This window comes from Lampetra fluviatilis, chromosome 33 (assembly GCF_964198595.1).
Source record: "Lampetra fluviatilis chromosome 33, kcLamFluv1.1, whole genome shotgun sequence".
Classification (NCBI taxonomy): domain Eukaryota; kingdom Metazoa; phylum Chordata; class Hyperoartia; order Petromyzontiformes; family Petromyzontidae; genus Lampetra; species Lampetra fluviatilis.
Window position 1 is genome coordinate 10220467 of NC_136307.1, and position 121679 is coordinate 10342145.

General features: G+C 50.7%; 1 protein-coding gene across 1 annotated transcript; it reads right to left on the bottom strand.

Moving 5' to 3' along the window:
- Positions 1 to 5948: 5948 nt before the first annotated feature.
- On the bottom strand, positions 5949 to 102348 carry LOC144944054 (homeobox protein Meis1). Its single transcript, XM_078872093.1, has 13 exons — positions 102237 to 102348; positions 101542 to 101768; positions 99730 to 99871; positions 97857 to 97907; positions 94622 to 94672; positions 91095 to 91244; positions 70632 to 70746; positions 57032 to 57177; positions 37068 to 37144; positions 16404 to 16462; positions 14257 to 14346; positions 12697 to 12790; positions 5949 to 9149 (listed from the first exon to the last, which is right to left on the bottom strand). Exons 1-12 carry the CDS (start codon positions 102246 to 102248, stop codon positions 12732 to 12734), a joined length of 1179 nt encoding a protein of 392 aa, XP_078728219.1. The 5' UTR covers positions 102249 to 102348; the 3' UTR covers positions 5949 to 9149; positions 12697 to 12731.
- Between the last annotated feature and the right edge of the window lie 19331 nt (positions 102349 to 121679).

Genomic DNA, 121679 nt, shown 5'->3' on the forward strand with positions numbered 1-121679 from the left:
ACACATATACACACACTGATGAACACAAACACATATACACACACTGATGAACACAAACACATATACACACACTGATGAACACAAACACATATACACACACTGATGAACACAAACACATATACACACACTGATGAACACAAACAAATATACACACACTGATGAACACAAACAAATATTCGCACACTGATGAACACAAACATACTTACATAAATATACACACCGATGTACACAAAGCGCAAGCATATACATACGCGCTCATTTACAAAATAAAGACAAAGATCCCCCGTATAGGCTTATTGGACTGTTGAGGCAAGTGCTGTTAGTGAGCACCTATGAAGTCCGGTACGGCACACGATGGGCTTGGTGGTCAGCACCACGCCCGGCCGCCTTTGTCTCCCTCGTGGCGATGTGTATGCATAGCACCAGCTACTCGCTTCAAGCTGAGTCGACCTAGGGGAAACTGAGTAGGACCAAGAACTGATTCAGTTAATTCTCACTGGTACTCGAACTCAGAAATCGCCGGGTTCGTAGCACAGCGCGCTAACCGCTACACTGCCGCTCCCCATATACACATACACGCATATATACAGACACACGTACATACAGACACGCATACATACAGACACCCACGATTACACACACATAAGTGCACGACAAAGACCCCCGTATAGCCTTCACACACCTTTGAGCAAAGTTCTGTTAGCGAGCACCATATGAAGGCCGGAATGGCACACGAGGTGACCAGCATCACGACCGGCCGCCTTTGTCTCCCTAAGCGGCGATGTTTACGCAAACGCAGTAGCTCCTCGTCTGAGGCCGAATCGGCGTTCAGGGAGGCCCCTGAACCACTTCAGAATCATCGTCGCTGATGTTGACGAGTGAGCCCGGAATCGAACCCGTGCGCACTCCACGCTCGCTCCCACACTGAGCCGAGTTCGCATGGACGCACGGCGCGGTTGTGTGGTGTGGTGTGTGCGGTTATTTTTTTCTCTCCCTCTCTGTTACGCAGAAAATTGTATGAATCGACTGTGGAGCTTCCCCGCTGCTGCCGATGTCTACACGCGGAAACGTCCGCTACTTATGACAGTATTTATTATCCTCCACAGACTGTGAGACAGCCCATCCGCAACGCCGGGGCTTGGCGCGGAGTGTCCGAGGCCTCTTCTCGCGAAGTCCTCGCCGTGTTCTGAGCGCGCGCCAATCAATCCATCAAACCACGGGGGCCGTTCGCAGCGTTTTAAAAAAAAATCAGAGATGGAAGACACATTTAAAATAGGATCATTTTAAAAAAACATGTAATTTGAAGCCGTGTAGTAAAATACATTTTACATTTTGACTGATAATATTTCGTAAGTGTGGTTTCGCAGGCTATCAATCATCTAAGCGTCGATGTAAATGTGGGCATATTTTAACCGACATTTCTTCGTGTAAAAAGCTTATTTTGCTGCATGTACGTTAAACTTTCTTCGCACCGTACGTAGTCAACCGTGCTAATTTGAGGTGCCGGGGGAACGACAAAACGATGCTTACACGAGGGTAACTTTAATTGCGCAAAAGCAACGTGCGTTATCTGTTACGCGTTAGATACCATCGATGTGTAAAACGGACGTGATGGTGGTGGTGGTGTGAGTCACACGTTACAATAAATACCACCGCCATCCAACTAGAACTCTCGCACAAAAACAAAACACAGTCACGCACGCGCCATTCATACCACCCGCAGCAATCAGATCATCATCATGACCATCACCGCCCGCGCAATCACATAAACGCGCATCATTATTTGTATCCGTAAACGACGAAAAACACCCCCAATTTGTGTTTTTGTTTTGTTTTCAAGAACACGAGACGGCGGGGGCAACGGCAGAGCCTCCGTCGCCGTTCTCAACGCTCAAGCGCCGGGTGCGGAATTCTCCAAAAGAATTTGGACGCGGGGTGTCCATCCCGCCGTACCCCCCGACCGGTCCACAGCATCCATTACCTCGTGCCCCTTCGGTCTCCGCTCGGCTGCCACGCAGACGCATCGAAGCTCTCCGCGGCCGTGGGGCCTCCCCGCCCGCCCGCCACCCCCCTCCCCACTCCAACTCTTTCACAAAAGCCGATGTCTTAGGTGGGTGGATATAAATGTTAGGCACACATTTAGCTATTAAAAAAACAAACCAAACAAAACCACCTCCGCACCCCCGCCCGCCCCGTACACAAAGCGGACCACGCAAACCTCCTTCTTGCCGTTGGAGAATCGTCTGTGCCCCTTGAGCCGATCGCTGCTGCGCTGCGTCGGCAAGCCGGGAGCGCCGTGTCGGGCAAAAAGGACCCAGAGCGAGCGACGCTGGGAGGTTTGGACGGGACACGCACGCACGCGTGTGTGTGTGCGTGTGTATGCGTGTGTATGTGTGCGTGTTCACTGTGGAGATGTTTAGGAGGCCCCCCTTTTTTTTACCCGCGCATTAATCACAGCTATCATAAACCTGTCCAATTGTGTCGAGAAGCGAGGTGCCGTCTTCTTACGGCTTAAACCACCACCACCACCACCACCTTCTTCTCGGCTGCAACAGCGGAGAGAGAAAGAGAGACGGAGAGAGAGAGAGACGGACACTCGCCGCCTTGGACTTTTCCAAAAGGGTACGAGAGTAGTTTGGAAACGCGTGCGTCAACAAACACTGCCCTAAAAAATAATAATAAGAGTAAGACGCGACGTTTCGAGCAATGCCCCGCTTCTTCATAGCAGAGAGATGATCTCGCTGACGTTTTTGACAAACGTGTCAAGCTTGTTATTTGTTTGTCGCTGTTACTTGCGCTTCCGCTGCCAATGCAGCAGCAGCAGCATCGGCAAATAATTGATACTTTTATTTTTTGTCAAATGAGTTCATTGGGATGAAGCAAGCGTGGTCGTTGACGCCGACCACGTGCGCGAAAACATTCACACACGGGCACGCGCACACGCGCGCGCGCATTCCCCATCGCGACAACGGAAAGACAGGGGGAGGATCGTTCGCTGTGCGTTGCAGCGGCACGCCGCCGTTCAGCTTGCCCGGGATGGTTGTTGAGTAGCGCAGTTCGCTCGCTTGGCTTGGCTTGCTCGCACAGATGGGGGGGGGGGGAGGTTCGATTCCGACTCAACGGGATGCGGCCTCCGTTCAAATGAACAGAGCATCCCCCCCCCGCACCCCCTTCTTACCCAACCGTGTAGCCTACACACGCTGTTGGGGCAAGTGCTGTTAGCGAGCACCTATTAAGGTTCGGAGCGGCGCACTAGAAGGTGTAGCCCAGCACCACGCCCGGCCGCCTTTGTCTCCCCACAATGCTGACGTGTGTTGTTTTTTTGCATACGGCAATAGGTACTAATTTAAGGCCGAGTCGAGCTAGCTGAGGTCCGTAATCGGTTCAGAAAATCGTCGTGGGAATCGTAACTCGGGTTCCTATCGGAGTGCGCTAACCACCGCACCACCACTCTTCGCTCAACATACACACACGCACGGAACGCACCTTAGCTAAACACACATCCGCACTCTGCTTAAAAGAGAGTTCGCCGTTACAAAACAGTCAGTTGTTACTGCCTTTCCTTAAATTCATTATTTAATGATTAATTAAAGACATACAGTGTTGTGTATTTAAATCGCTATGGTGAGTCTGCAAATGCATTGCGGGGTAGTCGCGTGAGGGTCACGATTGTAAGTGATTCATCTTGTGCAGTAGGTATATATGTTCGTAATGTTTTTTTTACATCTCAACGAAAGTGTTCATTTGTTCACAAATAACATAATTAAGCTTGTGCATCAACAACAGAGTTGACGTTAAAATGACACACAATTGTCAACTGACGCGCTCACACGGACACCTCGTGTGGTCTCCCCCCCTCCTCCGTCTTTGTATCCCCTTTGTGATAATAATCAGCAACACTCCAAATTGTCCAGCCTCTGAGCAGACCCAGTGGCCCTGATGCATCCCGTTACGGCACTGCCGTTGTGTTAATCCACTGCTGGATGAGGGCGTCCCCACGTCGCATCGGTGGTCATGGGGGGTGGGTTGGGTAGGGGCGTTTGACCATACTTCACCTTTTGCGGAGCGCAGGCCTTTGCATGACCTTCAGCCTCGCTGATCACGGATCGTAATAATGATGCACTCGCGTCATGGCGGGTGTCATCATACTTGCATTGCAATTAATGAACTGTTGTTGTTGTTATTGTTGTTGTTTTTATTCACTCAATGGTTGGAGTATCGATTAAAGCACCGTGTTATGAACCCAGCTTCCTCACATCGAGTCTTCCTCTCATTTCATCCACTCGTACTGACCAGCGCGGTGAAGTATGGCTAAAAATCCCGTAACCGACACGGTGTGGGGAGGGCCTTCACCCAGCAGTGGACTCAGACAGGCTTGTAAGTGATGTTTTAATAGTTAATGTAATTAACAGTGTCATGTACATACATCTCAACTAATGGAAACCAGCATTTTATCCGTAGCTGTCCACCTTATAAAGTTGGTGTTGCGTGTATAATGTTATTTTAATTGAATGCCGTGTTTTTCTTGCTCACGATATATCATTTTACATTGATTTTTAACTGTTGGAGATTGTTCTAAATACATGTTTATATAATTGATGCCTCCTCTGGCCTTGCTTAGACATGTGAAATGTAAGTGACTGTCCATGCACGGACCTTTTATCGAAAACATCCACTGCTCCCCCCATGCCGTTTGAGTTAATAGGGGAGAGTTTAACCATACTTCACCAAGCTGGTACAGTGCAGGTTGGTAAAGGCGGGGAGGGCGGGGACAGCCATAGTCGAAGTCGTGATACTGTAATAATAACAACCTCTACTTTAGAAAGCTCCTTTCATATTGAAGAATCTCAAAGGGCTGCAAACACAAATGGAACTGCACTCACCCAGCGAGAGCTAACATCTACCCGAAATAGAAAGCTGATAATAACAATATCGACGGCTAAACTGGACGTCCCAATAAAATTTAGAACTATGATTTAAATAAAAGGGATACTGACGAGATAAAAAATCAGAAAAAAATCATTTTACCTACGTGACTTTACCGAAAAAAAACCTTAAGAATATGAATCCATGCAGTCACGAAAGCTTCAAATCTAGAAATAAATACTGACGAGATTTTGGGTACATGCTTCCCGATTCTGCGCACCACATTATCCCCAAAGGCTCATAGCGCCTGGTTATGCACGGTTCGTCAGGTCACCCCATGCAAGTTGTTATCCTAACTAAAAACCCTGCGGACAAAGTCTTTGCTGTTGCCAACAGCACCACCAACTTTGTAAAATTTCCCTAAAAACATATCCTGAAGCAGACGATTAGCGCTGGATGCATACAACCGCAATATGTAACTTTCATCCTTATCCGCCATGTTATCGACGGTTACATTTTAATGTGCAATTGTATTGAGGGGCTGTGATGTCGTTGTCTTGGTGTGGTCTGGGACTGTTACCCTTTGGTTCTTTCGGTAAAGTCACGTAGGTGTAAAATAAAATTAATTAAATCACCATTATTTTATACCTACGTGACTTTACCGAAAGAACCAATGGATCCCTGCAGTCACGAAATGTTCAGGTCTGGGACTGTTCTTGCTGTTGCTCCGTTGCCTTGCCCAAGCTTGTGTATTGGTGCACTTATGCAATTTGAACTCAAATAAAAATTGTAATTTGTTTACCTCTCCAATATTTTGCACTCCTTTCGTGTTTTTTGTTTGTATTGTTCGTCGTCGAAACTTTCTGACCCCCCGCCCCGCCCCTACTGGACATCTGTGGAAAAAAAGCTTCGTGGCCCACGCGATTCATCCAGGACAAATACAGTTTCTAATTCTGATAGCGTCCGAGATGTGACAGAGATAAGGGGCGCAATTCCGGGTGCTTTGGTCACATGCTCTTACCTCGGTTGTGAGCGTCTTCCACTGATCGACAGCGTCATAAATGAGCACATTGGATAGGCCATTCATAGAACAAAATACGTTTATTAAATCAAGTTCAATTTACATTGCTGTACACGTCCAAAGTTTGCTGTAAGACGGACAAATTTAGTAAAGGTGTTATCTCGGGAGACCTATAGAAAACTGGAAATGTGAGTATGCACATGTGCAAGTTGAGTCTTCTTTATAAAAACGACGATTACAAAGAAAAGAGATGTTCTCCAAAACGATCGTTTCACTGTGGTAGTGGGGGGGGTAGTGGTGGGGGGTAGTGGTCGGGGGTAGGGGGGGGTTCTGGTTGCTGCGAGGGGGGGGGAGTTAAGAGATCTTGAATTCCACATTGGCCACGTTTCTTTGTCTCTGCAGAGACCCACGGGAGGGAGGGAGGCACGCGCACTGTGTTACACAGACACCAAAAAAATATATAATAATCATCGCCAGCCAAGCCTATGATGCGGCAAACACATCGCACATGGTAGGGGGGACGGGGGTACACGTGGCGATACCTGTGGTAGCGCAACAAGACGACGTTGTCAGAACATCAACACCGGTGGCGGTTGGCCGCCGAGTGTGCAGGCGGTGTAACTGCCACCAGGGCCCGCCAGGTGCCCTGGGGCTACGGAGAGGCGTGGCGGACATTTTTAACAGGGTGGGGACGAGAGGATCGAATTTCATTCCTTGCAGCAGGGACCCATGTCCACCGCACTCCACCACCACCCTACAGCGCACGCATGGGAGCCGAGTACACCCCGTAGCTTTAGACCCATGGCCCAATTTCAGCCAGCTGTATGTCTGGGTCCGCAGACCTGCGACATATTTCGCACGCCCGGCACACCACATCCAGTAACGCAATCGACCTCTCGGCTCTGCTTACACCGCCGCACACGTGGCGGGAGTGCGTATGCAGCATTTCGGATGCACCTGTAAATACGGTGGCGTGAACTCAAGGTGTGTGTGTGTGTGTGCGCGCGACACACTTGGTGGACGGACTAACACCGGGCGCTCGTTGGGAGCACGCGGCAACGCACGCAGATAAGTTTGGCAGGCAGTTTGGAGAACGCGTGAGCCCGGACGAGATATTAATTTCACACATTGGTACCATCCGACACTGCAAAAAGCTAGTTGCGTGGTTGAAAAGGTCGACACGGCGATGGATTCACATTTAAACGCACAAGCATTTGGAATGGGCGTCACACATTAATTAACTTTTATCGGCCAATTCGAGAAATGTTATACGACGTTTGCGGCAATGAAATCGGCGAGCGTGCCCGAGCCAGAGAGGAGAGCTTGGGCAGGGGCTTTCATCCAGGAGTTGATGGACAATGGCTTACATTGTTGATGGATGACACTTATGATGATGATAATAATAATTTTATGCACTTTCAAAACCGGATTGAAAACTCATTTCTTTGCAACTGCTTTTTGTGTTTAATTTGTCGTCCTTCCCCCGCACCTCCGATTAACACGGTTGGCTACGTACGGCGCAAACAAGTTCAACACACATACATACAATGAAAGTTGTGCCATCTTAGCTGGAACCAATGTCTTCCCTGGTCCGTGGACCAACACGGAGCCACAGGAAAATGCATTTTTGCGATGAAGGGTGAACTTCATGGCAAGAAGTCACTTCCAGTCTCTTAGGGTACACCTTTTCAACGAGGCCCTCCTCTCCTCTTCCTACAACCCTTGTTTTTGTACCTTGCCATCGCTCATCGTAGAAATGTTTGCAAAGATAATTGCACGGTTTAATTTTTGCCAAAGTTCTCGTTCTAAGAAATATCGACGTATTGCAAATCTGCGAGGTCGTGATGTTTGCAGGAGCTTTTTGGCGACCGATGACTTTTCAAGGAACCTGCAGGTGCGACGCGCCAGGGGGCCCTGGGTGGCCACAGGGATCGGAGTGTCGGGGGGGGGTGGGCAAAACTCAGGAACTTGAGGCCCCCAATTTGCATTTCTTGCACCAGGTGCCCCGACGCCAAATCGCCGCCGCTGCGCAACGCCACAGCCCCCGGTGTCGTCTTTCTCCGAAAACGCGTTGTAAATTTAAAAAACACAAAAAGGAAAACCCACCACACACACAAACGCAATTCACAGCAGGCTGGGAATTCGGTTGGAAGCGTCAACAAGTAGAACAACACCATCCCTCGGATACGTTGGTAGTGTGCAAAAGGATCAGATAGGTAGCAAGGCTAAGTGGGAGGTCTGAGCGGTAAAAAAAAAAATCTTTCACCGGCGGCAGCAGACTCACTCCAATGCAGTTTTACATTTTGTACACGTCTTTTTTTGTTTCTTTAACTAAGAAATAATTTAACTAGACAACACATCCCTACGTAACTGTTTAAGAAGCATGCTATTAACAAAACAAAAAAAACACTCTTCCATCTCTCTCTCTCTCTCTTCATTACTAAAGTGACATTAACTTGTATATTACAACAATTTCTCTCTCTCTCTCGGTTGTTATGGAGGGGGGGTACGGGGCAATGTCACAGCAACACACATAGTGTGGAAACAAATATCTTTGTTTTCCTTTTAAAAAATCTGACGAGAAGATAATATGGACTACCGATCAGTAGGCTATACAACATCTCTTTATGACATTATACAGTAGTAAAACAATGTCCTTTTCCCCCCCAAAAAACCCCTTAAAAGTCATTTCTGTAGATACACGTTTAAAAAAAAGAAAAGTTGCGGCGGTTTTTTGTGTTATTATTCCGACGTGCAAGTAAGGAGGACTGAGTTGGTCCTTGGACGGTGCCCAAAGTTCCAGTTCCTCTGGTCGCCTCGTCGGCGAATCACATCGAAGAAGTCCACGCCCCTCCGAGTTCACCGTTACCGCTTAGAAAGATTCCACGCCGGCGCGACAGCGTGGCGCCACTGCAACAAATCCATCCAGACACGCCGAGGCTCCGAGCGCGAAGACTATGCCCAAGGTTCCCCCCGTGGTCGTTGTTGGTTTGAGGTTGGCTGGGAGAACGAGGAAGGTGGAGGATGATGAGACACGCACCGCCCACCCCCCACCACCGCCAACGTGGGCTGCAGCGAGAAGCAGAAACGAAACGAGACGGCGGTGGTACACCGCGTCCCGTCGACGACAGGTCCCGCATCGCGGAAGTGCCACCACCCCCCCCCTTCTCCTCGATCCGCGAGCCGTGGTTGGATGGGGTTGGGAAGAAGCCGGGCGCCTGCGAATTCTCCACGCCCGGTCCTTGAGAAAACCTTGAAGGATCTGCGGAATAATGACGTCCACATGTGCGACCTGGTGCGGGCGTGATTTACGAGCCACTCTCGCAAAGATTTATGCCGAAACTCCTTAATTAACAACCGCTGTCCCAAATTGTTTTCCTATAAGCGTCGCGAAAATGCGCAGCCGCCTAAAAACGGCCCCTGGCCGATGGACTCGCGATCAGCACGTCCTTACCGAGTTAACACTTGTGCAGATTCAGGTTTTTAATGTCTAATTTTTTTTGAGGGCCTACAAATTGCGATTTTCTGCACGGCTTAAGGAAAAAGTGATGAAAAATGAGCCAGGATGATGCAAGGCTCTCCACATCGTATACTTTTGGTATAAACGCGGCCAAGGGGAAAAAAACGCGATCGGCACGTTAATAAGACACAGGGCCAGACGAGATCCTCCCTTAGAGCTGAAATCGCCCATCGGAGCTCACATTTAACTTGGGAACACAGCTCCGCAGAGCCTCCGCAAACTCCAAAGCTCAACCAGTACCTTGAAATATTTACAATCTATTGAGTCTTCCCATGGCCCAGAAGGGAATGTGTTGCAACGCAAAGGGTAAATCCATCATTTTTTAAAAATTCTATTTTCATCCAAATGTTTTCATTCACGCAAGGAGTATAATAGTACATCAACAACCTTGCTGCTGTCATCATAATCCAGCCTTTTAAATAAGCAGCTCGGTTTTATGGAGTACACGTGCATATCGAGCAAACGAAATAATTTGCTCTCAATAACGCGACAGCTTTTTTGGGGCCATTCCAGTACCTCGTCAAGAAACGGCGACAGTTACGGACATTTCTTCAACTCCCACTCTCAATTTTTTTTCTTTTTCACAACGTCGCAAAAGCGAGAGGGCGAAACTTCACTCCCATTAATCAATAAGCTCGAGATGCGGATCATTCTAAAAAACACTTAAGCCGGTACTTTTTAATACAAATACTCACGACGCACCCGCGAGACCTCCGCCGCCACTACGCGGAGGCGCAAGTGGTCTCGCGTGCCCGACGCGTATTAATATTCATCCATTTTTCGCTGACTCGAAAAGCCAAACTCATTTGTCACCCCCGCATCTTGATGGAATATTTAATTAAGATGGAGCCAATTAGCTACAAAACCGCGCTCACTTTCCTCCGCTATCCCTTCGCAACGGCAGGCAGCGGCAAGCCCCGGCCTTCCGCGCAAACTGCCCCCCCCCCCGCCTCCTCCTCCATCCCCACTCACTCCTCCGCTACCGACGCAAGCCCCCTCTATTTTAATTAACGAGCAAAGAATACAAAATTACATGCAGGGCCATTTTGCAAAAGGATTACGCCCCTAGCTGGGCGCCGCGCATTGTGTGTTTACCCAGGAGTTTGTCTAGGCTGGCCGTATTATCCGGTAATAGAAGCAATGCATCACACGCCGGACGACAGATTTAAGGCACGTTTGGGACAAGCTCTTTCTTCTCTCGCCTCTAATACATGCGGTTGCCAAGGCAACTCGGTGCCCCCCTCCCCACCGCCCCCCCCTCTCTCTCTCAAACCCTCCCTCGGTGTGAAGGGCCCCCCCTCCTCCCTCCCTTCAGAACCATTATAGGCTTTATGGAGCACTATGTTTAGCTTCAAACAAGGCCCCGTTAAATAATTATTGAATCAAACAATCAGTTGATTATGGACATAACGGAGAAGAATGGCGGGGGCCCGCCGCTAAAGCGTATGCCACGCTGCGCCAGATTTGTTTGTTGCCGTCCGCGGACGAGGCCCGCCGAGCGAGAGTGCGGAGTCACCGTCGCCACCGCCGCTACCGCCACCGCAGAATTGCCGCGGCAGCCTCGCGGTCGTCTCACTAGCCGCGGAGGTTTTTGGATGTTGTTGTTGTTGTTGTGGAGAGTCTCGGCCACCCACTGGACGCGGCTAAAACTCGTATCTCCAAAGGCGAGGACTCCCCCCACCCCCGCGCGACAATGCGCGCCTTTGTAACGCACCTCCCGACGACCCGACGGGGCCTTAGCCGCTCCAATGGATGTCACCGCCCCGATCACTAATTTCTCGGCCATGCGAGCACAAGTGGCTTTATCTAAACCTCTCTGTCGAGAAAAGTGAGCGGGGAGGTGGGGGGAGGGCATCGGGAAGGCGCACATCGCTGGAATGGGACACTTCGCGTTTGTTTGGTATTTGTCCATCGGTTAGAATCCGAATTCCCTACGCTCGTGATACGCGCATCGAACTGTGAGCGCCGGAGTAGATTGTTGACAATTGTCGTTGCGTGCGCGTCACGGGAAGGGACGCGCACGCAACGTCGATGGTGGAGACAGAGCGAGGTGCGAGATGGATTGCCATAATGCGGGATCACGGGGTATTGTGAGGGCTTGAGTAGGCCTTCCTCCAGGAGGTGATTGATACGGGATGATGTGGGTTCGATCCCGACCTTGACGCCTGCTGTATATTTGGAGTGTGCATGTTCTCCCAGTAGTTGTGTGGATTTTTTCTCCGGGTCCTTCGGTTTTTCCCTCCAACATTCAGAATCAACATCGCGCGTTTCAAGTATTTAGCTGCTACTATAAATTTCCGCGCGACGGCAAGCCACTTCGTTGAGCTATCATTTGTGACAGCCAGGTCTGCCTCTGAAAAAGAGCCATGTAGCTCAGTGGGGCCTTAAAAAAATAGTGAAGTTAAGTTTCCTTTACACAGAGAAATGGCATGAGGGGGGTGCAGGAGGTGGCTATTAGGGCACTAGAATTTGAAGTTGTTTGAGCCAGGCTGTGGTGGCTACGCTGCACGTGGCAGCTGCCTGTAACCCAGCGCTGTGGAGGCAGCAGCGAGGGTTGGTGGACCACCGCACACAAATGTTGTTGTGAAACGCCCCTTCCCGTCGTTATCCATGAGGTGCCTGAACCTGGCTCACCAGGAGAAGGCAGTAGAGCAAGTGGACTAATAGCTAGCCATCTGTGTCCGTCTGTACGGGGATAGAGTGTTGCCCCCTCTCGCGCAAGGCGAGGGTTTTCTCGAGGTGCTCCGGTTTCCCCACACACAAATCATTAATTGGCTGAAAACATCGTGAAATGAAATCTCAATGCAGGATCCTCCTGAAAATAAAAGTCTGAGAACTCGCTGCTGCTCTCCTGGACAAATAACTAATAAATAAAAAATCCACTTAATTGAACTAAGTTCAAACATCTTAAGTTGTATTGACATGTGACGAACACTGTTTGGCAGGGCATGAAAAAATAAAGTGAATTCAAAAGTAGTTCTGCGACATCAACTTCCGTGGCCATTCTCCAACGCATGGCGGCGTTACACCGCCCGTGACTTTATTTGATCGTCCGTGACTTCATTTCAATTACTGCTATGGCACTTTTAAATCACCTCGATTGAAAACTAATTTCTTCAAACTCCTTTTTGTGTGCTTAGTTTATTGTCCTTCCCCCGTACCGCCGATTAGCACGGTTGGCTACGTACGGTGCAAAAGAAGTTTAACGTACATTCATACAAAAACGCACAGAGATACAATTCAGAAGAGAAATACATGAAATACATAACGGAGAACGGTCGTGCGGTACCTGGCTGTGCTCCTTGTCTCCGCGAAGGGGGCACTCTACATGTAGTGCCACTGGCCCTCCATGCCCATGTTCATGCCCATGCCACCCATCGGCCCTGCAATGACAGCAACCACACAGGGCTTGTAACAACACATCAAAGCATCACTTTATTAACGATCATAATAATAAAAACATTCTTAAACACTCATTAATTTCCGGAAAACATCTTAATGTTTATGGCTCCGTAGAGCTTGGGCAATTGTTGGTTGCGCCAGCTCGCCGCGTGGCTCCTGCTGCCTTCCCGCTCGTCTGTGGTTCCTCCTGGCGCCTTTGAGTTGTCCCCTCTCTCTCTGAGTCGTCCTCTCTCTGTCGTCCTCTCTCTCTGAGTCGTCCTCTCTCTCTATGAGTCGTCCTCTCTATCTCTGAGTCATCCTCTCTCTCTCTGAGTCGTCCTCTCTCTCCTCCGAGTGATCCTCTCTCACTCTCTGAGTCATCCTCTCTCTCTGAGTCGTCCTCTCTCTCTCTATGAGAGCGAGCGAACGAACGGCGCGTGCGACGGCGGAGCGTTGCGAGTTAGAATTTGTATTATTCTTACGATTAGTAATACATTGAATTGATTCGTACGTGTAAAAAAAATCTAATATTTGTGATTCATACAAATAGTGGGAAATTGAGAGCGCTTACATGTTCAATGGGCGATTTCAACCCTTTGTAATTTAGTTGCTTTACATCACCTTACGTGCATGTCGAATGATTTCCAATCACGCCGGATTTAAACAAAGAGCATAAACGTGCCCCCCCCCCCCCCCTTTAACCCCTGTGATGCACACTCCCACAATTTTATGTCCAGCGTCGTGAGTTGAGGTTGTATTTCGACAGTTTCTAAATTCTTTTGTCGGCGATGTATCACAAACAGCGTGCTATTTCACGCATTCTGTCGGAACTTGCACAAACAATACAAACGGGATGGTGTAAAAACGAGTCGAGAGAGCGTCGAATGATGGATCGCATCGTGACACCGAATCGTGACAATCAATCTCGGGGCTCGGGGTGAATCGTTACTCACAAAAACCCGTACACAATTTGCGGTACGCCCCGGTTGACCCGTTAAAACTTGATGCCCTTTAAAACTAAACTAAACTAAAATATTATTTTTATTTGACCAGGTAAGGCTCACTGAGCTATAGAGCTCTCTTTCCGAAGTGACCTGGCCACAAATGATAGCTCAAATAAGTGGCTTATCATCATGTGGAAAATTGTATGTAGCCAAATACTATGAACGCACGTTGATTCTAAATGTGTAGAGGAAAAAACCCGAGGACCCGGAGCAAAATCCACGCGAGCACGGGGAGAACGCGCAAACTCCAAATATACAACAGGCGTCAGGTTCGCGATCGAACCCACGACCTCCTGAATTCCAGGTGAGGTAGTTAACATCTCCTAGCCACCGCGGTGCCCGATGTGGATGGACGAACGAGTGGACGGACGGGCGGGCGGACAGGAGGGATTGCCGCAGTCCTCTGGCCGGTGTGTTTAGAGTGCCATGCCGACGTGCCGGGGGTGATCTGTGCCACTCGTTACCGGGAGGACGCAGGCCCATGTGCTGCTGGCCGTCCATCACGAAGCCTCCCAGGTGCTGCCCGTCGGGGCTGTACCCGGCTCCCTGGCTCACTGCACAGCCGGCACCGCACCACACACACACACACACATCGTTAGAGCCAACTTATTTAAATAGTAACAAATATACAAAAGCGTGTTTATATATTTTCATCCACTCATATCCCAATTGTGCCATCGCTGCCATGTTACGAGATGAACTAGCCATTCGGATTTTTCGCAGACCAGTGTGAGTGAATCTGGCCACAGAAGTGGCTATCACAGAGGTACCTTTGAGATCTATTCAAGCACGCATTTGGGTCCACACAGTTTAGAGGGGGCGGCGCTTTTCCATCGTAGCACGACAGTCAGAGCTGGAATTCAGCCAAATTAAATGCAGAACCACATTTAATATTGCGGTGCCGAGCTGAGACCATCAACTGGCGACAACACGAGGACCCCGTTATAATTAACACAGCCACTAAGGGCTTCCCTCCTGCAATCCGCACCCAGGGTAGGGGTCTCAGCGGTGCCAGCTCGGCGCTCTGACCTCCACCTTCCTGAACCCGCACTTGTTTGTAAAGGATGCAGAGTGATCATAGTATTGTTGTTATTATCACCTGGAGCGTGCGGACGCAATGCGTGCGTTACACCTATCTCTGCGCGTGCGGCCGCTCGTCTCCCAAGTGACTCGGCCAACCGTCATCTGGGTCTTTACAATGCTGGGCAGCGGCCAAGAAATAATCCTCTAACGCCTATTTCGGATTCATGCGGTGTAATTAGGTGCTTATTCTTTGCCCCGATCGCGTTTAAGAGCCTTTCATAATTGCCGTCTCGTGCCCCGAACATCTTTATGCGTGAGTACGTTGCTAAAGGTATAGTTCCACGGGAGGCGGTCAAAATGTTTCATAGAATAGGATGAGAGGAAAAAGATAGAAGCGGAGCCTTGATGGAAACCAACGGACAACGACGTCCCGTTACTGTTAATTAACTTTAAGCGCGTAGGTTTTACGGCGTGACTATATAAGATCGTTAAGAATTTTAAGGGAGGGCTTACGCAGGGTCCGTGGATAATTTTAATATCACTCTCAAGCCACTTTGACCACATTCCGTACGTCTAATTTTATTGCGTCACAAAGGGAAGCCGTGCGTGTGTGCGCGTGAATGTACCGCAGGGGTGGTCGGTGTGACTGACCATGCCAGTTCCACCCTGAACGCGCTTCCAAACTCAGAATGTTTTTCGTGATGCTGCTGCCCGTTGGCAGTGGCGCACGAGCACACGTAAGGAAAACTTAACACGTTCCTCGATAAACTAAACGATGAACTATTTTGTTAATTTTTTTAGCATGTAAGGCCCACTGAAGTGGCTTATCGCGTGGAAATGTATTGCAGCCAAATACTCTATAAAAGCGTGCTTCTCAATGTGGAGGGGAAAAAACCGGAGGACCCGGAGATAAATCCACGCGACCACGGGGACAGAGAACCCCAATACTGCGGCCCGAAAAAGAAACATATATAATAGGTGCCGTTAGGGGGATGGCTCTTCAATCTTTCATAGCCACAGAGATCGAGTGAATAACAGTTGGACAAAGCACTACCTACATAGACCACATACACCGCGTGGCCCTGACAGCAGGTTTCTTACAGAATGTTTCCAGCCGACGTTTTAAATCGGCGATATGAACGGTTACTCGTGAGCAAACGTTGAAGTAAAAAAAAATCCTTCCAGAGTATAAAATGCGAGCATGTGTGCATATTTTGACATTTGTTACTGGCCGTTAGACATTTTTGGGCTCTTGGTGCCTCCGTGTGTGCCTCAGCAAGGTGCGGTAAAAATCAACAAACCTCAACAATGCTCAATTGCACTGCGAACGGACGAAGTATTCTTTGTTGCTCACGTGTTTTTTGTATTTTTAATGCATTGCGTGTGTTTGCGTGCAGATGTAGATACTCGGCAACCCGAATATGTGTTTTGCGTGCGGACGAAAAAAAAAATATCCATCGGAGAGGCTCGTGGATTTAGAGCGTAATTAGCGGCGAGGCCCGCTTAGCGTTAGCCCCGCCACTTTGCTCGGCGTCTGATTATTATTTTCAGATGTGCGGCGCGATTAGTGTTAATGTTCGACACTTGCCTGCTCGGTTGGACTGATCAATCATGGGCTGCACTATTCGGCGTCTTGCGTTAATAAACCTGTAAACGGAGAAGGCGGGCCCCGGGGGACCAGGGGGGAGGGGCAGGGGAGAGAGAACGAAAAAGAATTTTAAACACTGCCCATTAACTGGCCCTTCATAATGGGACCTCGCATACTTTTGTTCCTTCCCGATGTCTGCGAGACACAACACCAACAGAACTGACAGCACAAGATAAATGACCACCGGGGTCAAAATGTCAGCGAATGACATCATCGCCGTGTCGGCTAATGGGAAGGGACTCGGTGGTTAGGGTGGAGGGGGGAGTGTGCAGGGGGAGTGGTTGTGTGGGTGGGTGTGTGGGTGGGGGGTGGTGGCGGTAGTGCTCATGAACATGTGCGTCGGAGTTTACGCGGCGGTGGTGGTGGCGGTGATCGCGGAGTGGCGGCTGTACGGCGACGCTTTTTAAAAACAAGTCACAGGCGAGAAGGCCACTCACGACGGCGATGTCGTCGTCGCTTGTGACTTGGGCCAGGAGCTGTCATTGAGCCGGGAGCAGAGTTCACAAGTTTCGCCTTTCAGTCGCCATTGTTATGTCAGCAGACTCATCAATTAGCCTGTCCCCGAGACTTTATCACCGCGGGCACCCCCCCCCACCTCCCACCTCTCTCTGGCCTGGAAGAAAAGGAGTCCGCTTTTTTTTACTGCCGCCCATAAAAGCCTGGGGTCATTGCGAGGTCGCGCCAGGTTTACTGTAACCTTTAACTTTCTCATTTTGGCAGCGGGTTTTGAAATATACAGCCAGCGGACATCTTATGAAAGCAATGCTGGAAAGTATTCCCTCGCATTCCACGGAGTGTGTGCGACCGACGCTCGGGTTGGATTATTTTTTTGTGTGTTCCTCGTCGTCATAAAAATGTAAGTCGCGATTTATGGCGAGCTAACGCCGCCCGCATCGTGCCGCAGCCGCGTCGCAGGTGGAGAAAGGCGCAGCCCCTGAAATGGCTCGCTCACGGAGCCCTGCTGGTGGCAAGGGGTCTCTCCACTCGAGGGGGGCCTCTATCGATGCTATTTTAGACCCGACGCTTTCCGCACGGGCTAGACGCCTTGCAAGAGGCGAGAGGAACCCACACTTTACCCCATCACACGCGGCTCGCCGGTCTACGAACTGCGGTGAACCCGGTAACACTGCTGAGCGGACGGAGGCGGTGGTGGTGGTGGGGATTCAAGAAGCTTTGCGCCATTGTTTCGACTGCTACATCGGAGGGGGATGGAATCGAATCGGTAACCTCTGGCTTCCAAGCCCAGAACGCCGTTGACGATTACTCCTACTGTGGCAGCAATCCGAGTGGCTGAGCCGTAGCTCAAACGCACATTCGCTTTGACACGTTACAATAAACGGAATCATTACAATTAATTTGATCACGCAAACAAACACAAAAAATTCCCGACTGTCCGGAAAGGTGGTCGACTTGGTTTGTAACGAGTCGACGCCAACTCCGCTTCCAACTCAACGTGATTACGAGTGGACGGCAATGCCAGGCACTGTTTTTGTCACGCGCAATCAAAGCCAAAAAACAAACTTGAGATGTCGCACGCCGATTGCCGCAAACGGGGCGTTCTCGCTTAAACGTTCCATTCAGCAAGCGAACGGATCGCGCGTGCACCCACACAGGCCTCGCCGGATGAGACAGCACCATGACGGGACTGGGAGCAGGGGGGGGTGTTCGCGTATCGTGAAAACCGATCACCCATCCCGCCCCCTCCCCTCCCGCCCTCCCCGCAGCGTTCCCCGTGCGCTACGCGGCACCGACAGGACGACCACAGCCGCCGCGACATCGTCGGACAAAGAAAACAAAAAAAATAATAAATCGGCCCCCGCTCTGAACAAACGGCACAGCGCTGCAGATACTTATACACAAAGTGGGCTTCCACAGTCCGAAGTGACGTTGCTACCACCCCCTCCCGCATCCCTCGACCCTCTAACCGCTTCCACCCCCAAGCAGGTATCCAGTTTGCAACGTGCTAAAGAGACGGCTCTGTCGCGTTGCTTTCTCACCTGGTGCGAAAGGAAAGCAACCCACGGATTTACTCTGACGGTCTCGAGACCGCAAAGTACATAATTGGCAGGATTTATTAATGCCGAGGCGAACATTAACATTTGGGAACGGGGGGGGGGAGATGGAAGTCGTGTATTCAGTTACACTTACACAGTTTCTTTTTATAAGCATTATAAAAACAACAAACATAATGAAGTGCTTTATTAAATAACGCATGAGAAAATTTGTTCAGGATTTGATCCCCTTGGCTTCACTTTCTACATCCCACATTCACGCCTTTGGCTCGAGTTCCGCGAGGGGGAGGAGGCCACAACATCCAGCGGACTGACAAAGGCCGCTGTACACGTACAAGCCAGGAGGTTGTTGGGTCCAAAGCTTTAGTCACCGTTAACAACTTCACAGCACTCAACCGTCGCAGTATCCAAAACGCCACCAATGAACGAAGCGAGGCATCGATCGACCCCCAAACCACCACAATCAAAAAAACCATCACCAAACCACCACCACAAAATCATCCGCCACCACCACCAAACCATCACCACAAAAGCGAGAGTTCTCCTCCCACCACCTTTGCCTCCTCCCAGACCTCAACTCCTCACGTCAACCGTTTCCGACAACCCCGGGACGGCCCAGGCCATGGTGGTGATGAGGATGATGAAAAAGAAGACGACCGAGTGCCCGCCACCATCAACCACACAATGTTTTCCCGTCTGACCCCTGTCAATGGCCACGCTCCCTCACGGATTACGCCGGTGCCGATTGGGCATATCAATATTAGTAGTTTGCAGACACGGCCCCGTCCCACGCTCGCATCGTCTAACTGTTGTCGTCTGGACGCCAGTGTTTGTCCCATCATCATCATCGTCATCATCGTCGTCAGCAGCAGCAGCGCTCATGTGACAGCCACCGTTCGTCCGCTTCGGCCAACGGCAAAAGCCTCGTCTCCCTCCCTACGTCGCCCGGCCGGCGGGTTAACGTCCTGTGCGGGGGCGGCCAGGGGGGTCACGCTGGGGTTGGCCGTGGGGCATTTTGGGGTTGGCGGGGTGGTGAAGGGGGGTCACACGGCGATGGGGGGTCGTGGTCGAGTTGTAGCCCGCGCAACGTAAACAGCTGTAAAGCTGCTGCTTGGCATGCGGGTGGCGCTGCTTCTTGGAATGGGGGATTAGGCGCGGCGTGACAGATACACTTCTGTGTTCTAAATTCCTACCTTGGAGTGATTTCTAAAAGTAGCGCCCCGGCCAAAGCCACCCTTCCCCCCGCCCCCAGAGAAGGCAGCTGAATATGCGCTCGTCAACCGATACCGTAAGAGATATGGGCGCGCGCATCTACGCGGGAATACGTCCACCGTCTTCGCAGATATCTCGTATTTTGATAAGTGCTGTCAGCACAGTTTTCTTCCCCGAGTGAGTTTAACTCGACGGAGCGTCCGTGAGCCTTTTACTTTTCATCTGGCGCGGAGCCGCCACCGTTTATCAATCGGCTTCCGTCGGGAGTGCGCACTTCACGACGGGACTTGTGTTTTTTTTGTTTTGTTTTACGAGACGCTTAGGGTAAGTTTCCCACGCATTTTTGAATCCATTTACCCCCGAGCGCTTGTTATAATTATACAAATAATCAGCGGGCCCGGCGGTTCTAATGGAGCAGGTGTTTGGAATCTGGCGATGAGGGCTTTTGTAAACTCAGATTACAGCAACAACCAAAAAAAACCAAAGCGCCGTTGCAACCACCACTGCACCGCACGCACGCGGACCCCAACCCGGAGCGAGCGCTTTCGATAGCGGAACATTTTAAGCGAGGAGCTGTGGGAGTTCATGCAACACACCGACGCTGTCGGACAATACGACCCACAACCATTCTCGGGATCCTTTAGCGCGTTGACAAAATGCTACAATACAGCTCGAACGTTCGGATTACTACGGAAGCCCCGATTCTTTGTCTCCCACGTGCTAATCTAATCATCGTTACCGACGTTCGGAGCGAGCGGCCGCAACGACGAGATGAATGAAGGGCACGGAAACGTTTGACTGGGCCCCCCACCCCGTACCCAACCACCCACCCCAGAAGGGGGGGTTGGTTAATGCACAGAGGTGAGATGACCCCGAGTCTCTATCACATGACGTCTCATGTGGCGAAGCGTTCCGTTCTTTTACATTTGCTTTGCCGCGTTTATCTTTGCGAGATTAGGCGTTGTGATTAATGGCCTCGATTTTGTTTTGTTTGCGCCCAAAGACAAATATTACACGCTCGACTTAAAATAAATATTCCATCACTATAATCAGCGTCTCAGATAACGTTGGCGGTGGTGTTTGAGCCGTTTATACGACTCCGCGTTTGCATTGTACTTGCGCTCGGGATAAAAGTAAAGTCGTGAGAAATTTAGAATAAACATTGCACAATCTCTGATGCTAACGTAATGGAGGGGGGGGGGGTAATGCGTTATTTGGTCGTGCATTATATTTTAACAGCAATGCTACTTTCAACTACTCGACATAAAACGTAGAACACACAATAAAAAAGAACAAAAAAAAGATGCCAGCGAACAGAAGAACAGATCAAATAACCCAAGAGGTTTTCTCTACGAGACTCTTTAGAAAAAATGTTTTATTCCAAAATAAACTAAAATCACAAGCCGTGGTTTCGTGGTTACCAATGACTGAACGCTCTCTCAAGGGCCACAAATGATCACGTGCGCACCACTTTCTCGTCACGCAAACTTGGCAATATATTATCATTATTATGCACAGAATCTATACGTCGTACTAATTTGTAATTGTGTAGAAAGCTCAGTATGCAGCCTCATGAGGAGCGCGGGCTATCAATAATGAACGTAATGACAATACAATATTCATTTGCAGCCTATTCCTAGTCAATATGGAGCATTGGGGCAACATTGGGCACCCCATATTCGCAGGGTTGTCTATGTACGGTCCGAAAGAAGTTCAACATCCGAATCAGAATATTAATGAATTTCAGAATCAGAATATTTATATTGGAAGCATCCGATGAGCGATAAAGCTCTTGTTTAACAGATGTTTAGCAACGCATACATAACGGTTCTAACCACGTGACAACGTTGGCCACACTTGGCAGGTTGAAGGGGTTGTCTACCCATTGCTGGAAGAAGACCTCCCACACCCGTATAGGCCCTGGGTGTCGTTTGACCATACTTCACTACCCTGGTCAGTGCGGTTTTGGCGACGGCGGCAATACCCAAAGACCAGGTCAGCGGGTCACTCGCCGCCAACACAATGAGGGCATCGCCAGTGAGGAAAATATTACGGACGTGGAATTCGTCATTATCATCGTCTCGTCACCATCACCGCGAGTTGGTATCCATCAACTGCTGGATGAAAGCTGCCCCGAGGTGCGGCCATCTCTCGCGATTCTGTGACGTAACTATCCATCTCGCCGATGTCACCACGCGTGTGCGTGTGTGTATATATATAAAGATAATGCGTGGCTTCATACACCGCACATTTCGCGACAAATACACGTTCCCTCTAACGCCGCATAATTACACTCGACAGTAGAAAAGACCTCCAGCACGGTTGAAGCAACGTAAAACTTTGCCGAGTGCCGTTGGAAAACATCGCTCTCCAAAGGGCACTTTGGGAGAGGAGCGTGCGATTGTTACGGAGAGACCCGCGACGCGCCAGAGCCTCCGGCGGCCGCTGTCAGCGTGGGGCCGCGTGATCGTCACCTAAAGAGACAGCGGCTCCTCCTCGTGCAGTGGCCGGGCCGGCAGGGCCACGGTGCACAGCCACACGCGCCCCAAGCAGCACACACGCAGAGACATTCCGTTCGGTCCGCCCCACCGCCCTCACCACTCCACCACAACACCCCACAGCCCCATCGCACCAACACACCACTGGCCCTCTGCTCTACCACCCCACAACCACAACAACCCACCGCATCAACATTCTACTACACCACCACCACCCCACTACTCCACCACCGCACCACTCCACCCCACTACTCCACCACAACACCACTCCACCACTCCACCACCACACTACTCCACCACACGTGTGCCTGCCCCCTCATCCTCACCCAAGCACACCCTCACTCCGATCCCCCCCCACCCCCCCCTTACAAACTCACCACCTCCTTATCATCTCCACCACCTCGTACCCACCCACATAAAGACAAAGATCCCCCTTATAGTCATATAGGTTGTTGGGGCAAGGGCTTTTCGCGACCAACTATGAAGGCCAGAACCGCATCCCTATAACGGGGGTGGTGTGGCTGGGACCATGCCAGGCCACCTTTGTCTCCCCAGCGCTGATGATTAAGCACCACACAGGGTACCAATTGAATGCGGAGTTCACCCATGCTAGCCGTGGCTGGGAATCTAACTTAAGTGAACAGGTTCTTAAAGTACAATGTGCTTACCATTATGCCACCGCTCGCTCCACACACACTTACCCTGGGCGCTGGGCTCCGGTCCCCACTACCCACCCCTCTCCCCATCACCCCCCCCCCCGCCCCCCACATGCTGAGCCGACTACAAATTATGACAGGTCAGAAGCCTGAACATGTTTCTCCTTCGGGTGCTCTGCGCCCGGCAGCAGTGACAAGGCGGAGCCCATGTCTTGGGCCTTGGGAAAATGAACTCACACAAGGTCCCAGAGGCCCCCACAGCCAACATCACAACACAGCGGGGGGGGGGGGGAAACAAAAATTCCACAAATGTAAGTTGAAATTATAACTTTTGTAAAAAAATATTACTAGATAACTTTGACTGATCGCAAAGTGGAACATTGTTCAAGCTAAAATGGAGAGACTTCTGTTTGTGGCAGCAGCTTCAAAATATAATTTCTTCTGTCAGCCGATAAAGCCTTCCAGGCTCATGGTAACCAGCAGCCCTTGCGTGGACAAGGTTTCAACCTTCTGGGCATCGTCAGCAGTGTCAGGTTTTGTTGAATGTGTCGGCTCGTAACGCACGCGTCAAATGGCGGGTGTAGGAATCGATGCGATTTGATTTGCATATGTGGCAAATCAAATCGCATCACATGACACCACCAGCAACTAAAAGGCCAGCGAAAGAAGTTCAACGTACTATAATACATTTTACGATGCAACAGCGTGTGAGGGAATTGCATTGCGTCTACATGCCACTGCACCACAAGAAGCTTCACAGAGACAGTGTGAACAATTGTTTTGTTTGGCAGTCAATCATGGGCAGAGGATTAAAAAAATGGAAGGTCTTGAGTCTGGACTTGAACAGGGGCAGGGAGCCAACAGCACGGATGACTGTGGGAAGAGAGTTCCAGACTACAATGGGCAGCAGAGGAGGATGAATAACCAGCCAACAAATAGATTTGATTTTCTTGAATAAAAATAGCAAACCCTGAATTGCAACAATCGAGACAAATTCTATTTTTTTGTACATTTTAAAGTAATACGACGGTGGCCTGAAACCCTATCACTGACATTCATCAAGAGTGTTGCACGGTATTCCTAAACATAAATGTTTATGCACGGGCAGTACTCGACGTTGCTTTCAATTAGCGCCGTTGCTTGTCCACAAAAGGACCGACCGACCGAGCCCCGTCTCATCGCAGCTGTCCCCGAATACGGAGAGATGAATCGGACTTTTATGACTTGCGTGTGTGAATCAAACCGGCATTGATGGGCCCTTGAGGTCAAGATATAAACCAGCCTATTATACCAGGCCAGAGTTAAACGAATACAGGAGAACAAAGGCAATGAGATCGACCGATAAACATTCACCGCAAGCGGCGCAAGTTTTTCAAGACGCCGCATACGCCATCGGTGAACCGACGCCCTTGATCCAGCCAGGCCAGGTGCTCGGTGCATTCTTACAGGGCAGAGCCGTGAGTCATGGCGGTGGCTCGGTGGTAAAGAGGGAGGGAGGGCTTCATCCAGCAGTGGATTGTTCACGGCTGACGATGATGACTCGTGAACGTGAGGAATAACCAGCGCGTGCCGGTGCTGCTGCTGCTGTTGCCGTCGTTTGACAAGTCTAAAGCGCCAGCTGGCGCTCCGGCACGATAACCATCTTCCGTCATCCGTGCCCCGTGAGGATGATGTTCTGTGGTATGGTGGCTTGGCGATTGACCATGGCTGATAATGACGATAACGACGACGATGTTGAACCCATCGAGAGTCGCTTTTCTTTTGAACGCATCGCAAACCGATCGGCTAAACCTACGCAGAGACGCAGCGACATAAACCGCCAACTATCCGGGAGCGAGCGGTGAGGATGCGGGTCGACTGCACGCTCGGCGGTACAGTTGTTTATACACAAAACACATAATTTAATGGACTAACTTTGGCTCTGGAATCTAGTTTCCTCTTTCCTTTTTTTTCCCGCGTGTGTTTCTGCGGCTGCTGGTGACCCAGGGAGTGCGCGCATTCCAGCGCGAGTCTCTGCGGATGGTGGTAAATACGGCTCGGAATGCCGTCCGTCCTCCAGGTCCACACTCCCACACGCCGGCATCGTGCTGTCGCCACTTACACCCCCCACTCCACCCCCCGCCTTACCCACTTATTTATTTTTATTGTTACAATAATTTGCCAGAGCTGCGCGCATTTTATAAACAAAACTAAAATTGCCGCGACTAAAAATTTTCGGGCCCCGCGATGATTGCACGCAGCTGCTCTTTGCGGCCCATGGAATCATGGGGGGGGACCGAAGCGGCATCAGTTTAAAGATGCCGCGTGCCTTGCTGATGAATCTCAGTCTGGGTCAAAACCAGAGCGAAGTTGTCTTCCTTAAATAAACGCCGCTGGGAACGATTAATATGGAAGAAGGCCCAGACGCTGACAAATAAAATATATCTTTTTTTCAGTGACTTAACAAACCAACTTTTTCACTTATGTATTCTGGGACCGTCACCGGCGTCTAGAGATCAGCCGAGTGTGTCAGCGCTCGATACAAAGTTATGGGTTGCCTACATGTACAAACTTCCCATGATCCTGAGCATTTAAAAAAAGATAGGTAAAATCTAAGTTTCCTTCTTTGTGTTTTTCGAACACAAAGTAAAGTCATCGAGACGGTGCTCATCTCTCGATTGCAGTCCTAAGTGAGATGTGGAAATTCCTCATTCCTATGGCAGGAGCGAGTCTCTCCATAGGACCACCACCATTGACTTTCCTCACAAAGTGGTACCAATTTTATCTACCCCAGAGGGTTGACGGGGCCCCATTGAACCACCCCTCCACAGAACGTGAACTCGCTACCTTCCGATTGCAGCCGAGCTGCACACAAAGGAAATATACGAATGACAAAGAAAAATAATTTAAACCATAACGGCCATAAATGTTCTGCGGTCAGCGCCCGGCTTCCTGTGACGGGGGCCCACGGATTTCGTTGAAGAAAAAAATACATATTCTCTCTCTCTCTCCGGGCGAGCGCGCGCTTATGGATTCTGCAACGAGGTTGCTGCCCCGCGCGCCACCGCTGGCTCGGTTTCAAGCCGTGTCAGGAGACGCGCGCAGGCCCAAGGGTACCGGGGACGTCGCGCATTAGGCAGACACGGTTTTATTTCTCGGGCGATTTGGCAGGAGACTGCGCTCGTCTTTGAAGGCGCGGATGGCGCGTGCGTGCGTGCGTGCGACGGACGGGCGATACGGGAATGATGACGGGCGGAGGAAGGGGGGTGTCCGTCGGTTCGTCAGCCCGTCGATGGGAAACGAGAGAAGCGAGAGTTGCGCTCTCGAATAGCGAGCGTAACGCGGCGACCGCAGAACTCAACGGTCTCCCGTTTCGGGCCAGTGATTCAGCGCGCCAAAACTCCCAGCCGTGCGCTCTATTTGACACATTCAGTAACTTGGTATCGGTCAAACATCCCAATGCTGGAATATGACTTGCGTATATCTCGGTTGGGATTACAGCGTAGGGGACATCGGCCGTCCATCTACCGCAGAAAAAACTTGGCAGGACCCTCCTGAAATTGAGTGTTTAAACTCGGTGACGGCTTTCCCGAGTAAACAAGTGGAATAATGAATCACAATAAATCCTCCTGGACTGCCTAAACACGCAAAAAACTAAAAATTCAGCTCGTATTTTTCCGCAATTGTATCCCGTCATGGGTCGAAGGATCCATTCGAATATCTCAGCGCGTGGTGGAACCCTCCACATTAGAGAATAGCCCGCAGAAGTGGATAAGACGGAACTAATTCTGAGATCTTTTCAAGTAACCTCTGGTCCACAAACTTGGGGACAGTATTTGTCCGCCTGCCCTTGTGTAGGGAAGTAATATTTATCCTATGACACAGCTGGAATTTAGCAAAATTCAATGCAGAACCAAATTTTATTGATTTATTTAACGGTCATAGGTGGATGGGCTGAGACCATCAAATTAACCGGCTACTCGGCTCCGAAACCAGGTGCTTGGACCTTTGAGCCACCCAGCCTCTTCTCACGATCCACACTTCTGCTAGGTTTCTCAAACCGGCGGAAAGGTCCCCGTTACATCGACTGCATTCGAGAAAACTCCCCAATTGCTTTCCTGTTTCCTTACGCCAAACCAACTTGTTTCCTTTCTCACAAATCCTACAGAGGCCTTGCTCCTGCGTAGCGCTCTGAGCTCATTCCCCACCCCAGCCGCTCTCCCCCATTCCAGCAGAAAATACCGCCATGCAGCGTCTCTATTCATCACGGTCATTTCCACCGCCAGCCAAATTCTTGGGCCAACGGTCCTTTATTCATTCTTTGCCACTATTGACCCAGCTTTCAAAAAATTGCTACACCGCAGCGGAGCCGATTGACAAAATTTGCTTGCAGCAGGGTAAAGTGGGGGTACCGAACCCAAATCTGGGTTGCGCAGAAAATAAACATGGACAAACTTGCGCAATTAATTTTTATACTTTTTGCCAGCATTCGCTGGAAAGTTTTCAGATTTGCTTATTCTAATATAATGTGTCAAAACTAATTTGACATGTTCCTTCGGGCTTGCTCGGCAGCTGTTTGGAACAGCGAAAAATAAAAATCGAGGCTTCGGCAGACACGGAGCTGACGTTGGATGGGAGACGTACCGCGGTTTGAGCACGGGCGCGCGAACCGCGGCGCTAATTCGAGCGCCGTCCGACGCGATTATCCCACGGTCGCAAGCTGCGCCCAGTCACGTGCGTCACGTCGAACGTCGGCTCTATCCACATGGCTGGCGCGTTTCAATTTTACTTTACTTACAGCCCACTATTCATTACGGAGGCCGCTGCGGCCGCTGCGGCGTAACGGTTCGCGAGCGGGACTCGCGATCCCGAGGACGCCGATTCGATTTCCTTTGCAGGGCAGCGGAAAACCGTGGGGCAGGATTCTTGAATCCCGTTGCCCGTGTTTCTCCCAGCAGCATAAACGGGAACACCGATGGTTAACTGGAGCGGCGGATCTTGTGGGGCTGGTGTAAAGTGTCGCCAAGATATCGTCTAGAGGGGGCTCTCAATAGCTTCCTCTAGCAAAAGCCCTTCTGGAAGAGTAGGCCAAGGCACCTTCTAGAGAGGCTCGCTGGAGCTTCCTCTCGTAGAGGCCCTTATTTTAGCAGTGGCGTGAGCGAACAACCGCAGGGAGGAAGCTGTATCTGTCACACGGCGTGTGTGCACCGCAGTGTGCAGCTTGTAAACTCATTTCTTTAGAACTACGCTTTGTGCGTATTTCGTTGTCCTTCCCCCCGCACCTCCGATTAGCGCGGGTGGCCTACGTACGGCGCGAACAAAGTTCAACAAACGTACGCACATTGCCAGACAGGGGGGCAAGACGTGCACGCTGTCGCGACTGGTGACCGAAATTGCAGGCCAGACACAAAAGTGCGGCTACGCCACTCGCTGCCACCAACCCTCCCCCCTAGGGATGTTTCCAGGAGAAAACAGCCACAACCATTTGCCGATCTGGCAGTAATAGGATCATTCCTATCCTTCTCTCTCTCTCTCTCGGCCTCGCTCGCTCACTCGCTCTCTCACTCGATATATATTCTCTCTCTCTCTCGTGTCTCTCCAGCCGTCTTTAAGGGGCTGACATAAAGGAGGCGAGCGCACGGTAATGACGCTGAAAAACAACCTTCCTCCGCAAATGCTCCGACCGCTGCATTCCTGAAGGGGCGATGTCAGTCGCCCATGGTCCCCCATTCGGTTGATTGCTCTTCTCAAGACAAACAAGAATTGGGGGGGGGGGGGGTGTGGGTGGGGAAAGAAAATGAAACCACCTTATTTCCGTTGCCACACCTTTGGCTTTCAATAAGGTGACAATCGAAGCAGGCTGGCCCCTCGGCAAGAATCAGAAACCTCAGAGTAAATGCCAGCAGATGTAAGCGAAACCCAACACTGGCGAAAGCGTCGCATTGGTTGGTCCTCCGTTCATTCTGGGGGGGGGGGGTTGCTTTGCCAGCCTAACAAACGTATGCTACCTTCTTCATTGTTGTACAGAAAATATGGAAAATCGCTATAGTTCCCAAAATTATTATTTTCTTAAGGCTCCCACGTGTGCTCCCAGCTCCCGCAGCCTACCCCCCCCCCACCACCCCCCCCCCCCACTTTTGCACATGCTTGAAACGAAAAATGCGCAACAGTACTTACATTTATTTTAAATCATTCTTTACCCCCCCCCCCTTGTTTTTTTTACACCATCATCTGAACGACGACGACGGCGGCGAAAACTAAATTGGGAAAAAAATATCTAGAAATCTTTCCCAGGCCGCCCCCCCCCGAGTGTTTTCTCTCCCCCACCTCCCCCCACCGTCTCTGTCCCACGCGCTTCCTTGCCAAGCGGGGTTACATTGGGTGGGGAGGGGGGGGAGTTCCAAACGGCACCATGGGAAATGCAAAAGATGCCGCACGCACGACAATCCACGAGTGTGTGCGGTAGTGTAGCGGTTAGCGCGCCGCGCTACGAAGCCGGTGGACCCGAGGTTGATTCCCGCTCACGGCCAAAATCAGTGACGATTATCTGAACCGGTCCTGGGCCTCCCCTAGGTCGACTCAGCCTCAAATGAGTACCTGGTGCGGTGTGTAGTAAACATCGCCACTGGAGAGACAAAGGCGACCGGGCGTGGTGCTTGCCAGACACCCCCTCGTGTGCCGTTCTAGCCTTCATAGGTGTTCGGTAACAGCACTTGCCCCAACAGTCTGTTACAGGCTATTTTTTTGTCTTTATGTGCGTGCTGTTTGCGCATGCTGTGTGTGCGTGCTGTGTGCGCACGCGTACGTGTGCTGTGTGCGTGCGTGCGTCCTGTCGAGCCTCCCGTTGGCATACGGCACGATGGCTCTGGCGGACGACACTAAGGAACTGAGGCACAAAGCGCACCGAGCAAAAGGCTCAGGAGACCCAAGTTGCTCAAGGGCAACCGGATTCAGGAATAAAACACTGGGGGTCAAATGGATATCAGCAGGAATTGGCACTCCGGCTAAATAAATACACATAATTAGCTAATTGACATAACAAGCCAGTCTATCTAATGTCACTCTCTATCTTGTCCGAATGTATCTTCTCTCATCTCCTTTGTTTTCCTCTTACGCCCAACTCACTACGCCCACCCAACTCCGCTTTTGTGGTCCACATTTCTCTTATCTCAGAACTTGGGCTATCTCTTTCCTAAATCTCTTCTGCCATCTCACTCGGATTTTATTAATTGTAATCCCCTCCCCCACCCTCGCCACCTCCACCATCTCAAAAATATTCATGTTCCTGTTTAGAGCCTCCACACCATATGGACTTTGTACCACCAATGGAGCTAGTCCATGGATCCAGCTCAATCGTTTGACTGGCTGCTACCAGCTGAGTCGTACCAACATCTTTAAACCGCCAGTAGAAGTGAATTACGTAATAACCTTCCTCAAAAAAGTCACACAGTGCCGCCTGTACTCGCCAAATTACAGAAACTGGTCCCAATCACCATTTCCCAAACCCCTCGTGGCACCGACTTCTGCTGCGGCCCACGGACAGAGCTGGCCGTGGAAGCTACGACGTCCCCCTGACGTCCCCTTGGCACCCCCCTGTTCGGCGTGGGAGGCTTGAGGCAAATGATTGTGGAGAGGCCAGAAGGGTGGTCAGAAGAGGGAGGAACCCCCCCCCCCCCCGGCGTTTGGGGTTCCTCCATGCGACCACCGCCAAGGTTTAATCACCCGAGCACGCCGCTCACGTCGCCCACGCAAAATAAAAAAACGCACTCTTGCACTGCACGTGCAACTTATTGGTGCTGTTTGTTGCCGGTGGCTTGGAGGTTTTGGTGGTTTTTTTATTTAGGGGGGGGGAGTCCACGTGCCTGTGCGTAGTAACCGCGAACTACTTATTTAATATCTCAAAGCTACGCGATATTATTGCGTTTACAGATACCTGCCGTACCTACACATGATGGGAAGTGGCACGGAGTGCGTGCGTGCGTGTGATCGGCAACGCCAACGCGACGAGTCATCTCCACCGTACAGAGTTGCACAAGAGCTCATTCTGGCCGTAAAAAACGAGGGAAGTATGGTAGTGATGATGATGGTGATGAGCTTTTGCGGGACATATGACCCCGTATGTAAAAAAAAAACACGACAGAGCGTTGTCGCGATACGCCGCTCTTATATATATATGTTTAAAAAAAAACGTTTTAAAAATTGTTTCGCATTTCTATTATTTTTTTCATTTTTTTTTAGGTGAGAGTTGGGAATAATTTTTTTTTTGCAAAACGAAGAAAAATCTGGGTAACACGTGGAGGGGACTAATGCGGTCTTTGGAGGCGGTGGGGGGGGGGCACTCAAAATCATGACATTTCATGGGGCATTTCCCAGTTTCTGTTTCGTTTAGAGAATTACTCATTTGTCCAAGGCATGTCTATAACCTGAAATAACTACCATACATTCGAATAACGCATCTGTTTTTCCACTTAAATTTCTTTATTTTTTTAAAGGGGAAAGAGCTGAGCCAGAATAATCTGTTTCATTCCTGGGCAATGCATTACCCCTCTCTCTCGCTCTCCTCTCTGTCTCTCTCCCTGTGTCCGTCCATTGGATACTGGACATCTGTGAAAAAGAGCTTCATCGCCCATCGGATTCCTCCGGTATAAATAAATATCCTGATGATTCTGATAACTGTTATAAAGGGCTAATATTTGTCTGCAAAATCCGGCACGGGGAGACAAGGAGGGCGCTGCCAAACTAAACTAAACTATGTTTTATTTACCAGGTAAGGCCCACTGAGCTATACAGCTCTTTGTCAGAAGCGACCTGGCCACAAATTAAAACTTAACGAAGTGGCTTGTCATGCGAAATGTATAGGAGCAGCCAAATACTCTAAACGCACGTTTCTAAATGTGGAGGGAAAAACCGGAGGACCCAGAGAAAAATCCACACGACCACGGGGACAGGGACACGCACACTCCAAATATACAGCAGGCGTCAGGGTCGGGATTGAACCCACGACCTCCTGCATACCAGGCGAGGCAGTCAGCATCTCGCCACAGCGGTGCCCGGACCGTTGCGACGATGCCCCTTTTCCTCCTCACCTCGCCCTGGGGACGTCTCGCGGCACATTTCAGGAGTGAAATGTTGGGAATCGGGGAGTGTGGGAACCCCAGGGGAGGTGGGAAAGAGGCGATCGGGCTGCCACGCAGGGAAGTAAAAACAAGCAGAAAATTGCCGCGTGGGACCGATGCGGTGGAACTGATTAAAGTGACTCACGGCCGAGTGAGCTTGCAGGGACGTTTGAGAGGGTGGTGGGATGGGGGGGGGGGGCATGGATCGGAGTCAAAGCTCAGCACAAAAACGCCAGGGTAGAAAAACACTCCCTGTTCTAAAGGCCGAAGTGCGGCGGCGATTGTTGGCCTCGTTAAAACGTCGTTAGATAGCTCCTCGATTTAAATCTTCATCATCGTCGTCGTCATCATTTATCTTCATCGGCCGCGATCTATCCGCTGCTGGACGAAGGAATCCCCCAAGCCGTCGCCATCCATCACTGTCGCGCGGAGGCAACAATAACACCTCGCACCTGCACGCGAGCTGATCTTGTTTGCTCCATCTCCGCGGTGGACGTAGCCCCTGGGGTGCATTCCGTCATTCGTGCCCCCCCCACCATCATCATAGTCCCCAACAACCCGGCCGTCGTTTCCATCGAGTTGAGGTGTTCTGCCCCAGATAAATCGATCAGTGCGATGTCTCTTCGCTCGCCATACGCTCTGTGATCAATATATGCGTTCGCGCATTAGGTAGTTAGTTAAAGCCCATCATGGGCTGCTGTGGAGCAACGTGTGCAGCACAGAAACAAACGGACCTAAAAAGTCCACCCATCACAAATGGTCTCTCCGTCCCGTTCGCCGATGGATGTTCCAGACGACCATCTCGTGGCAGCGCTTGTTGAAGGGCGGCAAACTTCTGGACCCGGGCTTCAACCCTTGCGGGTGCCATCAGCGCAGTCGGGTCTGCTGGAGCGACACTCTTACATTGCCAGATGTCACGAGGCAGAAGCCATTGACTCAAGCTCCGCGGTGTTTTGGTTTGGCTCATTCGTGGCAATCGACGCCAATTTGCTCGTCAACACCGGCGCGTGCGGTCGCGATGGCGACGCGTCAAAATAAACACGGGGGCCCTCCCGCGATTCATTTCAGCTGACGATGTCGATGTGCCTCGGCGACTTGTTTTCCTCCCGATCTCACGGCGACAAACGGCGACGTCCGACCCCCTCCTCCGACTCCCCCCGTTGGGGTCAAGAGGAGAGCGAGGCCCTGAGCCGCTGAGTACATCTCCGTCTCCATTACTGTGGAGTAATGAGCTAATACCCCCCCTCCTCCCCCTCCCCTTTTGGTATTGTCCGATGGTTTGTAAACACTTCAAGTGGTAAACTTCCTCAGGTTTGATCTTTTAAGCCGCTTTAGAGCCGAGACGCCCGGTCACCTCGAGTGTTTGCTCTGCCCTGCAAACCCCCCTCCCACACCCGCTCGCTCGAGACAAACACACACACACGCGCACGTACGCACACACGCACACCGACACACACACGCACACCGACACACACACGCACACCGACACACACACGGACACCGACACACACACGCGCACGTGCGACGGATCGGCTCACCCCTTCGCCCCCCCGTTGAAGAGGTTCATTTTTTCTGCTGTTTGCTTTACGCGGTCCCTTTATTTTGCTCCAATCGCGACACAAAGCGGGAGCACGATAACATAACAATAACACAGCACGTGTCGTCACTTCTCTGAAGCGGCGGAGTCTTTTTGAGCACCTGTCACGAGGCGATTAGACCTGGCTGGCTGCCCCCCCCCCCGTTCGTGCGCTCGACAAAGGCACTCGGAAGTGAATAGTTTTGCTCAGGAAGCCCACCGCTATTTGCGGCGCTCTTGTCCGAACGTCGGTCACGCCGCCATCCGTCCGGAGAGTTTATCTTCTTCGTGACAAACGGCCGTTACCGTAATGCCGGCAGCGTGCGCGTGCGTGCGTGTGGTCGACTCAGCCTCATGTAAGCATCGCTACTGGGGAGACAAAGGCGGTCGGGCGTGGTGCCGGCCACCCACCAACCTCGTGTATCGTTTCCGGCATTCGTAGGCGCTCGCTGACAGCACTCGCCCCAACGGTCTGTCAAAGGCTATACGGGGGATCTTTGTCTTTTGTCTTTGTGTGTGTGCGCGCGAAGCCCTGAGATTCATGCGATCGCGCGCGGGTCTCGGCTAACAAAACTACAAACACGACGACGACGCCATTAGAAGCGGCTTGTTTTTTTTAAATGAGCAAATTTTGTGCCGATAGAATGCAGGGGGGGGGGGTTGTCCTTTAATGGTCAGGACCTAATTTCATCCCAAAGTGCAATAAGTCGGCCCGCAATAAAACAAAATAAGATCGGCCGAGCGCGAGGAATCGATTGCGAGGATGGAGAGTGGCAGCTGTCTAATGAGTGTTTGTCTTGGTCACCGCGATGCCACTCCTGCCCCCACCCCGCCAGCCTGTCGTGACCCCCCGTGGGACCAACCTGCATCTCATTTCGGGGCCCCACACCCGGTTCCCCCCCCCCTACCACCGCTCAACCTCGGTGTGAACCGGAGCAGCCCCTGCCGCTGCCTCGTCACTTTGAGAGGCCGGTAAACAAAACGCCAACAAAAAAACCCACCCCCGGCTGATGAGAAGGGGAGATAATGAAAAAAATGAAGCTGTTCGAGAGACCCTTTCCAGAAGGCCACGCCATCGCCACCCGCCTGCCGTTCACAAGGAGAAGCGTTTCTGACACTCGTGGGGGGTGGGGGGGGTCACTCATCGCGTGCCTCTGGGTCGGCCACAATTAGATGGAATCGTTCGGCCGCTCAACCGGAGGCTAAACCGCGCCCACCCGATTGTTGTTTCTTTCAGCCCGACTGTTCTCGGCGACTTGGATGCTGTGTTCGTTTTCACGGCGCGGTGCGAGCATCCGTGGAAGGTGCCAACGTCTGTTTTATTTTGGTTATTTGGCTGCGATAAGTGTTTTTACGGGTGATAAGCCACTTCCTTGAGCTGTCATTTGTGGCCAGGTTGCTTCTGAAAGGGATGCTAATAGCTCAGTGGGCCTTACTTGGTAATACTGTATATTAAAAAAAAATTCGTTTTATTTGTATATATTTTTAAGTGATTTGTTGACCTTTCCTATACTTTGCCCTCCTGTCGTGTTTTTGTATTGTTTGTTGTTGTAACGTTCAGACCTGCCCCGACTGGACATCTGTGAAAAAGAGCCTCACGGCTGATCGGATTCCTCCAGTGTAAATAAATATTCTCATTCTGTTTCAACTTAGCTGCACGCTTGACTATTTCAATCAGTGCGCGGGCGAATTCGTTGGCGACACGTTCATGAACTGCCCACGGATCGCGTTTCGTTCTCTTCGTTTCGTTTCAAACCGAAACGCTCCGAGTGATCTTCGACGGCGATCGAAAACGACCGCAGCTGAGACACTGGCGAGCACCCAGGACTGACTTCTCAAATCCGGACGCGACGAGAAATCGCCGACGACGCCAATAGCGGACACGTGGAGGTTACGAGCGGTGAAACTCGCACGATACAATCGGCATATTACTGGGAGTGAGTGCGCATCGGTGGCGGCCAGCGATATCTGAACCGGTCTTACCTCCCCCCACCCCACTTCATCAGCCTGCACTGACCTTATGGTGAAGTATGGTAAATAAAACCTCATGAATGGGGTGGAGTGGGGAGACCTTTATCCATTGGTTGATGGTCCAGGACTGCAACGTTTTTATTTTTATTTTAAGTGTGCGATTATAGTTCTACCTAACTCAAACTGCCTTCCAATTGTACTCATTTAACATTGGAAAATCCGTTTCTAAGGGACCCAGTATGATTGTTGAACTCTCGCTGGCTACTTTGCCTCAGAGTGACTATTGCACGACGGCCATCTCTGTCTACGCCCTGTTTAGCGTTTGGGGTTTGACATGCCCTCGCATCCGACTTCTGACACACACGGAAACCACGCGGTAACCTACGGGCGTTACCTTTCAACAGGTGGTAATGTTACCCGAGATTTGTTAACATCTCATGCACAGCTCTCTCTGGCGTGTGCTAATAAAACCGCTCCGAGCCGCGTAACCCGGGTGAACCGGCGAGATAAGGGGGCGGCGGGCTTCTTTTGGGGCAATTATTCGGGTTCTGGCCTTGTAACCGGTGTCTGGGTCGGTGCCAGATAAGGCTGAAAAACTCCATAATTCTCCAGATGCGTCTCCTCACGCTGTGATACAGCAAATAAAACGGGATAAAAAATGAATGAGAGCAGAAGAGAAATCAATTGACCCCAGGCTGTGGATGGGGCCAGAAGGCTGATAAAGTTGTGCGGCTCAGGAATGTTTGTCTATCTGCGGCCCGCAGATAAAGGGCTCTGTAAATGAAACATCTCAGATAAATACGGCGGGGGTTAACTGTAAATGAAAGGGCCACCGTGTCATTTCTGGGAGGCGAAGCCTTGGATGGAATTATCGCAGATTGCTGTAATTACATTTTAGTGGTGGAAAAAAAAAACCCGTTTAATCTTTCCAAAAACCTTCCACCTCAATACGAGGAGTCGGTGCTATTAACCCTGTGAGATAATTGCAAAAAAAAAAGGGGGCTTTAGTGATTTGGGTCAAAATTTGAATTATAAAGAAGAAGCTGAATACAAATGTGCGGCTTTTGTTGCGCTTAATCTGTTCCAAAGAGACGGGGACATTCTCATTCTCCTCCTCCGAGCGCACGCGCGCTCGCACGTGCGCTGCCAGTCGGGAGTGATGTATCAATATGTTTACACCGTTGATTAAATAAATCGCCGTCCAATCTGCACCCTCGCGTGAATATAAAGTATCCCTTGGTCTTTGCAGAATTACGCTAACAAGCGGCATCTGGTTCAAACAAATCGTGAAGACCAGTACAGGCCTATGGACTGAACAATACGCGAGGTTATGATTGGGAGCTGAGTTCGGTCGGTTATTGAAGGCGCACCGGAATCAAAATTATGACACACACACACACCTGACGGATTCTCAGACGTACCCCCACATTTTACTTTTACAATATAGAGGGGGGAAAACGCGTCATAATCTGGATAATACAGTAATATAAAGTGGTAATACATCTAATAATGTTTTTTTCTCCCCGTGGCAGTAATATAAATACAGCACAGCGAAATAAAGTTGAGTGTGTAATCGCTACTCACCAGTTGTTGACTTGCAGGATGGTGAGCCCCGTGTCCTGCGCCAGTTGCTTCTTCTGCTCCTCCGAAGGATACGGGTGCTGCGGAAACGACATCAAACACCAGCCTTAGGACCACCACCATCATCACCATCGTCATCAGCATCACCATCATCGTCGTCATTATCATCACCATCATCGTCGTCATCATCATCACCATCATCGTCGTCATCACCATCATCGTCGTCATCATCATCATCACCATCATGGTCATCGTCATCATCGTTGTTATCATCATCGTCATCACCATCAACGTCATCATCGTCACAGTGAGTCTCTGCTCAAACGAGCATTGAGGCACCTTCTCTCTACGTCCCTGAGCCAGCGGCGGAAATTCAACGTTCCTATTTATTGCATAATTATGATCACTGTTAACTTCCACACAAAATGGTACCTATTTTGACCAACCCCCACACCCCTCCGAGGGAGAGATGATGGGCCGAGTCAACTCTGATCCAGGATTTGAACTCCGCAACCTTCTGATTGCGAGCCGCTCGCTCTCCCCAACGGATTTGCCGTTGTCAGCCGTGGTCAATCCACTGCTGGATGAAGGCCATGCCACACGCGCCCATGTTACTGAATGACGTCGTAATCGCAAGGTAATACGCACACAGCACACATTGTAAGTAGTATTTTAGTGTGGTTTTAATTGCATAAATTACAATTAATTATTACGGTAATATAATTACACGTATATAACAGGTTTAGTAACGGTCAAAAATCTTTAGGATTACTACACCATTAAAATAATTTTAATGATCTGTACTTGGTCATGAAATAGAGCACACACGCTCGCACGCACGCACAGACGCATGTCTAAAGCGCATATATATAACATCTTTAGCCAAAGCAGACTCTTCTCTTTAATTAGCGGGTCAGTGATTGATGATGGGAAAGGCTGTAAATGAGTACAGGCGGAGAGTATGAATAAATCAGGCCGGTTGCCGGGGCTGGAATTTTCAGAAATACTCCAGAGGACCATTTTGTGCGTTAATTGCGAAAAAAAAGCCAGAGTGCCTTTGGCTGGAAGAATGGCCATTCCGTTGCTATTATTTTTGCTAATGAAAACCTGGGGACTTAGGTAAGCATCCTCCGGTGTCTTTTCGCTCGCAATTAAAGACAATTTGAAAAAAAATTAAACTTTTTTTTTTGTGCCCACGACACACAAAGATATATTTAGGCAAAATGCACTTTAATTATTTTTTATTATTAAACCAAAGGCGCTTGTTCGGCGTGTGTCTTCTTTCACTTCGGGAAGGGTCGCCGGGTTTCAAAAGTTTTTGTGTGTGGGGTGGGGATGGGGTGGTGGGGTGGACGATTCGGAGCAAAGTTAATCGAGTCGACGCGGGAACCGGCACCCCGAGGCTGCACCAGAGGCACCCTCCAATTCAGCGACGCGACACGCGACCACGATGCGCACCGCACGCGCCCGCCCGCCCGCCGCTGTATTTGCACAAGGGCAGCTGCCTTTGTGATTATGCTCTCACAACAGATATTCCGCAATGTCCTACGCAAGCGGAAATTTTCTTCTCGAGCAAGAAGGAACCGTTCGTAATGATAAGTAATAGTAATAATATGTAACATGGTAAATGTGCAGCCCTGTAATGTCTTGCTCACGCCCACTGCTGGCGGTAGAGACTCCACGAGAGAGAGATCTGGAGAACTCCTTTCAAGCGAAATTTGGCCTACTCTTCCACACTGGGCAGATACCCCTACCCCCCCCCCCCCTCCAGAAGAGGGGGGAGTACCTGCACTTTACCCCACCGCATGCGACCTCGACGGACTATGGTGCCCACATTGATAGCGCTGCGTGGACAGAGACGTGGGGCTGGTGGATTTAAGAAACTCGGCTGAGCTGGGAGATCCAACCGAACTGGCAGACCTCTGGATAGCGCTCCCAGCGTGCTCACCGTTACTCTGCAGTGGCAGCATCCCAATAATAACGATAATTCGGACAATTACAAAATATTTTTTTTATTTTACCAGGCAAGGCCCACTGAGCTATGTAGCTATTTTTAAATGATGTCCACAAATGATAGCTTAACGAAGTGGCTTATCATGTGGAAATGTATAACAGTCAAATACTCGAAACGCATGTTGATTCTAAATATGGAGGGGAAAACGGGAGAATAATCCACACGACCACGGGGAGAACATGCAAAATCTAAATATACAGGCATCCCCAGGGTCGGGATAGAACCCACAACCTCCTTCATACCAGGCGAGGTAGTTAACATCTCGCCACCGCAGTGCCACGACGATGATGAAATGAATATAAAAAGAAAATACTTAGCAGGAATATTATCACTGACTGCCATTCAGGGACTCTGGTCCTCGCGTTACGAGCCGTGTGCTCGCACACGCAGAGTGATAATAATAATCCCACACGGGCGATCGCGACCTTCCATCGGCGAGCGGCCGCGTGGCTTCGCGCCAGCGGGCCGAGCGTGGCCGAGCGCCACGGTTGCGCGTTGCCACGTCATCATCAGAGCCGGGGGCCGTGTTTACCAGCACCGCGGTGGCAACGGGCCACTGCCCCGACCGGTGGCGTTTGACGCGCCGGGTGGCACGATCCTCAGATAGATAACGGTTTACAAATGAATAATTCCGCTGCATTGCTTGTGAAAGAAGTTTTTACTCGTGGAGGGGTGAAATAAGTTGGGGGTCGCCGGGTGGTAGCGTAATCGTAACACGTGTGCCTCACTGCAAGAAGGACCTGGGTTTGATATCAAGACTCGGGAGGCATTCTGTGTGGAGTTTGTATGTTCTCCCCCTGCTCTGCGTGGATTACCTCGAGGTTTTTTTCTTTACCTCCCATATGACGAAGTGGGGGGCTTGGGCAGAGCGCATTAGAGGGAGACGATGGCCCGGCAGTCGAGAATAACGATGGAATGGCGGGCAAATTAGGGAACTCTCACGTGGGGACATTACCCATGGAGACGGAGCAATTAAATCAGCTTATATTTGGGTTCTGCATGGATCATTGCATTGTTGGACATTGCGGGGTGGCTTTGGGGGACCGCAAACTAGCAGTGGATTGACCATTATGGATGATGATGTTATAATTAAAATCCAGCTGAACCTTTTTCAAATTATCCTAAGATGCTGAATAATATATTTGTTACCTACAAAAACTGTAATGCTATAACTTTTCATGAATAAAATCAAGATTAAAAAAGGCAGAGGAATGTATTTAATACCGGAGTACAAATTAATATTTTAAAAGTCTCGAGGAAATTAATAAGTGCAATTTAGACAATCAAGTCAAGGTGTGATTATTACAAAATAGAAATATCAATGGACTCGTGAATCAAAGTTAGTTTCTGTTTGGCTTCGATAATGTAGCTACAATGTTCCTATTTTTGAGTATAACTGCCCACCACCCGGCAGAGCCAGAGTGTTAAAAAGTAGCATTATACCCGTGCGCTCTAATGCAACAGGAAACGACTTAAGCATCATAGCATTGGAAGTGAAAGCACACAAATAAAATTAATCAACTTATTCAGGTCTCCGATTGGCTTCAAAAACCACCTTACGGAAATTAAAGCAATTCATTAACCAACTCATATTTTACAGCCAAAGGGAACGCAGCATTGAGTTGGACCCACATCAAGCAAAACATTCATAAGTCTAATAAAAACGTGAAAAATAAAAACAAAAAAAAGTATTTTTGGGTTATTGCTCCCAAAATGCGATGCGATTATTTATTTAATTCTTGCCAATAAAAAAAACTATCCTGCATTTAAAGCCCAGTGGCCTCCACCACCCCATCTCTGGGCAAACGTTGGGCAGATTTTCAGGTCTAACAAATCAAGCTGAGTTATTGGGCAGAGCTAATTCACAGCCAGGAACTCTGTTCCAGCTTCTAATATTTTTTTTTTTAGGGAGGGAAAAGGCTCTGTAGAAATTCCCCATTTATCATTCAAAGTGCCCTCATGGAGTGCGAGACATGTGGTCCTCCAAGAGTCCTGAACGCACGTATACGTGCATAGACGGACCCAAAAAAGCAAAGACAAAGATCCCCGTTATAAACTGAACAGTCTGTTTGGGCAAGTGCTGTTAAGCGAACTACCTACGAACGCCGTTACGGCACAAGAGGGGATGGGTGACCAGCACCACGCTCGGCCGCCTTCGTCTCCCTAGTGGAGATATTTACACACCGCACCAGGTATTCATTTTAGGCTGAGTCGACTTAGGGGAGGCCCAGGACCCGTTCAGATATTTGTCACTGATGTTGGCCGTGAGCGGTAATCGAACTCGGGTCCCTCGCGATCGAGGGCAGTGCACTAACCACTACACTACTACTTAGATGCACATGTACGTTACACTCACATGAACACACAGGTACATACAACTCACGTGCACACACACGCTAAACATTCACATAAACGCACACATGCAACAGACATTTTACTGCAACACACGCGTGTAGATTGTTGTTTCGGTTGGTCATTGCTATTCAGCAAAAATGTGTGAGGTGTGTGTGTGTGCACAAGTGTGTGCGCTGTTGCCAGAGCGAAACAAGAAAAGTGCATCTATTGACAAAACACTAGCTTACAAAGCAATCTGAACCACAGTTGTTAACGTGTTAAAAGTTGCACATTGGCATGTTTATAGCAAATAAATAAATAACGGGCCAAACGCACCGCCACTGCCACACGGCTGCTGCCAAGGGGCTACTCCTGCTAATGGCGATTAATTAAACGGGGGAGGTGGGGGGGGGACGATGTTTCCTCCATGCGGTCAAGGGGCCGAATTTCGCCAATACGTCAACGACCGCCGATGGTCGCCGCCGGGCTGACGAGCTCAAGTGGGTCCGCAGCGTCGATCCTCGCGGCCCCTCCTGGCGTCGCCGACATGGGGAGGGGGGCGTGGCCGAGTTTTCGGCACCTTCACCGCGTCGCGAAGTGGCGAATCGTCGAAACGCGAGCTCAATCGTCGCCCGGCGAGGGAACCGCGGGAGCAGCGAGTTCTTCCCAACGCTCTCCTGTTCTTCCGCTAGATTTTCCAAAGAAGACTGACGCGTCGTCCGAAGCGCAGGGGTCAGTGACGTATAAAGAGTGGTTGGCATATGCCCTGTGTTGCCATGTGAGGCCTCATGCCTCTTTGTAGCCTGATACCTGCCCCCCCCGTGGGCCTGTGAGTCCCGGTTGCAGTGGCAAGTCGCCTGCAAACTCACTTCGATATCACTACGCCGCAGCCTGGAGTCACCCACATAGCAATCATTGCCTCCTACTGGCGCACGCCGATGCCCCCACAGGCGGTCGCCCTTGCGAGTGAGACTCATCCCTGCTCTCTTGAGTTCTCAACCTTGCTTAGCAAAGATGAACTTTGAATCCTCAAATGTCAAAAGGACCCCCCCGCTCCAGGGGGCTGGGCTAAAGGGCTCAAAAATGGCAGAATTCCACCATCACAATACGAACACTTGGATTTACATGTTAAAGTATTCCCCCCCCCCCCCCCATCATCATGAATCATGGTCAATCCACTGCTGGATGAAGGCCCATGCGTAATAGCTGCACAAATGGCAAGGGAGGGGGGGGGTGCTCACTACACGTCAAGATTTTGGCGCAAATTCACTCGCAATGAAAGGCGTCCAGTAATGGCCCGGTCTTGAAGTGCATTTCTCTTCTTTGCAACCATGTGGTTTATTATCAGCATTAGCGCATACATAACAATCATTCGTGCATGCATTTGGAGTAACAAAAAAAAGCGCTTTTCCTGTGATTTGATTTAAACCACAGCAATTTGTGACAGCAACAACTTATATCTGCTTTCCACGCTCATGCGAAACCCCACTCCCACACACACACGCAGCTGCAACATTGCAAGGGGGCGATGATGTATTTTGTGTCCGGCGCCTTATCGGCCGCGATAGCGCGCACATCACTGCGCTCTGTGTTCAGGGGCCACGGTGCAAAGCAGGCCCCGTTGCACTCCCACACTGCCGTTTCAGAGCGAATGTTTTAGATAATTCCTCTCCAGGACATTCCGTGGCCAGGCCCAGGAGAGGCCAGGAGACGCTTTCCCGGTGGCCCCATCGGCACACGCGGGCAAGCAGAGCTCCTTCCTGGTGCTGGGTTTGCACGATTCCAGCGGCCGGTTCTAGCAGCCGGTTAGTGGTGCCCTCTGTGTGTCGTTAAACCCGCCACCACCCGACACAGCCAGTAAGGCTTGGTCACGTATAAAAACACACAGCAATTCGTTACTACGTCAGCACACCGGTGTGTTGGAGAGTAAACCCCGCAACATTTACAATTTTAGTAGGACGTTTCAAGGGCGATTCAAACAACCAGCTTCATCAGGCGACTTGCCAGAATTGTGAATAGGTGTTCCTGTTTCGGTCTTCAATAGATTAAAGATTACGTCGTCACTGTGAGTAAATCAGGTGCGAAGACCATTGGCTGTGTCGGATGGTGGCGGGTTAAAGGCACAAATATATTTACGAGATGTAACCCAAAATAAAAATATTCTTATAAATAACTAGCGTGTGTCCATGGACATTAACGCCACTTCCAGTGATACATTTCCCACTCAATACTTGACAGAATACTGCTAGGCTATGGCTTTGAGTAGGGAATTAATAGTGTAAGGCACTCCCACTAGATTACAAGTTCTGCCCACCTGGTATAATCTAATATTATTGTAACCTAACATTCCTGTCATTGCAGCCTAATATTGCGATAAAAACCTATGAACGGGGTTATAACAATTAGACCCATAACATTACGGTAAGATGGATGTGGCATGCCAAAATAATTCCCAAAACAGCATTCTGGACTATTCCAGCTGAAATTGAGCACTAGTCACTTCTATAAATGTGACACAGTGGTTGAGGAGTGGTTCTCAAAATGGAATATCATGTTTTATTTGTTTTTTGTTTAACGAGATTTTCGGAGAGAGAAAAAAAATCCGCCTTGTCTCTCAAGAGTACGAGCACTGGCTTACTGGCATCATGTCACAAAAACAAAGGATCCATTCAGAAATCTCGGAGCAGTGCACCCCGGCTGCCAAGGAGCGAATACAGAAGAGGTTTGCACTGGATACCTTCGGAGGAAATCCTTAAAGCAGTATATTTATCCTTTACACAGTAGGGGGCACACTTCCCTGCACACTCTACTATGAAATTTCATCGCAGTGTTGAAAACGTAGCCAAATTAAATTGGGGGGGGGATACGATTGGGGTTTTTTGTTTGTGTGTGTGTTTGTGCAGTCATTGGTGAACGGGCAGAGATCACCACCAACACGCTAAGCTTGAGAACTCCATTCAGTCATGGGTGGCTGAAACCCCGATTCAATCCCAGGATGCTCAGAGGAGCCGGCTCACTGCCTTGACCTGTCAGCTACCCGGTCACATCTTAGTAATTTTAAAAAAGCATATTCTAAACACGCATCATTGTCAAAGAGAGGTTACTCGATACGACTAATACAATGCGTTTGGTTCATGGTGTCATGAACCATTCATTCACTGATGCTATGCAACAATGTGTCCCTGCCAGGGCTTGCTACGAAAACATTGACACTGGGTGTTTTATGAATCAATCACTTCTACAAATCTGTTAGCGTGAAAATATTTTTTTTCTAACTCCACAACGGAACAGGAAGAAGAATAACAAAAAAACGTTAAAATATAGATGTTTTTACCCCTTTAACTCGTGCCAGTCAATCAGTACAGGACCGTGGCCCAAAAACAGAGCGAGCTCATTTTTCTCACCGCCCCGTAAGCAGATGCGAACGCAACATCAACAGTTTTATAAATGGGCCGAGACGTAAAATAAACAGATGCCTCCCGATACAAAGCGCTTATTTGTTCAAACGGGGAAATGTTGATGGACGGCTTCATTAAGCGATTGGCTGACCACAAACTGGGGGGGGAGGGAGGGGGCTCCTTGTTTTTTTCTTAATGGCTATGCAAACAGCAGGCGGTGGGTCGCAAGCAGCCTTGTGGATTTTCCCTTTGTCCTGGTACACAAAATGTTTCTACATTGAAAGGAATAAGGGCTAAAAAAAATTATCCACCAGATAGAGATGCCCATCGACGAACACTCTCGTTGGCTCATTCTCCACTGGGGTGGATTGCTATGACTTATAAAAAAAAGTGGAGAGAGGGGGGCGGGGAGTCAAGGCTTGATTCAACGCTCAAATAAGCATCGAGGCGTTGGTACATCGAGGCGTTGGTACATCGAGGCGTTGGTACATCGAGGCGTTGGTACATCGAGGCGTTGGTACATCGAGGCGTTGATACTCATCCCCTGTTCATAAGCCTCTGCGGTGGCAGTGGCGGAAATTCCACATTTCCCATTGCCCCGGGGGGGGGGAAGTCTATGCATAGGACAACCAAAGTTGATTTCCCCACAGTGGTATTCATGTTATAACCCAGAAGGATGATAGGGCTGAGTTCAATCCCCCCAAAGCAGGATTTGATCTCACAGCCTTGTGGTTGCAGGCTACCCAGCTGAAATACATACAAATATATGATCCGTGTAAAATTATATAAGCCATTTGTTCTACACGTTTGGAGGTAGGGGTGGGTGTCCTCAAAACACGAAAACAAGAAAACAACTTTTTGTTTGAATAATTATTTGCACAAAAGAATTAGGAAGAAAAAATCCTGAAATAAAACCTCCACTGTTTAACGAGTCACTAATCTGCTATTGAGAATGGACTCCAAAGAGAAATACGTACAATCTTCCATTGTGGAGGTGGTCACATTTTATAATTGGGAAATCTCTGCCTAGCCAACAATAAAAACAATTATGGTGGAGCCTCGCAATGACTTGCTCTAGCCAGCGCCAGGAGAAGGACTCCTTTAGAGTGTATTTGGTCTACTCTTCCACACTGACCAAACACGGGAAAAAGTGCTTCATAGCTCACCGGCTTCCTCCAGTCTTGATAAACATTCTAATGATTCGGGAACGTCTCGGACGGTGCATTAGCAAATATAGCAAAAATAGCGAGAGCAAAAAAACAGCGCAATGAAAACTTCTCTGTCACACGCTTGGGAAGGCATGGCCCAGAGAGAGCCCACACGACTGTTTCTTGTCCATTATCTACGATCACACAGATGGACTCCACTGGTTCACGGCTGACACAGAGAGCAATTCACCGGGGAGGCTGCCCTTCATTTGGATTGTCCTGGCCCCGGCTATACAAGTCAAATTAACTCCTTTGTACCGGCCAGAGCTCCGCGCTCCGTTATTCTGCTGCTCTGTATTCAGCCCCTCTCCCCCGCCTGCGAACATGCCTTCTGAGACTTGGGGCCAATTGACAGCGTTTGATTTGCTTAAGCACTTAATAACTACAGAGTGGATTAAACTTATTTGGTTAACGTGCTTTCACGACTTAGGATCTCATTGCCTGCACTTTCGAGAGCAACGCCAATGGCCATCCCCTGACCCCGTCGGCAAGACGGAGAAATTTGCTGTACTTCCGTCTTCACCAAGCCTCCCAGCCATTCTCCCCCTCCACTCCCCTGCCGACCCCAACCCCCAACTCCCCCACACACCCCACGGTCTCGCTTGCACCCTCTCCCACCGCCCCAACCCCCTCACAAGCCAGCCCCCCTATTCATCTCCCATGGGCCTGTCAAAGCCATGTAATTAATGATGCTGGGCACTGACCTGCCACACTTAAACAAAAATCTGCTTTCTAAATAATGCAGCTTCTTAAATGGACGAAGCGGGGAGGCGCGCCGCCGGCTCCGCTGCCGCCTGCGAAAACGGACACTTGCGTCGCGGACACTCCTCGCAAAGCGGATATTTGCGGACACTCGCAAAGCGGACAATCCTCGCAAAAGAGACACCCAAAAAGTGGACACTCACAAAGTGGACACTCACAAAGTGGACACTCACAAAGTGGACACCCACAAAGTGGACACTCACAAAGTGGACACCCACAAAGTGGACACCCACAAAGTGGACACCCACAAAGTGGACACTCACAAAGTGGACACCCACAAAGTGGACACTCACAAAGTGGAAACTCACAAAGTGGACACTCACAAAGTGGACACTCACAAAGTGGACACCCACAAAGTGGACACTCACAAAGTGGACACTCACAAAGTGGACACTCACAAAGTGGAAACTCACAACGTGGACACTCGCAAAGTGGACACCCACAAAGTGGACACCCGCAAAGTAGACACTCGCAAAGTGGACACCCACAAAGTGGACACCCACAAAGTGGACACTCGCAAAGTGGACACCCACAAAGTGGACACTCACAAAGTGGACACTCACAAAGTGGACACCCACAAAGTGGACACTCGCAAAGTGGACACTCACAAAGTGGACACTCACAAAGTGGACACTCACAAAGTGGAAACTCACAACGTGGACACTCACAAAGTGGACACTCACAAAGTGGACACCCACAAAGTGGACACTCACAAAGTGGACACCCACAACGTGGACACCCAAAATGTGGACACCCACAAAGTGGACACCCACAAAGTGGACACTCACAAAGTGGAAACTCACAACGTGGACACTCGCAAAGTGGACACTCACAAAGTGGACACTCACAAAGTGGACACTCACAACGTGGACACTCACAAAGTGGACACTCACAAAGTGGACACTCACAAAGTGGAAACTCACAACGTGGACACTCGCAAAGTGGACACCCACAAAGTGGACACTCACAAAGTGGACACTCACAAAGTGGACACTCACAAAGTGGAAACTCACAACGTGGACACTCGCAAAGTGGACACCCACAAAGTGGACACTCACAAAGTGGACACTCACAAAGTGGACACTCACAAAGTGGAAACTCACAACGTGGACACCCAAAATGTGGACACCCACAAAGTGGACACCCAAAAAGTGGACACTCACAAAGTGGACACTCACAAAGTGGACACTCACAAAGTGGACACCCACAAAGTGGACACTCACAAAGTGGACACCCACAACGTGGACACCCAAAATGTGGACACCCACAAAGTGGACACCCACAAAGTGGACACTCACAAAGTGGAAACTCACAACGTGGACACTCACAAAGTGGACACCCACAAAGTGGACACTCACAAAGTGGACACTCACAAAGTGGACACCCACAAAGTGCACACTCACAAAGTGGACACCCACAACGTGGACACCCAAAATGTGGACACCCACAAAGTGGACACCCACAAAGTGGACACTCACAAAGTGGAAACTCACAACGTGGACACTCACAAAGTGGACACCCACAAAGTGGACACCCACAAAGTGGACACTCACAAAGTGGACACCCACAAAGTGCACACTCACAAAGTGGACACCCACAACGTGGACACTCGCAAAGTGGACACCCACAAAGTGGACACCCAAAATGTGGACACCCACAAAGTGGACACCCACAAAGTGGACACTCACAAAGTGGACACTCACAAAGTGGACACCCACAAAGTGGACACTCACAAAGTGGACACCCACAAAGTGGACACTCACAAAGTGGACACCCACAAAGTGGACACTCACAAAGTGGACACTCACAAAGTGGACACCCACAACGTGGACACCCACAAAGTGGACACTCACAAAGTGGACACCCACAACATGGACACCCACAAAGTGGAAACTCACAAAGTGGACACTCACAAAGTGGACACTCACAAAGTGGACACCCACAAAGTGGACACTCACAAAGTGGACACTCACAAAGTGGACACCCACAAAGTGGACACTTACAAAGTGGACACCCACAAAGTGGACACTCACAAAGTGGACACCCACAAAGTGGACACTCACAAAGTGGACACCCACAAAGTGGACACCCACAAAGTGGACACTCACAAAGTGGACACCCACAACGTGGACACTCGCAAAGTGGACACTCGCAAAGTGGACACTCGCAAAGTGGACACCCACAAAGTGGACACTCACAAAGTGGACACTCACAAAGTGGACACTCACAAAGTGGACACCCACAAAGTGGACACCCACAACGTGGACACCCACAAAGTGGACACCCACAAAGTGGACACCCACAAAGTGGACACTCACAACGTGGACACCCACAAAGTGGACACTCACAAAGTGGACACCCACAAAGTGGACACTCACAAAGTGGACACTCACAAAGTGGACACTCACAAAGTGGACACCCACAAAGTGGACACCCACAACGTGGACACCCACAAAGTGGACACTCACAAAGTGGACACCCACAACGTGGACACCCACAAAGTGGACACTCACAAAGTGGACACCCACAACGTGGACACCCACAAAGTGGACACCCACAACGTGGACACCCACAAAGTGGACACCCACAACGTGGACACCCACAAAGTGGACACTCACAAAGTGGACACTCACAACGCGGACACCCACAAAGTGGACACTCACAAAGTGGACACCCACAACGTGGACACTCACAAAGTGGACACCCACAAAGTGGACACCCACAACGTGGACACTCACAAAGTGGACACCCACAACGTGGACACCCGCAACGTGGACACTCACAAAGTGGACACCCACAAAGTGGACACCCACAACGTGGACACTCACAAAGTGGACACTCACAACGTGGACACTCACAAAGTGGACACCCACAAAGTGGACACTCACAAAGTGGACACCCACAACGTGGACACTCGCAAAGTGGACACTCGCAAAGTGGAAACTCGCAAAGTGGACACCCACAAAGTGGACACTCACAAAGTGGACACTCACAAAGTGGACACTCACAAAGTGGACACCCACAACGTGGACACCCACAAAGTGGACACCCACAAAGTGGACACTCACAACGTGGACACCCACAAAGTGGACACTCACAAAGTGGACACCCACAAAGTGGACACTCACAAAGTGGACACTCACAAAGTGGACACTCACAAAGTGGACACCCACAACGTGGACACCCACAAAGTGGACACCCACAACGTGGACACCCACAAAGTGGACACTCACAAAGTGGACACCCACAACGTGGACACCCACAAAGTGGACACTCACAAAGTGGACACCCACAACGTGGACACCCACAAAGTGGACACCCACAACGTGGACACCCACAAAGTGGACACCCACAACGTGGACACCCACAAAGTGGACACTCACAAAGTGGACACCCACAACGTGGACACTCACAACGTGGACACCCACAAAGTGGACACTCACAAAGTGGACACCCACAACGTGGACACTCACAAAGTGGACACCCACAAAGTGGACACCCACAACGTGGACACTCACAAAGTGGACACCCACAACGTGGACACCCGCAACGTGGACACTCACAAAGTGGACACCCACAAAGTGGACACCCACAACGTGGACACTCACAAAGTGGACACTCACAAAGTGGACACTCACAACGTGGACACTCACAAAGTGGACACCCACAAAGTGGACACTCACAAAGTGGACACTCACAAAGTGGACACCCACAACGTGGACACTCACAAAGTGGACACCCACAAAGTGGACACTCACAAAGTGGACACCCACAAAGTGGACACTCACAAAGTGGACACCCACAACGTGGACACTCACAAAGTGGACACTCACAAAGTGGACACCCACAAAGTGGACACTCACAAAGTGGACACCCACAACGTGGACACTCACAAAGTGGACACCCACAACGTGGACACCCGCAACGTGGAAACTCGCAAAGGCCCCCGCCGGTAGCGGTGGCGGGGCCCTGCCAGAGGTTGTCTCCACCTGAAATATTGCCCGTGTCTGCCTAGTTTGCATTTTGCACTCGGATTTCATGTAGTCCCGATGTTCTTGACACTTTTTTTAATGTTTGGTGTTTTTTTTATTAGTATGCATATGCGTGTTAAAAAAAAATCACCAAAATACACCTTAAAATAAATTGGCCAAACAGCACGGTGCAGGAGACTCGGTATGGCTTTCTAGAATAATCCAAATTGTCTTCATAATTATTATTATTTTACTCTCATGGGCGCAGTCGCTCACGCGACGCGCGATGAATCCAGCGTCCCGAGCTTGACTTCCAGCCACGGCTGACATCAGTGGGCAGTGATATCCAAAGCATTCCCTGGAATCCGTCACTTCACCAACCGGGGCTGACGAGCGTGACGAAGTCTGGTCAAGTCACCCCCATCACCAATAACAGTGCAGAGGGGAAGCCTTTACCCAGCAGTAGATTGACAAAAGGGCTGTAATTTATAATCATCGTTAATATTTCCTTCAGTCACTGTAACGAGAATCCCTGTCTCTCAGCACCCCATTCCATTCTTCTAACACACACATCAGCGACTGCGCTTTCACAAGCGGACGTGCGAAGAAGTGCACGGAGCCTTTTACTCCCAGGGTAGGCCAGTCTCTCCAAGCCCGCGGAAGACCGCGATGATTGAGTGCATTGCCTCTCCGTAGTCGCTCTGGAGTTGAGTTAATAATAATTAAATATGCGCGCGTACGTATGTGTGTGCGCGCGCACACGCGTGTGTGCGCGCGTAAAAAAGGCAAACAGACGAGGGCCTGGTTACACCGCCGCCAGTGACCTGTGAAGTCTTGCACAGTTTGACAAAAACAACCACGCGTGGCGGAGTCGCCGCAGGAAGGAGGGGAATCGCTCGCGCAGGCCGGAATCCCTCGCCGCAACTGAAGGTAAAGCGCTTCCACGCGCAAGCCATTCGGCTCCGGGTTTTGAAATCGGCCGATATTCTTAAAGCTAAAAAGAAAGAAGGGTCAAGGAGCAAGCACCTTCAAACTCCTGGGTCAAGCCACTACTCACGGAAGGCCCCCCCACCCCCTTTCTCCTCCCCACCGACCTCAGAAGAGCCCCCCCGCCCCCCCTCTGCAGAAGGATTTGTTTTATGATCCTCTTCCATGCCGGCCAAACGTCTTGGCGAGTACCCACACTTTACCCCGCCGAGCGCGCAACCTGCCGACCGTCCAGTCGGGGCGTACCTGATTAACCTGCTGGGTGAAGAACAGGGAGAGGGTGCAGGGAGATTTTAAAGAAACTCGCTCTGTCGTTTCAATCCGCCGAGCGCCGAGAGATCGAACCGGTGACCTACGGATTGTCCAGAAGTCCAGTGCTGCTAACCATTACACCAGGGCAGCTGATATTCAAATGGGTAAAAAAACACATTAATAAAAAGGTTGCTTGAATGCGCAAAGGAATAAATGTGTGCTTTCATTAATAGGCTATCTTGCTTGGTTCAAATTATCTTCCGGCGGCATTCGGTTCTCATTTGCGATTGAAGTGATTAACCGATGCGTTACGCTGCCAACATCCCTGGGGCATTGGGAGAAAAAAAAATCCCCCCGTGGAAAATTGAAACAGCCCCACGATTGCTGCTTACACCTGCAAAGTCACTACGAGGACGCGCGCATGCACACACAGTTGTCATTAGCTCTGGAACACACCACTTTTTGTGCAGCAGAGAGAGAGAAAAAAGGCAACGTGTGATTTTTTTTCGTCAATTCTCACCCTTGTTGGCAAAGCAAGAGCAAAAACTCGTGACAAAAGTGCGCACACATTTCTAAGCCTGACTTTAAACGATACACTAAACGAGAAACAAATATTTCTATTTTACCAGGTAAGGCCCACTGAGCTACGTAGCTCTTTTTCAAAAGCGACCTGGCCACAAATGACATCTTAACGAAGTGGCTTATCACGTGGAAATGTATAGCAGCCAAATACTCCAAACGCACGTTTATAAATGGCGAGAGAAAAACTGGAGAACCCGGAGAAAAATGCACGCGCCCACGGGGAGAGCATGGAAACTAATAAACAAAAAAAAACAATCTAACTGCTGCCGTCACGAGGGAGTAACTTCAGTCTGGTCCGTTCGGATCAGCGACTCGAAAAATATATCCGCACCCGGCACACCGCATCCAGCATACCTCTCGCGATCGCTGTGACCGCTAGTCACGCACCACCTACTCCAAAGCGAACCAGTGACCTCGACAAATATCTGAGAAAGAAATCAATCCCTCGCTTTTAATTGTGTTAGTGAGGTCATCTCCTCTCACAAGCGCTAGTCTATGCTCCCAGTTGGTGCCCATTTGAATACCAGAGGCCAGCGCATTAATCACACGCACGCGCACACACAATGTTGTTTGTTGCTACGCATTGATATAAGTATATTATGACTGCCGTGCGTTCTATTCCAGGATGAGCGGGCTCACGGACCTAATCTGTGCCTTGTATATCTGTGCCTTGTATATCTGTGCCATTGGCATCGCTCCTATCTGCACACTGACAGCTTCACCCCTTGTCAACTATTTTGTTTTGACTCCGTGAGCCTCTGCCCGGGATGTGCCAGGTCAAATGAAGCATGTGGTCGGCTCGTTCGATGAGCTCGCAACGACGTGAACTCGCGTGGGGTCTCCCATCGCTGCTGCTTCCCGCACACCCCCCCCCACCGCCTCTCATCTTGGCGGCTTTGATCGGCAAGAAAGATGCAAGAATGGAAAAGCGAGTCGGAAACCAAGGGGGAAATGTGTTGTTTCGCGTGGACACTTTAGGGCCCACTCAAGGGCTCTGATGCAGTCGGAAAAGAACAGGGTGGGAGGAGGATTACAAGAAGCTCCAAATATGGAGACTTGCTGTTGTGTCTCCCCCCCCTCCCCCCTGCCCCTTCCTCCTCCCACCCTGGGAACAGATCAGCCTACAAATGCCATCCTCCCACGTCCCATCGCGACGCGCGGGCAAACGAACGGAATTCGAGAGCCGGGCGCGTCCGGCACTCGCAGGTGCAATTGTGGGGCAGGAGAGCCGGCGGTCGTGAAACCAGGGCATCTTTAAACGGCGATAAATGCAACGGCAGGCTCGTAACGGTGCCCGGCCGTGCCAAGCTCGTGAAACGGGGAGGAAAAAAAACAGCAATTGAGCGTGTTTAACTACTGGGACACAATCTGGCAAGTGACGCATCCAATTAAAATGTCTCCGCGCTGACGCAGCAGGCAACATTCTTCACCCCGTTTTCCGATTTCTGTGTTTTCGCGCAAGTTTCTGTCACCACCTGGCATCGGCGGTGAGCATAAACGCTCGAATCGTCGCGCCAGACCCTCAACATCGCCGGGTCGCTAAAGGTGGCGGCGGATTCAGGGAGGCCCCAGCCGATTGACGATGACGACGATGCTGCTCGTGTGGAGTGGTCGGAAAAGACAGCGGTTTCTCCGTTGCCGTTGGGATATTTGGTGCTTTGGGTGACGTAACGCGGAGTGAAGAGGACGTGGGGGGGGGCCGGGGGTGGTTTATTATTTTTTTAAAGAGCGTCTGGACGTGGCACACAATCCCGAGTTTAATGACTTGGCAAGCCCCTTTCGGATTCCCAGCTGAGCTGACGTGGGGAGCGCCACTCGCAGAGCAATTTTGCTAATGAAGAGAATAATCAGCACATTTCACAGTCTGACTCAGCTCTGAAGGCTTGACTGCCCCTCAATATAGATAAAGTGATTTAGCGCAGGCGACTGCCCAATTAGCTTGTAATGGATTTACAGCCCTTTAAATTAGTCAAGTATTTGTTCAGAACTCATTATTTTCTCTCCGTCTTGCCAAGCTATACACTTCTTGGTGGGATTAAATGTAGAGGCATGCCAAAACGGGTGGCATAAAAGCTATTAAATTGCTCTTAATTAAATATGTTTTGCAATGATTATATATATGCTATCTTGCATTTTTTTATCACAAATGTCGAACCTTATATTTCTTATTTCACTGCACGTGGTGAATTGGTTTCTGGATTTCTAGCAGGATTTTTTTTCTCACGTACTAATTTCTTCAAGGCATCGTAAGATAAGCTTAAGATCATAGCGCGTACGCAGTCATAAAACACGGGATTTTTGTGTTGCTTGTGCACAACTGCTTCCTAATTTGGACTTTGTACACACAGTTGTAAACGTGTTTGTAAACATGTCAGAGAGATAAATATCCAACATTTTTTTTAATCCTACACAAATTGGAAAAACACCCCGGTGCGTGCACATGTCTACTGCCAGTGTACGACATCAAAACAATATCCAATCACATTTTTCAAACGATTATTTTCACATTCTCCGCACGATTTACCAAACAATTTGTCGCTGCAATGAACTCATCATCATCAAGCCATGATCAATCCACTGCTGGATGAAGGGGTAGGCTAACAAAACGAAAGTTGCTACATTCAACAAACAACCCTGGATAATTCAAGATATTCGAAAAATAATATTGACATTTATTAGCAACGGCAGCAGAGAACAAGCAGAGCGTCCCTCCTTTCCCGTGAAATTGTGGCCACCACACGGAGGCCGCACGTATCATCTTCGAGCACGCGGAGTGATCTAATATCACACGGCGCGAGCCCTGAAGTGCCTCTTTTATCACCCCCGTAAATCACGGAGCCCTTCCCTCCCCACACTGCACCCCACTGCCCCCCACACCTCCTGCCCTCCCTCTCAAACCCTCTACCCATTCCACAGACACAACAGCACTTGATTACACCGAAGCTCTTTTCCCCGATTGATACAGGATTGAGTGTCTCCAGCCATCTCAGCCGAGCTCTCCATCTCAAGACTTCCAAACTCAATTGGAGAGCGAGGCATTCGTTTAGGGATAATAGGTCCAATTCTTCTCTTCATCCTGTGTTTATTATGTAAGTGGAAATCACTTAGCATGCACGCTGGCGTCTAAATGTGCACAAGCGTGCCTGTGTGTGTACGTGCGTTTTCACCGTCAAATGTTAATCTACACATTGGCAATGTTTTTTGTTTAAATAACAACTTTACACTCACAAATGCATTAAAATAGGTAGACACGTGGATATATATACCTCGAATGACACGGCATACATTCCAGAATTATTTTGATGCTGCAGAAATGTTGCCATTTTTTTTGGAGAGCCCAGCTACCGTGGGCCCTCTGTTGTCACTCGGGGCAGTGACGCAGCTTCGGAGCTGCGCCACTGGAGAGACAAAGATGGTCGAGCGGTACTATCCACGCCACTCCCTTCGTGTATCATATCAGTCTTCAAAGGTGCTCACATGATTATTGTTCTGATGATGGCAGCACCAAACCATTGGTGGAAATGCCACATTCCTGTAGCGCTCATTCTATTGACCATGTAGTTATTATGACGATGAGCTGCGTAAATAAAGGCCATTATTATCATTTACAAAATGAGCGTGCACACACGTGTGTGTGTGTGAGTATTATTTTCTTGTTGTCTGTTGTTCTTGCCACAGCAAGGGCATTATTCAATCACATCAACCTGCAATAACAGCACCATCTCCGTGTTCTGTACTCCTGATTCCTGCACCGAGGCCCACCGCTCAGAGGGGCACCGGTTAGCAAGCGCCAAGTACTAGTCTGTAGACCCCCCTGTTGCTCCAGGCTCGGTGAGGTCATCATTGTCATCGTCATCATCAGGCGCGTCATAACCGGGCGTGCCTTTGGGGGGGGGGTTCCCACCTTCGGAGGTGGCCGTCATTTTTATGTACGTCGAACTTCTTCCGCACATGGTACATAGCCATTGTGCTAAACAACAAACTATAAAAACTAAACTTTTGATTTATCCAGGTCAGGCCCACCGAGCTTTATAGCTCTTTTTCATGAGCGACCTGGCCACAAATGGTAACTCAACGAAGTGGCTTATCATCACGTGGAAATGTAAAGCATCCAAATACCCCAAATACACGTTGATTCTAAATGTGGAGGGAAACACCGTAGGAGCCGGAGAAAGATCCACATGACTACGGTCCAGAAAGACACGCAAACTCCAAATATACAGGGCGCCAGGGTCGGGATCGAACCCACTGCCTCCTGCATACCAGGGGAGCTAATGAACATCTCGCCACCGTGGCACCGCTGTGCTAATCGGAGATGTAGGGGGTTGAAGGACAACAAACATGTTTAAAGGGGCCCGAGTAATCAACCACCCCGCAACAGGAACAAAATATGTCGTTTTTAAATCGACAAAAATCGATTTCACCTACGAGTCGACGCAAAGCCACGCGGGGTGCTCACCGTCAGGTGCTGGAAGAGCCAGGCCCGCATGATGTTGGTGGCCACCTTGGGGAAGATCCCCCGCTTCTTCTGCCTCTTCTTGTCCTTGTCCAGGTCGTCGTCGTCGCCCGTCCCTTCCGACGCCACGCTGTTGTCCATGCCGTCGCCTGCCACGGGGCCGTTGGGGGGGGGAACAATTGATAAAATAAAGGTGTCAAGGTGAGCCCCGGTGGACACCGGTAAGTAGCAACAATGATTATAGAATTATTTACAGTTCTTGGACCGGTTGATACGCGACTCGCCACTGACATGGGCCCAGGACGGGAACGGAACTCGGGTCGCCAGGCGAGCCACTGTGCGGCAGGCTCAAGTGTGCGAAGGGAAAAAACGTTGCGGCGACAACATTCATTTGCATTCGTTAGGGTTTGTGATTAAGATAAAGGCTGTCGTTTGATAAAGGGACACGGTTTTAAAAAGGTTGTGTGTTTCACAAATATTCCGTATAAATACATCTTACTTGTTTTGATACATACAAAACAGTAATGGTAAATATTTTCAGTAATAATTAGCCCTTTGTCGTTTCATCGGTCGATGAATGCCCATCTCATGCTGCCGTTGTTCACCGGCGGGAGGGAGGGGTTATTTGACCGTACTTCGACACCCCGGTCAGTGTTGGGGTTGGCGGACGTGCAAAACCCAGCGAGAACTTCAGGCCGCCACTTGCCACCAATGTTAGCCGTGGCCGCCAATCAAACTCGGCTCGCCCGGCTTCACGTCACGTGGGGAGGGGGGGGGGCGCTGCGAACCCTGACCACACTACCGAAGTTTACAATTATGAAAAAAAAACCTCACCGCACAAAGTTTCACCTGCCAATTAAACATCCTCCGCTAGCGCCGCAATCACGGCGGCGGCTCCTCAACGCCGGCAACAGCCGCCCGGTTGGTGGCGAGAGATAGCGGGGAGCGGGGGGGGCAATCAAAGCGCCGCCTTGCATCTTGCCGCCGCCACCGCCGCTCATCTCTCTCGTTCCTTTCGTTTGGCGCGATCCTCACGGGGGTTGGGGGGCTACAGCGGACACCCCCGCCTGGAACGGCGTGCGAACGGAACGCCGTGCGTTGTGCCCTCGCCCGAGCGAGAGGTGCATTAGCGGAGGAGATGGGCGTCAAGGCCTGCCCCCGGCGGCAGCAACTTGCCTCCCCTAGCCCCGGGGCAAAGCCAAGCCTTGAAAGTGACTGCCTTCGGGCCTTCTAAATTATGGAGCAAACTCTACCCTCCAGGGAAGGGAATGGGCCCAGGCTGGCGTTCCCATAACTTTAACCCCCCAGCCCACAGTCGCCAAGCATGCTCCGCTATCCATTTAGGATAAATAGCATCACAGAATTAATATTTAACAGCTCGGGGTATTTTTTTCCTGCTTTAAAGATAAAAGCAGCCCTAGCCATGTGACAGGCTGAAACTTTATGAGGAAGGGGGCACAAAAGGCTGTTATGATGAAAGTATATGGTTTCGACATGAAAGTTAAAATGGATCTGCCTTTGGGACCGCGCAGACGATGCTGTCATTTTTGTCTGGAACTTTATTTTGTAATTTAAGATAGGGCGTTAATTAGGACAATACTCGCAAAGCCACGGAAAAGCCCAACGCATATAATCACTGCGTTGCTGCATACTTACGCCCTGTAGCCTGGGGAATAGAACAAACCACACGGCCCAGAATCCTTTGAATAACCAAAGGATAAGCCATCAAGTCACGCGAGAAAAATAAAACTCGTCCAAATATTGTTACTTCTGCTGCTCGGATCTGTCACGCCACATTATCGCACGAAAAACTTGCGTGTTTTTCAAACCCACCTCATCAAAAACGTGAAAATGTATTTTAGCAAAATCTTAAGGATTTATTTTGTTGGCATTCGCATTTCAAAGCAACATGTTGCCTATTGGTCACACTCATGAGTGTATAAATCATGCCTGCGATGCCTTGGTGGTTCGGTTTTTCATTTCTACTATTCTTTAATTCACACCGCGCAACACCTATCCCCGGACGAACCTTAGCCCCGGAGGATGGGGTCCAGGCCTCGGTTGAAGCTAGCGTGGCTACGTGCGGGCAAAAAACGAAAATGTGGAGGAAGAAAAAGAAATTCAAGAGGCTCACGACGCCGCCTCCGCCTCCTCGTCCTCCATAAACAACTGTGGAGGCTCATTAGAGACGGAGGCGCGGGCGCGGGGACCCAGGTTTCCAGGCCGGGCTTAGATACCGCGAGGAAATGCCGCGGGGCAGGTCCACGCGACGGCTAATGGCTTCTGACGGCCGCCTGGAAACGTGGACGCGGTAACCCGCGCCACCGCCTCCGAGCCCCCCCCCCCACCACTCCTCCAACTCCCCCCCCCCACCACCCCCCCGCGCAACGCTTCCCTCGCGACAGGCACGGGAAATGTCAGAGTCTCTGCCCATGGGGTCCTGGGGGCCGCGTGCCAATTAGGGGCGGCAGCGGCGCAGCAGAGACACCGCGGGTGAGGGACGGCCGCTCACCCCCGCGGGCCCACCTCCCCCCCCGCTATAAAAAGCCGGTGCTCACTTGACACACAAACGTCAGGCCACGTTTGAATATTCCTCCATGCAGATTAACCCCATTTCCACTGCCCTTCCTTGCCTTCAGTCAATCAATCACTTGCTTGCTCGCTCGCTCGCTCAGCCGACCGCTCTCTCGCGGTTCTCTCCGTCGCTCAGTTTGTGGATGTTCATGTTCTCGTCGTGCCTTAGAAGGGAAATGACTCAATATCGAACGTGGCTGAAACGGAGCCGGAGTTATTCTGCGCGCCGTGCCCGTTACGCCGCGCGCGGAGTAAGTGAAGAGGTACGCTCGCGTTCAGCGATTGTTTTGTTAACGCCGCCAAAACGCACGGAATACGCCAAGAGCCGACTGCTGTTAGACGACGGTAACCATCGCCGTTCAATTAATTTGCACGTAATTGCACGAGATCCCTGCCATTGCGATCGTCGGTTTAATTTTATTAAACAATTACGCGCGCCGTGCGTAACGCGGATTATTTACGCGGTTATCACACTCTGCCGCAGCGTACTGTGCGGACGCAGCACGGCCGTAATTAATATAGGCCAACGATGAAAAAGAAACGTGGCGTCATGAATCTCAAAGAAATCATCGACAATTGTTTTCAATTCACTCAAGCGGGCACAGAGAAAACGACGGCGTTGTCGGTCGTTGTACCGTTGTGCGGCGTGCTCGGGCTGTACCGCACAACCTGAACAAGCTACACTTTTTTTGTTTGCCACCCCCACCCCCAAATATCCCCCCCTCCCACCCCCACCCCCGCCACAGTAGCCCCGCATACCGCATTTACAACCGGCGCAGCAGCAACTGCAAAGCCGCGTAAAATAAAAAATCTTTCTCAGGGCACCGGGATCAAACTTCCCCCGTGCCGGGCCAGAAGGGCCTAGGAGCGTGGCCTGCCCCACCGCGGGCCGCTCGGGGGTTCGTGACCCTCTTTACCCCCTGGCCGTACCCCGGCCTCACAACACCGCAGGGTCCTTTCAAGGGTTTTTTTTTCCTCCTGCCGAGGATTAAACCCTCACTTTCTCCCCGTGTTTCATCCCGGCTCTTCGGAATCAAAACGGCGTTTATCGCATTCAGTCGGCGCTCAATGGGCCCAAATGTTGGGAGCAGCGGGGGTCTCCCCTTTGTCTGGGATTCCCACATTTAGCGGCGGTGGCGGCCGCAGGAGGAGCAGGCTGGGAGGACAGCTTTCCCATATGGTCCCCTCCGCCAGATTCCACCCTTGGCGTCACCGTGAACATCTATTACCCTCGCTCCACTCATGGGTGGTGTGAATCGAGCGCAAAGGCCCCCCCCCCCCCCCCCGTTGTCATCGTCACCACCAGCTGTGGTCACTCCACAGCTGGATGACGAAGACCTCTCCGAGCTGTCACCATCTCAGCACCTGCACGCGAGCCGCTTTGTTTGCTGCGTCTCCGCAGAAGGCGTCCCCCCCAGGATCCGTTTCATTCCTTGTGTGCCACAGCGGATTCTTATTGCCATCTCGTAGGCCATCCAAGCCGCACTTTTACTTCTTTGTGAGCAGCCAGGATGATATAATTAACCTTCGTATGTTCACTAATCCACGGGTTCCTCTTTCTGTTCCTTCACTCACCTCTTCATTTGGATTAGACACATGCCTTGTTTTTTTTTGCGATTCTTCTTCTTTTAATCCACGTACTTTTTTTTTATTGGTTTCACATGTTTACGCACCGAAATATTCTTCTCCGTTTTTTTCTTTTCTTGCCTTTTTTCGCGGGCCGGAAGCCGCGCCCATTAAAAACGGTTCACCAAAAACGCGACGGCCGACGCGCCGTTCGGAAACAGCGGGCCCCCCCCCCCCGGTTCCTTCTCCAGCGCCCTGGACCGTAGCCATCGCTCCGCGGGACTCGTGAATCGCCACATTTATGGGGGGACGTGTTTACAAACGTCAAGGGGTGCGGGATGCGGCGATGAAATAAATGCATAACGAGGGCCCTAAATAAACCGCCTAAAGTTTAACGCAGTGCGGGGAACACTTGGTGGTGGAGACACATCAAAACACCGGGAAAATGTTGTTGATCAACAAATCAAGCGCCGGAACGGGGGAATGTGCCCGGGTCTCTCATTAGGGCCTAACCGCAGTGCTGAGTGTAGCCCGCGGGCACGGAGCAATGAGCTGAACTGATTGCTGCTGCGTGTGCCTTCTTGCAGGCCCCCCCCCCTCGCTCGCTCCTAATGAGTCTACCAAAAAAGCCAATTCATCTCCCATTAACTCCTCGATGTTTTTAAATACTACCATCACAGCAATGGGGCGTGCAGGCTTAGGAACGGCACAGGAGGAGCAGCAGCAGCAGCAGAACCGCTGCGAGATCGGCAACGGTTTACATCTGCGCCGCGTTTAAAGGGCACGCACGCAACACACGCACGCAACGCAAGCAACGCACGCAAGGACGCCGAACGTTGTCACAGGACCGCTGGCCATAGAACAGATTACAGTCGGCTTTGATGCTGCCTCCATTTATTTTCTTTCTTTTTATTATGCGACGTGGGGGGGGGGGTGGAATCTGTTGTTTTGTTCCGGTCGAATCAGAAATATTTTAAGGAGGATTTCTGGCCAACACTGCTTGGCGGTAGAGCGGGCGGCTCACAGTCGGAAAGTCGAGAGTTCAAACCCTGGTTGGGCGGTTGATTTAACCCCATCATCCCTCCGTGGTCGATAAAATGAATGCCACTTTGCGGGCAAGCCAACAATGGTTGTAGTGGTTGTCCCATTGTAGTGGTTGTCCATCACAGGAATGTGGAATTTCCACCACTGGGTCAGGGGTTCAAAGAGGAGATTGATACACCACTTCACCACTCGTTGGAGCAGAAAATCACTGACTTTTTTTGTCCCGAAACAAATAATTAATTTTGTTCCGATACAAAAAACAGCACACTGGCTCAAGCCGGGGAGTCTCTGCCATTGGAACCGACACACGGCTATTAAGCAGCTTGCCACACACAAAAAAAAATGAGTCAGCGAATCTACAAAAACTTGCAGCTGCACAGTGATGACAGGCCAGGCATGCGGAGGCAAAGGCCTTGCTATATTTATTTGTATCGGGCCGGGAGCAGCCTTGCGTGGGAGGGCACGCGGCCCCCAGGACAAGTAGCCGGGCTTCTCACATCTTTCCCCCCCGAGACCCCAAAACAAACCGTGGGATCAGACGGATTAACGCGGCACCAGCTTTCGCAGCCGTGCCACGACCATTAGGCAAGCGCTGGGGCGCAAAACGCCACAGCGGCGGCGGCGGCGCTTGCGGTGTCGGCAGTGCGGCGCTGGGTCTCGATTCCCAGAAACGCTCCGCACGCCGACCTTTGTAACTGGCGTCGCATTCGCAGCCGAGGCCGCTCTGCACGATAATTCACAATCACGGAACTGGGTTTGTGGAACTGGGTTTCTGGGTTTCAGCTGCCGTGATTGCAACTGGGGCTCTCGGAGTTGATGGCTTCAGCACGGTCCAGCAATGACTCATTATGGAGACGCCCCACAGGTTCACGTCGCGAGAGCCGAGAACTCGCACAGACAGGGCTGCGATTAAATTGGGCTCTCGAGCACGGCGAGTTGATGGTGTCAGCCCGGTCACCAATGGCTGCAGAAAAAAAAAGTGGTTTTGCACTTAATTTGGCTAAATTCCAGCTCAGAGAAATAAAAAATAATCAGTTTGACTGTCAAGCGGCGAGCGTTACTCTCCGTGGCAACGTGGGTTGGGAAAGCGCTTACCCCGACCGTGTGGATCAGGGTGTCACTTGAAGCCATCTCAGAATTAGTTCTGCAATATCCACTTCCGCAGGGCATTTCTCCAACACGACGGTTGGCACTGATCTGCTTCAGTTCCGAACGGATTCGCCGTTTCAGGACACGCGCCGATAGCTAGATTGGGATAAAATCTTGGGGGGGTGGGTGGGGGCGAGGTGGGGTGGGGGGAGGGAAGTGATAAAGAAAACTATATCGGAAGCCAGCGCCCCCCCCCTTCCCCAACCTCCGCCCCCCATTCAAACTCAGAAATGACGTAACACACTATACATTAATCCTGGCAGGATGGGCAAGACAAGTTGTAAAAGGCTAATATGTTTCAACAATCAGGTCAGTCGGGAAAAGTTATTACTTTTATAAAATCATGACCATGTAATGGGAAAAAATTCAGTCCGTTCTTATATCTTGTTCTCTCGCTCCCGTGCCCTGCCCGGGGTCAACCCAACTTTGCAGCCAAAACAGCAAAATCAATGGGCAGATAATGGAGGTACTGAATTGCTGGCAGCTCATCTGCTTCCCCCCATGATTTATACCACTCTGTCTCTCCAACCGCCCCGCTGCAATTTCATTAATCGATTCTTCAGGAGGTTTACTAGAGAGCCTCATAAAAACGGCGGCGTAAAACACCACAGACCCCCAAAAAAAACGGCTGATTGCGGCGCGATTTGACGGCAGGCCGAACCGGGCCGAGCCAGGCCGGGCAGGGGAAAGGGCCCTAGCTAGATTGGCGAAGGGGCCGCCGGCATCTGCTAGTCCGAGTGGGGCTCCTCGCCACCGTTATCTCGGCGGGAAACGAGGGCAGGTGATAAAGTGCCAGCCTGGCTCCCGCCGCTCTTTGCCGCGCCGGCGGTGGCGGCTGCAGTCGACGGCGTGCTGCGCAAAACCGCGGTGATTATAGGTGGCTTGTTAATGCCGACGCGTGCTGTTTTGTTGTGGAGGAACCCGCTAATGGGCGAGCGAACTCGCTGGAGAAATATCCTCAACCACCTCCCCCCCCCCATTTGAAGAACCCTTCCCCTCTCTCCACACAGAGCCTTTACCGTCTCTTTGTTTCGGCGGCAGGGCTTGCGCCCCCCCCCCTGCCCTCCTTGCCAACTTCTCAATCTCCTCGCGAGCTCGAGTTGCCCTACCCCCACTGCTGCAGCGTCCCTCGCACAGACAGACAGACGCGGCCGAGTGTTGCCGAGTGTTTTACCTCGTTCGCCTGCCGCTGTAAAAACGCGTCGCCGGTGAGGTCAAGAAGGGCCTGTCAGAGGAATGTTTTTTCTAGGCGACCCCGAGATTTGTTTGTTGTTTTTTTTTGTCTTATCCCCCCCGCCCCGCCGGGTTCACGCAGAGTTCATCGAAGGATCGGGTAGAACACACACACACACAAAAAGGATCCCCCCAGCTTCAGCCATGCCTCCCACGGACAACGAAACCTGCTAATAGCCTCCGTTATCTTGTCCGTCCAGCTTTGGGTCCGGAACATCCACTGGGCCTTTTCTCTCGACAGGCCGCTGATGCCATTGTGCCCCGTGCGGCCCCCTGCGACCAGCCTCACTCCCCACCTCCAATCGCTAACATTTCTACAGCTGCCGAGCTCCCCCCTCCCCAAGCCCCCACCAACACCGCCCCCACGCAACCGACCGCCGGGCCAAGCCACCACCGCCCCCACCGCCCCCACCACCACTGCCCGGCCCAGCTACCATTTTGAAATTGCGATTTTCCCCGCAATTTGTTTCCCCCTCTGCCTAATTTGTCCGAAACTCGACGAAATTGCACCGGTGATGGTCACTTGCGGGTCGGGCTTCGGTGGGTCAATAGAATTTTCCCCGAGTCTCATTTCGAGCCATCTCACACACCCCCCCCTCCTCCCTCCATATATTGGTTATTTCTCGGGCACCATTAGAAACGTATCGTGCGTGGCGGGGATCGTGGTGGCAATGCTGATGATTCACAAAGGCGATGTTCACCCGACGTTGCCCCGAGCAAACGACAGGGGTCTGCGTGTGGCACGGCGAACGGAGACTTTTTTTTTCCCACGGCGATCGAAATTTGAGGATGGCAAAACGCCACAGGGCGATGATTTGACTATGGATATTGAAAATTGACAATCGGATTCATGGACATGCGTTCAGGTTATGTTTTAATGGTTTGCATTTTGCAATTACCTTTTCAACCAATATTATGATTCGAAAAAAGGATGTTGTTTTTTTTTTGGGGGGGGGGGGGTGGTTAGATCGTGTAGGTATAATATATTCATACATAATTTATTTTTAACTATAACCCTCCACCACCCAACCGAGCCAAACCAAATCAAGTTGTCTCATCGTGGGAAAACGTGCCAATTGTTGTTTTAGTTTTTCAGCAAACTGCCAGAATGTTGAAAATCCCAAGCAACACTGTCAAAATGTCGCGACAACTTAATTTCATTGGCTCTGTCGGGTATGTATGTACGTTGAACTTCTTTCGCACCGTACGTAGCCAATCGTGCTAACCGGAGGTGCTGGGGATGGACAACCAGCATATGGTTAAATACAAAAACTGAAATAATATTCACACAATCTACTCCAAAATAATTATGCATCATACACTATATTTGTTTAAAGAAATACTGGATTTCTAAGAATGTCAAATTATTTGTTTTGCTCACGAATATTATGCTAATCTGATAATGATAAATGATGCTGTAGCAATGTATGCCTGTGTACTAAGATACATAAATAGGCATATGGCTGTTCGTCCAAGTACAAAAAAACTAATATTTACTCCATCAGCACATGACCTTGCCAGACTTAGTGTTTATCCAGCAGCAATTGTTTAAAAAAGTAAACTCTCTATTTGGTTTAGACCTTTTGGGCCTCATCAATAGCTATAATGTTCGCCAATAATATAATCAGTACAAATATGCGTCAAGTCCCCATCTCAAAATGTAACTTTGCGATTAGTAGCTACTGCTACACTTGAGGGACAGAAAAATGAACAGATAAATGGGAGGACTTATGCAAGTTAGAGTCATCATGCAGTTGCTGTTAATAAAGAAAGTGGGGCTTGCACAGAATGTATCATGGCCAGAAGGGATGATGGCTGGTGGTTGGGTGCGTGCTTTACGAGATTTTATTTTCCTCGCCTGGTATGCAGGAGGTCGTCGGTTCAATCCCGACCTTGACGCCTGTATATTTGGAGTTTGTATGTTCTCCCCATGGTCGCGTGGATTTTTCTCCGGGTCATCAGGTTTTTCCCTCTACGTTTAGAAACATACGTTTAAATGATTTGGCTGCTATAAATGTATCCATGATAAGCCACTTCGTTCCGCTATCATTTGTGGGCAAGTCACTTCTGAAAAAGAACTATGTAGCTCAGTGGACCTTACCTGATAAAATAAAAAATATATTTTTCAGTTTAGGTTGAGACCAACACAGAGTGGCAGCCAAGGGAGGGAAACATTCCGGCAAAAATGTTCACTAGAAATCGAACAAAGAACTCAGCTCAGTGTGCAGGTGCTCGAATGGGTCACTACATCGCAAGGCCGTAAGAGATGGCGGTGGGCATGGTGAGGCCTTCACCCAGCGGTGGACTGATCATGGCCAATGGCGATGTTTTTTATTAGAAGTTTATTTAAGTGGCTGCTCAAAGGGAGTTTCTGCGGCGTAACCTCGGCGACAAGTCCCCGAGGTTACGGCGCTTTGACGAGCCACACTTTCCGGGCCCTCGCCGCTAAAAATCAACGCCGCCAAAAAAACAACTCGGGGACAATGACGACGGCGGCGCTCGACGGAGCCAAAAACCCGCGGGACACGCTCGGTATTTCGGAGGAATGGTCGCGGTAAATCCCGAGCCAGGAGAAACGCACGCCTGAAGACGCGATTGGCGCGTAAGCCTCACCCCCCCAACGTCCCGCCTCCGCAAGCCCCCGGGCCGATCGGCTCGCAGCTCGGCCGCTCCACCTGCTAAGCCGCGGCGGTATGGAGGCCGCGGCTAATCCGAACACGGTGATCGACAAAAACAATGGGATCAGATCCCTGAAGGCAGGTGAGAGCCTGCGTGATCCAGCCTGCGCCTAACCTTGATCTTCCAGCCCGCGTATGAACCCATGGACAACGGGATTAACTGTGGCCGTTTAGGGGGGGGGGGGGGGGGACGGCGAGGCGGCGGTGTCTATGGTGGATGTGGAGGCCGAAGACTGGGTGGAGGTGGGGGGGGGGGAACCAGGCGAGGGATGCGCCGACGAGACTGCGAGACAGCCGGGGGGGGGTTGGGGGGATGGTTGGCGGGTGAGGGGGAGCGCGGGCGGGTGGGGATTGTGTTAGAGAGCAGAGCGCGGGGCTGGAATTTTGAGGTTATTCTCGCCAGTTATTGGTGATCTCAGTGTCTTTACCACCGCACGCTGCCGGGATTATCCCCTCGGGGTTGTTGTTTTTTTTTTATCTTGCTTCGCATGAGCCAAGCGTGTTTAGAGACAGCGCGGCGGAGCTGCCGAGGCATCGCGTGTCGGAATATGTCGGTGCGCGACAGCGTCGGAGCCGTTCAGGCGTTGGCAGCCGGAGCAATTCCCGTGGCACAGAAGCCGGTGGTCACTTTCCTGGGCGAGTTTAACAAAAGCCTGCGGCACGACGAGCGTGCCCAGGAGGCCAACCCCTTCGCGCCCGTGTCTCGCTCGGCATCCAGCAACACGGACACCGTCGTCCGTAGGGTCATCTCCGACGACTTGTGCACAGCGGTGAAATATGTATTCATAAAAACCAAGAGAGAATCGTGCATTGCTGGCAAGCAAAAGAAAAACGCCAGCAACGTACCAAAACCGGAGACTCTCACGGGTTAAAAAAATTAACCCGTAAAAACAAAGTTTTTCACTATAAATCCTTTATATGCGTGGCGGCTAGAGTCCTCTCGTCCTCTGGCTTGAGATGGCTGCCACCTATGGGTCAGATGATTGCCTGCCACCATTAAGCAATTGGTAATTAAATATTAAAAAAAAATTCCTAAAAAGTGTAAAATTTCGGAAAAAAATTTTCACGAAAATAAATTGTCACGCACAACGAGTCTGTGTGCAAAATGTCAGCTCGATTGGATCACGGGAAGTGGGTTAAAAAACGACCGAAAGATTTGCACGGTCGTAAGCGCGCAAGCAAGCAAGCAAGTGAACTTAATATAAAGGATTTAAAAACAAGACTCTTACGGATTAAAAGCATATTGTCCACATAGCCCTGGTGCTGACAGCGTAAATGGCTTGCAAGAGTTGGGGGCTTCCATTATGTCATCAATTAAGTTTGTATCTGCAGCTTCCAGTAGCCAAGAGCAGGGGTCTTGGCATCCATTGCGATGCCTGGACTTGCAAACCTCTGTCGTACAATCATTGGAAGGAAAATATTTCAAAATAACAGCAGAGGGAGGAACTACATGTACATGGATTGTCTTGAGTAGTCTATTATTATTATTCTTACACAACTGAGAAAAAAAACCTCCAGGACTAATAAATGTCCCGGGAAGATGTATGGATTTCCCCAACACAGCAGGTGCCTGCACAAGAAGCGGATGATCCTGATTAAAACCAGGATCGGTGGCAGCCCCAGCAATGCCGTGAGACAGCCATCGGGCCTACAAGGGCTTGGCAAACCCTTCTCTCCCTAAACCCAGAAAGGAGACTCTCACATTTCAGGTGGCTCTATCCCTCGACGGTTCCAATTCCGAGTTGGCCAGCGCAGCGCACGGACTCGGTGTAAACCCAGACTAAGGCACCCCGCCGGCGCTGCGCGTCTCTCTCGCCGTCGACCTCAATCTCAATCCTTCGCTCCCTCTCACAGAGGTGACTTAAAGCGGGCAAGGCCGACGCAAAGCCACGCTGGGCCTGCCGAGTCGTGAGCAAAATCGCCGTGGTGTCGCCGGCGGGAGGCTTCTAAATGGCAGAGTGACATCTGGGAATGCGAGCCTCCGAAGCCCGAGGCCTACCATACTCGTGGTAAGGTCACCGGCAGGTATGAGACCCGACCGGTTTCAAATGTCCAGGTGGAGCTTTCCGTACGATCGGCCTTCAGGTGTGTTGTGTCTACCCTATGAAATTCCATCTCGGGCAGCTTAGCACCACCGTTATTAGTTTTAGGGCGAAAACTATTCAAAACGCTTTAAGTGAGGATTTTCCAGCGGCACATTGTTTTTTGGGGCAAGATACCCTTGAGCAAAAAAAGGTCGGCTGCTGGTCTTAAGGGGGAACAATGCAGGAGCCCTGCAAGGGCAAAACGCAGTTTGCAGGTAACCCTAGCAGCTGCGCAGGCATTGGCAGAGAGTTATTTTAATTAAAACTAAATGCATGTTCCTTTTCTGTCAGGCCAACTCCCCTGAATGAGACGCACAAACGGGATTTAAGCTTTTGTTTCACTGTAGCGCAAGAATTCGGTTCAAGTCGATGCGGTGGTTCTTGTTATAAATTTAAAGAAAAGAAGAAGAGAAAATCCAAACAAAAAAGTTAATTTATTTAAGTCTTTTTTTTTTCTCGTTGAGCGGCACTGAAGGAGCTTTTTGAGAAGGGGGGGGGGCGGCGGGGAGTGTTGGGAGTGGCGCTCGATCGGAACGGTGGCGCAGCAAGTCAGCTGCCTGACAAGTGTGCAACCGGTCACCACTTCCAATAACCACACGAACAAAACCCATCGCGTTTCACTCATGATCATGATGATGACGATGAAAAAATTCCAGCTCTGACAGTTGCAGCATCTCCGTGTGATTGTCACGCAATGTAAGGTACAAAACAAATCTGACCCTAGTGGTGAAGGCGGGGAGCATAGAAGTGCAGTACAACAATGGAGTTTGCTACAGTGCCCCTCTGACACCCACTACGATGTCCCCGCAAGCCCTATGACAACCTGTTTGTGCGTGGTGGTTGGCAGGGCTTACTTTCTGACTGAATATTGTACGGATCGCTGGTAGACTTGAGTATGTGGCACAGAACTACTGGTAGTAGTATCCATAACACCAGTTGGAGGTTTACTGGATGTGGTGTGCCGGGTGTGGAAATATTTTCTGGGTCGCAGGATGAAATGGTCACCCATCCAAGCACTATCCAGGATCAAACCTGCTCAGCTTCCGAGATCATGTGCATTCAAGTTGTCGTACAACAAAGGCCATAAGCTGTGTGCGTGCATGTGCGTGCATGTGCGTGCATGTGCGTGCATGTGCGTGCATGTGCGTGCATGTGCGTGCATGTGCGTGCATGTGCATGCGCGTGCATGTGCGTGCGTGCATGTGCGTGCATGTGCGTGCATGTGCGTGCATGTGCATGCGTGCATGTGCGTACGTTTTGCACGGCACAACGGACCTTGCTCGCTGCTGTTGTCGCCGCTCTGCGAGGCGAGGCCGCCACTCGAGGGCCCCGGAGTTCCGCCGGAGTGCGTGGAGAGGACGTCATCGTGGTCCCGGTTCCACGATTGCATCTGCGGGAGCGTGGGGATGGCAGAGGAGCGAGCGGAGGGGGGCGTTAGGGCGCGTACGCGTCCTCCGAGCTCCATTGCTGCAGGTCGGTCGACTGCTCGGATTTTCTTTGTCCACGAGCTTATATTATTTTCTTACATCCACTGTTATGTCATTTGTATATCTAGGGACTTGCATAGAGACCCATACACATACATAGACTTATAGAGAGATCCATAGACTTAAGGAGCTTCTCCTTAGCCGCAAGTTCCAATATTGAATGGAGTCAGCTGGTCAGATTTGTATCTCTCCGTGAGCGTCGATTCTGTCCCTCTTCTCTAGTCCGCATATTTCATTCCGAAACTTCCTCATATCTCACCCTGGGTCTCTCCTCCTTTTGCCCCCCCACCCGTCCCCCGTGACATACTTCACCGTGCTGGTCACTGCGTATCAGTGAAGCGGATGGTCGGTGAAGTGAGCGACTGGGACTAGTTCAGATATCACTCGCCGCTGACGTTAGCTTGAATCGGGAATCAAAACTGAGGTCGTCACCCGGGGAACATTGGGCAGCACGTGAACAATAGCACCACCACTCCCGCCATACACAATGAACTCGATTTTAAATCATAAAAGATTGTTCTTTTTTGTGTTAAACTCTTGGGAAAATATGGAGAACTATTTAAGTGGGTTTGTGATTTTTTTGTTGTTGTAATAGGCCTTATTTTTAACACCATTTCCACTCGTTGGATAGAACCCCCCTTTAGTTTTGTATCCTTTCAAATCTCTTTCCTTGCAGCCTTTCAGACTGATCTCATTAAAATTAATTCCTCAAATATGCCAATGTAAAACATTCAATCAAATTATCTCGCAATTAGGAGCAGACAACACTGGCGTAATTGGCGCGTCTCGTTTAACCTTTGGCACGCGGGCGAGAAACCATTTAGGAGCTGAAGGATTCCAGTGCAAATTTGATGTTACTCGCTAAACAATTTGAGCAATTTAACAACGAAAAAAATAAACAAGGAGCGAGTAACCAGATGAATACATTGATGTCACATTACTTAGACGACCCCGCCCCCCGTCCTCCCCCACCCCCCCCCCCCAACAACACTTCTCCCGTCATAGCCCACCACGGAGCGAGCGCGTTTCGTAATTAGAAGTGGGAAGAAGAGATGATACACGGTATTGTGCCGGTGTTAATGGTATACAAACAATCTCTCCCCGGATCACACCCCTCTCCAATACCCAGATGTGAATGCCCTCGCCCCAACACCTCCGTTTCCACCAACTGAGTGCACACGAGTGGCACGGGGAAAGTGTTTTTGTAACAACACAACAAGGACAAAGATCCCCCGTGTAGCCTTCACAGACTGTTGGGGCAGGTGCTGTTAGCGAGCACCTATGAAGGCCGGCACGGCACACGACGGAGTGGGTGGCCAGCACCACATAAGGCCGCCTTTGTCTCCCCAGTGGCGATGTTTACACATCGCACCAGGTACTCATTTGAGGCTGAGTCGACCTAGGGGAGGCCCAGGACCGGTTCAGATAATCGTCACTCGTGTTGACCGGGAGCAGGAATCGAACTCGGGTCGCTGGGTTCGGAGCGCAAGCGTGCTAACCGCTGCACAAGGTTTCACGCACACCACACACAAAACAAAGACATAGACATACACACACATAGAGACACTACACGACAAAGATCCCCCGTAAAGCCTTAACAGACTGTTGGGGCAGGTGCTGTTCGCGAGCACCTATGAAGGCCGGCACGGCACACGAGGGAGTGGGTGGCCAGCACCACCCCCGGCCGCCTTTGTCTCCCTAGAGTGGCGATGCTTACATACAGCACCAGACGCACACACACACACAGACACACACACACAGACACACAGACACACACACCGACACACACACAGACACACACACACAGACACACCGACACACACACAGACACACACACCGACACACACACACACACGGCGCACACACACAGAGACACACACACAGACACACACAGAGACACACACACAGACACACACACACACACAGACACACACACACACGGCGCACACACACACAGACACACACGGCGCACACACACACAGACACACACAGACACACACACACACGGCGCACACACACACAGACACACACACAGACACACACACACACAGACACACACAGACACACACACAGACACACACACACACAGACACACACACAGACACACACACACAGACACACACACACAGACACACACACACACAGACACACAGACACACACAGACACACACACAGACACACACACACACGGCGCACACGCAACAGACACCGTGATCGCCGCCGACGTTCTCCATCAGCTCGCGATCATCATTCGCGCTTTCGAAACTTGCCAAAACACAACGGGAAGCACTCGGATGTGCTCGCGCAAGGATTTGCTTTGGCAGTGGTGCAGAAGCGCAGTGCACAACAACAACAACAAATCAATACATTCGTCAATACCACTGTGATCTTAAACATATATAGGAATAATAGGCGACGTTTTGGGTCATGGCCCTTCTTTATGACATTATTACATGAAAGTAGAATTTACAGCCCTTTGTCAGTCCATTTCTGTGCAAAGGCTTCTCCGTGCCGTGCCACTAATGGCGGTTGTTTGACCATACTTCACCGCACTGGTGAGTGCGGACTGACAAAGGGGTCAAAGGCGGCCTGATTTTAGGCGTACCCCGGGGGGGGGGGGGGGGGGGAATCGAACTCGGTCTCTCCGAGTTCACAGCGCAGAGCGCTAAACCATCGCACCGCCACTCCACAAATAGAGGACAATACCCGACATGGAAAATACAACGGCGACGATCGGCGACAGTTCGGCTAAGGCGCGCCGCACCGCGGAGCGGGACACGTGTGCCGGCGGCGCGCTGTTGCGGAGTTTTTAAAATTTACACGCTCGGTCCTCGCCGCTCGTTTGACATTTGCTCCCCTTAGTGACCGCATCACTCACAGCGGCGAGGCCTGCCCCGACACCGCGCAGCCATCCGTCTCTCTCTCGCTCGCTCACTCTACGCGGCAGCAGCAGCAGCAGCATCTTCAGGCCCACTTCGAGAATCAAAGCGTTTCCTGCCAACGGCCGCCGCTGACAATTAAATTATTAAAACCGTTAAGCCGGAGTGGTTTTCTGCTCAATTGAGCGCGGGTGCGGCGCCCATCTCCCGCTTGCGGCCCCTCAAGCAGTGGTGGACATTCGACATTCCTATGGCAGGGGTGAAGTCTTTTTGCGTAGATCACAACCCCTGTTGACACCGCTACAAAAGTGGTGGTTACCGAATTCTCCGGATCATAAGACGCACCCCGAAAAAAACCTGTGCTCGGTTTCAATCGAGTTAAACAACATCCGGTCACAGACACACACACACATCTGCCGGATCATAAAACGAATCTCACAATTTCTGATTTAAAATATATATAGGGGGCAAAGGGTGCGTTGTTCTCCACAGAATAGTCTTCACTTGACCAATCTCGGAGGGATGAATGACGGAGGTGACCCCCGCGACAGGGATTCGATCTCGTAACCTTAACCTTCCTACAACGAGTCTGTCGCACTCAAATGCTGCGCTCAAAGCAACCGAATCATTAAGCCACGCGCTCTGCGTTTAATTCACACTGCGGGGCGACTGCAAACACGGAGTCATGATTGACCTCGGAGTCCAAAACAAATTTCGCCTGCCGATACCTGTCGCCAAGACGGGTTTAACCAGATCGGTGGAGCATAACCTCAACCTGCCCCCTTAAACCGGTGACTGAGAACCTTTGACAGCGCGACCCCAGGCAAGCGGGGACATCGGGGTGGGTGCCCAGAGGGGGTCACGACCCCGGGCTTACGAGCAGCTGCCTTAAACGCGAGCCTCGAGTGGCGACGGGAGCCGTGTACGATATAAATATATATTTTTTTGTAAACGCCCAAAAATTCACGCTTGCCGATCAAACGCTGCGATGCGCCGCGGTCGAACAAGCGAGAGCCGTCGCCGCTTGGAGCCGGCGCGATCACTCGGTGAAGTCGATTCTTGTTGTTGTTGTCATCGACTGCTCGGGTGCGAGATGTTAACCGCTTCGCCTGGTATGCGGGAGGTCGTGGGTTCGATCCAGACTCTTACACCTGTATATTTGGCCTTTGAATGTTCTCTCCGGGTCTTCCGGATTTTACCGGCACTTTTAGAATCAACATCAGGCGTTTAGAATATTTGGCTGCTATAAATTTCCACGTGACAAGCCACTTCGTTGAGCCATCATTTGTGACCAGGTTGATTCTGAAAATGAGCTACGTAGCTCAGTGGGCCTTACTTCCTGCCTCCCAAAGGGCGGGGAAGCGTAGATGTGATGCTGTGGAAGCAGAGTCCAACAATGTGATTTGCTCCATGGTATTCTGCTGACCGCAATGCAGCATCCGCAGCAGCCTATAACGACTTGTTTTGTGCACGGTGGCTAACCATCCATGCACTGTCCAGGCTCGAAACCCCTCCTGCTTAGCTTCTTAGATCCGACGCGAGTGATCGGGGTGTATTTGGGCGACCATGCCAGTTACCCCCCTGAATTGTGACAATTCATTCATTCGCGTGGACAGGGGGAATCATTTAATTTCAACCAGTTATGGAAAGGAATAAAAAAAAAATCCAAAAGATTAATAAAAAAAATACCCACTACGTTTTCATCTGTAATCAGCACACAATCTGCGTGAACGTTAATAAACATGCATTTTAACTGTACTCGAATTCCTTATGCATTGCCGTGCAGCATTGTGGGCGAAGGCATATACCTAACTGCATAATCTGAACTCCAACTCCGTTCTGTCTCCACATACAAATATGTTTTAAGGCCATCAGCCTGTTGGCTTTCTCTCGTGGTCTTATCAAGCAGCGGGCATTTGTTCAAACCAGCACAACTCTGGATTGAGTGTCAACCTTCTGGGTCTCATCAGCAGAGACGGAGCTTATTAAACAAAATGCTGCTGGGGTTACCAGATGTTATTGGCAAGAGTACTCCATATAAACTACGGGGAGACCCACCCATTCGACGGGGAATCTCTATAAACACATCTTTTCTTACTCGGGTTACTGCCAGAAAACGTAACGCTTGCCTCCCTCAGTCTCTGCATGGGGGCCCTGCTGCAAAAACGCCCAGCCACTTAATTACCACCAGCGACGAACTCCAGCGCAAAACGGACATGTGGTGGGGCAGCACTTGAATCGCGAGTCCTGCCACTGTGTGTTTTCTTTTTTATAGGAATATATTTTTACGTCTCGTGGCCGGCTTATTGGCGTTGCAGCAAGCAAAGCTACGAGAGCAATAACTCTCCCCCTCCTCCCTATCTCTTTTTGTTGTTGGTCTGCTCTTCCTTAATTGAACGAGCCCTAATGACGGCTGTGCCATGCCGGCTTAATAATAGTCGGGGCCTCCGTGCAAGAACGGACTTGCCCGCACCACCGTTCGGCCCAGGTACATTTCCCATGACAATGAATGAGCTGGGGGGCACGAGCCAGAGAAAATTGCAGTCTCAATCCACAGATGACAAGGGAAGGGGCGGTGGACGTGGGGCAGGGGGGGGGGGAACGTGGGGGTGGCGGGGAGGGGGGTAGCTTGCGTTGGGAGGCAGCCAGAACACAGAGAGCCCGAGCAAGCAAAAGAGGCGTAGAGAGAGAGACGGAGCGATAGAGAGGGAGAGAAGGCGTAATAATGCAGGGGACACAGCGTGGACCGCACTGCCAGCCGACTGGGGACGCGTTCCCAGAGGAGCCACGGGGCCTATTTGCCGGTCCAGAGATGCATAAGCTGATAATGTACGATGTAATTAATCTGAAAGCCAGAAACAATATGGCTAGGGCTTGCTGGGGCTGTCACCAGAGAGCCATGATCTACAGACTTCATTTACCTGCCAGTCCCGGGTCCACAACTCATTAATGCACCCACGGTGCCAGTTGTTACTCAACGGAGATGCGGCGCAGCAGATTAAACGCCATCATAAACCGCGGACGTTCCCAGCCCCACCGACGCAATGAGTGAATAGCCGAGACTTTCCCAATTGTTGACAAACTCGGGAAGAAATAAAGGGGCCGCATTTGCGACGCGCAAAAAAAACAAGAATTGCCTTCCCCCAAACGAACGCATAATAATGCAGTTTGGCAGCGGCTAAATGCGAACTAGGGTCGAGCAACTGTTCAAGCAGCCACCCCCCGCCTCCACCTTCTCCCCCTGCCAAGTAATGGCAATAGCAGCGAGGCGACATTGTTTATGTAAGGCACGGAGAGATGCTTGGGATTGCATTGAGTCACAGGCAGAAAGGGAAACGCACAGATTGTAGAATGTACACAAGATCAAGATGTCACGACCGACCTTTGAGGAAAGTCGTCCTTGGAAAGGATGATGGCCCGCAGTGGCCGAGACGCGACGCGAGATGACGACAAAGTGGCAGCCCAAAAGAGGGAACACTCGAAACTATTTTTTATTTTATTTTACCAGTTAAGGCCCACTGAGCTAGTGTATGAAGCTATTTTTCAGAAGCGACCTGGCTATCACAAATGATAGCTCAAAAAAGTGGCGGCTTCGAAATGTGGAGGAGAAAACCGGAGGACACGGAGAAAAATCCACACGACCACGGGTTGAGAGACTCCAAATATACAGCAGCAGGCGCCAGGGTCAGGCTCGAACCCACGACCTCCTGCACACCAGGCGAGGTAGTTAACATCTCGCCACCACGACCATCGCAGTGATGGAGCGATGACATCAGCTCGTGTGCCAGGCGACGGATGGATCGTTGCTTCGCAGGGCGAGATGGCTTGGGGGAGAGGAGGCCTTCACGCAGCAGTGGACAGATCATTACTGTTCACGGGCGTGACGACGATTGCTGGCGTATTCAGAACACGGTGTGAGCGGAAGAGCTCCTCTGTGCCCAGTGACCTAAAGAAGATTTTAGTTTCCTTTTGCTTGCTTTATTTATTTACTTGCATATTCGCACGGACGGAGGATGCCAGCCATAGTGCGCACCCCCCCGTCCCCCCCGCTCTCCCATCCCTTGCAGAATAATCAAGCCATCCCGGGAATGGTTTGATCCTCCTTAATTTAGCGTGAAGAGATTTTGCCTCGTGAGCTTCCACCGGGCCCATCCTCTCCTGCCAGGCCTCGGTGCCCCACATTTCTCCCCCCCCCCCCCCGCTCAGAGTGGCGAAAACAGCGTTCCATTCCAGAAATGAAACGGACTCGAATGAGTTTGAAGGAGGTTTCTGATGGAACTGGAGGGAAAATGGGTTCTGGGGGGGGGGGGGGGAGAAAACCCCCACTCCCAACCTCAACGCCGCCACCACGTACCAACAACGTACTTATCATTTTAAGCACTATACATATTACATGGGGTATTTACGCTCTTGGCATTTGTGCTATGAATTATGAATATGTGAACGCACGTTTGCATGCACTGTATGTATGTGTTATGTATAACGCACGCACTGCATTATGCATGCAGTGCGTGCGCGAGTAGATGTGCGGCGTCAGCGTGCATGTTGTGGCATAAGGTGTGCATTAAATAAATACAGTATAGATATACTGTGCCGTTAACGCACGGAGTCCTGTCATATTTGGGGGGGGTGGGGTGCGGCTTTTACGAGCGTAACATTTATTATGTATGATTTGTATCCCACACTATTTTCCATTTCGTCGTTATTTATAGGCGGTCCCGGAGAAGTTAGATCATTGGCTAGAAAACACAGGAGCCGACGGCGTCATGCCATCATCGTCTCCCCAAGTCCACCGATTATTCTTCTCCGGGCGAGGCCCACCGCGGGATTAAAACCTCAACTCGGACGCAGAGAAAAGGACGAAACGAAGGTCTGGCCTGTGCCTTTCCTGCCTGCCTGCCTACCTCCCTGCCATCCGTCTGCAACGCGTGCCCTTCAAAGCGAAACCGTGACACGTTCATATTTTATCCGGGGACGGGCCCCCCCCCCCCATCCCCGCCACCACCACCCCCAAAAAAATATAATTACCGAGCTGTTAGCACGCTCGCCCAGGCGCGCATCGAAATACGAGCGACCTACGGAGCGGTTGGGGTGGGGGGTGCTGCCTGATCATCCCAGTCGTGCCGCACGCCGCACCCTGGGCGCACGGCGCAGCGGGGCGGTTCGTTCGTGTTCTAGGAGACGGCGGCGATTCGCTCACGGGGCAAGAGGAGGTGGGGGGGGGCGAGGTCGGTTGGCAGTGGCCGTGGGGCCGTGGTTACGGTGCGAACCCGAAAGAGGGCTCTCGTATCAACCGGCCCGGTGTTTCTTTTTAAATCCTTTATATTAAGTTCGCTTGCTTGCGTGCTTGCTTGCTTGCTTACGACCGTGCAAATCTTTCGGTCGTTTTTTAACACACTTCCCGTGATCCAATCGAGCTGACATTTTCCACACAGACTCGTTGTGCGTGACAATTAATTTTCGTGAATTTATTTTTCCAAAATTTGACACTGTTTAGGGAAAATGCTTTAAATATTGAATTACCAATTGCTTAATGCTGGCAGACAATCATCTGACCCACAGGTGGCAGCCATCTCAAGCCAGAGGACGAGAGGACTCTAGCCGCCACGCATATAAAGGATTTAGAGTGAAAAACTTTGTTTTTACGGGTTAATTTTAATTTTTGGTCTTGAAAGAAGCGAATGGAGTCTGCGTCAGAGCTAAACTCATTCAGCAGAACCGCTTTTTGTGTTTAGTTTGTCGTCGTCGTCATTTCCCCCCTGCACACTCCCGATTTGCACGGTTGGCCTACGTGCGTTGGTGTGAAAAAAGTTCAACGTGTATCAACAGTCGCGCCATCGCGTCACGGTATCTCCAGCGATGCAATAGCCGGTGGCAGCGGCTTTGTTTATTTTGTGTTTTACTTGCTTGAAAAGGGCTCAAGGCGAAAGTCGTAATTGCCATACTCGCGTCGTATAATATTTCTGCTGTGCAAATAATATAAACTCACAGTGATAATGCTATCACATGTCGCAGTAGTAAGAATGAGGATGCACGCAGGATAAAGTGTCAATAATTATTTCGAGATTAAAGGCCCCTTAGCAAAATAACAAATGTATTATCGTCTGACGTAGGATGGTGATACTATTAGCCAGCCGATCTCCTAGTCTAGTGAATTTTGAATCAGCACCATAACCGCAAGGGTTAGATATCAAGACATTGGGATGATGACCAAAGAGAGAAAAACATCTCTCATTTCTGAGTGTCCTCCAATAGACTTTCGGTAGTAACAATAATATGCCTGGCAACCTCTTCGTCTAACTTCACAAAGCAACCCGCTCACCACGAATGACTAAAATAAACAAACAAGCGTGCACCATGGAGTATATCCGCGCGCCGTTTCAATTCGCGTCGGCAAGTCGGTTCGGAAAACGTGCCCCAATTATAACTCACAATTCCCAGCGAATTATACAACATTGCGTACAATGGTTATGTTTCCCCGCCGAATATTTTCTCGGGGTGCTTGTAAGACTTGCGGTAGGTGGACACGTGAGCGGTAGCCACAGCCAGAGCGAGAGGGATACTGAATGTGAGCGTGCCGGGCGTGGAAATATTTTCCCGGGTCGTCGACCAGGAGAGACCCAGCGGAAATGAAGTCATCGTTGCAACACTGGTGGCACTTGGCACAAACAAAGCAGCAGAGTTAGGCTCCAAGGAGCTCAAGGGGCATGAACTTCACGAAAAAATATGGGTGCACCAAATATGAGCGCAAATTTAAATCCTAATTATCATCACGCGCTAATTAACACGAAACATCCAATTCATATCTCTAATCTCTCTCTGGTTATCGTTAATCTTATATTACATCTCCGTATCTCTATGTATAGAATTCAGTAATATCACGACATCTCTGTCTATTGTTCATATCTCTTTTTGATATTTCATTTAGGATTTGTATTCAAATGAAAAGGATTGCACCCCCAAACATCATTTTCTGAATAAGGCCCCCCCAATACCACCACCAAAACAACAAAACTCAATTCTCAAGTGCAGTATACCTTTCGTTAATTCTGACCAAGTGCGCAAGGCATTCACGCACCAGGCCACTGCTGCTGCTGCTGATGATAATACACAAGCCATCAAGTTTACAGTTTTAGAACTGCGCACGCTGGTCGGTTGACATTTACCACTCATTCGCCGCTTGACCTTTGTGGGTCGACGCACATCCGGGGTTCAATGAGTGGCGGACTATTTTTTTTTTACTTTTACAGATGCCCAGTCACACACGCACGGCCATACCCGAACAAAGTTAGACATGCGAATCGAACGAGCGGAGATCATCGAGGGAGCCAGCCCCGTCCTGCGAGCCGAGCCAGGGGACAGTGCCCCATCGAGTTGCCCCTGGTGGATGCAGCAGCAGCAGAAGAAGCCGCGGCAGAAGCTGCGGCTCTGGGCATTTGCATGCTCGAGTGGCTCTGACCGCGCGGCTTTCTGGATGGCTGACTAAAACATGCTAACACCGACTGTATTAACGGTCGACGCTCGCTCCAGATAAACCTCCGACCTGGGCGGGTTTTTTAACGGCTCGTGCTGAATAACCAGGCAGGGCCTTGCTGAGCTGTCTACGTGTGGATGCGGAGGGGTTTGAGGAAGGGGGGGCGGTTGGTTCCGATCCATCTGCCACAAAGAACATTTCATCCCTCCTTGGTGTTGACACCAACACGGTGGTATTTAACGTACACACACGTGGTTAGCCGGGGTTTCTTGTGTCACAAACATGTTTAGAGCGCGGCTCGTACGCACGAGCCACGTTCTGCTGTGACGTGGCGACGTGACGGAGATCTGTTCGACGTCCTTTTTGTCACGTGATTGCGTCGCGTCATTTTGATTCCGTGGCGTGAATTTGTCACACAGTTCGCACGCACCTTTTGGCAACATTTACGGTGTGTTCGAGAGCCAAGCCACAACATTTACAATCTGAGTACGACGTTTCGCCAGTAATTACAACTAGCTTCATCAGGCGGCAGCCAGATTTGTGGAGAAGTCCACCTGTTTCGCTCCTTATATAGAGGCGTAGATGTGTTGACCACGCTTCTGAGCTCTTGCATGTTGTGGCTTGGCTCTCCAACACACCGGTGTGCTTTACTAGTGACGAATTGTCACGTTCTGTTTAACGTGGCAACCCTTACTAGTTGGCTGTGTCGGGTTGTGACGGGTTTTAACGACACATTGATATATTTACGCGATCTAACCCAGAAACCTCTATTATGGATGATATTGGTCGCGAAAGCCTATGCGTTAAACCAAAACGTGGTTCGCTTCGTCTCCTGGATAGAAAAAAAGAAAGCGCCCAAAATGCTCCAAGGTTAAACTATATTTTTTACAATTCCCAAAGTGCACCGCTCAGCCCAGTGCACGCCACAACACGTGTTTGGTTGAACTGTTGTTTCTGCGCTGAGCTATGCCGTCTCTCTGGGAGACGTAAAAAAAATACACGGCTTTCTATGTCGCCGCATTTTAAATCCGGTGCCAGAATATTTTGATGCGACTGCGACCAACAATCAGGAAGCGTTTGAAAAATATTACACAACCCTACCCCCATAATCTCCTCTACCCACCGCCACCACCACCAGCAAAGACAAAGATCCCCCGTATAGTCTTTAACAGACTGTTGGAGTAAGTGTACTGGTAACGAGCAGCTATTATAATGCTGGAACGGTACACGAGGGGTGGGTGGACAGCACCACGCCCGACCGCCTTTGTCTCCCCAGTGGCGATGTTTACACACCGCACCAGGTACTCGTTTGAGGCTGAGTAGACCTAGGGGAAGCTCAGGACTGGACCGAACTCGGGTCACCGGGTTCGTAGCGCAGCGCGCTAAACCGCTATACTTCGGCTCCCCACTACCACCACAACCATCCCACCTCCCCGTTCACCCCACCGCCTGGCACCCCCCCCCCCACCACTCTACCATGACCTCCCCCCAACTCCCTCCCTTCCGTCCCAACCCCCCCACCACCGCCCTCTCAACACGGCACAGCCACCCCCCTCGCGCAGCTACACGGCCGTACCCGCTCAGGGCAATGTCGTGATGGTGAAGGCATCGGGTGACGTGGCTCATCTGCGCATAACTAAATCGGCAGTCTGCTCCTTGCGCTCGCAACAACGGCGGCGAGGTTGCACTGTAGCCCCCGCTCATCACCACTCACGTTTGCAAGCGGAGGAGAGGAAAAAAAAGAAGGCAAACCACAAGGGCCGTAAATTACGGTGATCATCATCAGCCATCCCGTGCACCTCGCAAACCGCAAAGCGCAGGAGGAGTTGGGGAAGGGGGCGGTCGAGTGGGGTCGTGCTGGCCGGCCCCGCTCGCCCGGCCTGGCGAAGTGCTTTGAGCTGACAAAAGCTTTTACAGCTGCTTTTTTTTTCGAAAACGCAACACACACACACAGGCATTAGTAACGTGTAAATAATATTGATGGCGCGGCATAACCGATAGCGCGTTTTAAACGGATCGGCTTTAAGGGAAAATCTGTCCGCATTTAATTTTAGCTTTCCGTGGTCATGTGTGCATAAAGTGACTTGGGGGGGCAGCACTGGGGGGGGGGGTGCATGTATAAAAATAAACAGCTTATTCTAATGAGTGTGTGTAACACTTATAATTGAAAAATCCGCTGATATGTATTAAAATATCCAGCGGATTTTTTTTTTGGCAACGGAGCCGCGCATTTGTACTTGCTGCCATTAAAAAGACATTTGTGCTCGGCAATTATCCACCCGATTGAGCTCGTGCGGCAGTGCTGTGCTCGCTAGCACAATAGCTGTGCAATATTTTAATTTCAGGTTTTAATTTAATGGCGTAAGGGGCTCAAGAGACTGAAACGATGTAGAAATTAACAAAGCGTAGCGGTATAAATCGGAGCAAAGCAGAGGATTACATTCTGATTTATGAGCCCGAGCCACCGCGAATGTATACGGTTTCACTCCGAAATAATCCAAACTCTGTTTCTTGCGCCGTGAAAAAAAAAACACTCGTCGAATCATGCTCCGGGTATTCCTGTGCGGTATAATGGACGCTCGCGTCTGTCGCTCGGGACAGATTGTGGCACGCAAGAGTTACGCAAGAATCGTTGCAACTTTGCCCGTGTGTGTGTGTGCGTGGTGCTTGCCACCCACCCCCTCGTGTGCAATGTCGGCCTTCGTGGATGCTCCCTAACAGCACTTCCCCCTATAGTCTGGTAAGGCTATACGGGAGATCTTTGTCTTTGTATGTCTATAGAAATTGTAAATCCTTTTTTTAAGTCATACAAACAATGACCCATTACAAAATATTCATTTGGAAAGGTACTTTACAAAGAGAGTAATTAAAGTGTTAATAAATGACTCACGCCGAACTTGGGAGAATACTTTTGAGCTAGTTGTTACAGACCCCAATATTTGACGTTAACCTTTGCCTTAAAAGCGGCGGCATTGATTATTTTCTGTCACCAACACACGACATTAGAATGATCGTACCTACACAACACTGCCCCGCCCCTGTAACATATACCCCACGCACAGGAGATTTCGAGGTAAAGACGCAGCCATGCAAGTGCTTTCTCATATCCCACTGCTGGCAGAAGGGCCTCCACTCCATCTCTTGAAGGTATTGGGTCAACTCTTCCAACGTGACTCACTGCCGATAGTTACCCACTAATACTGCGTCTGGATGGACAGAGACGGAGTGGGGGCAGCAAGGGGGGGGGGGAGAATTTTAAGATTTTAGAACACTTGACCCGTCGTTTCAACTGCCGCCATTGGAAGATGGGGTTGAACCGGCGACCTCTGCATTGCAAAGTCCGGGTGCGCAAACCGTCACCACCACTGTGGCAGCTCCCCTCCACGGGAGGCATATTACCAACTAAATAAAAATAGTCAAACTCAATTAGAAAATGATCAAAACAATATTGCTGCATTAAGAGAATCCATTACAAAGTAGACTTGTGGGGGTGGGGGGGCGAGGGGATTGGCGGCTGGAAATAAGGACTAATTAATGAGGCAGGGCACTTCTCTGCGGAGGCTTTAATGGAACATGGCCTGGCCATGACTGGCTGGCTGGCCCTGAGAAGCCTCCTCTCTCCATTAAGCCAGCGTGAGCTAATGGACTTTCTGACTAATGGCACAGCAAATGATGAACCTCGCAGGCCGGGCAATGATCCCTGCCAAGCCATCACAGCCTAGGCGAAGAGGTGAGGTGGAAAGAACAGGGAGGGTCGGAGGGTGTCGGGGTGAAGGGGACGAGGGTGGGGATGGGGCTATGGTCGCAGCGCAGAAAGAAACTCATACCAAGCAAAGTGCTCGAATTGCACAACCACTGGCTCCACGACAAGCTAGGGATGAGTTTTGCATTTTTATTATTTCGGATCTTCAAGGAAAATTTCAAAGCCTCTGTCAGAGCTTCGGATTTGTGTTGTCGGGACACGATGCGTGTTCGGGCTTACGAGAGAGATGTCACCCAACGCCACGTGACCGACACCTTTGGCAGGAATACGGCGGGAGTGACATCATATTGGTGACGCCGCAACCGTGACGTCACTTACACTTTTCCGAATGATCCAAAACTATTTTTTATTTTATTTCGTCCGGATCGTCCCAAATGTCACATCTCGCGGCCTGACCTTTGAATTTATCGGAATAATACGGACAAGAAAAAATAGGGAGCGCATCCCTACCAAACAGCTGCCCACGTAAAGGGCAGAGAGGCAGCATTCGCTGTCAATAAAAATGAGCTGGGCGGAAAGACAGCAGGCGATGAGGACCCCAACCCCCCGGCCGACTCCTCCGCTGCTCGAGTTTAAAAGAATGCCAACGAAAATTATGCCAGAGTGGCAATTTGAAACGCTATGCACGGGGGGTTTGGTAACGTAAGCAAAACTGTAACCGAAACATTTTAATCCAATTCTATGTGCGCCCGTCTCGTTCAGTCGAAACGGTTTGGCATCACGTAAACATCAGTCGCGCAAGCTGCCAGATTAAGGTGAACAAGTTACGTGCAATAACCCGTCAATCCCCAACAAACAAACAAAAAAATATATAATGAAAATAAAAACAATCCTCTTCACGAATACAAAATCCAATGCTTGGACCTTGCCGCCAATTTGAGACTACCTTGAAACGGATCCATTAAGTGGCACGGAAAACGCTCATGGCTAAGTGTGTCCCTCCCCCCCCCCCACACACACACATGATGAGCTGAGCGAAGGGAAGGCCATCGACTCGACCGATCAGGCCTCTGAGAGTACCGTAAGCATCTCCTCTTGCCGACAGAGAGAAGATGGGGCTTGTGGTCCTCACACACCAAAGTCCATGCCGCGCATCTGCCCCGAGTAGCCAAAGCCTAAAAACCTGCAAGGGCTCCAGCTCCGTGGCAATGCCTTCGGGCTGTACCACGTGCCGTTCGACAAACGAAGGTAGCTCGGAGGTTCGGTTTAGTTCCTTAAGAAGCTCCCAGCACGTGGAAGGGAAACCTTGAATATCAACACGCGGAACGAGCCGAAAGCACAAATCGCAGAGCTGTACGGCACGACCGCGAGAGACTGCGGGGCAGTAGCACAGAAAACTAGTCCGACCTGAACAAATAACATATCTTACATATTCTTGGATCTTTCGGTAAAGTCACGTAGAAGGGAAATAATAAAATAATAAAAAATAAAACGTAATAAACTCCTTTGTCAAGGCGCTCTGCTCCTCCCACCCAGCTTAAAATATGCTGCCAAGCTTAGCAGTGTTCATTAGGACGCTGTCTTTCCGACAGCTCTGTTCTTCACCTGAGGACGGGCTGCTTGTGTTGTGGCCGAAACGTCGTGAGAATTCTATTATGTTTTATTTTTATTATTTTATTATTTCCCTTCTACGTGTGACTTTACCGAAAGATCCAAGAATACGAATCCCTGCAGTCACGAAAGCTTTGAATCGAAAATATCTTACGTTCACTTTCTCCGCATCAAAATTAAATATGTTCGAGTCAGTTGGCCTCGTGGATTTCAAGCAGCAGTTGTGTTTTTAGACACGCACACGCCGGATTGGTTTCGCTCTCTCAGAGGTCATCAGCAGAGCCAGGCTTGTGAAACAACAAACACTGCCACTTTAGCAGATGTCATTGGCCCTGCCTTGGCAAAAAGTTATAAGTTGAAAAATATAAATGAAATGCTTATAAGGCTGGAAGGTCATAACCAAAGTCAACATCGACAGGTACAAAAACATAACGGGGGTTGCCTTAAAACAGCGAACTCAACGCACAAAAAGCGGCAGATATTTTTTTTTTTTAAACGCTACAAAACGTATCGAATAAACACGATGCGCATACTTGTTTAAAACGCAGAGAAACCAAACCCAAGGTTCCGCCACCCCCCCCTATGCCCCCCATGCCCCCCCAACTCGCCTTCTCCTGGTGTGATTTTTGGTTTTTTAAAACGTAAAGAATACTTTTGGATAAGTGGGGGCAGGAAAAGGGGGTTACCGTTTGCCTAAAGTGGGAGCCCACAGGGTTGACCGACCGTTGCCGCCAGTAACTTGACACAAGCAACACCACTTGATTTTTTCTGCATCCCCAATTAGACCCCTTCTCGAGCCCTACAGTAGCCAAAATTCCACTGGCAGAGGGAGAAGAGACCCTTATTTCGTGCAGCCACCCGCTTCCCCCCCCCCCGTCACATGAGCTACAGCCGTTACACAATTTGTTGTTGTGTTTATATATATACACACACTTGTATGGCCCCTTTTGTCGATCCACTGCTAGATTAGGAAGCCACTGGAGCGATGCACTTTAAAATTCTAAATTGAAAACTCAATTCTTTAGTGTTGTCCTTCGCCCGCGCCTCTCCATCAGTACGGGTGGCTACGTACGGATGCTAAGGAAGTTCAACGTACAGGAAGGGTTGGGTGTTGGACCACACTTCACCACCACGCTGATCAGTGAGGGCTGGTTGGTTGGTGAAGGAGCAAATCACTCACCGCTGATGTTGGCCGTGGCTGGGATTCAAACTCAGGTCACAGGGCTTATAGAATGAACTGCGCTAACCATTGCGCCACCGCTCCACCCCAGCTGTTATGTAAGGAGTGATATATGTGCGTATGTAAAGCCGAGCGTATGAGCAAATCACTCGAAATAAGCCCATTAATTCGACAACTCCCGGAAATTAAGCGGGGTTGAGCCTGGATAGTGCTTCCATGGGTGATCGATGGCACAATTCGTCTCGTTGTAACTTTCTCACCACCCCCCACCCCCTTCCCCCCTATTGGACATCTGTGAAAAAGAGCTTCATAGGTTATCGGATTCCTGCTGCAGTCTAAATAAAGATTCAGATCTTGATTCTGCATGTCAGGTTGATGTGACGATCAGCAAGCGGGGCAGACAGTGTTGGACTTTACTTATACGGTCCCACGTCTATGCTTCCCCGCCTTCACCTGCACGGTGAAGTATGGTCATGTAACCCCCCCCCCCCCCAAAGACCAGCACGGCATTGGGAGGCCCTCTTCCAGCAGTGGGTCTGTAGCAGCTGTGCACACGTCACCTCCACTCGCTTGTGCATCGCAAGCCAAAGGCAATGCACCGTCTGGGGTCTGTAAAGTCTCAAGTCCTGTGCCGTTGTTTGGTTTCTAAACAGATCCACGCTGTTTACCGCAACAGTGGCATTACGGGGCACCAAATGCACACGAAACGAGCACCAGTTATTGATCAATAAATTGAGTGAAATCCCTATGTATGTGCTTCACTCATACAAATCACTACGTGTGAATTAGCCAAATAACGAATTAACTAGTTGACAAAATTATTAACTAACAAAACAAACACATTAGGTAACTAACGAATGCACATACAACTACCACTAGTCATTTTATAATAATAGTATTTTTTGTGTCTCTGTACTTTTCAACAAAAGTCGCTCGTACATTTTTGAATAAACTGGCAAACCGATCTAAATAACCAAAAAACTAATGAGCGAAACAATCTAATCAACTAACTATATAAAATCGTTCACCAATAAAGTAAAATATTAATACACAGACCCACACATACACACACACACATGCGCGCGCACGGCAATTCAATATTCACTTACGATGATAATAGCCACGGTGTGGTTCGAGAGGCCCTGTAGCGCAAACGCACTGGGATCACTCAAGCCAGATTGAATTACTCGCCATTTCAATATCCACGAGTCGCCAGCGGCCACCGCGTTCACTTTCATTTGGCTCTATCCACCGGCGGCGATAAGGAGGGACCCCCTGCTCCAAACCCACGTGGGGGCCCTGCTCGTCTCATCCGCGGGACCCTCACAGCAGGGGACGGCCGGGGAGTTCCCGAAGGTCTCCCGCCCCCCCTCCCTGACCAAGCCAAGGTGGCCCCGAGCAAAACTCAAGAATGTCAAGAGGGCATCACTCACTTGTATGTACGTACTGTATGTTGAACTTCTTTACCACCGTACGATGCAAAACCGTGCTAATCGGAGTTGTGGAGGAAAGGACAACAAACTAAACACAAAAAGGAGTTCGAAATAAATGAATTTTCAAAATGTATTTAAAAGTGCGCAGCTCCCAGTGGCTTTCTAATATCAGAAGGAATAGAATTCCAGACCGCCGCAGAAGCGCACCCGAAAGCGCGCGATGCGGTGACCGCCTTTGCTCGATTGACCAGCCAAAATCCGCTGCTGCGAGGATGACCGGAGTTTGCGTGATGGTTTATATGCTCCTCGACGAGATCACAGCAAGGTGAGCTGATCCCTCACCTGGCTGGCTCTGTGGCGTTAGGGTTGCCCCACCTGACCTGCTTTTAAGCAGACTCACCCCCCCCCCTAGATGAGCGATGGTAGCCGTTCCCCTGGGAAATGTTGTAAGTCTTCCCGGGAACGTTGCAAATCCCAGTTAATGTCAGTCGCATTACAATAGCAATGATGGTCCTGTACATCCGGTGATTAATTTCAGCTGGAAGTCCGGAACGTTGCTTTGGGAATCATTCTGGAATGCCACATCGATATTGCTCTGCTTCGTCCTCATATATTTTCTAAACCTCTCAATATAATTATAGGAATATAGGTTACAAAATATATATATCATTATTACGTACTCTAGTGGTACTGTCCCCGAGTCCATGCAAGCCGAGCAGGAGTGTTTCGCACTGGCCAACTCCTCCTCCTCAACCCCCTCTTCGGCTGTTGTGAGATATATTCTTAGGTTTTTTCGGTAAAGTCACGTAGGTAAAACATTAAAAAAGTAAAATAAAATAAAAATCACGACGTTTCGGAGGCAACACAGCTGTCGTGGCTGTGACGGTTCCACCTGAAGACAGAAGCTTGTGTTGCCTCCGAAACGTCGTGATTTTTATTTTATTTTACTTTTTTAATGTTTTACCTACGTGACTTTACCGAAAAAACCTAAGAATATGAATCATTGCAGTCACGAAAGCTTCAAATCTAGAATTAATGTTGTGAGATAATCATCTTCAACACGAAATGTCCCGGTTTTGTGGGACCTCAGGTGGCGACCCGAACCTGTAAAGTTGGCTCACACACATCTGTCTTTTAAAAACCTAGTTTGAAAAAACGAATTTCTTGACAACTGCGCTTCTTGTGTTCAGTTTGTTGTCCTTCCCCCGCACCTCTGATCAACACGGTTGGCTACGTACGGCGCGAAAGAAATTCAACATGCATTCAAAGACAAAGACCCCCCTGTATAGCCTTACTTTACAGTTGGGGCAAGTAATGTTAGCGAGCGCCTATGAAGGCCAGCAAGGCACACAAGGGGGTGGGTGGCCAGCACCACGCCCGGCCGCCTTTGTCTCTCCAGTGGCAAAGTTTACGCACTACACCAGGTACTCATTTGAGGCCGAGTCGACCTAGGGGAGGCCCAGGACCGGTTCAGATAATCGTCACCGGTGTTGACCCGCATTGCCGGGTTCGTAGTGCAGTGTGTGAACTGCGACACTACCTCTCCCCCACAACATGCATACATATACAAAGAGTTGACCAGTCCGAAGTCGGGTGAGTATTTCTACACATACATACGTCTGACCCAGAGGTCGGCAAAACTAAAATAACAAAAAAACGAACTCAATATTTTAAGTGCCGCCGCAATGCGCGTGAACAGAAATCACACGAGGCAGTCTTTGAAGGGCCGCTTGCAGCTTCGGAGTCGCAGGTTTGCAGGCCGACCCCCTCTGGTCTAGCTCCTGAAAGAGCTTGCCCACCTGCCTAGCCCCCCCCACCCACCCCCCCGAGGGAACTCGTTTACCCGAGCCGCTCGCTCGACCCGCTCGTCTGGTCAGCACGTCACGCACACAGAGCACCACGCCGGGGGGGGGGGGGTTGTCAAAACCACCACAACCACCACCACCATCATCATCACCACACCCCTCGCACCTGTTCGGCGAGACTGCTGGAGGAGGGTCGCGAGATGTCGTCGTCGCCCTTGGTGCTTCCGTCCCGGTCGTCGATGACCAGGTCTATGGGCATCTTGCCCTTGAGGCAGCTGATGTACCGGTGGCAGAAGTTGTCGCAGAGTTCGTGAACCTGAATGGGACACGGTCGCAGATTCGTCACCCATCGTCGTTCACGACGGCGTCGTCGGCGGCAACGTTTTTTCTTTTCTTTTATCGAGCGCCAACAAACGGTGCTCCGCAACTTCGCGACTGGCCGCTCGGCATCTTTGAGGACCTGTGGCTCTGCGAGGACAAAAAAATATTCTACGTGAAGCTCCGGATGCCGCACAGAGAGTCGGATATTCACATTGGCTTCGTGAGAAAACTCTCAGGGCCAATGGAGAGATGAACAAGTATAATACTGTGCAGGCATTTCTCAATCCACTGCTAGATGAAGGTCTCCCACACAGCCTGCGTGTCAGGGAGGTTGCGGATTGAAAGCAGGGGGGGGGGGTGCCCATAGAAAGACGTTGGAGCATAGCAGTATAGTACAACAATGGGTTTTGATGTACTGCCCCTCCGCTGTTCGTCGATCACGTAATCCCGAAGCCTATAACACCTGTTTCAATCCTGGTGGTCCCTCATCCAAGTACAGTCAAGTTCAAACCTGCTTAGCTTTCGAATTATGATGTATAGGCATGTATACGAAACCATTCAGGGTTAATTACGTTTGTCGAATAGGCGTGTATACAAAAACGTACACACACAAGACTCACATTGAGGTATATACAATGAACAGGTTTCAAAAGTATCAAACACTCGTGTTGTTAGCGAGCACATATCGAGGCCGGAACGGCGCATGAGGTTGGCATGTGGCCATTTCGCCACGCCTGGCCCGCCTTTGTCTCCCTCAGTGCTGACGTCTGCGCACCGCACCGATGACGGTGCTACACTTTAAGACTCTGTCACGGCCTGGAAGACTTTGCAGTTTTTTCCTGGATTTTTTCTGTTTGCGCATAGTCACTTTAAGATGTTTTCTTGTTCATGTTTTTTGTTTGTTGCGGTTGCACCCGATTCAAGAGCCGAATGGCTCACAGGGCTATACCAAATAAATGAAACTGAAAACTGAAAACTGAAACCAATGTTAACCGTGGCTGCGAATCCAACTCGAGATTGCCGCTGGCATCGATGTATGTCTACGTGTATGACTTAATTAGGTACGGTACACGTTAAACATGAGAATATGTTTCACATCGCTTACTACATAATACAAAGACAAAAATCCCCCGTAGCCTTGATAAACTGTTGGGGCAAGTGCTGTTAACGAGTGGGTGGCCAGCAGCCGCCTTTGTCTCGCCAGTGGCGATGTGAACACACCGCACCAGCTACTTATTTGAGGCCGAGTCGACCTAGGGGGGGGGCCCAGAACCGGTTCAAATAAACGTGGCTGGTGTTTGCCGTGAGCGGGAATTGAACTCGTGTTGCCGGGTTGGTGGCGCAGCGCGCAAACCGCTACACTCCCGCTCCCCACATAAACCGCGTGCGTGTGTGTGAGGGCTCTACATGTCGCTGGGAGGGTTTTATGGTCGATGGTCCAGAATAAAGACGGAGTGGCAGTGAAAGGAGGGAACGCGCTCCGATAGGGCATCCACCGAGGAGATGGAGCGATGGAATCAGCTCGTGAGCAGGCGCGAGGTGGATTGATCCATCGCGGATTGTGGAGGGATTGCGCCGCCTTTGTGGGAGGCTTTTTCGACCAGCAGTGGATTGACCCTGGCTAACGAATAAGACATACATATATATGTATACAGTAAATGCATGGTATCAGTTAAAAATTTGACTTGGAGTCTCAATTGGCTCTCACCTGGCCCTAAAGATCAGTCTCTCATATATAACCTACTTATACTGGCTACTTTCACGCGATATGTACATACTTAGGCTACGCACAGAGGCCGTATATAAAAGCTATAAACACATACACGTCGGGTGCGCACATAGCCTGACGTACACACACAGAGGGGGCCACACACGCACGTGTACTACGCGTGTAGCCATGTGCGCGCGCTGATGCGCACACAACTCGAGCAATGATTCCCATAACGCCACACCGCCACCCAATCCCCTGGATCTCATCTCTCCGTATCGCCTCCTCCTTTGGCCGATCGACCGCATTCATGAGACCGCCGCAGGAGGATGGAGTTGGGGGAGGGGGGTGGGGGTCCCTTTTGCCATCCCCTCTCTCACACCAACCCCCTAATATGACGACCACATTAAATATTCTGCGACCGATATTTTTTGTTTGAAAATTGGGGCAAAATTCATTGTCGCGCAAGCAAACTTTGTCGAGGGTGCGAGCGTGCGAGCGAGCGAGTGTGTGGTTGGTTTTTAGTGTGCGGCACCAACAACAAAAAGAACAGGGGCCGCCACCACCACAACCACCACGCCACCCGCGTTTGTCACACCGGGGACAATTAGCGAGGATGAAGGGGGGGGTTAGTAGGTACAGGCGGCGCTGTCGTCGAGTCGCGCGCGAGCTTTAATTGCTCGAGTCGACTCGTGGCGGGTAGGAGAGAGAGAGAGAAAACTGGTTTCGAAGTTAATTATTAATTAATTAAGTTAATTATTCAGGGGGACGATGCCCCGCGCGCACTCTCTCGCGCTCAACCCCTCCCCTGCCGTGCGGTCGCGGTTCCGCGCATTTGAAATAAAATGAAATAAATCGTTCACTTTATATATATCGGTTGTCATAAAACAACGCGCGCCAGGCTCATTAGTTTAAATGGTCGTAGCAGTAATAATAATCATCGTCGTCATTATGATGGTGACACCAGCGCGGTGCGCCAATCACTGGCGCCACCGCTCCACGTGTCTGTGTGCGCGTATTCGCATCTGCACGTATCGATTGTGACCGGTCGTTGTTCTCTTCACGTTCGTCGGGATGTTTTCCCAACGTCGATTCAATCGTCATGATACTAACAATGAATAGCAATCACGACGGTAATTTGCAGGTGTGTCAATCCACTGCTGGATGGATTAAGGGTCTGGGTGTGGGGGGCTCCACCTAGGTTGACTCAGCCTCAATTGAGTACCTAGTGGCGATATGTAAAAAAAACATTTCCACTAGAGAGACAAAGGCGGCCGGGCCTGGTGGTGATGGCCACCCCACCACCTCGTGTGCCGTTCCAGCCTTCATAGGGGCTACTCGCTAACAGCGCTTGCCCCAACAGTCTGTTAAGGCTACACGGGGGGAGGGGGAGGGGGTGGGAATGAGGGTATTTGGTGGGGCAGAGTAGGTATCACTCGCCACTGATGTTAGACGTGAGCGATAATCCCGACTCAAGTTGCCGGAGTTCGTAGCGCAGCGCGCAAAGCAATGTGCCAAAAAACACAGCAGCGAGAGAGCTACCGAGATTATTACATCTACATTGAATAAAATATATAGACGACGATAAATATATATAGTGTACGTCAAGTGTGTGTAAGCGACGGCGACGTGAAAACTTGATAAGCACACGGGGAATGACGTACCTTCTCCAATTCTAAGAGATGAAACCGTAATACTTGTATCGCCTGGATCATCTGCAACAACAACAAAAAACAAATGAACATTAAAAAAAATTCATCGATTAAGCGTGACTCGTGATCAATGGGCCAACTATGGCGGAACGCGTGCCAAACGTCCTCATTGTCTCCTGCCTGCCCGTGTCGCCATCCAATACCAGCACGCTCCCTCTTCGGCCGGACACGAACGCGGCGTGCAAACGACAGACGACTCCCATGTAGCCTTTAAACAACAGGCTGTAGTAATAGGGGGAGGGTGACAAGTTGCTGCTGTTCGCGAGCTACCTCTATGAAGGCCGCAACGGCACGACATATGAGAGGGAGGTGCGGCAAGCAACCACGCCCGGCCACCTTTGTCTCCCCCAGTGGTGATGTTTTACACCAGATATTCGTAACTGATGTTTTGTTTGTTATCGTAAGCGGGGAATTCGAACGCGGATCGCCGGGTTCGTAGCGGCCAGTGCGCTAATCACTGCGCCACGCGGCGTACACACAAGACAAAGACAAAGCTCCCCGTGTAGCCTTCACATAGTGTTGCGGCAAGTGCTGTTCGCGAGCAGCATCCTCTACACATATACACACATTATTACAAATAACCGCAGTATTGACAATTGGTATATTACTACACATTGCCACGCAAATATAGTATAACGCACTACAGTACGTAAGAGTGTTCCAATTGAACACGCGTGAATGTATATGTGCAATATATAGGACAAAAGCAGGCGCTAACTTGAAAATGATTGAAAAAAATGTTTTAGGATAATTTGGCGTTTTGGACAACTGCCATTCATGAGCGTTCATAGGTGCAACGTTATTGACACAGTTGCACGCATCAGCTGTGTATCTGTTTGTGTGTGTGTGTGTAACTGTGTGCATCAACTGAGTAACTAGTGCGGTGTGTAAACATCGCCACTAGGGAGACAAAGGCGGCCGGGCGTGGTTCTGGCCACCCACCCCCTCGTATGCCTTACCGGCCATCAACAGACTGCCCAAACAGTCTGTTAAAGACTATGCCGGGGAATCTTTGTCGTTTGTTTCTATACAACAAAGTATGTGTATGTATATATACACACACACAATAGGTGCTCGCTAACAGCACTTGCCCCAACAGTCTGTTTCAGGCTATACAGGTGATCGTTGTCTCATATCTATAAACAGGGATTCATTTCAGCCAAATGCTGGCCGGGTGGGGAGACCCGGGAAAACCTTTCGGTACGCGGCACACCACACCCAGTATACCACGCGATACGGGCTGTGTGTATTTACTGTGGTCACGTTGCCACCGATACTTCAGGCTGCGAGCGACCCCGCAACTATTCAATTATCGATTATGCTCCACGTACGCACACACAAATACACAAAAGGTCCCCAGTATAGCCTTCAACAAACTGTCGATCCCAAGTGCTGTTTGCGAGCACCTATTAAGGCCGGAACGCTACGCGAGTACGCGGGTGACCACCACCACAACCGGGCTGCCTTTGTATCCCCAGTCATGAGGATTACATACCGCACCAGATACCCATTTAGGGTTGAGTCGACCTAGAGGAGGTACAGGCGGAAATCGAACTTGGGTGGAAATCGAACTCGGGTGGCCGGGTTGGAAGCTCAGTGCGATAAGCACTGCGCTTCCGCTCTCCACTACACTAGCGTACACACAAACATATACACACACACACATATATATACACACACATACATATACACACACCCACATATATATACACACACATATGGGGCATTGCAAATAGACATAGGTATGTATCTATACCGTCGAGGAACACTTTACAAGCTACAGTGTCAATTCCGATCGACTCTCTAAAATTAAAATCAACAAGCGACGCAAAATAATGACGCGGCTATGTTATACTAAGTCAAGCGGACTTTCATCATCACCAGCAAGCAGCATCGCCAATACATAACAACTCAACAAACTCGCCGAACAGTATCGTTTTACAGACTTTGGGAGAGTGAGAGAGAGTGGGAGGATCGAGAGAGAGAGAGCAGAGGGATACTTAAAAAAAACATCTCACAATTTGGAAGAGAAAACGGGAGAGCGCAAAGTTTCCGCACACATCTGTTTCAATTAGCGGCCAGCGCGCGCTGCACGGAGGCCAATTAAAATGTAAGAGGCACCCCCCCCCCCCACACTTTGATCTTCCGGCAAAAAAAATCCGGCACGCGGGCATTAGCGATCATCAAGCCACCAACAATCGCCCTGTGTGTTTGTGGTTTTTTTCTTCTTTTCCCGATCCTTCTGTTCGGCGGATTAAGCTCAAGCGCGTTAGAACACAAAAGCGACGCTTTCACAACACGAAGGCTTAGCGATCGGTGTGCTGCCACGGTTCGGGCATCCCCGTGCGCGCGCGCTGTGTCTCTGAATAATAACAATGATGATGATGCTATTGTTGTTTGCTGCTGCTGCTGGTGCCGCTCACGTGCACACCACACACGGCACCGCGCGCACCGAAGGAAAAGATTCCGCCTCCCCCCTCTCCACCTGTCCACCGGCCCCGCGTAGCCGCGTTAAAGAATATTCATAAGATGGCTGTTGGGGGGGCTAAGTGTTGCGAGTGAGCCGCCGATGAAGAAATGGTCGGTCGGAAGGGCTCACGGCACGAGTGGTGTGGCCAGAAGCAGCGCCCGGCTAACCTGTCGCCTTTGTCTGCACACTGCCGATGTTTAACAAACCGCGCCGGGTTACCACCAATTTGCGGATAAGTCACATTCACAATACAAAGATCCCCCATATAGCCTTAGACTGTTTGGGGAAAGTGCCGTTAGCGAGCACACACGAGGGGTGGTGGGTGGCAAGCACCACGCTCAGCCGCCTTTGTTTTTCGAATGTAGTAGCGACGATTACACATCGCACCAGGTACTCCGTTTGAGGCTGAGTCGACCGAGGGAAGGCTCAGGGCCGGTTCGGACAATCGCCACTGGTGCACGGTCGTGAGCAGGCATTGAACTCGGTTCGCCGGGTTTGTAGGGTAGCCGCGATAACCACGACACTACCACTCTCGATAAAATATACTCACTCACACGCACAATCGCATGGATACAGGCCTGTGTGTGTGTGTATCTGCAGGAAATGTCATCCGTTGTATGAGTGTCTCGAAACATGACAGCAGTGCAACTCGATCTGTGGTGATGAATTAGAAGTAATTGATGATGATGATGATATTCATCACAAAGAACTACTTACCAAATTATCCAGCTCCGGGTTGGATGAAAACAATGGCTTCTCTGCTCTCACCTGCAGCGAATGAAAAAAAACACACAAATTAGCCAGGTGTGAGAGCAAAAGTAGACGATTAAGCAAGTGACACACCTAATTGGAACGTCTTAATATTGATAGCAAAAACAGGATATGTGTTTATATACTTTAAAAAATATATATAAATAGAAATACTAAGATGCTTATAATACATACAACTGTAGATAATTACGTGTGCGTATATATTTACAGACAAGCCACGTGTACCAGCGTCGATTGGACGTTTGTAAATTGATCCTCCGTGTTGTTTCGTAAGGCACCATACGTTGCTATGTTTGTCGCACGATGTGGTACAATCGCACGGCTCCTATAAATCATGTAGCATTTAGCCGCGTAAAAGCTGTTACGCATACCGTGGATCATATTTTCATGATAAATTACGATACACATTCAACCATGTGTGTGTATGTCTTCACACATATGTTTTTATGTGTGGGGAGCGGTAAGTGTAGCGGTTAGCGCGGTTACGCTACGAACCCAGCAACCCAAGTTGGGTTCCCGCTCATGGCCGACACCAGGTGACGATTATCTGAACAGGGTCCTGGGCATCCCCTAGGTCGACTCGGCCTCAAATGTGTACCTGGTGCGGTGTGTGAACATCGCCACTGGGGAGACAAAGGCGGCCGTGCGTGGTGCTGACCACCCCCTCCATCCTGTGCCGTGGCGGCCTTCATAGGTGCTGCGACTCGCTAACAGCACTTGCCCCAACAGTCTGTTAAGGCTATACGGGGGATCTTTGTCTTATGTGCGCATAGCTTTGGACAGCCGCTATATTAAGCTGGGAACACGCCGGTTCATTTGTCGCGTGACGTCACGAGCCGGGATCATTTATCTTGCAACGATTTACATTTTAATTGATGGACGATCGATTTATTAATTGCACGATTTGTCAGCTAAAACGCACGTTAATTAATTAATATCATTCTGTTTATTAATATTACTCTACAACTCCGGAGGATATTTGTGACCAGGTCGAACGCGAGTTATGTCGTCCACACAAACACAATGTGTAAGTTACAATTCCTACATTACTTATATATGTAAACTCGTTCGTGTATTTCATAATGTAATTGATTATCTGGTTACCCAAATTTGTCTTGAGTAATATTTGGATCGCGTCTGTCTCTACGGTATTGCAATTATTCACTTATACCACAATACGTGTACTGTGTGTATGTATATATATAAACACACACACACACACGCAAGGCTTATTTGTCTTAGGTGAGCAAAAGCGTACGCAAATTATTCGGTGGGAATTAATTAAATTGCAGGCAATTAACGCATTCATTGCGAGAGCAATAACACAGCAGATGCAGCCTTGTTAACATCACAAGAATAAATATTCACGCTGCTCGCTTTAATTCACCGTTGCATTTTCAAATTTAAGTTAGACACAGTTAGACACACTTCCACAACACATGACGCCTACAAGCTATAATAGGCATAATATTAAGTAATTATACCAATAGCCACACTTGCTGCATTACAGTAATATATTGCACTGCGCGGTCACGATGTTGCCGCAAATAGTAATTTAGTAACGATGCAAAACAGCGATTTAGCGCAAATAACAATAGGTTTTAGGACAATTACAGGAGTGTTCCAACAATGTTAACGACACGGGTAAAGGTGTGTTTTAATAACAATACTTACTTGCCAATGGTAGTTCAAATAATTATAATCAATACGACTTCGTGACCGCATGTCGCGTAAGTGTGTTGGTGATGGCGCCGCGCGTTTATTCTCTACCCCCCCCCCCCGTCACCTTCCACTTGACCATACTTCACCATTCCCGTACCTGCTTGGCGAACACGGCGATGTCCTCGTTGAAGGAGTCGGAAGAGCAAACATCGCCCCCCGCGACTCCCGGCTCCCTCGGGGTGCAGGTGGCCAACTCACACTTCTCAAACACGAGGGCCAGCAGCGGGAACAGCGGATGTCTGCATCACAGTGGGGGGGGGGGGGGGGTAATTTTTTTTAGGGGGAGGGAAGCTTCATCCAGTAGTGGATAGATAATGGCATGATGATAATGCGAGGACGTGGTTGTTTTGTTTTTGGTGTGTGTGTATTTTCTGGGACGTAAAATAAGTGTAATTATTGTGTATAAATTGTATTGCTTTCAAACCATGTAACTTTGTATGAGTGAGTTTCATTATCCACGTATTGCTTACACACGTATACACAACATACACCACCCACACACATATATATACAGACACACACATACTGCACACGTGTATACACCAGACACACGAGATGTACACATACCGCCAGACACAATCCACACACACGTATAGTGTGTACACCAATTACGTACACAACACACGCATACACACCACATGTACACACACTACAAATATATATACTACACTAGACACATTCATACATCCTATACTACACACCACACGTATGCACCAGTCACAAACACCGCACACGCGTCACACATATATACACACCCACTCCAAATACATCGATATACTACACTCGTCGCATGCATTACGCACGATGAACATATACTCCAACACGCACACGCCAGACGCACACACACACACGCGACACTCGCGGACATTATACACGTGCACACGCTAAACCCGCAAACTAAATATCCCGATTCACGCTCATCATAACGCGCTTCTTATTACTTCGTATCGTGTCCGTGACGTGCCGTCACATTGGGCCTGTTTTTTAAAAATCAACACACAAATCGCATCGTGCTCGCAGGCGATGGCATTCCACGTGCACACGCAAAGCACGTGCACGTGCGCACAGGGGCACACACGGGACTCACGCTTTGGTTCTTTGGGTAAAGTCAGGTAGAAAGAAAATAAATAAATTTCATAGAATAAAACGTTTCGATTGCAACACAAGCAGTCGTCATCAGGTAGGACTAAATTTGAGAGCGAGAGAGACAAAACACAGACACGGAGACACACAAACAGACACACAAGCAGAGTGAGAGAGAGACAACACAGAGACACACAGAGAGACACACAACATAGGGACACACACTGGACTCCTTACAGGAACACGCCGGCTATGCTCATAATTAAACGATTGTCAAAATAAAAAAAAAGTGTCCGTAATTGGCGCCCCAACAATCGAACGGAAATTGCGCATTATGAAGACGCTTGGTTAAATCGGCTTCTCTTTTCTTTTCTCCCTTTCAAAGTCACTTTGCCAATAGGTGTGCAAACCCCCCAGAAAAAAACTCGACGAGCCTTCGCTTCAAAGTAATTGCGAAAGTAACGCATCCAGCCATTGCGGGGCCTCCCTCGGCCGTTCCTCGGCATGTCGACGTCTCCGCTGCGCTTGCGACGCGACTCGCGTTACGTTCAGCGCGCCGCCCGTACCGCCCGCCGCGAACATTACGGCCGCTGCAATTTTAACACGTCGCACTAACGCCGTCGAGATGATGATCGTGATTATTGATAAGGTGTCATCCGCATGATTTGGCACATTCATACCGCACGTGTTCCAGGTAAAGTTGCCGAGTCACTTCCCCCCCCCCCCCCGTAGCTTCTGGTGTCAATGTTGCTGCTGTTGTTGCTGCTGCTGTTGTTGCTGCTGCTGTTGGAGTTGTTGTTGCTCCTAAGCTCGTCGGAGCCCGTACCCGTAAATGGAGTCCTTGTCCCTCTTGAGCGCATCGTTGACGGGGGAGCCCATCCCGGCTGACATGACGCCGGCGTGCGCGGGGTGCGGGTACTGGTGGCCGTGCAGAGGCGGCCCGTGGTTCAGGTGATGCACGGGCTGCATGGGCCTCGGCGCGTGCGGGTCCCCGTACATGGAGGCCGGCACCCCGACCCCGTCCATGCCGCCGTAATGGCCCAGCTCATCGTACTGCATCAGACAGTAGGCACAGCGCGCGCGGGGAGAGAGGGAAGAGAGATGGAGAAAGAGACACGGAGAGACAGAGAGAGAGATAGCCTGTTGTGTGTGTGTGTTTGTTTTTCCGGCAACTCGCTGTTCGGGCGGTGATAACCGCGGCGGAAACGGCGACGGGCAGGAGGGCTGCCGAGCGGCCGGCTATCGTCACGATCTGACGCCGCCAACTGGACGTGTCAGACACGTAAACAGGGTCTATCTTTCATCCGCCAGAGCCGAGAGGGCACCGCTGAGCCGCCATCACGTCACAAGTGCAGCGGCGGCGGCAGCAGCGGCGGCGGAGGCTGCGAACCCCGACAGCTGCCGCGAGCCGAGAGCTTGCGGAGCCGAGCGCCCGGGATGCGAGCACGCGTGGTGCGTGCGAGAGAGAGACGGGGGGGAGAGAGAGAGAGCGAGAAGGGTGAGCACTCCGGATGAACCTACCCTCTGCGCCATGGGTCCGCGCTCTCGGGCTCTCCTCTCCCAGCCGCCTCCGCCGCCGTCAAAAGCCCGGGCCGCTCCCAGCGCCTCCGCTGACGCCGCCCGCCCGCCCGTCTCTCCCCCCCCGTACGTCGGCTCCGCGGCTCCCGCAGCCGATCCCGACTCGCAGCACCCCCCCCTCTCCCCGAGAGAGACGCGGGACTCTCCCCGGTCGCAGCGGACGATCCGAGGCGGGACCGAGCGCGCGCTCGGGCTGCGTGAAGCCGTCAACAGGCGCCTCTCCGGAGCCGAGCGGGGCTCATGGCTTTTTGCCACTCCAGCTGTCAATCACCACCGCGTTGTCAAGGCACTGAATGAGTGATGATCCGGCGCGCGATTCGACTGGTCGCCGCGCGATGCTTGGCCTCGGCAGTGCAGGCAGCGCGTGGGGTTTCCGTGGGGCTCGAATATGTCACCTAGAGCGGCGATTTCCCGTGGCAGCAGTAGCAGCAGCAGCCGCGGGAGTGCAAGACACACACACACGGAGTGGGTTCAAAGAATCTGAGCTCTTTTTTCCAATGACGGATACTCGCAAATAGCGGTGGCCATGCCTCGTGTTTGGGAGTTATACAGGGCCGGCGGACTGTTTCAAGTGGTGGGGGGTAGGGGTGGTGGGCTCCTGGGTTGCGGTGGAGGAGGGGGGGTGGGTGGATCGTGCGAGCGCTCGGCTGAGCCCAATGCGCTTGGGAGCAAAGGGAAGAAGATACGCGGTTCGTGCAGACGCCGCAAGCCACCGGCCACAAAGCTCGGAAATAATAATTAGCGCCTCATTGTCTTGTAAGATTCGCTCTCTTTCTCAGGAGCGACTAGGGAGTAGAGCGACACGAGGGCAGAACGACGACAACAACAAAAATCGTGCCGCACACCAGGTCGGGGGTTGAGCGCGCAAGAGGAGCGCACGCACGCGGCCGCGCGCGTCAGGATTCGAGGGCGCGATGCGCGCACACACACACTCATCGTGCTATGCCGGCCGTCTACCGCAGTTCGCGAGTTGCGTTATGTTTGCTATGTTTGCCTGTTCGTGCAGTCGCTAACAGCCGGGGCTGCTGGATCAATCGCGGGTGACTCGCGCGTAACTAAGTTTACGACGAGAGTATGAAGCAAATGACAATGAATGTCTGTCCATTTGTTCGAATTGTTGAACTGAAATACAACCCGGAAACTTTGACATCCCCCAGATTCAGATCGCCTTTTTCCAAGGACCTTTTCTCGCCGGTGAGGGGCGGAGAGACGGGGGGACGGGGGGTGGGTGCAGGAGGAGGGGGGTATGCTATGAGTGCATTAGCAAAAGCGGTAACTTGAGAACGCACGGAAAGTCGCACTTAGCTCCCGCAGCCGAATATTCATAACAGAAAGGCGCCTGGCTCAACATGGGCAACGCTTCGTTTTTATATCCTCCGTCTCTCTCTCTTGCCCTCTCGCACACTCTCCTCTGTCTCCTGCGTTTCGCGACCAGCACGGTAAACACACCTTCGAAAGATCACTTTGGGAGCATGAATCACGTTGGCTCTCTCTCTAAGCAACGTCGCGACACCAGTGAAACACGCCCGATGATTGTGGCCATAAATTTGCGCGTTAACCGGAGTCGCATAAAGAAGGCAACTCACGTGCGCTTTGCGGAGCTGTCGCGAGCTTTTACAGCTTATGCGTGCCAATGGAGCGAGCTCTATTCACAAAACACAGCCGCAGCAGCAGCAGCAGCAACCCAACCACCACCAACAACAACAACAACAAACATCAACGGCTAGAAAACAAATATTAAATACTAATACCAGCCGCCCGGACAGAACCTCTCGGGATATTGATTCGGTTATTGCAAATGAATCGATGGCTGCGCATTGCACAACAACATGCGCCGTACATCTCTTGCGGGGGGGCGAGCACCGTCACGACGTCGGTAACTCTTAGCAAACAAAACACGTCACTTTATCGAGGCGATCATAACCAGCGCGCCCGTGCGGACTGCGCGACACAACCGGCACACGCGCAGAGACGACGCAGCCGCCGCGGCCGCCGCCGCCGAGAGTCCGGAGCTTGGGGTGGTGGCACGGGTCTGGGGGTCTGGGTCAGGTCGGGTCCCGATCCACGTGTCGGCTAGGAATTCGGGAGCTAAGTCGGGTCGGGGTCTGATCTGGTCGAGGGTCAGGTCGGATCGGGTCGGGTCGGTGGGGCAGTTCGACGCTAATAGTGACCGCGTGGTGCACAGCGACCTGGCCAATTACAGCGATCGGGTTCAATTATAACATAGCATGAAAGTCGCTTGCTGTTTACGTCGAAGAGAGGGGATCTTTCTCAATGAACGGTGGCGACTTCTGCCGCTGTTGTTGTTATTGTTGTTATTTTTGCTCCGGTGATTTTTGTTTCGCCTGGTTGTGTGTCACGCGTTAAGGGCAACCCTGCCGCGCGCGTTGCGCAGCCGTCGCTCTTTCCGCAACGGTGGAGGCGAAACAACGCTGGCGTGTGGCGGTGAGTGCGAGCGACGCGTCGCGCCATCTCTTCCACGCAAGAAAGCCTCGGTTCGGCACAACGACGTCGCGCTGGACTGCCGCGCGCGCCCTAAGCGACGAGCGCTCTTCGCATTGTATCGCCCGGGGGGGGGGGGGGGGGTTGGCGGGGGTCACGGGGATCCCGGCTATAGCGGGGAGGAACACGTGGGATCATCAACAGGCGCGCGCGCACACACACGGAGTGATCCATTCGTAGATAGCCCACCGATTTAGTCCAAACACCGTCTTACTTTCTGCGCAACAGGTGATCGTGGCAGCGATGGCTTCGTATCTTATTACGGAGGAAAGTGTGAACATGTTTAGTAGGTCGTGTTGAGGTTGGCTGGAGACGGGGAGAAGGGTTTTTAACATAATGATGTTTTCTATGAAATGTCCCTTCCCCCCACCCTATTATTTAGGAGGGTATATATAAAAGGATCACTCGGCGTGTGTGTACATATATATGATTGTACGTAGCTATGAATGGCCATTGCCCGAAACGTCGCCTGTTATACAATTGTATTTTAAAGCCACTAACGGACGTCTTGACTTGTTGTTGTATGCGTGCGTGCGTGCCTGCGTATATATGTAGCCTCATTGATATATTACACGGATTGTGGTATCCCTCATCCAGCAGTGGAGTGACCAACCAGTCGCGTGCACGAATCTTCCCCTAGCCCGAACGATCGGCGCGCCTCGGCTTATTTGACAAACTAAATTGTTTGGATAACAGAACGCGCAACAAACGCTGCGTCGCGCCGACTAAATGCGTAAAATTAATAGACTGTACGCTGTTTCAACACGATGTGATAAGTGTCTTCATTGCGTTCATGAATATTATGATCGCATTGAAACTACTGGCATGTGCATCAACGCTATTATAATATTCTTGTTACTATCATTGCGTAACGTGCTTCAGTATGACAGTAACAAACATTGAGTACAATAACCGATGGACGTAATCGTATAATCACGCAAGGTACGTGTGATATTTCAAGGACAGCCAACTCTCGATTATCCGATGTCAAGGGACGATCCGGTTGATACAAACACACGGATAATGCCAACGCTCGTGTAAACGAGTCTATAAATCGTATTTACTGCTGAGCTATCTATCGCGGGAGGGGATGTAAGGGTGTCAACGTGTCGAGCGTGTAATCTGTTAATGTGTGTGGCTTTTAATCGCTTATTAACGTTAATCGGTTTACTTCTTTCCGACATGTTTGCTGCGGTCACGTGGTCGCCGAGTCACTGACCGTCGACGATTGAGGAGCACGCGGTCCGATAGTTGAACCGTGGAGAGAGATTCTCGGTAAATCGGCAACGCGTATATTCCGCCCGCGATCAATCGAGTGTTTCATGTGTGCCGTGTTACGAAAAACATTGCCTCTGTGATGTCGTTCGATGCAATGAGGTGGCCTGTGTCCCACCCCCCCCGCCCTCCCCGGCGTGGAATTTCATCACGCCTAAGGTTAATAAATGTGTACATCACGTGGGGACACGAGACGTGTGTTTGCTTCATGTTTGTTGTTTTTATGCACTCGTGTAGAAGCAGGTTGTGTATGCGCGTGTCTGTGTAGAACTGTCACACACTTGTGTTGTATACATATATGTGAGTCTGTGTGTGTGTGTTGAGCGGTAGTGCATCGGTTAGCGCGCTGCGCTATGAACCCGGCATCCCGAGTTCGATTCCCGCTCACGGCCAACACCAGTGACGATTATCTGAACCGGTCCTGGGCCACCCCTAGGTCGACTCGGCCTCAAATGAGTACCTGGTGGGCTGTGTAAAGACATCGCCACTGGGGAGACAAAGGTGATCGGGAGTGGTGCTGGCCACCCACCCCCTCGTGTGCCGTGCCGTCCTTCACAGGTGCTCGTTCGCAGCACTTGCCCCAACAGTCTGTTTAGGCTATACGGGGGATTTTTGTGTTGAGGTTACAATAAACATTGGGAATTCGCCTACACAAGTTGACTTGTGACCCACGCACCTGTGTAAGTGTGTATATGTTTACAAGTGCAGATATTCACTGCGCCCATGATAATAACGGGTGTCAATATACGTGTAGCATGATGTCTATTGTTGGGTTTTAGAAAATGTGGTGTATTTGTTTACATTGTCAAAATGCTGTGTTTTCACGGCTCGGCACAACAAAGACATTTATCACCTATGAAGGACCGGTACGGCACACGAGGGGGTGGGTGGACCAAACACCACGCACGGCCGCCTTTGTCTCCCTAGTGACGATGTTTACACACCGCACCAGGTACTCATTTGAGGCTCAAATAATCGTAATTGTTGTTGGCCGTGAGCGGGAATCGAACCCGGGTGGCCAGGTTTCGTAGCGCATCGAGCTCACCGCTACAGAGCCGCTCCCCCACCGCTCCCCCACCGCTCCCCCACCGCTCCCCCACCGCTCCCCCACCGCTCCCCCACCGCTCCCCCACCGCTCCCCCACCGCTCCCCCACCGCTCCCCCACCGCTCCCCCACCGCTCCCCCACCGCTCCCCCACTGACAACCTCGTATCTATTCAAACATACACACACTGCACGTTGTTCTCTCCAAAGTGTGTTTTGTTTGTTTACAAGAATATCAAACAATTATCTCGTTTACACAACAGCATTCTGGTCTCGATTGAAGCTCTCGCTTATATTTGCGTGCACATATTTGTTCTGTTCAAATTAAATAATCGACGAGCTCGTTTTTGTCACCACTCCAAAACGCCTTTGTGACGCCGATGCTTACACGGCTCGTGACGCGACGCAGGATCCGTGTCGTTGTTATTGTGAAGCATCAAAGGGGTGATTAATATTGCCCCCCCCCCCCACTGTACGCGACTTGAGCGCGTGTGTGCACGCGGGCGCGTCACCAGCGGGTCTGTTGATCTGCTGTCGGTAAAGAACGTTGGTTGATTCCCAAGGCCCATAGGCTGATGGACTGAGACAAATAGCTATATATATATCTTTGTTCACTTCGTGGAAAGGAATTGCCGTTGCCTGTTCATTTAAATCGACATTGCAACATTGTCATCAGCCGTGATCGACGCATTACTGGATGAAGGCCTCTCCAACGTTGATGCAATGGCGATTAAATTGAGTTAAATATCCGATGCGATGCCAAATTACATGGACATCATTTTAGCTACATATGTGCATATATCATGATATGTAAAAAAAAAACAGTTGCGTTAATAATATTACACATCCGCACTGTGTATACACTGCATCATGTAGACTATGCGTGTGGTGATTATCATTGTTGTTGTTGTGTGTGAATGCACAGAATAATAAATAATGGCAGTAAACGGTGAAAGGGGATAGTTGATGTTTTGGGCCGATAAGGCAGTCGCGATGCGGGTTCCATGAAATAAAGCACCGTGGGTCCTAGCGCCGAGGTGGTCAGGCTCAGACACGTGAATAGTTACCCAATATCTGCTAATAATCTAACTATTCATACGCCAATAAAAAAAAACTGGCATCAGGATTGTTTTTTTTATGTATTTATTGCCAGCCACCCATGGTGTAAACCAGTGCAGTCTCCAACTCTCATTATACGCTGTCTCTCGACTGGCCTCTCCGTGTATGTGCTGTGAGCAATAACCATTACCCGAAACATCGCCTATCATATAGATGTTCATTTTTAAGAGCCACAGTGTTATTGACGAATAAGGTGAACACGCTTTTAGATCTCCCTCCACTATTGTATCCCCATAGTTTGTATTGTCGTGTTACTCTGTCTTTATTTATTGTCATGTACCATTGATTGCTGGTCATGCCGTTGATGCGACAAATAATATTGCCGCGTCTGTGAGCGCGTGCGTGTGCGTGGGGAGCGGTGGTGTAGCGGTTAGTAGCGCTGCGCAACGAACCTGCAAACCCGAGTTCGATTCCCACTCACGGCCAACACCAGTGATGATTATCTGAACCGGTCCTGAGCTTCCCTTAGGCCAACTCAGCCTCAAATGAGTACCTGGTGCGGTGTGTTAACATCGCCACTAGGGAGACAAAAGCGGCCTCGGCGTGGTGCTGGCCACCACCCACTTGCGTGCACAGTCCCCGCCTTCATAGGTGCTCGCTAACAGCACGATTATCTGGACCGGTTCTGAGCATCCCATAGGTCTACTCAGCCTCAAATCAATACCTTGTTCGATGGGGGAAGGCATCGTCACTCGGGAGACAAAGGCGGCCGGGCATGGGTGTTGGCCACCCACCCCCTCGTGTGCCGTTCCCTCGTTCATTAGGTGCTCGCTAACAGCACTTGCCCCAACAGTCTGTTAAGGCTATACGGGTGATCTTTGTATTTTTTTTTTGCGTGAAGAGGAGCCATTGCCTGCCGGTTCTGTGAGTGTACGAGGAAGACGGTGAGTTTGTGGCTGCGTTCTTAACGCCACTGCCACCGATGTGACGTCGTATCTTTATTGGTCCTGGCGTGCGTGTGGTCGTGCGGGAGTGCTGTGGTGCCAGCCGCACATGCGAGCCTCCTTGGAGCGCCGTTCCGGCCTTAATAGGCGCTCGCTAACATAAATGTCCTGCTGCAGCTCAGCTGTCTGTGCGACCACGCTGGAGGGGGAGGGGGTGAAATCGTCGTCTTTGTTCAAGTGACTCGGTGCACACGTAACAATTGCATGCCGATGCGTTCGAGTTTTTGATTCTAAAATTCCCCACGAAAAAATCAGATAGGTATCAAAATCCGGCACGGCCCTGCGTAACCGGGCAGTAGAAGACACTGGGTTCGTGGTGGGGGCGGGCGGGGTATTTGGAGGGAATGCGAGTGAATGGATGGAAGGTGGATGGGGGGGCATTGCTGATTAAGAGTGATGGGGGGAGTGTGTTGAGGGGGGAAGGAGTGAGTGGGGGTGATGGGATTGGGTGGGGGGGGCAGTGATAGGGGAGGACAGTTGTAGAGGAGGGGGGAGCAGAGGTCAACAGTTCACGGGGGATCACCGCCGGACCCCTGCGCTGATGACTGCGGGGGTGTAACAGCGGGCGGGAGAGAGGAGAGGAGGAGAGAGATTGGGAATAGTGGGGGGTTGAGCAGGGAGGGGGTGGATGGGTTGGGTAGGAGGGGGGCTCCATCACCTCCTCGCCTCCCCCCCTTTTCCCCCGCCGCGGCGGGATGCACCCACGCCGCGGGCGGTAGGGGAGGCGAGGGGATGAGAGTCGGGGTCACGAGAGGGTTACGGTGGGAGCCGTGCTCCCCCCGACTCACCAACTGGCCAAACCTCCACCCCCCCCCCCCGCCGCCACCACCACCACGCGTCGCAGCTTGAAGCCGTGACACAGACGCTCACGCATTGCGAAGTCTTTACACACGGAACCCCACTGTGTGTGTGTATAAAGTACAGTGCTGTGTACACGTAACAATATCACATCATGATAGGGGGAATTGCGGCACAGTGATGGAGGCGGTGGTTAGTGCGCATCGCTGTGAACCAGGCGCATCTGACACGCGAGTTCGATTCTCGCACACGGCTAACATCAAGTTGGCTAGATTATCTCAACCGGTTCTTAGGCATTCCGCTCCACCAACATGAATTGGACCAGAGCAGTGAAGTATGGTCAAACACCCTACCCTCCCCCCAAAAAACTGAGACGGTATGGGAAGGCCTTCGGTGGATTAACAAAGGAGCTTTTAAATATCCATATTTTTTTTTAAGTAAAATAATTATTCATTTGGAGGAGGAGCGGTGGTGCAGTGGGTTAGCGCACTGCTCTATGAGCCCAGCGTCTCGAGTTCGATTCCCGGCCACGGCTGACATCAGTGGCGAATGACATCTGATGAGACTGGTCCCTGACCCGCTAACTGTGAAGCTAGGCACACCAGCATGGCGAAGTGTAAGTTTAATTCCCCCCGCTTTGCAACGCACAGTTCGCTGATGCGTTCAAACAAATTTCGCTTGTAAATTGCAATGCAACGTCACGCTCCCACAACGTGCAGTCTATAAGTATACTGTACGCACTGTTCAAATGTCACCATCATGAGCAATATCTACGTTAAATAAAAAATAACTTTGAGTTGTCAACTTTTTTTGTTGTTCAAAGTTTTAGCTCTCTGCTCTGGAAGAAGTTCGGAAGTAGTAGTAGCAATAATAATAGCAACACCGACGAGATGGGAGGAATGAATAGAGAGATGACTGACCAAGGTGAATATTTAAATCGCTCTCACTATTGAATTAGCACTCCTATCAATGTCATTCTTTCGCCGGAATATTCTTTAAATTATAGATAATATTTTTTTAAAACGTAACAATGCATATCAGATTGCCATTTTATTACGTAAAAAAATCTGATTACATTTATGCTCCGTGATGATATAAGTAATAAGAATTATTGCGGCGTCAATTCGATCTGTTTAATTTTGCAGAAACGAAACACTGAGTCTCAGGATTCATTTTGTGGAGGTTATTGCTGCATCAGCGGGGTTTCGCCAATTCCAGAATGAATGGATAATTGACACGAATTACATTCGAGTGCTACCTCTAGCTAAACTTTGCGCGTGATAATCCTTGCGCCGTGTATTGTGTTTCGCTTGCGAACCCGCATATGGAAAACAAAAAGAGAACGACAAAGATCTCCCGTCGAGTCTTTCACAGTCCGTTGGGGCAAGTGCTGTTAGCGAGCACCTATGGAGTCTCACACGGGGCACGAGAGGGTGGGTGGTCAGGATCACGCGGTGTGTAAACAACAGCACCGGGGAGACACACGTACGTGCATAATATACACGTACGCACATTTTACAAAAAAAACATATACGCCCCCTATAGCCGTATCGACTGCTGGGGCAGGTCGCTGTTATTAGCGAGCACCTATTAATGTCAACACGGCGCACGAGGAGGTGGTGCGTGGCCAGAACCACGCCCGGCCCCCTTTGTCTCCCCAGGGCTAGGTGATCATTTGAAGGCAGAGTCGGTTTGGGAAAAGTCCCAGGATCGGTTCAGTTATTCGCCACTGATTGTTTGCCGTGGCCGAGAGTCGAACTCGGGTCGCAAGAGTTGTAGCGCCGGGAGTTCGCAACTGCAGCACCCCCAAAGTCCACTGTGTATAAATACGACGCACAGACACACGGCTTGAACGCAAATATAAAACTAAATCAACACATTCCTAAATCACACATCCCTTAAAGAGGGACATTTTATAATAGGCGACGTTTAGGGCAATGAGCCTTCTTCATATCAGAGAGGCCATGATCACGTGTCGTGTTTCTTTTCTTTATCCTACAAAGACAAATACCCCCCCCCCCCCCGTATAGATTACACAGGCTGTTGGTGTAAGATATGTTTTCGAGCACCAATTTTGTTATTTAGATACAAAAGACATCCCCAGTATAACCTTGAACGTCTCGCCACCGTGGGGCGCCACGGAGGCGAAGTGTTAACTTTCTCGCCCGGTATGCAGGAGGTCGTGGGTTTGATCCCGACCCTGACGCCTGTTGTATATATGGAGTTTGAATGTTCTCCCCGTGGTCGCGCCGATTTTTCTCCGGGTCCTCGGATTTTCCCCTCCACATTTCGAATCAACACGCATTTAGCGTATTTGGCTGCTACTATACGTTTCCACGTGATACGCCACTAAGTCGAGCTGTTATTTGTGGCCAGGTCGCTTCTGAAAAACACCTATAGAGCTCAGTGGGCCTTACCTGGTCAAATAAAAATGGTGTAGTTTTTCGTTTAGACTGTTGAAGTAAGTGCTGTTAGCGAGCACCCATTCAGTCCGCCAGGGCATAGGAGGCGGGTGGGTGGACAACATCACGCCCGGCCGCCTTCGTCTCCCCAGTGCTGAAGGGCCCAAAACCAGTTCAAATATTCGCCACAGCTCGTCGTCGTGGGAAGCGGACATCGAACTGAAGATCGGCGGGGTTCGTAGTGCAGTTGGCTAACCACCACAATACCGCTCCCCACGATTAGAATGTGTTATATATATGAAGACAAAGTTCACCCGTATAGCCTTTAACAGACTGTTGGGGCGAGTGCTGGGAAAACGCTCTTAATATATCGCGCGCACGTCCGTGCGCACGTGCGCGAGGGTACACGCGCGCGCTCGCGGCTGGCAGGGCCGTATGCGTTCTATCGGTGCGCATTTACATGACCGCGTCGACTGCATAAATAAAACAAATCAAAGTCGCCGTGACATTGTCGTCGCCGTATCTTTCGCGCGATCGCTGCCGCCGAGCGAATCCGGCACGGTAGAGGAGGGGAGGGTGGGGGGGGGCGAAAGCAATTTACTGTGTCAGCGAAAAAAACGTCATTTAAATTCGCGCGGCGCTCATCCTCGGCGGGAGCGTGGCACCTTCCGTTATCGAGTTTAATCCCCCGTACATGTAGATGCGTATGCATGCATGCACGTGCGCGCTACGTATACGTGTCCCGTGCATTGCGACGAAACTGCCCGGCGAAATGAGTTGGAATAAATTGAATAACTTCACGAAATCACTGGCGCTCGCCGGGCCACACGCTATTCCCGTTAGCTGGCGTATCGCACGTCGCTGTGTGTCACCCCCGCACGTTGTTGAACTTTGCACGCAATTGCTGTCGTAAACCAAACGTGTGCCCGCGCGTGAGTGCGTACGTGTGTGTACGTGTGTGTACGTGTGTGTACGTGTGTGCTGTCGTGTGGGCATCTGTGCGCGCGTGCGTCCGTGTGGCGTGTGTGGTGGTGGGGGGGTGAGAGAGAGGCAAGTGTAACGGATAGCGCGCTGCGCTACGAACCCGGCGACCCGCGTTCGATTGGCACTCACGGCCAACCAACACCGGTGACGATTATCTGAACCGGGGCTGGGCCTCGCCTGGGTCGACTCAGCGTCAAATGAGTACCTGGTGTGGTGTGCAAAGATCGCCACGCGGGAGACAAAGGCGGCCGGGCGTGGCGCTGGTCACTCTCGTATGCCGTCCAGGGCTTCGTAGGTGCTGGCAAACAACACACATCCCCTCCACAAAGCCCGTCAAGGCTATACGGGGGACCTTTGTGTGCGTGTGGTTCTGTCTGTCTTGGGGGGGGGGGGGGAGCGTTCGTGTGCAATGGTTCGCGCGCCGCGCTACGAACCGGCCAATCCCGCGTTCGATTCCCAGCCACGGTTATCTGAAACAGTCCTGGGCCTCCCTAGGTCGACTCAGCCTTAAATTAGGTACCTGTTGCGGTTATCAAACATCAGCGGCCGGTGGTGGTGCTGGCCACACCACCTCGTGTGCTTTTCCAGCCTTGATAGGTGAGCACTTTCCCCGGCAGTATGTTTATGTCTATACAAGGGATTTTTGTCTCTGCAATGTGTCTGTGTGTGCATATATATGCATGTATGTGCGCGCGTATATGTATGTATGTACATGTCCGTATGCATGTGAGTATGTATCTATATGCTTGTGACTATACGTGCGTGATGTGTAATTGTATGCGTCTTTATCTGCGCACGTGTGTGTGTGTATATGTGTGTGTGTATGTTGGGGGGAGCTGTAGTGCAGTGGTTAGCGCGCTGCGCTGTGAACCCGGTGTCCCGAGTTCGATTGCCGCTCACGGCCAACACTAGTGACGATTATCTGAATCGGGCCTAGGCCTCCCCTAGGTCGACTCGGTCTCAAATGAGTACCTGGTGCGGTGTATAGTAAAACATCGCCGCTGGGGAGACAAAGGCGGCCGGGCGTGGTGCTGGCCACCCACCCCCTCGTGTGCCGTGTCGGCCTTCATAGGTGCTCGCTAACAACACTTGCCCAAACAGTCTGTTAAGACTACACGGGGGATCTTTGTCTTTTTGATATATGTATGTATGCGGGCGTCTGTGTGTCTATGGAAATGTTATGCATAGGCGTGCGTTTCCTCTACGTGCGCTATTTTGCGATGGTCATTCAACCAACGTGCACGTGGATTGGTGGCGTTAGTGTGGCACGTGCTACGACGGTGGCAATATATAGTCTAAGGTGAGAATGTGTAGATTAATGAATTTAATGACTCGAGCAAGAACAGGTTAAGAATAGCCGCTGTATCTAATTATCGCGCCCTTGATAGCGAGGACTTACGCCAACTTGATTATCATTGGATTATATATTAGGGGCCAGCGTTGAAGCGACACGAAATTAATTTGGATCTGCCAATATATGTGATGCAATTATGCACAAATCCGTGCAATATATCTATAATGTAAACATAAGGCTAGTATAAAGTGGTGTGTACATCGTGCTGTGTACTTCCATATAGGATGTACTATGTGCTGTATTTAATTGAATGCGAGTTCGATGACGTTTATTCATGCTCTGCAGCCAACGGTGATATGGGAATTTTGAGTCACGCAGAGATTAATGAGTTACTGTATGTTATGCAGTTTATATGCGTAGTAAGGTACAGCCTGTGTGTCACTCCACTGCTGGATGACGGCCCTGCCCACGCCGTGTCGGTCACGAGGGCTTGTCTGAGCATACTTCATCACGCTGATGACATTAAGTGGGGGGGGGGGGTGTGGGGGGGTGTAGGGGAAGGTCGGCCCGGTTCACGCTATCACTCGCCACTGATGTTAGCCGTGATTCGGGAATTGCACGCATCTCCCCGGGTGCGTAGCGGCGGTGCGCTAACGGCTGCGCCACCGCTCCGCCCTTCATGCACTTTTCTGTTGCCACGAGTCACTTCCAAATGTCACATTTAGGTAATGGCATCCGGCGCACGATCACAATGGATGACGCGGTCAATGCAACTGTGCGTACGATATAAGTAGACAAAGACCCCCCCCCCCCGTACAGCGTGAACAGACTGTTGGGACAAGCACGTTAGCGAGTAGCATCTATGAAGGCCGGCACGGCACACTAAGGGGTGGCTGGCCAGGACCACGCCGGGCCGCCTTTGTCTCCCTAGTAGTTATATTTACACTCCGTAGCAAGTGCTCATTTGGAGCTGAGTCGACCTGGGGGAGGCCCAGAACCGATTCGGGTAATCCGTCACTGGTGTTGACCGCGAGCCGGGAATCGAACTCGGGTCGCCGGGTTCGTAGCGTGCTAACTGCTCCGCTACCGCTCCCCACCAAACACCGTTGGACACACACAACAACAACAACCGTCATTCGCCACTAAGTGGCGGTGACGTCACCACGACGCTTGTGCCAGGCCATGTGCACCTTGAGGCCACGTGAAGTGTCGAACGCCCGCTGGCAGGAGGTCACGGGGCAGATCCAGGTGCCACGGGTCGACTGACTGAGACGACTGGCTGATGCACCACCTGTGCCCCTACTGTGACAACTTGCTATGCTTTAGCCTCCCGGCGCTCCGCTCGTTGTTGTGAGCGTCGCTCCTCCGCACGCACAGATATACATACACACACAGACGCAAAAGACACGTTACACGGACGGACGGACAGAGAGCGAGAGAGTGATTGAGCTCTCTTCGGGCGACACCAACAGGTTCCACGCGCGCGCAAATGAACGCGCCCCTCTAACCAAGCGTGCGGCTACATCAAGCGATGACACGCCGTCATTATGCCTGGAATTGCTTTCAAAGATTTTGTGTCACTCCGACGGACGCTATGTCCGATGACACGACCAGCACCGATAATTAAAGGGGTGGAAGGGGGGGGGTTAAGTGAGGATTCCGGCCATGGGATTCGCGAATTTTTGTTCTTCCTGTGGGGGGGGGGGACATCGAGTGTCGTGCGTCGCCAAAATAAAGAATGAAAAGAAACGAAACAAGCGGTGGAGGGGCATTTTATAATCGGAGAGTCGCAGCAACTTGTCCGCGAGCACGAGCAGAGATGACGATCAAAACAACAGAATACAGATCAAAGTTTACCACGACAACAACAACAACAACGAAACAACCACAAATCCTCAACGCCTTACATTAGCCCGCATTGATTATTGCAAAGCGATACAGAGGATAATAAAGGGGGATGGGGTGGGGGTGTGGTGGGGGGTGGGGTGGGGGATGGGGTGGGGTGGGGGATGGGGTGGGGGGCTCTCGTGGAAAAGTACGAATTGTAAAAATAGACCGGCGGCGTCTGAGCGCCGTCAAGATAGCGGCACAAACCCCCCCCCCCGCCCCCCCCCCCGTTCCACCCCCCGCCCCCAACCCCTTCCCCCCCCGCCCCCCCGCTGCGTGCACGGCTGCCGGAGTCATTTATTTAAGCGCAGAAGTTGGTAATAATTGGGAATTGGCTCGGCTTTTTAACCCTCAAAGCGCGCGCCGATCGCGTGCGCTGGCAAGGTAAACGAGACCCCTGATTGTTTGTGCGGTGGGCCATTTGGATTCATTTTAAACTCGCAACTTTGTTTATTGACGGTTTATTTTTTTTAAACGGTGGCTACTCCACGGTAAGAATAAAAAGAGGGCATTCGAGTCAAGCGGTTACAATGCGTGACAAAGAAAAAGGGAACGGGAGAGGGAAGAGCGAAGATAAATAATTGGAAAAGTAAAAGAAAAGATGGTTGGAAACGGAACGGAGAAAATCGGAGCAAATGGTTCGGGAAAGATGAGGAGGAGGGGGCGAGGGGGGGAAGAGGAGGGGGCGAGGGGGGGGGGAGGAGGAGGGGGCGAGGGGGGGAGGAGGAGGGGGGGGAGGAGGAGGGGGGCGAGGGGGGGGGGAGGAGGAGGAGGGGGCGAGGGGGGGGAGGAGAGGAGGAGGGGGGCGAGGGGGGGGGGGGAGGAGGAGGGGGCGAGGGGGGGGGAGGAGGAGGAGGGGGCGAGGGGGGGAGGGAGGAGGAGGCCGCGAGGGGGGGAGGAGGAAGAGGAGGGGGTGACGGGGGGGAGAGAGGAGGAGGAGAGGGGGGGAGAGGAGGAGGAGGGAGCGAGGGGGGGGCTGCATCAGGGCATTGACGCTGCTGCACGGAGCGGCGTGCGTTTTCACAGGGGGCGTGGAGAGTGGGGAATGGCCACACGGAAGTCGCGTGATTGACGGCAGGCTTGAGCTCATTTCGCCACGCAGTACACGCCGTGAGCGTTCTTGTGTACGATGCGAGGTGACGCTTGACGAGCCGGTCGGAGCACGTGCCGATGTTTTCCATCGACGCGTCGAGCGGGTCGGCAAATCGTCGCCGCCGCTCGATGATGAAAACGACGTGGAACAAAAGCCGAGGGGTGTGCAAAAGGAGGCACGGGTCGTAGAGGTGCACGCCTGCTTGGAGTTTTCGCTGACACACACAGAGAGACGAGAGTGTCAGGAGGCGTAATCACGTGAAATATTTAGACGAAAGTAAGCAAAGCAGCCTTTGGTAGGTCGCCAGATGCAACGGCGGTCTTTGAGCCGGACTAACGACTGAGTGGCAGTGGGCCAGCGAAGGAGATGGAGCCATTGGATGAACTCTTGTTGCCAGTGACGGGTGGACTGTTGCATCGCAGATCGGCGAGAGACGGTGACGGGTTAGAGAGGGAGGCCTCAATTCAGCGGTGGGATGATCATGGCTGATGATGACGATGCTACAACCCAGTTTGCGGTGTCCGATGTTAGGTTTTATTAAAGAGAGAGGGGGGAGTAACGGTACTTTAAAATGTACCACCAAACGTGCCGCTAAACCGTCGTCGCCCCAATTGGCGCATTTAAAAGCTTTTGATGGGAAGTGACGGAGCAACCTTGCTGGGAGTCGTGACAGAACGACGACTCAACTCCTCCGCCGCAACTTTAAATGCAGCTTTTTTTCTCTCTCTCTCTCTCATTTCTCGCCGTCGCATCAAAAAACACATTTCAAGACCCGTGCGTGCCATTCCGGGGGACCACGCATCCTCCTCTCGGTGTGGCCACAGGATAAGGACGGCGGTCTGTTTGTGTGGATTGTATATTTCTGGTCGTCGGCAGGAGGAGTTGGTGGTGGTGGTGGTGGGGGAGAGTAGCGGTTGGTTTCCGTCGTTTTATTGTTCCTTGTTGCCGCTGCTCTAAGAGAGTCGAAGAGAGTTGACTTCCCGCACGCTCATCACAGCCGGAGCGGCGCTGTAAAACGCCCTCTAATGAGGACGCGGGGGCTCCGGGCGCGTTCCGCGTAATCCACGAAGTGTCGACGCGCGCTGTGCACCGCTCGCAGTGGCCGGGGCCACAGTCTGTCGGTGATCAGCCGCCACACATTCTCTCCATGGAGGCGGTGCGCGATGTGCGCTTGCGTCTCTTGTGTGTTCGATGGGCAGCGGTGGTGTGCCACGGTGGCGAGGAGATACGTCGGCTGGCCTTAAGCTGTTCTTGCTCGAGTCATTACATTCATGAAGCTACACATTCCCACCGTCGTAACACGCGCCGCGTTAACTCCACCAAACCACGTACACGTTGGGTGAACGGCCATCGCAAAATAGCGCACGTCGATGGGAACGCGCGCGTATACGTGACGAATCGATAGACACATACACGTCCGCATACATATATCAAAAGACAAAGATCCCCATATTGCCTTAACATTCTTTGGTTCTTTCGGTTAAGTCGCGTGACTTAACCGAAAAAACCAAAGAATAATTCCTGCAGTCACGAAAGCTCCAAAATTAAGATTGCCTTAACAGTTTGCGTGTCTCTCTCTCCCAGTTGTCGCGCGGATTTTTCCCCGAGCCTTCCGGTTTTTCCCGCTACATTTAGAATCAGCACGCGTTTAGAGAGTTTGGCTGCTATACATTTTTTACGTGACTAGCCACTTCGATGAGCTATCATTTGTGGCCAGGTCGCTTCTGAAAAAGAGCTATACAACTCAGTGGCACTTAGCTGGTACATTTTTTTTCATAAATAAAATAGTTTAGTGTCGCGGTTATTATGCTGCGCTACGCACTTCGGCGACTCGACTTATATTCCAGCTCACGGCCAACAACAGTGGCGAATATCTAAAACCGGCCCTAGGCCTCCCCTAGGTCTGCTCGGCCTTAAATGAGTACCTGGTTGGATACGTTAAACATTAGCACTGGAGAGACAACGGAAGCCAGGCGTGTTGTTTGCGACCCACCCCCTCGTGTGCCTTGGCGGACTTCACATGTGTTCGCGAACAGCATTTGCCCCAAGTGTTTGTTAAAGGCTATATGGAGTTCCTTGGCCTTTCTATCGTTGTCACTGTCTGTGTCGATAGGGATGGGCTGGAGGGGGTGAGCCGAAACATCTCACGAGGGCACGGTGTGGCCAGAATCACGCACGGCCACCTTTATCTCCCCACCTGCCATGTTTGCTCGCCGCACCAGGCATTTTTAAAGCGGAATCGTTACTCGTTAAAACAAAAAAACACTTGCCCGAAAAGCCTGTGGAATGCTATATGGGGGAGCTTTGTCTTTGTAAAGTGGTCCACGTTTACATCTATGTTTACCGAGTAAGCGTACACACACACACATATCGAACCCTTAACGTGGTTCCCCTTTAGAGGAACACCTGCGCCGGCTTGAAACAGTCTGGCCTGTCTAGGATACATCCTGGCTTTAGCCAGGCTGGATTACTGTGTGGAGCCCACAGATCCTTGAGAGATCTGGACAACATCAGTGAGCTCCTGGGGCAGTCAAGGCTGCGTTGGCTGGGTCATGTAGCCCACATGCCCAACCACCGCATGCCCAAGCAGCCTCTGTTTGGCCGGATAGTAGGGGCTAAACGAGCGCGGCATGGGCTAGAGAAGAAATTGGATGATGTGGTACGGGAGGATTTGGAGCTGAGTGGACTGCCCAATGACTGCTACCAGTGATGTCAAGATCGGCCTCTGTGGAGGAACCTGGCTAGCCTAGTTCAGTTCCCAGCCACGGATAATGAATGGTGAGTGGCGGTATCTGAATCTGCCCTGGGTCTCTAATTTAAGTTGACTCCCGCCGTAATTGAGTGCCCGGCGCGGTGTGTGAAAATCACCCCTGCGGAGACAAAGGCGGTCGGCCGTGACGCGGAGCTGTGCCACAGGACCACTCTCGGCTCGCCGTCCAGCCCTTAATAGACGCTCGCTAACAGCATTTGCCCCGTCATTCTGCTCCGGCCATACTGGGATACATTTGTCTGTGTGTGTTGGAGGGTTCGGGGAAGGGGGCAGCGGGGGCTGCCGAGGATATTGGAACGCGTCCCATTGTCCATCCACCACACTGGCGGAGCGATGGTGAACTCAGCCCGCGTGCACGCAGCAGCTGGGTGGCATATTGCATCTCGGGAAGGCGAGGGGCAGCGAGGGCTTGAGGACGCCTTCATCCAGCAGTGGATTGAGCAGGATCGGAAAACGTCTTGATACTGGAGGAATCCGATGAGCAATAAAGCTCTCTTTCACAGGTGTCCAGTAAGGGGCGGGTCAGAACGTCACAACAACAATACAAAAAATACGATAGGAGTGCTAAGTAAAGGAAAAGTAATAAAAATCAGTAAAAAAAATGCTAATAAAACTAAACTATTTTTATATATTCTTGGTTCTTTCGGTAAAGTCACGTAGAAGGGAAATAATAAATTAATATAAATATTTAAAAAACAATACAAATTCTCACGACGTTTCGACTGCAACACAAGCAATCATCATCAGGTGTGAAATCCACAGCAAGAAAAATTTACGTTTTATATCACCAGGTAAAGCCCACTGAGCTGGACAGAACAGAGCTGAAGATTATTATGAACTTTTAAACAATGTAAACTGTGTTTTATTTTACCAGGTAAAGTCCACTGAGCTTTGTAGCTCTGTTTCAGAAGCGATTGGGCTACAAACGACAGCTCAACGAAGTGACGTATCATCACGTGGACATTTATAGGAGCCACACACTCTAAGCTCGCGTCCATTCTAAATGTGGAGGCAAAAATTGGAGGTCCCGGAGAAAAATCCACGCAACCACGAAGAGTGAGAGAGATACACAACACGCAAACTCCAAATATACAACGGGCTTCAGGATCGGGATCGAATCCACGACATCTTGTATACCAGGCGAGGTAGTTAACGTCTCTCCACCGTGGCACGTGTGTTTCGGCAGACAATCCGCCCCGCGACCCCATCCCCCCAACCAGTGGACCGAAGTGGTCACCCTTTCCTTAATTCGCATGGCTACTGCGGGGTGTCGT

Bases quoted from the DNA above. Each gene is read 5' to 3' on its own strand.
- LOC144944054 (XM_078872093.1), bottom strand. The intron at 99,872-101,541 runs GTACGGGCTCCG...ACTGTGATGCAG, and splicing joins GACAAGGACTCCATTTACGG to ACATCCGCTGTTCCCGCTGC. The intron at 37,145-57,031 runs GTGAGCACCCCG...TCGTTTCCGCAG, and splicing joins GGCTCTTCCAGCACCTGACG to CACCCGTATCCTTCGGAGGA.